The 144,179-nt window shown below is 37.5% G+C and overlaps 5 protein-coding genes across 7 annotated transcripts; 2 read left to right on the top strand and 3 right to left on the bottom strand.

Moving 5' to 3' along the window:
• Positions 1-9,464: 9,464 nt before the first annotated feature.
• On the bottom strand, positions 9,465-13,651 carry LOC129738815 (neutral alpha-glucosidase AB). Of its 2 annotated transcripts, XM_055730112.1 has the most exons (6): positions 13,357-13,651; positions 12,816-13,293; positions 11,509-12,634; positions 11,067-11,141; positions 10,075-10,930; positions 9,465-10,001 (listed from the first exon to the last, which is right to left on the bottom strand). In XM_055730112.1, the coding sequence occupies exons 1-6, from the start codon at positions 13,479-13,481 to the stop codon at positions 9,788-9,790; spliced, it is 2,874 nt and encodes a 957-aa protein (XP_055586087.1). In that variant the 5' UTR covers positions 13,482-13,651; the 3' UTR covers positions 9,465-9,787. The 2 variants fall into 2 exon arrangements, with proteins under 2 accessions (XP_055586087.1, XP_055586088.1); XM_055730113.1 differs by lacking the exon at positions 11,067-11,141 and having other exon boundaries at positions 13,357-13,650.
• A 13,840-nt stretch (positions 13,652-27,491) lies between these two features.
• On the top strand, positions 27,492-31,535 carry LOC129738814 (regulator of nonsense transcripts 2). The gene is made up of 5 exons (XM_055730111.1): positions 27,492-28,190; positions 28,309-29,492; positions 29,636-30,425; positions 30,488-31,009; positions 31,068-31,535. The coding sequence occupies exons 1-5, from the start codon at positions 27,591-27,593 to the stop codon at positions 31,392-31,394; spliced, it is 3,423 nt and encodes a 1,140-aa protein (XP_055586086.1). The 5' UTR covers positions 27,492-27,590; the 3' UTR covers positions 31,395-31,535.
• On the bottom strand, positions 31,513-93,135 carry LOC129738816 (tektin-3-like). 2 transcript variants are annotated; one of them, XM_055730114.1, is made up of 6 exons: positions 92,537-93,135; positions 60,851-61,678; positions 47,609-47,718; positions 36,690-36,861; positions 31,917-32,053; positions 31,513-31,842 (listed from the first exon to the last, which is right to left on the bottom strand). In XM_055730114.1, the coding sequence occupies exons 1-6, from the start codon at positions 92,639-92,641 to the stop codon at positions 31,614-31,616; spliced, it is 1,581 nt and encodes a 526-aa protein (XP_055586089.1). In that variant the 5' UTR covers positions 92,642-93,135; the 3' UTR covers positions 31,513-31,613. The 2 variants fall into 2 exon arrangements, with proteins under 2 accessions (XP_055586089.1, XP_055586090.1); XM_055730115.1 differs by lacking the exon at positions 92,537-93,135 and adding an exon at positions 82,969-83,259.
• Positions 65,620-66,356, bottom strand: LOC129738817 (uncharacterized). Its single transcript, XM_055730116.1, has 2 exons — positions 66,048-66,356; positions 65,620-65,949 (listed from the first exon to the last, which is right to left on the bottom strand). The coding sequence occupies exons 1-2, from the start codon at positions 66,188-66,190 to the stop codon at positions 65,727-65,729; spliced, it is 366 nt and encodes a 121-aa protein (XP_055586091.1). The 5' UTR covers positions 66,191-66,356; the 3' UTR covers positions 65,620-65,726.
• A 44,318-nt stretch (positions 93,136-137,453) lies between the features above and the next one.
• On the top strand, positions 137,454-141,407 carry LOC129737606 (uncharacterized protein K02A2.6-like). Its single transcript, XM_055728766.1, has one exon. It carries the CDS (start codon positions 137,454-137,456, stop codon positions 141,405-141,407), a length of 3,954 nt encoding a protein of 1,317 aa, XP_055584741.1.
• Positions 141,408-144,179: the final 2,772 nt, after the last annotated feature.

Below are 144,179 nucleotides of genomic sequence, written 5' to 3'. Positions count from 1 at the left end.
ATCACGCCAAGTTTCGAAAGTTGTAAGGATTCGAAGATGATGTTCAGCTGTTGTTGGACCTCGTCGATGTGGAATATGATGTTGTGTAAGTGCAGTATGTGTTTCCAGTCTACTGATCTATCTAAACCTAACATAGCCTGTTTCACAAAATCGTTAATTTCTTTTGATTGTAAATAAGCTTGTTTCGTTAAATTATTTATTCTATCTTCGAAAAGTTTGTTGATTTTAATTTGTTCGTTATTTTCGGTAATAAGTGCGTTGTTGGAGTTTTCTAAAGTTTCTGGTTGCAATTCTATCTTTAGTAGGTCTTCATTGTCTAGGTTCCCAGTAATAGTTTTTATTGCAGATCCTAAAAAGTTCAACGACCTTTTTGTTTTTCTAGGTTTCGATGTTAAGTTGTGGAGCAAAAGAAGTGCTTGGCTGTGTTTTTGTTTTAAAATATAAGTGATTTCTTTGATATTTGGATTCTCTCCTAGTTTTTGTATAATAGATTCATATTGTTTTAGTATAGCTATGAAAGGGTAGAGGTTAAATTTATGATAAAGCCTATGGGAACCTTCTCTTATTAGCACTGTATTTGTCTCAAACGCTATGATACCAGGGTTTCTATTCATGTCAAAGATTTCCATGCTGCAATGGATATTTTTGGCTAAGGATATTATGAAGACTATTATGCATATATGTTTTTGGAATGTCATTGTGAAAAAATTTTTTTTCTGAAATGAAAAAATGATAAAAGCAAAATTAATTAGTTTTAAAATTAGGATTTTCGTTTGCGTTTTAGTTTGGATTTGTGAATTTTCCTTCCGTTGTCCTCGATGATGTTAGTGCGGAGGTTTTCTTTAACTATGGTTTCTTTATACCTCTCTTGATGTTTTAAGTTATTTCGTTTCCTTTCAAAGACCGTGTCGTTTTGTGCGAATTCTTCAGGTTCTTCTCTGGACTTGTTTGTTTTTTCCAAATCTTTGCTTTTCTTTTCGAGATGTTTCTCAGAGAAGAGTCTGTAAAATTCTTCTTTTAATCTTATTCTTTCGTTTATATCGTCTGGGACATGGTCTTCGTTTCGGAATCCGAAGAATAATTCTTTTGGGGTTAATTTTGTTTGGGAATGGATGGAGTCGTTGTATATAGACACTGCAAGGTTTATTTTGGATTTTTCGGGGAGATTCTTGGTAGATTCTCTGTTCGAAAGAATGTTATGTAGCTCTCTCAGTGTTCTATGTACAACCTCGACTGTTCCATTGGAGGAGGACTGTCCTACACTTGTGAAATGGTATTCAATGTCCTGTTGCTCCAAAAAATCTTTGATTGTAGTTGATGTAAAGGATGCCTCCTGGTCCATGACGAGAAGGGAAGGTTTACCTACATTTGCTAGGTAACGAGTTATCGCTTTCAGAATGTGGATTGTATTGCGTGTTCTAATAGGGAAAGCCATTGTTAATCGCGAAAATTTGTCACAAAGCGTTAGGAAGTTAGTGTTACTTATGATAAAGATATCCATATGCACAATTTCTAAAGGTTTTGTTGGAGTTTTAGTGAACTCGAATTTTTGCTTATATGGACGTCTTTCATACTTAGCCTTTTGACAAAGTTTACATAGGTTGATGAATTTTGTGATCCTTGTCTTCATTCCTGGAAAGAAAAATTGTCTAGAAATATGGGATTTAGTTTCATTAATCCCACGATGATTAGTATTGTGTTGCCTTTGGATGATAAGGTCTTGTTCGATCTCATCTGCAACGTCTTCCAGAATTTTTTCAGTCCAGAAAATTTTAAAAGTTTTCGCTCTTGCGAAATAGTTTTTATAGATTGTTTGTAGATTTAATAAGGTACGTCGGTCACAGTAAAGGCCATTTAGACAATTAGGAGAGCCGTAATCTTTTAGAATGTTAATTAGAATAGCTGGACTAAATAATACTTTCTTAATGGTCACTCGATGATAGCCTCTGAAAATATTTGTAGTTTCAACGCTGTCCTGGTCAGATGTTTCTAGGATAATCTGATTTCGGAATTCATTCAGTGCTCGCTCCGTAGAAGGAATGAAGTCATTGTCGTCTGAATCGGCTGAGTGTTGTGTCATATCATCCGATTCAGAGGCAGAATTAGCGTTAATTTCTAGCTTTTCCGGGATCATTCTGGACAGGGCATCTGCATTGTTGTTCAATGTACCTTTTTTGTAACTAACGTCAAATTCGAATTCTTCGAGAGTTAATTTCCAATTTAGTAGTCTTCTGTTCAGGTCATTTTTCTGCCTTAACCATACTAAAGGTTTATGGTCAGTTCTGACATCAAATTTTACACCGTAAAGATAGGGCCTAAAGTGTTTAGTTGCCCACACTATTGCCAGTAGTTCTTTTTCCGTTGCTGAATAGTTGCATTCAGCATCGTTCAAAGTTCTAGATGCGTAGGCAATGGGGTGTTCTTTCCCATCGTCGAATTTTTGAGATAATACGGCTCCCAGTGCTAGGTCGCTCGCATCTGTTTCAAGAATGAATTTTCTTGTAAAGTCAGGATATTTCAAAATCGGGTCTGTGGTTAGAAGTTGTTTACACTCTTGGAAACACTCGATGAATTCTGCATTATGAACAATTTTATGATCTTTTTTCAAGCATTTCGTCAAAGGTTTGGTTAGCTTTGCGAAATCTCGAATGAATTTCCTATAATACCCTATAAGTCCTAAAAATCCTTTGATTTGGGTTGGGGTTTTGGGTAAAGGCCAAGTTAAGATTTTCTCAATCTTATCGGGATTTGGCTTAATACCTTCCTGGGTGACAATGTGACCTAAGAATTCACATTGTTTGCGCAGGAATTCGCATTTGTCGAATTGAATTTTTAGGTTCGCTTCGACAAGTTTGCGTAGGACTTTGTTTAAGTTGTCCAGGTGTTGCTGCAGCGAGTTCCCAAAAATTATTATGTCATCTAGGTACACAAGGCAACAGGTGCCAATTAAATTTCCTAGTATGTTGTTCATAACTCTTTGGAACGTCGCTGGGGCGTTCTTCAGGCCAAAGGGCATACGAGTAAATTCGAAATGACCTTTGTCTGTGCTGAAGGCTGTTTTAGGCCTGTCCTTAGGGTGTACCTCAATCTGGTGGAACCCAGATTTGAGATCCAAAGTAGTAAAGTAAGTGCTTCGTCCCAATCGATCCAAGATTTCTTCAATGAGGGGGATGGGGAATTTATCATCCACCGTTTTCTCATTAAGTTTTCGGTAATCAATGACTACTCGCCATTTCTTTTTACCGCTTGTATCGATCTTTTTTGGGACAATCCAAATGGGGGATGTCCAGGGCGATATTGAATGTTGAATGATACCGTCTGCTAGCATATCATTCACCTGTTTCTCCACTTCGGCTTTGTGGATGTGAGGATACCTATAGGTTTTCGTATGAATCGGTATGTCATCCACTGTTTTAATGCGATGCTGAATTGCGGTGGTGCAAGACAGTTTTTCGCAATTTTTTTGTATAATTTCTGAATTTTTTGATAAGATTTTGAATAATTCGGCTTTTTCTTCTAAGTTTAGATGATCATGCCGGATTAATCTTTCTAATTCAGTAGTTGGTATTAAAGATGGGGTTTTCTCCGGTTTTGCGTGTGTATGATGAATTTCAGTAATTTCTTGTATTGGCAAGGTTTTTGCAGGTTTAGTCCACTTGAATGAAATGGTTTCTCCAAAATTTGAGGCTAATGCGTTTATACATCCGTTGTTGGCTTGGTACAATCCAGCGGGGATTATTACGTCGCCAATTATGATGTTTTTTCGCAGAAAAACATTGCCATCTTGTTGAGCCACTGGGACTTTGATCATTGACGCTGAATGAGCGTTAATTGTTATTTCAGGTGGTCCCATTATCCGAATGTTGAATGGTATTGTTTTCTCCGGAAGAATTAATTTATTATTCGCGTAGTCCATAATCGCTTCCAAGTCGGAGAGTGATTCGTAACCTAAAATTCCGTCGAAGAATTTGTGGAATTTAAACAAGTAGAAATGGGTTCTCTTGCCTGTTTGAAAAAGTTCGGTTACAAATTTATGCGAGGCCTTATGTTTTCCAAAGTTGTTTGAAATCATTAAAGGTTTACAGGGAACTTTAAGGGATTTTGGAATAAGGTCGGGTGAAATAAAACTCTTATTCGACCCGCTATCGATTAGGAGTTTGGCTTCTTTCCCGATGGGAAGGTGGATTGTTATAAATGGTAGGCCATTAATTGCATTTATTTCTGAGGTTGTTTCGGTATACCGATCTGAAAATTTATTTCGGTTTCCGATTCAGAGTCGGATTGCTCAACTTGAAATTTTTCGGAATTTTCTTTAACCATTTTGGAATCGTGGTTAAACACTTTTCCTTGTCTAGATCTAATTGATGGGTCAACGTCCATCGGTGTGACCTTTGATCTGTCTGATCTAACCCGATCTGTTCGATCTGTCCGATCTTGTCCATAACTGAACGGTTTGTTTTGCTTGAAATTTTTAAAGTTTTGGTTTGGACCTTGAAACTGTCCTGAATTTTGAGGTTGTTTAGTTTGTGGGTGGTTCGCGTAATTTTGTTGATTGGTTTGTTTTTTTGTCATTTCGGCACACTGGAATCGACACAGGAAAGCGTATGCTGATTCTAAGTCGTCTGGTTGTGCCGTCTGGGCGTAACCAAAGTATGGCCGTTGGAGACCATTAATAAATGCAGCTAGGCATTCTTGCTCGATAAACACGTTTATTGCCTCCCAATTTGAGGCATAAATGGGGTTTTCTTTGGCTAGGGATTTTATATTTACCATAAGTTCCTTCGCCCTTCTATAGTAGCTGTGGAGAGAATTCTCCATTTTGGTGTTCCAGATCTGCGTCTGGTATGTAGCTATTGTGTTTTTGTCACCATAGCTATTTAGAAGAATTTTAGCAGTTTCTTCGAAAGTCTGTGGATTGCCATTAGAGCACAATGTGTCTCTGGCTTCCCCTACGACTTTATTAATGATACACTGCTCATAAATCTCCATCGATTCTTGCGAAACGCGAGATCTAAATCTGTTTAGTGTTGTGCGCACCGTTTGCACCCAAGCGGTGGCTTGTTTCTTTTTCCCATCAAAACTCGGCAGTGATTTAATCGGGTCTGGGATCCGAAAAATATCTTCTGCCATATCACGAGCAAATTGATGTTGCTGATTATTTTGCGCCGCTGCGCGTAAGTTTATGTTTTCGGATTGGATCTCCCGCAGCCTTTGCTCCATTTCCAACATGCTGTTGTACAATGTTTGCATGTTGATCATGGTTGGCTGCGAAGAATTTTCCTGTTCCATTTTCAAAAATGTTCGTGCCTTTACTTTTGGCAAAGGGTTGAATTTTTTCATAAAAAAAAATAAAAAAGTAAAGTAAAATTCACTTACCGATGTAGGTTATTTTCCCTGACGACAAAGGGTTGAAACCCACCGTTGCCTGCTGAAAGTTTCCTTGTACCTCCCGTCGCAAGTCTCCTACGTGTTGAGGGATGGGTTGGCCTTCACGTGTTGGTTGGCTGTCCCCGGGCGGGCGAAAATTGCAATTGATAATTCCGGATCTTCACTTCACTTCACTTTAATAGCACTTTGTGTCCATGAATGTCCAGAATTCAATTCACAATCACTGAGTTTCAGATTGCAATCGATAATTCCTGGTCTTCACTTCACTTTAATAGCACTTTGTGTCCATGAATGTCCAGAATTCAATTCACAATCACTGAGTTTGTGATCAGTGCAAGGATTCACTTTTAGCTTTTAACGTTCGTCAGGCCGTACGACTGCGCCAGATATGTTAATGTTCACATTAATCACTTTTTTAAAAAACACTTTATTCACTGATCTCTTAAATCGACTGATCTTAACTACGCGCGAAAACTAACTGACTGACTCTAACTAACTCGAGGACTTCTAGACCGGTCACACACCTGCTGCGTCGATTGTCGGCGTTGCTGGTTGGTGTCGGATGTCCGGCGGCTTCCGTTGGTTGTAGCCTGTCGCGACACGTTTGCTACCTGTGGGAATACGGGCGAACGGTCGCGCATGTTGCTGACGTTGCGTCTGGGTTCGCGCCACCTGATGACCGGGGGACGCGATATCACCTGATGACTGGGGAACGTGATATCACCTGATGACCTGCTGGTGCACAAGGATTGCTGATGGTGCAATATGAGTGCACCGGGTTTCTTCTGAAGAGTGTTGGGATCTATCCATAACTGTATATCGAAACTAACACTATATCAGTTTTTACAATTTTTCTAGCGACTGCTTGTATTTTTGGGAATGAAGGTACTTTAATTTCGCATGTTTTGAGTGTTTTGTTGATAATCAAACCTGTACCTCCGTATCCATCATCTCTAGAGTCCAAATATGTAAAAAACCCTGGCACCTTATATTTAGATTTTTCAAAATCTTTTTTTGTCCAGACCTCTGACAAAAATGCAACGTCATATTTATTTTTCATTAATGTTCTAGTCAATTCTTCTTTATTTTTTTCTAGGCTTTGTATGTTGAGTTGTATAAATTTTAAATTTTCATTCATTGGTACTTACTTCTTCGGCTCTCATACTTAATGTTCTCGTGTCCTCTGCTCCTTGCTGGCTTCTTCTCGTGCTCATTATGTGCTTTCTATGTTGTTGGCTGGTGCTGCTGGTTTCGCTTTCGGGTGATGCTGTGCCATTCCCGTTATTTATGTTGTAGTTCGTAATTTGTTGCTCGATGTTCTGTTTTCGTTGATTGTTTTTGTTGAGGTTTTTTTTTTTTTTTTTTTTTTTTTTTTTTTTTTTTTTTTTTTTTTTTTTTTTTTTTTTTTCTGGGAATTTAACATTTTCATGTCATTCTTCCCTAAGGGATAGTAGGGAATTCCTCAGCGTTTTCCAATAAGTCATATCGGTTCTGCGTGAGTGTTGGGTTCTGGCGAATTTGCTCAGGACAATTCAAATCTGACGTTTTGTGCTCATTATCGTTTCTGCAGTAGAGGCACTTTGTCTTGTTTGGACATACGGCATCATCTTTTACTTCATGCTGGAGGGAGCAGTTCTCGCATCTCTTCTTCGATCGGCAATTTTGTGCCCTATGATTATACCGCAAGCAGTTTAAACATAGAATGGGCTTGCTGATGAAAGGTCTAACCGAGTTTATGCAACAGAATAACCTTACAACCTTTGGTAATTTGTTTGCGCGAAAAACTACGCTAACCCGGTGCGTTGGGATTTTGTCTTTCCCTTCGTACCTGTGTAATCTATGAATAGCAAGAATTGGGTACTCACTGCTTATGTTTTCTGTGATCTCTTTCACGTCCATATACTCTGGAACCCCTGCCACTACACCAGAAACCGAAACAAAGCTTCTTGGTATGTAGCCCTTGTAGTTGTTTGATCGCAGCAACGGATCCGCCTGTAATCTGTTCGCCGTTTGATAGTCCTTTAGAAAGACTAGTATCTTGTTCCGTCCCAAGGCTCGCATATTGTCGACATTGTTCTTGTAATCTCTTTGTGTGCATAGCAATCTTCCTATCGATAGTTTATTTATCCTCAACTCTCCCTTTTTATCATCCTTCAGTTGTATGATGACTCGGTATGGGGCTATATCCTGTTGTGTGTACTCGTATACCGTGTATTCTTTCTCCGCTTTCTTCGCTTCTTCACTTTTATCAGGTGGCTCCGCCATTTTCTAGGTTAAGTATTCCACTATTTTTCTTTCTCACGTTTCAACTTTTGTTCACAGCGTTTTTTATATTTATTTACGTGCGTTCAAATAAAAAGATCCAATTTATATTGATACAATTCCTTATTTTGTCCGAAAAACCGAAAACAGATATCACGCACTTTTTCCGATTTCAAAGATGGCGTCCAATCTAGCCTCGAGATAAAAAAATACGTCCTACTCGATCGAGATCTATCTAGCCAATCGAGCAAACTGGATCAATTGCTGGAGGCTGGAAAGTCCAGCAATTTGAAAACCGATTGCTGATTTTTCAGCAAAAATGACAAGAACCCAACCGATTGCTGAAAAATCCAGCAATTCGAAAACCGATTGCTGGTTTCCAGCAAACATTTGGATTGCTGAACGTTTCCAGCAATTTTTTTTGCTGGAAACCGAGGCAAAAATTTACTGTGTAAATTTGATACCAAATACAGCCGAACACACAAAATTTCTGGGCCTGCACTTAGCAAAAATAGTCGGTTACTTTCGATTAGCAATCAGGCTCGCTTTACTAACACGATAGCAAAAAGCGTATTTTGCTTAATTTTAGTAAAAACGAAGTTTATTGGCCGCCTAATTGTTTTGGCGGCAGCCGAATTTGCCGCCGCAAACAAGAAAAACAGTGGTAATGAAATTTGATGTCGGCCGTGTCTTTGGTGACCAAGTGGACGACGAAATGTTGGTCGAATCGCAACTGGGAGCATACAGGTAAGAATAAATCTGGAAGCAGACACATTTTCTGATTTTGATGTGTTAAATTCTTCTTTTTATCAGGTTTCCGCTGCCAGTGGAGGAAAGGCATCAATGTCAGAATGGACGGGGAAGTTGCGAAGTCCAGGCAAAATAAAAACTTCGGTTTCTGTTGGCCGAAGATGGAAACATCCGCAAACCAGCAGTACAATTCCATTCACCGTCATCCGGAACATCCCAGTTCAGGCACCAGAAGAAAATTAATAAAGTAAGAATAAGTTTTGTGAAATTTTAAGTGCATTAAAATTATGAATGTGAAATAATTCGTGTATTTTATATCACCCTCTCATACCCTCCCTGCGTTTCCTGAGAAAAATAATAAATTTTTTAAGTATAAATTATTCCCAGTCTTTTTTTCCGGTGTTTGCTAAAATTTCAGTAAAACATGCCGGCGGCTAATCTTTCTCTTTTTTGCTAAAATTTGAGCAGAAAAAAATTGCTAAATTGATTGCTAAATTTCTAGCTGGTCAAATTTGAGCAAAATTTTGCTAAATTCCGGCCTCGAAAGTTTTGTGTGAATGCTTTGATTGGTATAGCTGGTTTCCAGCAATCTGGATTGCTGATTTCCAGCAATTTGAATTGCTGGAAACCAGCATTGATGTTTGCTGATTTTTCTAGCAATCGATATTGCTGGAAATTTTGCTGGAAAGTCAGCGGGACCAAAACCAGCAAAATTTTGCTGGTTTCCAGCAAAAAAAAATTTGCTGTGTATACCCTGCCATTGGATTTGGTCCTATGAGCTCCTTGAAAACGCCGAAATTCTCCTAGGACCACTTCGGCGGAGCGTAGCAGTTACACACGACGATTCCATTTACTTTGGCTAACACGAAGCCTTCTAAATTTTTTAAGTTCCATAATGTACCAGAGTGTTCAATAATGTCAAGGGAAATATCCCTGTTATCCATATTGCGGCCAGCCGACATTTTCTCCTATCCGCTAGCTTGAAAGGAAGATTATTTTGGTATAAACCTTAGCCAACAATGATGTAGTTGTATCGGAATAATTCTTTCATTAAAAAAATAAACTTAGTCAACACATTTTTATTTATTTAGAGATATAGTTCAAAATGTTGTTTTTCACTAAATCGATCTATTCGCTAATCCTGCTTTATTTTATTAGATTAACGCGAATCCTTTTTACTATTACGCTACTTCAGGAAAATATTTTTTGTATTGACAGAATAATGAATGATTTCTAAAACCAATATCACTTTATTTGATTTTGCATGAAATATTTCACGGACACACAGATTGTGCCAAAGAGAATGTTAAGTTGAATCATCAGTCGACACAGAAAAATTTATGTTGTGAATCTTTTAGAACTATGTGCAACTTACCTAATGAATATTTCAATAATTTAACTTGATCGACCAGCTATCGAGCATTGAAGCGCCTGGTTTACGTACGACGGAGGCGCCGTTTTCGGCATTGACTTCCAATTCGGTCGATGTGGCACCACCAGCCAAATGGATTGTAGCAGACTTCGGTGCCTTTGGCAGACCAACGAGAATTACACGTTCCAGCCAACTCTTCGTTGGATAGGTAGCAGTGGTGTCAATTTTCCTGTTAAAAGTAATTTAAAAAATTTAATGTTATGCACTGTTGAATATTATTATGATGAAAATGTGTAACTAACTTGCTGCTTAAAACGCCATCTTTAAATTCAAATTCTAGATAAAGATATTTTCCGGAGCGGTATTCGAAGCTAGCTTCATCATCGATGTACAGAGTGCCCTTAGCATAACCATTCTTATCGACTGCTACAACAAGTGTGTAGGGATCATCCTTCATCAGAGTAGATGCTCGACGAATTCTATCTTTGCGTGGAATAATAGTTCCTCCTCGTTGAAATACTGGAACTTTGTACGAGTCAACCGAAATCGATTCATGCCCTGCTGATGAATATTTCCGGTGATTGTCTACGTCATACCAGATATCGGATTCTCCATTTTCTCTGGATGGGAAATAGACTTCAACTTTTGATTGACCTGCTTTCAATACTGGAGCCACCATCAGTTTATCGACCAACAAGAATTGAGAATCGATTTCATAAGCATTGACATCTGATGGGTAATGAGCGAGCAGTGGTCTCATGATTGGCAATCCAGAACGCTCATGTTCGTAGAACATCGTGTACCAAAATGGCAACAAGCGGTAGCGTTTCCGAATAGCATCTCTAATAACCAATTTAACATCTTCTGGGAACAGCCACGGTTCACGGCGCTTGGTGTCAATGTGGGCATGCGAGCGGAAGAAAGGTTGAAACGCTCCGACCTGATACCAACGGTAGAACAGCTCACCTTCCGGATTGCCAAAGAATCCACCTACATCGGCACCGCAGAAGCTTATACCGGACACCGACAGCGAGAGACACATCTTGATAGAAGCCTGCAAATGGCCCCATTCAGCCATATTATCACCGGTCCAGACGGCGGCAAACCGCTGACTTCCGGAAAAGTGCGATCGAGTTAAGATGAAAGGGCGTAGTGCTCCTGAAAAAAAATGTAAGCATATGTTTGACAAAGTTAATGCAGAATAATTTTATAATAAATAAACACGTGAAATAGAAAAAAAAGAATTGCAAAGCACACATCAAATGTCGAACACACTCAAACGCTATATATGTACCATTTGACACTTTTCCTCGAGAATCAGTGGAGTAGCTTCGAAGCATTTCCAATGGATCGTCTTGGCGGTGTTCGTCTCATAAAAAAACAAGCAAATTCAACGTTATAAGTTATAAAAAAAGGCTTTTCTGATTATTTTTATTATCAGAATAAATTATGAAATTCTACATCTATCAGCACCATATAACGATTGGTTGCCTTTTTCTAAAATTTCAATAAACTAATTTTATTGTAAATAAAGCAAATGAAACTATTGTTTTATTTTATTCAAAGCTTTTTATAAAATGAAACAAATCTCTATCTTCCCAAAATTTTTGAATAAAGCTTAAAGGTTCAATTGATAAAAAAACAAGAGGAACGAAAAACTAGAAAAAGTTTTACTGCATTTCATGCGTTTGGCACTAACAAAACTTTTTTAAAGGATCAACATTAATCAAATTTACCTTCATTGCGTCGAAGTAATCCATCGTACGACGCCATAATGTGCATATGACCATACAGATTATGAACATCTCGGTGCTCCCAGCCACCGTGATGGACATTGTCCTTTAGCATAGTAACTTCAGGCCCATTGAAGACTGACGGTTCATTCATATCGTTCCAGATACCGACCTCCACAGTAGATTCCTTAAAGTTTTCCAGCAGATACTGATCGGCAAAATACTTCCGTACCACCGGATCGAAAAAGTCCGGATAGCTGGCGGCTCCCGGCCAACACCAACCTTCGTACACATTGCCATCCTTATTTTTGACATAATAACCACGTTCCGTACAATCGTTGTGGAAAAAGTATCCACCATCTCGCTTGATATGGGGATCGATGATGACGGTCAAATGACGACCCCGTTCCGTTAAATTGCGGATCATTTCCAGGGGATGTGGGAATTTGTGATGATCCCATGTGAAGTATTTTTTACCATCAGTGTACTCAATATCAAGCCACATAGTATCCATGGGAATGTCGTGTTCGTCGAATTTAGCAGAGACTGTCGTCACGTCCTGTTCGTCGTTATAATTCCAACGACACTGATGATAAGCAATGGCATAAAGCTGTGGTAGCGGTGCTGTTCCTGTCAAATCCGTGTACTGACGGAAAGTTTCCAGAGGAGATGGTCCTAATAGGATAAACACGTCCATTATTCCGCTTTCGGAAATAAAATTAGCAGCTGGCGGATCTTGTTGATTAGAGCTGGACACAAAGTTAATTATCGAGGACATCACATTCTTTTCCTGGTCGCTTGCGAAAATATCTACCCATGTTTCCGCTGCGTTCTGCCAGTAGACTCCAGCTGTCGCTCCTGGTCCTGTTCCGTAGATAACGGGCACTGCACCATACAGAGCCATTCCGTTGTCAAGTTCATATTCAAAAACGTCCAAATTATACAGCCGATAGGGATCGCTCTTGCCACCGGCTGTGTGTTTCAGTACAAACGAATCGGCGTGTTCCGGAATTCCAAACAGAACTTTGCTTTGAGGGAAGCTGAAGTCTATTGCCAGTGCTTCCGGGCCGTTTGGTTTCGAGTCATGGTGACTTTTGAAGTTTTCTTCCCACGCTCCTGGATCTTCTTTCTGTCAACAGATAAGATAATTATATTAAAAAAAATTGAGAAAACTACTGTTAGCTAATTAAATGATTGTTTTCATGTTCAAAGTTTTAAAATTTTACATCCAAAGGTTAAAACTAAGAATTTTCTCTTATGAATATAAATTCATTTGATTTTTAATGTTAATATCTAAACTCGTAAGTTACCACTTCCTGGACTTCATTCTCGTGGCCTTCGGCTCCTTCCTCCTCATCTCTGGCCGGTTGCGCTGATTCCTTCCGGCGCAAATGTTCCATTCTCATCAGTCCCTTGGAGTTGGCCGAAACCATCAATTTATCTCCATGGTAGAAATCCAGCTTCAGAGGTGCAATCTGGATTACAGCTTTATTAGTTCCCCCATCAGCAGATACGATAATAGCGGTGGCCGAGCTGCTTTCAACTTTGATTGGCAGATATTCTGGTTCTTTTACCAGAGCGTCCACAACTCGGTATCTTTCGCTCAGGGGACTTTTTTCATTGATTTCAAAATGGAACATACCACCTTTCACGGAAGCTAGCTTTAATACATACAAATGTTTCGACTCCGAATGTTGTAAATCAAGCTGGACATGATCTTTGTATGTTTGCAGCGTTTCCGGAAGTACCTCAAATTTGCTGACCTCCGGGTCGGAACGCCTCAAACGCCTATTAAAATATATATCAACACGCTAGGACTTTATTGTTATTTCTTAAAATCACACAACTTACCGACAAAAGCTGCTCTGCTCGCAGGTTTTAAAATTGTTCCGATCAACACTTATCGATTCCGGAACCAGGTAGCAGAAAATTAATACCACTGCCAGAATCGGCATGTTTGCCGTCAGAGCCACCATTTTTCGACTCACTCAGAGTCTGCTAATACTAGTCCGCGTCTCAATATAATAATTAAAATGGATTTTTACCGGATGCTCGAGATATTTCAGGTACAAAACTCCTCTGAAAATTTTAATCACACAATGGCCGGTTCTTTTGAGAAAAGTGCGACCATCACGCAGACACGTCAATCTTGAACACTTTTCAGCTTTTCATGGCCACTGTTAAGACATTCGACATAGAGATGGCGTTTATCTACACTGAGCCGAAAAGGACGGTAAATTTTACCATTCCGTACACGGAAAATAATAAAGAAGTAAAATTTACCGAGTAACTGGGGTAGTTTTTTTTTACAAATTTTACCTTTTTTCATTCACCTAGCCAAATAGTAAATACTATAGGTTTTCTTATTTCCACCTTAAAAAAAAGGTCAATAATCACGGAAAATAAAAAAAGGTAAAATTTACCTTTTTGCGAGGTGAACTTTTTCATTCACCTAGCAAAAAGGTAAATTTTACCTTTTTCGCATTCACTAGCAAAATAGTAAATAATACCGTTTTCCCATTTACTGATTTAAAGGTAAATGCTTGATTGTTTTCTTCAATAAGAATTAAAAAAATACAAAATTCTTTCAAAAATGATATTTATTGGAGACTAGCTGATCCCATACGAACTCCGTTTCGCTTTCAACTTGGAATATGTCATGAACAGTTTGTATGAAAGCCAATTGCCAAGCATTTTCCAGATGCACTTCTGAATTCATTGTTAAGTAATAATTGCAAAAATATCGGTCGATCACTTTGTCTGTCGTCTGCTACTAAATTTGAAATCAGAAATCCTTCGATCGTGCTAAAAAACCACGTGTAGAAATTTCGACTCGATCATTGCATAACAACGCAATTAATGCTAAAAAGCTAAACCCCTTTCGGGGGCTCTTATACAATCTTTGATGACTGAAATCGATTGCCCTTCCCTCAAAACTCCCGTGGGCAAATTTTCAAAGCAATCCATTGTATAATAACGTCAATATTGCTAAAAACAGTGAAAAATAAATTTAAATGGACGACCCCTTTCGTCGACCCTTGGCAAAGCATTTGACATCAGAAATTGGTTGCTCGTCCCTGAAAACTACCGTGTGCAAATTTTCATCCCAATCCGATGTAAAATAACGACGATATTGCAAAAATATTGAAAGGTTTATATGGACGACCCCCTTTGCCGGCCCCTTACACTAAATTTAATATTTGAAATCCATTGCTCATCTCTCAAAACTCTCGTGTACCAATTTTCGTCTGAATCAACAGTGAATAGTTAATATGGACGACCCCTTTGGCCGACCCCTGATTTTAGTTTGGATTAGTGAAATCAGCTGTTTGTCCCTAATAACTCCTATGTGCAAATTTTCACCTCAATCCGATGTATAAAAACGTCAATGTCATTAAGATACTGAAAATTTAATATGGACGACCCCTTTTGCCGGCCCCTTACACGGAATTTGATACCTCAAATCGATTACATGTCACTCAAAACTATCGTGTACCAATTTTCATCTGAATACGATGTATAATAACGTCAATATCGCAAAAACAATGAACAGCTAATATGGACGACCCCTTTGGTTGACCCCTTACACAAAATTTGACACCTGAAATCGATTGCACCTCTTTCAAAACACTCATGTGCAAATTTTCAACACGATCCGACGAAAAGTAACGTCAATATCGCGAAAACAATATTTGTCTTCTATGGACGACCCCCTTCAGAAGGGGTCATCCGAAAATCTAAAAACATTTTTCATCCTTCCTGGTCTTAATGAGCATCCATGCCAAATTTCAGCTCTCTAGCCCTTAAGACAGCTGAGTCTATAGAGGACAAACAAACAAACAAACAAACAAACAAACAAACAAACAAACAAACATACAGAAATTGCTTTTTATATATATAGATAAATAGGGACTGATAATTCGGCTTCGCGTTCTTCTGAGCCGCTATGGCCGCTGAATCCACCTGCGTTGCATACATTCATGGCCTCCTCCGTTCGACTTATCCGGTCAGGTTCGGCTTTTCCGGCTGGAAGATGACGTGGAATACACCTCAAAGCTCTATGGGCCGATCTGAAACAAAATCAATAGTATTATGACGAGAATCGGCACAACTAAATGATATTTAAGAACACTTACCATTCTATTTCGATTTTCACATATTAGGCACAAAGCAAAACTTGTTTCTAGAATGACAAAACAGCTTAACCTCAATGAACGGGTTCGGCGAATAGTTACTTTTTTTAGAAGAATTGTACCGTTTTGTTTAGCTCAATCCAGGTCAATTATGATAGATTCCGAGGTGGACAGGTTCGCAGCGGAATCGGCGATGGCCGTACGGAAAGTGACTTGATGGAAAAACTGGTTTTATCCCGGGGAAATAAAACGCACGCGACTGGTGTAAATACGTTTAATCGGGAGAAAAGCTAACTTAGAACTAACTGTCCGTTGGCGTACGACAGTGTAGCCAAACGAGACGAACACGCTAACATTATTTTAGCGACAAGGGGTACACAGTAGCACATATTCTAACACTCCTCCTCTACTTGTGCCCCTTGGCTACTCTCAAGACCGATCAGCTCCGTAACCTTCCTCGCACGTTCCTGCTACTGCCCCATACACTGCTTCTCTGGACGAGATGCTGACGATTTACGCCGATTCGCCCACCAGCAGCAGCTCCTCCGACAAAGCAAACCACAACTGCTGCGGTTATCCTGCGAGAACCTGGGTCACTGGCCCATTCAGCATCGACGAACTCCTCGATATTGCGGTCCTTGACACCATCGAGTTTCGGCCTCAAACCACCGGTCCTATGGCAAATCAGCGGAGCTACCACTCCGTCGGAATTCATCCCGCAACGCTGCTTATCGCCTCTAGCCAGGAGACGCGCCTTGTACCTTGCCGCCTCACCAAACTCGATCACCCGAGCGTTACGTTCCGGACAATTCTTTGCTTCGGCAAACGACACTGGTTCCACTACTATTTGAGCGACCAAACCAGAAACCTCCGAGCCGAACCCAACGGGCTCCTCCTTCATGCACAAAGGATTTCCTGCTGACATTCCAGGAGTAAACTGCTCCTCCTCACTTTGAGCTCCTCCCAAATTTTCTAGCTGATAGCTTTCCTTCGGAACACTCACTTTTCCCGCTCTGTAAGCAAACTCTAGCTTACGGCGTCCATTCTTCCGGTGCCACTGGTGTTGAGAGGATTTTATTTGCTGCTTGATCTCACACTTCCCAACAGTCTCCACCATCTTCAGGTGGTACAAATCACCTGACCGTATGCCCTTCACCACCACTTTCCCTGATTGGTCACGAATGTCACATTCGTCCTTTCTGAAAACCACTTCAAATTTCTTTGCTGTCAACTTTGGCACAGACAACAAACTGGTATTCAATGAAGGCACATATAAAACGTCCGTCAACGTAATTGTCACTGTTTCACCGCAGCCATCAACACCAGTCACCACAACCGTACCACATCCGGCCGACTTCACTACTGAGCCATCCGCGAGAACAACATCCCGAGCACACTTTTCCTTGAGCGACGTAAACGCTCCTTTCTCGTTCCACATATGGCTGCTGGCCCCACTGTCAATCACACAGCACTTTGGCGTTTTCCTCCCAGCCATAAATAAAACAGCATTTCGCTCTGTTGCTCGCTCGGCTCTTTGCGGTTCACTTTTTCTTTTGTTGCCCTCCAAATCTGGGCAATCGCGCTTGTAATGGCCCTTTTCCCGGCACTGGAAACATCGCACTTCCGATTTTCCCCCAAAAGCTCTTCGCGAACCCGCTTCGCTCTTCAGCACTCTCGCTTCCCTGGATGAATCGTCCGAACGTTCCTTTCGGCGCTCCCATTCATCCAAGAGTTTGGATTTCACCAACTGAATTGTCAAATCGTCGTCCGGTCGTCCCTCCAGCGCTGTCACTAAGCCACCATACGATTCGGGCAAACTTCGCAAAATCATCGCGATTTTCAGCGAATCTTCCATTTCCTGCCCCGCACTTTGCAACCGATCAAACAGCTCTTCGATTTCACAAAGGTGCGATTCCAAATCGCCACCTTCCTGCAGATTCAAGCTACACAACTTTTTCAGCACTGACACTCTGGAAGTCACGGTGCACTTCTCGTGATACCTCCGCAAACACTCCCAAAAATCACGAGCCGACTGGGATGCTTTCACCAAACCGTACTGGTTCTCTTCTATGCAGAGCCCCATTGTCGCTCGAGCCTTTTTGTCATCCGCTGACCACTTTGCCGTCACTAATTCCGGCTTCCGCTCCTCCACCACATAAAATAGTCCTTCCCTGGTCAGGAGCATTTCCATCCGGAACTTCCAGGATGACCAGTTCTGATTATCCAGCTTCACGAATTTGCAGATTGCTTCCATTTTTGCTGCCACGGAAAAATCCAACCGCACACCGCAAGCAAAAAACGCACTAGAGCAAATTTCTTCTCCCGCACCGAAATTTCAAATTTCGCAAAATGGCGGACCACCGCAACACACGCAATTCACTTTTCGCGACTGTTCCGATCAGCACAAATCACTTCCGGAAAACCTCCACTGGGCCCATAACCTGATAGATTCCGAGGTGGACAGGTTCGCAGCGGAATCGGCGATGGCCGTACGGAAAGTGACTTGATGGAAAAACTGGTTTTATCCCGGGGAAATAAAACGCACGCGACTGGTGTAAATACGTTTAATCGGGAGAAAAGCTAACTTAGAACTAACTGTCCGTTGGCGTACGACAGTGTAGCCAAACGAGACGAACACGCTAACATTATTTTAGCGACAAGGGGTACACAGTAGCACATATTCTAACAAATTACACCTCGCTACGAGGTAAGTTTTACCTTATTTGGATTTACCTTTTTTTCTAGGTGAATTATACTTTTTTATCGAGCTCAATTCAGGTGAACTTCACCTCGCTACGAGGTAAGATTTACCTTTTTTGGATTCACCTTTTTTCTCGGTGAATTGTACCTTTTTTCCAACCTCGATTCAGGTAAATTTTACCTCGAAGAGGTAGAAGTTACCTTTTTGGCTTTCACTAGCGTTCACCTTTGCTAACTCGGTAAATTTTACCTTTTTATTATTTTCCGTGATAACTTTTCGGGATTCAGTTAAAAAAGGTACATTCTACCCACGGAAAATAATAAAAAGGTAAAATTTACCGAGATAGCCAAGGTAAACGATCGTGAAAGCCAAAAAGGTAGCTTCTACCTCTTCGAGGTAAAACTCACCTCACAGCGAGGTAAAATTTACCTGAATCGAGGTTGGAAAAAAGGTACAATTCACCGAGGAAAAAGGTGAATCAAAAAAAGGTAAATCTTACCTCGTAGCGAGGTGAAGTGAACTGAATAAAAAAGTATAATTCACCTAGAAAAAAGGTAAAACCAAATAAGGTAAAACTTACCTCGTAGCGAGGTGAAGTTGACCTGGATTGAGCTAAACAAAACGGTACAATTCTTCTCGAAAAAAAAGTGACTATTCTCCGAACCCGTTTATTGAGGTTAAGCTGTTAAGCTTAATAGCTGAATAGAATGGTAAGTGTTTTCTTATATATCATTTTGTTGTGCTGGTTCTCGTCATAATACATTGCTTTTGTTTCAGATCGACCCATAGAGCTTATAGGTGTATTCCACGTCATCCTCCAGCCGGAAAAGCCGAACCTGACCGGATTAGCCGAACAGAGGAGGTCATGAATGTACGCAACGCAGGAGTATTCAGCGGCCATGGTGGCTCGGAAGAACGCGAAGCCGAATTACCAGTCCCTATTTATCTCCAATAAATATAATTTTTCATAGAATTTTGTATTTTTTTAATTCTTATTGAAGAAACCAATCAAACCAACCAGCATTTACCTTTTAAATCAGTAAATGGGAAAACGGTATTATTTACTATTTTGCTAGGTGAATGAAAAAAAGGTAAAATTTACCTCGAAAGAGGGGTGGAAAAAATTCACCTCGCAAAAAGGTAAATTTTACCTTTTTTTTATTTTCCGTGCCGGTTTCCCATTCACTGTATAAAATGTTTTTTTTCCACAGTTCTGGTTACCAAATAAATTCAAACAAAGACACAAATTCAATCATGACTTGCAAGTTTTCATTCATGGAAAATAAAAAAAAGGTAAATTTTATTGATTTTTTTCCAACCACACAGCAAAAATTATTTCCTGTAAAATTACGCAAATGTCCTGTAACAAATAGGAGCAGGACATTTATCATAATTTTACAGGTCGGAAACATGATTACGTGACATTTAATTTTTAGTGTACAACTTTTTTACAGGACATTTGCTGTAATGATAAATGAATCTTCGTTAACTTTCATGGAATAAAATTTAAAATTACAGGTTTTGTTTATTACAGGTGAATTATTTTAAAAGTTGCAGTTTTCAGTGACACGTAATATTCAATTTTTTTTTCTGTGCAGGGCCAATCTGAAACACACTGACAAATCATTTCACACTTTCACTCAGAAAAATACTATTATGTATTGTCAATTGCATGAATTTTTAGACTATTGAGAGAATCTGATTTGACAGGTAACAATTCCGCACTCACTAACACCATCACACTCTTTATATAAACTATCATGTGCTAAAAGTTGAAAAGGGACTATATGAAAAAAGGAGCAACATCAGAGTTCAGTGACTTCAAATTATTTCTACCAAAAAATCAACTTTCATACGCAATGTTGCCGTCTTCAACAAACTGCGCAGATTGCACCTATTTAGACCCCCGTGCAAATTGTTTGCGCGCAGTAAAATCTGCTCACAGACCTATACATAGACAATGACACATATCAATATTCTCTACATCTTAGGATAAAATTGAATTAAAAACAATTGCGACTGGTGTGTCAGTAAAAATTGTCAGTGAATCCATAATTTTTTGACTAATTTTTCAGTAATTCGAAAAACGCCCGAATAATGCATGATTTATTTGTTCCACTTACATTCTTGTACCCGAATGTACAGAATGCATTCTGTTTTCTGTTCGTTTCTTTTCATTTGTTGATCGGTCAATTTTCGTTATTAAACTCCTTGGTTTGCTTTCATAATAATTTTCGCCAAAACAATAACGATTATGCCGTTTGGAAATGTGATTCGAAAATCAGAAGCGAGCAACGGCTGATTTGAAAAACTGACACGGGTTGTCTATGTGTGCGTCAGTGCGAAAATATTTCTGCGTGGAAATTATTTGCACAGGAGTCTAAATAGGTGCAATTTCCGCAATATGCCATAAGATTCTCTTATGAAGTGGCGCCATAAGAAAAATTAATGAAATTCATAAGATTGTCTTATGACGCGAATGAATTCTGAAGATGAACGCCTACTTCAATGAAAGGTTGTTGCTTTTCATAAGAGATTCTTATGGAAATAGTAAATCACTTTCTAATAAGAAAAATTCTAGATATTTCATGCTAAAACAATCACTTTATTGTTTGCCAAATTTGTTTAAAATTAAATCCTTAATGGTCACCACCAGCAGCGCATCAAGAGACGGCTCCATCAAAGTTTTTTTTGCCGCATCTAAATCTTTGACCTTTCGTTTTTTGCCGATCAGCTTGCTGAAAAGTAAACAAATAATGTATTTTAGTTTACTAATATATTAGACGTTTACACAAAAAACATCAAATCGAACTTACCATTCCGGAGATAGCAATAACATTTAACATAGAAGGGAAATTATAATAACATGAACTGGCGATTGCTTCGTACAGTTAGATGATGAAAAAAACTGATGCAATGAATGAATGTGTTCATTATTTTTTCACAATGCCGTTTCTTCTATTTTTCATAAGAGCATCGTATGAAAATTGAAAGAATTTTATAAGACTCTTATGAAACATTATTTTACACTCTAAAAAGCGGTTCATAAGATGCATCTTATGAAAATTATAATAAGAATTTGCCTGAGTGTTAGTGTGTCAAATTTCACACATTTTGGAAATAAGTAGACCAACACATTAAATGTGTGAAGGTACCGCTGCACACTAATGGGAAATACCGCTTAAGGAAACGAAATGTGTGCGTTTCACACATTATGCAAAAAGCGTTTAAAACAGGAAAATGTGTGAATATCACAAAACAGTTCAATTTAGGTAAACGGGAGGTGATAGTTAAACTTATTTTCATTCATTTGGATATTGAAACATCATGTTTTGAAATCCAATTTTTTGTTTTATTAATTCTCGCACATTTTCAGTAATTATTTAATTTAAGTGCTGCGGGGGGAGCAATTCCATGAGCTTTTTCTACCAGCCAGAACAAGCCGGCGATACCAGGCCGGATCTGAAAGAGAAATTCATGCATTAGTCGATTTATTTTCAAAATTTCAGGTGCTGTGCGGGTTTACTTGCCATTGTTCTTTCATGACTTGAAGCGACTTTAGGGATGATTGCTGCTTCACGCAGAAAAAAGAAGGGGGGTCGATTCAACAAAACGTTTTGTCATTATATTTAGTTTTTTCAATGCATATTTTTTAATACTGTTCATGAAAAAAAAACGATTGAAAATAATTACAAAATTTTGTTATTTGTACACACTCATTTTTTATCACTGAAAATCCAAATTTGATTTGTTTTTAAACGAAAAACGAGCTAAATCTATTAATCGTGTATATTGTTGGGGCATGAAAAAAAGAAAAAAAAAGTCGATTCCCGAAAAAATGTTGACCCGCGAGCGCGAACATATTGCCGGATGGACGGAGCATTTTTCTTGCGATTGTATTTCGGCCAGCATGTCTTCATGGTAAGTTGCTCACCTTACTTTACCCAACTGTTCTCCCAGACATTATATTTTGGTTTTAACAGTTTCAATATCTTTTTTCTTCCCTCTTTTCGGTAATATTCCAGCTGCCGCATCCCTACAGATGGTTCCAGTCAAATTCTAGGTTTCTTGCCAATGCCAACGAAGCCCAATGCCCAATATCAGAACAGCGAAAGCAGAAATTCCAGCGCGATTGTGTCGGTGCATATGATGACGGGCAACACCGCAAGTAGCCAGGGATCACGAGGGACGGTATAGTCCTTTAAAGATAACAGCATCAAGCGGATGATATGCAGACCGATTGCTGCGTCCGGTCAGCTAGTCACCAGATGCACTGGTCTTCTGCCTAACTAAGAAGATTCCGGCAACAATTCGATCAGGCTTTCCTGCTCTAAGGAAAACAATGATCGTGTGTGAAAGCGATTCCGGCCCTTTTTGCTGCATTAAGGAAGCTAACGAAAGCCGTCCCCAAAGCCAGTTGGAATGGTAATTGATTGAATTTGCCTATTTAATGGTGTGAATAAAGAAAATAATTTATAAATCGTTTCTTGGTGTATAAATCCGAAAATTCTTCACATCAACATTTCATTTTTAATTTGAAATAAAAAAAAACCCTCAATGATTTATTTTTCCAATAATAATAATTTTGTAATTCTCTTCTTCTTCTTCTTCTTCGTTTTAGTTTTTTTGGCCAGAGAATGAAACTCTATAACACCACTTTTCACTTCATTCGATTTAGCGTACGCGGTTCATAGATATGTGTACAGTGTTGCCAATTTGAAATTTTAGATTTTGAATTTCGCTTTTTCTAGAAAGCTCAGAATTTCTTTCATTCGATTTTCGTCGAAATCTCGAATCAACTCGAGAAGGCTGCTGAATTTGTCCCAATCATAATAATTCCGTAGATGATTGTACTTTATGCAGTTTAGAATAGCATGTTCACTAGTGAAAGGTACTTCACAAAGATCACAGATTGATGTGTCTCGTACTCGCATTATTCCTAACCAATATGGTGAGAAATCGTGGCCACTTAAAAGACGATTCATTATTCGAACCTGAATATTATTCAGATTGGTATTCCAATACCAAGGCTTTTCATTATACGAAGATTGAAAACGATAGAACTTCGTTCCCTTATTTGTTATGGTTGCATATTCCTGGTACCATTCATTAATTGAATGAAACCATTCTTTTTTCGCTATGAGTGTCTTGTCACTCAGACGCAATTTGTTTATCATAACGCATGGACTCGATAATCCTTGCTTGGCTAATTGATCCGCTTTCTCGTTCCCGACTATTTGGATGTGTGCTGGTATCCATTGAATAGTCGTTCTTTTCAACTCAGCTAGCGTTAGTATCTGGTATGTCAACTCATCGAATTCATTTAATTCAAGGTGGCTTTTCAATATCATACATGATGCTTGTGAGTCTGTGAGAATCAGGTTTCTGGTTGTGGCTTCTAAATCTATATTTTCTAGTGCTGTTTTTATCGCAATCAGTTCAGCTGTAGTGATTGAGACTTCATTAGCCAATTGTATACTAATTTCTTTGTTGTTGTATAATTCAAAAACTCCTATTCCACACTTATCTTTGCTTTTTGAAGCATCCGTGAAAATTAAATTGTAGCAAGGGTATTGTGTGTTGAGCATGTTCGTAACTTCTTTTCTCATTACATCTGCTGACTGTTGCTTTTTTCTAATCTGTGTTTCTTTGATTTGTTCTTGGACTGTGACGGTGATTTGTTTATCATTAATTCTTCGCTGTATGTATATTTGTTGAAATTCATTTGCATTCTTAAGAAATACTTGTTCAAGGAAACTGTATTGTCTTTCCAAATTTCCTGTTCTACTTTCTAACGATTGTAGTTGTTGCGCTATTAAATCGTTTCGATAAATATGCTGTGTAATACGTTTTTTTGCAAGATAGATTCTCTTAAGGTGTAGTGGGCCTTCACCTGAGATGGCTGCCAAAGTATTTATAGGTGTCGACTTTGAACAACCAGTCGCGATTCTGAGGCATTGTCTGTTTGTCACTTCTAGTTTGTTGATGTAAGTCTTATTTATTCCTCCGTAAATTGTCGAGCCATAATTTAGAAAGTTTCCATATAGAGCTTTATGGTATAGCATCATTACTCGCGGAGTAGCTCCACTTTTGATGCTTCCTATGATTTTAAGCATTTTTTGCCTTTCGTGTACTTTTTCAATAATTGTTTTTACGTGTGTGCCATATTTTAGGTTTTGGTCTAATATTATTCCCAGGTACTTATAATTCCTGACTGTTTCCAGTAATTCACCATTTATCTCAAGGTTTAGTGCTTTATCACTGTTTTTAAAAATCATTGCTTTAGTTTTTGAGCAATTGATAATTAGTCCTAGATTTGATGCTTTACTGACAAAAACATTTATTAGTTGTTGCATTTTTTCAATTGCTCGATTCTCATTTTTAAGTCTCACCAACTTGAAGAAGTCATCGGCGAATTGAAGGGTTAGTTCATTGGGGTCTAAGTTTGTTTCATGGAGGCTTGAGGTGTATATATTGAAAAGAGTTGGAGAGAGAACATCTCCTTGCGGTAATCCACTAGAAACTACGTGTTCCACTCGTCCTTCTTCCGTGTTGATAATAGTTTTTCTATTTATAAGAAAATTGTATATCCACGTAACAGTGTCTGGACTGAAGTTATTTTCTTTCATTATATCTCGTAGTTTATAGACATTGATAGAATTGAAAGCATTTTTAAAATCGAAAAATACTCCAATTACTGTCATCCCTTTTCTTTTGCTTTCCATAATGAAGTTTGTGGCATATGTAACGCAGTGTTCTGTTGACATATTTTTACGAAAACCGAAGGATGTTTCTGGGAGAATTTTAGATGTTTGTAATTTTTTGTTGATATCTTCTAGTACTACTGTGTTCAGAGTTTTAGTAATGGTAGAAATCAGAGCGATAGGCCTATAAGATGCTACTTCTTCTGCTGGTTTTTCTGGTTTCACTATAGGAATAATTTTTATTTCTTTCAAGTGTTCTTGAAGACATCCCTTTCTCCACATTTCATTCATACAATCTACGATTTTTGCTGTAGTTTTCCAATCCAAATGTCTCAGCATATCATAGGTTAGGTAATCAGTTCCTGGAGACGATCTTGCTGGTTTTTTTCCTATTATAGATGTCCATTTAGTTGTGTTAATAATGGCGGATCTGGTTCCTTCAGCGGGAGGAATATTGTTTTCTGTTCTACTATCTCCAAAGTTTAAAACCAAGAAATTATTAGCTAGCTGTTTGTTTTGTAGGATACAGTTATTATTTGGGTTTTTAGTTGGTAAGGTTTTCAGATTTTTGACTAGTTTCCAATTGTGTCTCATGTTTTGAGGATCAATTGAAGCTGATAGTTCTTGGAGTTTTTCCCTGATGTGTGTTATTTTTGCCTTTTGAAATTTTGCTGAGGTTTTCTTCCACTCTATTAAGTTTGTATTGTTACAACATTCATGGTATCTTTTTAGTGCATTTTGTTTTTCTGAATAGAGTTTTGTTAGATCATCGCTCCAATAGTATTTGGCTGAATGATCGCTTGTTTTTTTATTATTTGTCAGTATCACTTTAGCTTTTCCTGCTAGTTCTTGAAGATCTTCAAACTCCCAGTGTTCTATTTTTGCAATTTCCTCTCCTATTGATTTTCTGTCATAATACGTTTTAAGTTTTTTTTTCCACTGAAGTTGGGCAGTTATTTTAACAAATAGATGACCACTTCCACCAAAGGATTTTTGTTGCGTTGACCATTTGATTGTGTTATATAAATTCGCAGAACAAAATGTTAGATCGATAGCACTAAAACGTTGATTATTAACACCAGGGATAAAAGTTTTTTCTCCATTATTAAGTAATAGTAGATTAGAATCAACTATAGCTTCATGTATAATTCTTCCTTTACCTTGAGTTGTTTCACAGCCCCATATTTCGTGGTGGCTGTTGAAATCCCCTCCTATAATCACTTTATTATAATTGTTTAATTCTTGTAATAAAGTTTCCATAGCGGTTTTCAATTCATCTATGTGAATACGAGGATTAACATACACAACAACTAGCACAATATCCAACTTGGTCATCTTAATACCTAATGTTTCAAATTTCTCAGTAGTCGTCAGATTTAGTTTAAAAAATGGGAATTGATCACAGATATAAATAGCCACTCCTCCATGAGAATCTTCTCGTGGAGAGAGTATGCTATGGTAGCCTCTTATGGTGTAACGATTTGAAGTGCTTTGATTCGGGTTCACCCAGATCTCCGATAATAAAGCTGCTTCATATTTGTTTGTGTTAAGCTCGTGTATTAATTCGTTCTTGTTTTTATAAAGACTTTGTATGTTTGTTTGAAGAATTTCAAATTTGGTCTCCATACTTGATTTTGTGTTATGGACCACCTTCTTGGTGGTCAGCAATGTTTTTCAGCTCCCCAACAATGCTGGCTGTGATCTCATCACCTGTTACTCCATGGTTTTTAAGAATTTCAGCTATTTTTTCAATTAAACAAGTGATCATAGCATCATACTCTTGTCTTTTGTAATTCTCAATCTAATTTGATTTTATTGTTTTGACAGAAATTTAGAATCATTTTTAAAAAAGGTGTATTTTAGTTTCAATCAAACGATAAGTTCAAATCGAATCGATGTTTTTTGTCAGTGTTATCAAAAATATATTTGTGCTTTTTCCCAACCAAAATTTTTATTATTTTTGGTCGAAATCTTATTATTTTTAAAATATATTTTTCTGCGTGTTGGCTCGCGCATGACTGTTTGTGATTTCACACACTTTTTCCTTAATCTGCGAATTCGTATAATGTGTAAATTTCAAACTTGCATGGTGTGTGAAAACCACACTCGAGTTTGACAGCTCCATATATTTGCAGATAATGTGTGAAACTATTTTGCAAAATGTGTGAAATGATTTATCAGTGCAGAGCAAATTAATTTGGTCTGTTTCAGATTGGCCCTGCACTGAAAAAAATATTGATAGTTATCTCGGTAAATTTTACCTTTTTATTATTTTCCGTGCAAACAAATCTTCACACTGCCCTCTACATGTGGTTTTTTAAAACCACATGGGTATAAACAAATTCTCACACTGCTCTCTACATGTGATTTTGAGTTAGTTTAGATTTAGTTGCGGTTGCGGTGTAATGATTGACGGTGTAATCGATTTCCCTTGAAGTTGAAAACATTGACAGCCTAAACAAAAAAAATTGAACAACATTTTAGAAATTTTCGACGTAAAATTTTTAATTTATCTTCGTATTAAAGTTCAGAAGTTCTAAATTGAATATGGAATCATCAACGCAAGGTGCCTCTTCTTCGGAAGCGACGAAAGATCCAGCAGAATCTTCTGGGAATATCGAGGAAATTGAGCAAAAGGATGTGCTTGAATATGTCGCAGAACTTTCCACCAAGTATGAACAGAAATCGACAATGCGTGCGGCTAATGTGTCCCCCGAAAGGCCTTCGGAATCCTTCTTTAGTCGGTGCGATTCGAGCCTCAAAAGAAACACGGCTTTCGTGAAAAAGTTGAAACAATTCACTGCGGCTCAGCTGGATGGTTTGTTGCGGGACATGTCTGATCTGAACCTGACCAAGTACATTTCCGAAGTTAGTGCAGCAATTGTCGAAGCTAAGCTCAAAATGAGTGATGTAGGACCAGCTCTGGTTCTGTGCAGCAAGTTGCATCAGCTATATGTAGATTTCAGTGGAAGTTTTTTCGAAAGTTGGCAGAAAATCCTGCACGTGAAAGCTGGAGAGAAAATTGCCAACCCTAGCAAGATGCGGGTGGATTTAAGATTTTATGGTGAACTTATCAGTGTGGGTATTTTCACCAATAAAACAGGACTGCCACTGTTAGGAGCATGCTTAACGGCACTGATTTCACAGGTAAATTTTCCGTATTCCTTGTAATAATGTTAATTTTGTACCTTTACAATTCAGCCTCACGTTTTGCTTTTGATTTTTGTTTATCATTTTCATTAATTTGAAATTTGGATTTTTTTAGGATAAAGAAGAGCATAGTAATTTGTCCATCATCTTGTCGTTCTGTCGACATTGTGGAGATGAATACGCCGGTCTGGTTCCTAAAAGGATCAAAGAACTGGCTAAAAAACACGCGATAGCTATTCCCAGCTCAAGTCTGCTAACGGCTGATAAGCAACAAAATGTGCGAAATTTACTAAAAGATTATTATCAAACGCTTTGCGAGCATCTGAAAAATGAACACAAACAGCTGCAATATGCGGAAAAATCTAAACGAAGATTGCTCGAATCCAAAGGAGAAATTCCGAACGATAAGAAAGAGCAAATCGAGATGCTTCAAAACAGCTACGATAAGCTGCTCTCGTCGACGCAATCGATGGCAGATCTGTTGAATGAGAACCTACCGGAGCTTACGATTGAAGTTGAATCCGGCCCATCAGAGGGTAACGTCATTGACAACATAGGTGATGAGCAATTTGCAAATTTGGATCCCTGGGGTGATGAAGATACCAAAAACTTTTACGTAAATCTTCCGGATCTTAGGCAGTTTCTGCCTAACTATTGCGGAAAAAAGGATGAAGTTGTGTCGGACGAACCGGCCATGACAGAGGAGGTGTTGGATATGGAAGTAGAGCCAGAAACAGATGCAGACGACACAGTGGAGCTTCCTCCTGAGTTGTCGGAATCTGCAGAAGTAGAAGAAGAATCCAATACTGCTCCCAGTACTCCCCATCATCATGCTAATCGCGAGTATTTTGAAAGTTTTATTGTAAATTTACAAAATTGTGTCAACACCGAGCTGATCGATTCGGCAGCCATTGATTTTTTATTAACTTTGAACACGAAAAATAACCGGAAACGGATTGTAAAAGTTTTGTTCAATGTCCAGCGAACGCGCCTTGATTTGCTTCCGATGTATGCTCGCTTTGCGGCCATCGTCAACCTGGTTTCGCCGGATGTAGCAGTTGATTTATGTCAGATGTTGAAGGTAGATTTCAAATATCAAATAAAGAAGAAGGATCAGATCAATATCGAAACCAAAATTAAGGTTGTGCGCTATATCGGGGAGCTGGTCAAATTTGGCATTTACAACAAAATAGAAGCTCTCTTCTGTTTGAAATGCTTGTTGCACAACTTTCAACATCATCACATCGAGATGACTTGTGCGTTTTTGGAAGTTTGTGGAATTTATCTGTATAACTCGAGGTAAGCATAATTTTTCCTATGGTTTGAGTTGTTGAGAAAACTATTTCCGACTTCTATTATCGAATCTTTTGTTTGCTTTGAGATAGTCATAGTTAACATGATATTTCCTCATGAAATCATAAATATTTATTTATGTTTTACAGAGAGAGTCGTCTGCGCACCAATGTTTATCTGGAGCAAATGATGCGTCTGAAAACAAACACCACAATGGACAGTCGTCACGCGCAACAGGTCGAGACGGCGTACTATCTGGTGAAGCAACCGGAAGGTATGCGCATTCAGCGAAAGGTTCGCCCTATACTCCACACCTATATTCGCCATTTGGTATTTGAAGAGCTCAACAAATCCAATGTGGACAAAATGATTAAACTGTTGCGCCGCCTGAATTGGGACGATCGAGAAACGCACGACTATGCTGTCAAGTGTCTGTCCAAAGCGTACAATATTCGGTATCATTTGATCCGTAGTTTGGCAGATTTAGTGTCCGGTTTGAGTTCATATCAGGAGAAAGCTGTCATTCGAGTTATTGACGCCGTGTTTGAAGACATTCGAGCAGGGTTAGAGATTCACGACACGAAATTAGCCCAACGAAGGATAGCTATTGCCAAATACTTGGGAGAGTTATACAACTATAGACTGGTAGAGTCGGGAAATGTGCTGAATACGCTCTACTCTATCATTTCGCTGGGAGTCAGCTTCAGCCATGAGGTTCCGTCTGATGTAGATCCGCCAGGAAGTTTGTTTAGATTAAAGCTAGTTTGCGTACTGCTAGACACTTGTGGACAGTATTTCACAAGCGCGTCCAGTCGGAAACGCTTGGACTATTTTCTGATATTTTTCCAACATTACTATTGGTTCAAAAAGTCAGACCCTATATTCACGAACGATGCTAATAAAGATTTGTTTCCTATTCTCGTTGACCACATGTATAAGGTATGAACAAAGATAGTGTTATACGTAAGTATAATCCAGTTTAATTAATTTGTTTTTTTAAGGAATGCTTTAAAAATTTGCGACCAAAACTCAAACTGTATGCCAGTTATGACGCCGCAAAGGATGCTGTTGAAGGATTGCGCAAGAAGCTGTACCCGGAACTTTTGGCTATGAAAGATGACGATGACAAGAGTTTGAAAACCATTCCGGAGAACGATACTGATGATAAGGATGACACGGTGACGGAAGACTGCACATCAGAGGCTTTTGGCGAGTCCGACGACGACGATGACAAGCCCAGAAATGCTAGGGACGAAGATGAAGATGTAATTGATGCAGACGATTTAGATAACGACTACGATGATGATGAAAACGGTTTTGATGCTGATTTGGATGGTATAGTTAAGGATTCACCTCCGGAGAAAACTGCAGAAGATCTGGAGTTTGAAAAAGAATTCGAACGAATGGCAACGGAGAGTTTCCTTGAGCGACTTAAAGAACCGTCTAAATTGAATAGTAAAGACATTCCAGTACCGATCACCATGCGGAGTAGCAATACTAAAAAGACCTATGAGCAGCTACAGGTTGATTGTAATGGTGTTATCGATTTTCCTTTAACTTATTATCTTTTTTTTCTTGCAGGATAATAATATAGAAAAGCCAGACACGGTTCCATTCGTATTAATGGTTCGAGGTAAGGGTAAACAGCAGCAGTACAAAACGTTTGAAGCTCCCTCAACCAGTCAGCTGGCAATCTATTTGAAAGATCAAGAACAAAAACAAAAGGAAGAAAATGACAGCGTTAAACGCTTAACACTCAACATTACCGAACGGCTCGAAGAGGAAGATTATCAGGAGTCGTTACTAGCGAGCCAACGCTCACCGGCTAGCAACAGGATACGGATACAGAAACCACCAAAATTCAAACACCCGAAAGGGGCCCCCGATGTTGATGCAATCTTTCACTAAAAGCGTAGCTTTATTCAAAAACATAGTTCTAAGCGTTTCGCTTTAATTAAATTATTTAACGTACTTAGTCTAGATTTCAAAAACGTTGGATTCGAAAACCTGGAAATAAAACATTACGTAACTTTTTCCAAAGCAAGCAAAATGTCTAACTTTATTTTACACTATTACAGTATCGGTAACAATAGAATTCGATTCATTTCTCTTCTACGAGGGGTCCAATTAATATTTTATCGTATTATTAACTGGAAACGAACGGCGCAATCCCATACACTTTTCGCGATCGATGAACAGTGCGTCGACCTTTTGCTTGAGATTGTGCTCTAGCTGGGATTTTGTCTTCAACAGCTGCTGATGCTGAGCTTCGGCTTCCTGCAGTTTTCGATGCAAGGTTGAGATCGAATCCTGGATGTGGCAGACCTCCTCCACCAAGCGTAGGTGAGCATTGTCACTGAAAATTGAAAAACGAGAATAGTTTTAATTAGTTGAACCTTTTTTTTTGTTGTGCTGCATATTAAATCTTACCGGCACATTTCGATTCCAGGCCGGTGAGCTCGGGCCTCCAGGCGTGTATGAGCCACTTTCATCGGATTGGATTTATCATTGATGGCCTTGCGCAACAACTCAATGTGCTTCTCGACGTCAAAGATTTCTTGTTGTGTCTGGGAACAAAAAGATTTGGAATAACAATAAAAAAAAATATTAAGAATTTAATTCGTTTCACGATTTTTAGAATACATTTATTTCAAAAAAATTGATTTCGTTAATTGATGCCTTTTATGGTCATTTTGGCGTTTTCTTTTGTCTTGCTTATTGCTTTATTTGAAGTTTTTTGTAAGTTTGATAATATTTATTATTTTATCACTTTTATTCTTTTCATTCTTGTGTTTTTTGTTAAGTACATATTTTTAAAGATTGTATACCGATCGGCATAAAGTTATTTGGCATAATGGCCGTTTGGCATAATGGACGTTTGGCATTATGGTCATTTGGCATAATGGCTGTTTGGCATAACATAATTCAGAATTCAGAAGAAACTCCTTTAAAATGAGAGCTGCAGCTTGAGTTTCGAATTGCAATACAAAGATGATTTCATCTTATTTACTGAGATTTGATTTCTTAATTCATTTTCAAGATCTGAAATTTTAACGCTTTTTTATAAGCTTAATGAGTTTGGTATTTATACCAAAATATATGTTTTACAGTTATGAATTCTTTACCCTCTTTCTTTTTCAAAGGATGGAATGGCTCGAGAACTACCATAAAAATATTGATAGTATCTTAATACCGTCACGTGCCACGAAACAGTAGTCTCGTCATTTTACCGCCGAAACAAACATCGCAAGTATGTTGATTGCCACAATCGTAAACCTCCATGCCAGAACTCTAATTAACAATTAGGAGGAATAATTAACAATAATAACCTAACTAACAATATTCCTCCAATTTGCTAAGTACATGGTAACCGCTCTCCAACTTCTCGGGCATCCCACATATGCCAGATCACGCTCCACTTGATCTAACCACTTCGCTTCATTCCTACCGGATCGTAGCGAACACCTGTTTTTCAGGACAGTCGTCCGGTATTCTAGCAACATGTCCTGCTCAGCGTATCCGTCCAGCCTTCGCCACCTCTGGATACTGGGTTCGCCGTAGAGTCACGCGAGCTCGTGGTTCATCCTTCGCCTCCACAGAGAAACGGAGGTTCTCATGCACGCCACCAAAGATGGTTTTTAACATGCGTCGCTCGAATACTCCGAGTGTACGCAGGTCCTCCTCGAGCAATATCCATGCCTCGTGCCCGTAGAGAACAACAGTTACTGGTCTGATGAACGTCATATATAGGTTACACTTCGTTCGAGGGTTAAGTCTTCTCGACCGCAGTAGTTTGTGGAGTCCATAGTAGGCACGACTTCCGCTGATATTTCACCGCCGGATCTCACGGCTGGTGTCATTGCTTACGGTCACCAGTGAGCCGAGATCGACAAAGTCTTCGACTATCTCCAGCTCGTCGCCGTCGATCGTGACCTTGTTATTACTGGACAAGCGGGTTCGATCGGTCTCGGATCCACAGGCCAGCATATACTTCTTCTTGGACGTATTAATCATTAACCTAATCCTTCCTGATTTGCGTTTCACTTTGCGATAGATCTCCTCCACCTCCGCAGATGATCTGCCGTCTATATCAATGTCTTTGGCAAATAAGTTGACTGGATCTGTTGAATATCGTGTCCCACATTTCGCCCACTGCTCGTCGAATAATACCTTCTAGCGCCCCGTTGAACATCAAGCAGAATAGACTGCGTGATTCGAATGAACTCGACAATTCACCCGAAATCCGCACACAGCACTGCGTTCCATACATCGTCGCCTTGATCAGTCTGGTCTGGTCAGTTTCCCGGAGGAGCCGTTTTAGTCCATGTTTTTTTCATACACGGAAAAAAATTGCGTTGCTATTCCAAAGACGTTGTCATGATAATTTTACCATTTCTGCGTTATAGTATTTTCAACCACGCAATTTTTAACATCAATTTTGTAAAAGTGCACATGAAACATTATTGAAATTACTATGTACCTGGTAATTCTCGATAACTGTCAATGTTTGTTGTCGAAAATACTATGGTCATGATGATTTCATCATAATTTCTATTACAACTAGCGTCCGCATAGTAATTTAGACATTGTGGCACCAATTCATATCAACAAAATACTACGCACATGGTACTTTTGAGAACAAAACATATTTGACTCAAAAACATCAGTGCGTATGATAATTTTACTATGGAAAACATTCTTGTTGTTTATACTTATTCAGGATCATTAATCATCAAACCCGCGAGTAAACTAACAAATTTTGAGCTGCTTTCAAGTTTCATAACCTAGAAAAAATCTTTCCAGAGCATCGGGAGAACACACTAACATTGACCGACGTGTGTCGGAAGTGTGAATTTCAATGTTTAACATGAAGTCATAATGCATGCATGCAAATAAACAAACAAACATGCATAGTAATTTTACTAATCAAATCAAGCTCCTTGTGCATACTAAGTTTTATCATGAAACATATCAATTTTACTAGGCACAAAGTTAAACCATGCATCATTTCATTGACAATTTTACTAAAACGCAGTCGAATTTACTATGCGCAGCCAAATTGAGCACATGGTAAAAATAGCTATGCTTAAGGTATTATAAACAACAAAACATATTTGACTCAAAAATATGGTTGCCTGTTGTTCATTTAAACCACGGATTTAGTAGTTTCACTATGCTTTTTTTTGTGTGTAGCTAGTCACGATCGATCGTGTCTTATGCGGCTTTAAAGTCGATGAATAGATGGTGCGTAGGGACTTGGTGTTCACGGCATTTTTGGAGGATTTGCCGTAACGTGAAGAATGAAGCCGGCCTGATGACTTCCCACGAATCAGTTTGCTTGTGGCGTTAGGCGGCGGAGTCGGATTCGGGACAGCACTTTGCAGGCGGTTTTTAGGACAGTGATCGCACGGTAGTTCTCACAGTCCAATTTGTCGCGCTTCTTGTAGATGGGGTATCTTACTCCCTCCTTCCACTCCTCCGGTAGCTGTTCTGTGTCCCAGATCCGGACCATCAACCGATGTTGGCAATGGGCTAACTTGTCCGGGCCCATTTTGATAAGTTCAGCTGCGATGCCGCCCTTTCCAGCCGATTTGTTGCTATTCAGCTGACGAATGGCTTCCATTACTTCACTCATCGTTGGGAGTGGCTGCTCTTCGTCGTTGGCTAGGCCGGCGATGTAGCTTTCCCCACCGTCTTGGTCTCCTGCATGTGCGCCGTTCAGGAGTTCAAAGAAGTGCTGCTTCCATCTTTTTAACACCTCACGAGTGTCTGTCAGGATGCCTTCGTCCTTATCCCGGCACACTTCGGTTTTCGGCACGAAGCCTTTGCGGGATGCGTTGAGTTTCTGATAGAACTTTCGTGTTCTTGGGAACGATGCAGCTGCTTCAGCTCCTCGAGCTCCTCCTCTTCCAGGTGGCGCTTTTTCTCCATCATCCTCCTCACTCCTCGTCGAAACAGTCCGTCGTGTTTGCTTCACATGCCCGATGACATTCTCCGCAGCACTGTTGATGGCTGTCTTGAAGGCACAACAGTCCTCAAGAGGGACTTCGTCCAGCTCGCCGGTTTCCGGCAGCGCTGCTTCGAGCGATTGCGCGTAGTCTGCTGCGACCTCAGGTCGTTTTATTTAGTATGTTGTTCACTACGGAGAGTTTTAGGCGCATCTTCACCATCACCAGATAGGGGTTTGACTCGATGTTGGCGCCTCGACAGGATCTGACGTCGATAATGTCCGATAAGTGCCAGACATGATAACAAGCAGCGAGAATAGAGCAAATGCTCTATTCTCGCTGCTTGTTATCATGTCCGGTATCTTCGAGCGGTCCTCCTCCTTCACGCGCCATAGCGCCTCCTCGAACATTTAAGTTGCTACGAAATTTAAAACTACGATTCTCACTTCACTAGCCGGTAAGTCAACGCACTGATTACACGTCTCCTCACATTTTGTCCTATATTTGGTGATTTTCTTTAATTTAGTTCTTAACTTGGTCACCCTATCAGTATGTTAAAAAAATATTTAGCAATTTCGATTAGAATTTGATTTAGGTATGTGATTGAAAGAAAAGCTTGTTGACTTTAGGTTCGGTTTCTGAAGACCACAAAAATCATAACCAAAAGTTTTAAGAAGAAACTAATAGCAGACGTTTAGGTGATTTCATAATGATAAATATCACTTATGAAAATCGGTTATGTAGTTTTGATTTTATATCCAAAACAGTAATCCGGGTCTATATGACCCCAACCGGCTAATTGTCCTTTTTTTTGCTGGCATTGAGTAAAGAAATGGATGGACTAGTTCAGAAAATGCAAGTCATTAAAATTAAAACGACTTGAAAAGTGCTAACGTGACATTTAAAGCTAGATACTGCACACATTTATCCGGGAAGAATAAGTTTTGAGGATCACGAGGTTTAAATTTCCATCATCCTTCGGAAAAGCTTTCAATGCGGTTCAACGTGCATGGATGTGAAACTGCGGGTTATTCCTAGAGTATCCTTCCCTCCCCAGATACCTGCCATTCGATGCTATAGTTAATGACTCATATTATGTGGCATTATCGATTTCATTTAAAACAATTGTTGCCCATTGGCCAGGGCAGTCTGATAATATGGCAAACAATGTAAAACATTTATGCCCGACCCGACCAGAGAGTGGGCGACGCGAGGCTGAAATATAAATTACGCATCGTGATGGCGCAGGACTCACCTTATGCAGGTGCAGCTGCATTTTGCTCTTGGCCTCGAGCATTTCCGAAGACCGGTTGTTGTACGCGTTATTGGTGTTGCTCCAGCAGTCCCAGACGGAAGTGGCCACGGCATTGATGAGGGACTCGGCATCGCTCCGCAACTGACAGGACTTGGATCGCTCCGAGTGCGAGCTTTGGGATACAACCGGCGCGATGATGTTGATGATAATGATGACAACAGTAGTTTGGTCCGATTTTGGTCAACCATCCAGGGGGAAAACCAGGGTGAAATTTTCCAGTGCAGCGTACAAATATTGCCAGACAGATAAATAGACAGACGAGCAAATTACCAATGATTAAAAATCTGTTTTATTGTTCGCTCATAAATCACCGCCAATTACCAACGAGATTATCCGGTGCTGAAATGTATCATTGGTCGTTGGGGCTTCATGTTGGGGTGAATGGATTGAATAAAGGTTTCGAATTTGGTTGTGCTGTGTGTAAAAGACCGAATTTATGTTGCTTGTTTCTATACAAACGTTAAATGTGTGCCCATTATTCGAATGACTGTGTTCAACAGTGGTTGTGCTTATTGGTATCAAGAAGGTTTGATTTATAGAATATTTTGATATTATTTAGCTTATAAAGAAGAGTTCAGAGTAAATAAAAACATAAATATGGTTGTTTGGTTCTATCCGGTGAATTTGATCCGATGCCACAAAAAAAAATATGTGTCTATTTCACTCATACCTCGAAATACGGCCTTTCGCTATAACGGCCATCATCAATGTTTCCGGCTTAGATGTTTCGTTGCAACGGCTAGAAAGTTCGCATTGACCCGACTTTTGGAAAAGTTATGCGCTTCAGGCTGAAATTGACCCAAAGCCTAGTATTTACAAAATAACAGATTAGTCCACGGGGAGGCGTCGCTCAACGAGCCTTAAGATTTGTATGGAATTTCGAGAGGTTTTATTCGGGAGAAACATGAAAACCCAGTTATTTATCAATAACTTTGGTCCTCTTCCTTCGGCCGACTTCGTTTGAATATAGGTTTTCTTAAAGCTTGAAATAAGACAAATATTTCATCCGAAGACCGCAGTTATTAAGCTTCATATATGGACAATTTTTTTAGGGTAACATTCATCACTGTTAATGCGGCGTAAAAATTTTTGACTGCCTCAACTGGAACACTTTTTAGAAATGCGTGCCATTTCGTCAATGGTTACCGATTTCAACAATTTTTAATTTGTAAAATTAGAACTACTAGAAAATCAAATATTGCACTAAAATCAGGTAAAAGTGAAGGTGAAGAAAAAAAATTGTTGAATAACCAGTTTTTTATGATTCTACAGTATACACAATGTCTCAGAATCTCTTTCCCACTTAATTCTTAATTCCACGCTGGGTACACATTTTGGTCAGTTAAACAAAAAAAAATTATGGATAGAGAATTTTTTTTTAAAGAAAATAACTTGCTGATATCAATTTTTGATACAAATTTTGTTCAATTTTTATTTTTCTCGTGTAGTCTTTATTCCAAACAATATTAAAAAATATAAATATAAATTTTGTGAAAATTTTAGGACATAGAATTTTTTTAATTAAACCTTTGAAAGTGGACTATTTTTCCAAGATCGCGAAATTAGAATTAAAAATAAGAATTTCATGATTGTATTGAAATCCGACCATATACATTTTGAGAATTGGTCCCAAAAAATTGATCTGCGCTAAATTTCATCTCAATCGAATTTGGTTTAGGGGTGCCTCAAAGCGCTTAAATTTTTTGGTTTTTCTGACCCTCAAAAATCATCAAAGGGGTATCAAAGGAAAGAACCCATTTTTTTCGCTGAGAAATTCACAAAAGCTGACTACAAACAACTTTTGTTCTACGATAAACTATAGATGAGAATATTTTTTCACAATTTTCCATAAATTGCATAACTATAGGGGCTAAGGAACTTGACTTTCAGTACATTTTCGATTATAGTTTTGACGAGATAAAACGTGTATTAAATATTACCGATTATTCATGCTCTACAACTAACATTGCCGGAATTCAGTTATTAGAAATGCTGCATAACATTGTAATAAGTTTGTATTCAACAATGCAAATTAACGTTGGACAAGAATTTTGTTTACCAAAATTTAAGATATGTGATTTTATATCAAAACAAAGTAGGGTAAGTGTGAAACGGGTACATGAAGCAATCTTAATTATTTATGTCTCTACCTTTATCAAACGATTCATTCATTTCTTCCATTGTTAATAATAAGCCTAATATAAATTCAATATTATTTTTGCCAACGGTTCGAACATGCCAATAGAAATTTTGCCCTTATTAAAACGACTCAAGACAAGAACGAAACAAACACCTAATATCATTTGAAGCACCACCCCAGTCATCAATCATTAAATAACACATCTGAGTGACCGACACAATTCTGGCGGCAAGCACGTGACTTTAGATGCTATCTTCTGTAGGCCACCGACCGCTTTCTTATTTTGGCGTCAGGTGAATGACCTCTTTCGGGGGCTTTTGTGCACCTATATTGGCAAGGCAAAAGTTGGGCCTCTAAATTCGGGTCCAGAAGGGGAAGACGAGGACTACTCGAAGAATTCGCGAATTGGGATGTAGTTGTTTGACTTCGCGATTAGACTTGTTCGTAACGGGTAGTTCCGGTTACGAAGTCAAGCTAGATCAGGTCGATCAGAGGACGTATGAGACTCCGGGCTCACTTACGTTCGGTGATCAGAAGGGTTAAGATCTAGTAGCTTAGTTTACTTCTTCTCGGATAGGTAATAGAAAGTGCAGTGTGTGATTCCGTGACCAGGTGTCCTGATCATTAATCAGCCCTCTTTTCCACTTTAGTTTGTGCTAGGTTAGAAGATAGGACGCGTAGAGTGGTGCAATGCAATAAAGTGGTGCATTTAATTGGTAGGTAGGTGGAGACCCAAGTGGGGCAAATTTGTAACATAACCGCCAAATATGTAACCCCGACATACGTGTTATCCGATCATCAGCCACAGGCACGAGGTACGTCGCATACTCGCCGCAGCATCCACCCTAGGGGACGGACACCGAACCCGTCACAAACCACAGCGGAGGTCAACATTAACTTCCACCAGTTTGGCCAACCTCCATCCGGCCACCTTGAAGCGCGGCGTAACAACCGCCTACACCGCGAGTTGCCGACCAGCCAAATCATCACCGGATTTTGCCTTCATTTCCAACCAGTCACGCCACATAGCTGCGCAATTGCTATGCGGTGACCGTTTGAACAAAAAAAGTTCCAACCGCCCCGTCTTAGCTACCTGCATAGGCCTCGACCAGCGAACATCAGCCGGGAGGACAATAGGTAGCCGCAAAGGAGCGATAGAACAGGACGAGACTCTTAACAAGTCCCGCCAACAGCTAGCAGCCTGAGTGAGTAGTCATAATCAGCCCACCCATATTCTCTAGCGATTGTTTACAACCTGCTATGTTTTCGCAGCTTTACCATCTATTTTGAGCCAGATAAGCGAAGTGTTTTTCGCAATTTCTGGCGGGAAAATCAAGATTTTCGGACTGGCGAGCCGACGAATGTAGCCTTTTCACCACCCACGAGGTGAAAAAACCGGAAAATTAAGCAAAAATCAAATCATTTTGCTTCGCAAATTTTCTAAGTAATTTTGCGAAAAGCCAAGCGTCTCCACCTAAATGCACTGCTAGTTAGAAGTTTTGAAAGAGGGAAAGTTTGTTAGGCCTAACAGTAGAATGTAAAACCAACACAACACACATGAATCGGCAATAAATCGAACAAATAATTGTAAGCAAAAACTTAACGATGATAGTCTGATTGGGGTAACTGGAAAGGGAGTCACACGTTGTTCGTTGTTTCGGGATTAATTTGCTTTGTCGCTTTACTGCGGAGATTGGCCGCGAATCCAATCGATCCTTCTTTTCTGGTCCAGGTAACGGGTTTGGTCTTGTCCGATGATTCGAACCCCTAGCTTGCTTTGTAACGAACGACTTACTCCCATTTCCACGGATTTCTCCCGGGTTTTGTCTCGACTTCGGGGCGGCCCTTAAGGGTCGAAGTACGGATCACTTTTTAGAGTCCCTTCCGCTTCTTTCCCAAAATCGGGAATCAAAAGGAACTCGCGACCGAGTCTCATCAGCTGGGCAAGATAAGAAAGGGTAGGTGGTCTTCCAAACGGAAGTGGCGCTTAAGCCACCTGCTTAAAACCGGAAGCGTGTCGGGTCTCTCGTTATAACTGAGCCTAATTTCGTTGTATTTTGTCAAAGGTTTTTAGATTTGATACACCCATAGAAGAGGTTGCAGAAATCCAATGCCTATTTAGCAAATCTCTGTGCCGATAATGCGCTGAAATGTGCACTGTGCCGAAGATGATATGTTTGAAAAACCGTAACTGGCATAAGGACTCGGCTTCCAACTAAAATGATGCATGACCACTACATTGAAGCGAAACAAGAAAAACATTTTATGGGATTTCTTTCCTATTGGATAATTCACCCCAGAAACAAGAAAAAAAAATACTGCGCCCGGAGGGAGAGTTGAACTCAAATCACCAATTATATCGTCTTGCCAGTCCGACATCTTAACAAATGTACTATTTGAGCTTCATGCAGGACAATGGATATTTGTCATAGGCTTTCTGACACCGAACAATCACAAAAAAATCGCACAACGGTGGCTTCCCGGCGTTTGGCCGCCTTTCAAGGTAGTCCTTTGTCTTGCGATGGAAACGGCAAAGGGAACGGGAGTGAAGGAACGGGAAACCCATTGAATGAGAACTGTGCTTTGCTTACTGCCTGCTATTACATACACACGCTACATATACACAGCTTCTAAAGCCGGGCAGCTTGGCCGTTGGTTGTTTGCCGGTGAGTTGAAGGAATGTTTTTGTTGTTGCTTTTGCTACATACACACGCACAGCTTAGCCGTGGTTGTTTGCCGGTAGATTGAATTGAAGCAATGTTTTTTTTGTTGCTTTTACTGCATACACACGCACAGCTTGGTCTTGGTAGTTTGCCGGTGGATTGAAGGGATTGAATTAGAAGGATGTTTTTGTTGTTGCTTTTGCTACATTCACACGCACAGTGCTCGGTTGGCTGGCTGCCTGGTGTTGGCCGGTATTTATTTCTATCCTTCTTCGTCTTGTGATGCGATAGGGAGGGACGTGAAAGCGTTTTTATTTTGTTTCTTTCAGACATACGCAATTCGGTTAACTTGTGAGATTAATGCCGGTGGGAGCAAATCGAATCAGCACCGGTCGCGTTATCTTCTTGTACCGATGATGCTATGTAATTGACTACACGCCATTGGCACAGAGGCTGAATTTTGGGTGTGGTTGTTGAGCTTATTAAAATTCAAACTCTACCTTTTCCTTAGGAAAATTCATTGTAATGGATACAAATAAGTACAATCAAACAGAGCATCATGCAACAGCATGGTTAGATGCAACATTTGTGTACCACAACACTTATTCAATTGTTATTTCAATGTAATGTAATAAAGTTATCATTTAATGATGATTGTATAGTTTCTCACATCGATAGTTTTCTGAAGTTTTTGATCCTCATAGTAAATAAAAACAAAACGAATTTTTTACATTTTTCGACTTTACACGAAAAACTTTACACAGTATGACGGATAATGATTAATGATATCCCTAACAAACTTTATATTGCTTATACTATCCTAACTCAATACTGTTGGTGCAAATATCTTACGGACAATCATTTAATTTTGATAAATGAATAATTTTTAGATTCTGTTATCAGACTGGGCTAAAATGCATCAACATGCAAATCAATTATTCATAGCTTAAATCTAGCTGGAATATGATTTTAAACTTTTTTGTAGTATTTTTACCCCTAGATGTATACAGCACCTTTATGCTTTCTCTCATTGACAGAAAAAATAAAAAAAATCAATTCGAACAAAATAAAAAATAACTGCAGATCATGCTTAAACCGTAACGAAATCACAAATATATCAAAAACTATAACCAGTGCTATAACTTTTCAAACTTTTTCATTTGATTTTTCATTAAAAACAAAGATTGTTGCAATTATCCCCATTTTCTTAGTAGGGTGAAAATCGCTTAGTTTTGTAAACCGATGTCCGTGAGTTAGAGCCCAAGAGTAAACATCGATAACAGTTGTACCGGATAAGTTTTTCAATGACTTGTCCGCCAACTTCATCGTTGATAAAGGTCGCGAGTGACATAAAGATGTTAAAACGACTATAATCGAAACAAAAAAAAAATAGTTTTGTAAATTTAAAAACAACTGGTAAAACCAATTATTTTTCTGATTACGTCAATTTGATTTTCCATTAACCTTAAAGCTTTTGATGTACAAGCGGTATGATTATCTGTGGACATTAGGATTTTAGAAGCCATACAAGTTGAAAAGTGTTGCATTTTGCCAAAGGTGACGGTATACAACGTATTTTATTCAGATTTTTTTTTTAATTTTTTTTCTTTCGATACTGTTCTTGTTGAGAAGCTCTCTGTAACCTGATAGCTTCCTTTTCTGTCGCATAGGACTCGTTCTTTACAACCTAGCAAAAATAAGTTTTCAACATTTTTAGCATTTTAAGCAATAAAAGAAAAAAAATATGTTTTAACTCAAAACAGTTTATTTTCACAGATTGTTGAAAGTCAAGTCGTGCACCAAAAAGTATTTTTTAAACAGTTTTCCCGCGATTAAAGTTCCCAGAGATCTTCGTGAAGCAGGATGCGGTTCTGGAAGCGGCTCCAAGTTATTCAACTTTGGATCCGGTCTTCGAGAAAAAATAAAAGTGTGAATGTGGCTCCTAATAAAAAGAAATTGTGAGAATAAAAAAATCATTGTCACCAAATGAAATAAATTAAATTAATTACAGAAAGGTTTTATTTTTATTATGACATGAGATTATTCCATTATTGAATCATAAATACCAATAAATAAAACAAAACAGATTCCAATTGGAAATTATTCTTCTAATTTTCAGTGGTTTTATAATTTACATCATTTTTATTTTACATGTTGCCAAATTTTACATCATTTTTTATTTTACACGTTGCAACATTTCACTGGCGTAATTTCCAACTAGCACTGAAAACTCCGTCATATCTATATGATGCTTCTTTTTATTTACATCACATGTGATGTGATTTTACAGATTTTTTTCGTAGTGTGTAACTCAAAACAGTTTATTTTCACAGATTGTTGAAAATTAAGTTAAAACACAATTTTTTTCAACAACTTTACAACAATCAAATTTATTTCAAAAACACTCTATGACTTTGATATAGTTTGAAAAACTTTGACTATGTCCATAATTAGGAACACATTGAAAAAAGTGTTCCTAATTGTAGCTATTTTAGTTTGTATACGAAAAAACATGGTTTTAACATACTTCTTACTTAAATCATAATAAAAAACAATCTGACAAAAAATTTCAAAAAAATCTGTTGGCGAGCGGAGCCGAATTTCTGACATGTGTGTCAACATCGATTTTTAAACACCATTTGGGATCAAGTGATTTCCCGGTTAATTCATTTCTTGTACTGAAAATTTCACTTGTAAAAAATCACCAGGGGGGGGGGGGGAGGAGGGGTGTTGTGGTTTAACCCCTAAAACCACCCCCTTTCGCATGGCCTTGTAGTAGTATATAAATAAAATTCTATTAATTTGAAAATCATAAAATATAGCTAATGGTTTTTAACGATCCAGATTATCATTTTTTTAAAGGATTTTCTAAAAATATGCTCAGGGGGGCGTTGAGCTTGAAAATTTTGCAAAAGAGTAGAACACTTGCTTTCAGATTAAATGATGGAAGCTTGTATGAATGCATTTTTGCATTTTTGTTGATTTGTGGTACTTAGACTTAAGAGATTCTCAATTCTTAAGCCACTGTCACTTTCCAATTGTTTTTAAAAAAAAACTTCCTCCTTTGTTTTTTTCCTTGATTCAGGATGGTTTAGATCTAAAAGACACTATCTTAAGTAAATTGGGAGATGAAAGTGATGCATTAAAAAAAATTACGAGAATAGTCCAAAAACTGTCCTGATTCACCCCATTTCACGGTACCGTAAACTGGGGGAACTTCGATCACCGGGGTAGCTTTGGTCAACATGAAATTTTTGCAGATAACCATGATTAACTAAATAAAAAGTTAAAATATATAAAAACTGTTTACTACGTTCGAAAGCCTATAAATTGGGTTACAAGTAAGCTAAATATGGTTTTTTCTAGAAGATTTTTGATATTACTTCAAATGGAATTTTAAAATCTGTTTTTTCGAAGGCTCACAAACAAACATTCCTCCTGATCAAACTTAAGCATTTAGGAGCAAATAGGTTGTTTTATGAGAAAGTTCAACTTTTTTCTTTGTTTAGGTTTAATTAAAGTGTTATTTTTATGGTCATTTGGTGATAATTTTGGGATACCGTCAACTGAGGCAACATGCAACATTTTTCAACTTCAATTCATTCATCAATGAACTTCATTCTAAAATCTTAATGCTTACAGATAATCATTCTTCTTGTACATAAAAAGTTTTAAGGTTGATGGGACACCAAATTGACGTAGTCAGAAAAATTATTGGTTTTAGCAGTTATTGTTAAATTTTCAAAAACATGCGATTTTCACCCTACTAAGAAAAAGGGGTAAATTGCAACAAACTCTGTTATTCATGAAAAATCGAATGAAAACGTTTGAAAATTTATAGTTTTTGATACATTTGTGATGACAAAACGCATGACGCACCAATTGCAGTAATTTTTTGTTTTGTTCGAATTAAATTTTACATTTTTCTATCAAAAATGTTTTTAAGAAAAAAGTTTAATTTTACTGCATACATTTAGGGGTAAAAAAATACTACAAATATTATATTAGCCTAAATCATGAAAATAAATCTTAGGATGGATGAAATTTGAATGTTAACAAACGCATAATGCAAAACAATCATATTCCGGTATATGGAAACGCGATTTATGAGGTTTTGTTCTGATTTTCATTTTGTTGCCTTTTTCCCCAGACTGGTAAGTGAATTATAAAAATATTTATTTAAAAAAAATGGTGATTGTCCGAAAAATATTTTTACACCAACAGTGTGGGTAAAGGATAATGAAAGCATTATAAAGTATGTAGGTGATATCAATAAGCCAATCCGTCATACTGGGTAAAGTTTTTTATGACATCGAAAAATGTAAAAAATTGTACATTTATTACTCGATTTTTTTAATTTTTTATGAGAATCAGAAACTTTTAAAATCTTTTTCAAGATGTTAAAAACTATGTCATCATCAATTTGTAATCATTCAATGATAACTTTATTTCAGTATATTGAAATTAAAATTGAATAAGTGTTGTGGTATACAAATGTTGCAACTAACCCTGCTTTTGCATGATGCCCCGTTTGACGGTATTGAGAAAAAACGACGATTTTCCATGAGAAAAAATTATCCATCTTTTGATTTTAAATGTTTTTAAAAAATGACGTTGAAAAAATCAGTTTAGTCCTAACCAAAATTACTGTTAATAATGCCTGTTTATGCCTTCTGTGCTAAGTTGCACTGTAACAATAATTTTGAAGATGTTGAGGTACGTAAAAACCATGGTGATCAAAGTAACCCCGAAACTCGAAATCTGGTTTTGTAACAAACATTTAACTATAACCACCAATGTCGTTTGATTTTACTGATTCAATGATCATGTTTTATACTGCTCACCTCAGTAAGTGTTTTAAAACTTTTATGTATTACAAAAAAACAACCCCTTCCAAAATATTCCAAAATGAATGAAAAAAGTGATCAAAGTTCCTCCAGTTTACGGTACATATAATTCTTATGATTACCTGTGAACATGTTACCCCAGAAACGAAACATACACAGAAAGAAAAATGTAATTTTACATTGCACTTTTTCGCAGCCTCGTCACAGAAAATATGAAAAAGAGTATAGCATCTTGACATTTGCGGTGAAATTAACGTGCAATTTCATGTAAATCTCAGTATCGCAACCTTCGTCCGTATTTTGTTTTACCTGTTCGTGTGCTGTTTGTTTTTGTTCGAGTTGGAGCCTCCTCCCGGAGGTAGTGGGCACAGAGTTATTCAGTATGGTAAGTCAAAATAAATTAAAATATCGTTTTAAGAAGAAGTTACAATGTTGATTAACTTGTACCTTTTGTTTTTTTGCAGACGTTCGATAGTTGCCTTCTATCTCCTCCGGCACCTGTCGTCGTTTCCGTCGTTGAGGGAACCGAACAACATCAACCGGCGTTTTGAGAAAGTGAATAGTGTGCAATGTGTAGTGATCAATTCGAGTTATATGTTTGTTCTATTAGATGTAGTTATTGTTTCGAAAAATAAAAGTATTATAAAAGAAAGCCCGATCATTTTCTTATTGGATAAATAGCCATATATACCTAAATATGAAACGGGAAACGTAAACCTACATTAAACAACGCAGTAGAATGCGATGAGAAGTTTACATGAAACAAGCAGTATTGATGCATGTAAATACCCGATTCCTTTCTACCCATGCTGTTGCATGTAATGTTACATGGATTTTTCTAAGTGTGTAGATTGTCTAATAAAATTCTAACATATCTACAGGAACTATGACTTTTCCTTAAATTTATTATCAGTGTCAAAATGGTGTTTGTACTTCCAATGGAGTCGATTTTAGTTTGTGTCCTGGCGTGGTGTTAGTACCTATCATTAGTTTACCTGCAACAATGACTTTATGGTGCAATAGTGAAGCAAAAAAAAAGCAACTACAAAACAATTATATTACTCAGTGGTGTTGTGGTTTTGCCTTCGAGTCGGATACTGAGAGTAATTAATCAGAATCACTACACTCCGGTGGGCTGTTGTTTTGTTGTTTGGTGCGCTGAGGAACGAAAAAAAAAAGTGTGGACAGGAAAGGTAGCAAATTAATTACTTGTTAATGCGCGTACTGCTGGACCCGGACCACGTGCCTGGTGTACTAACGGTTGGATCATATTTTTCAATACCACCGTAGTAATTAATCCCGCGGCTGTAGTTATTCAGCTGTGAACGAGACAGACGAGAGAGATAAATTACTTTGGATTCGGATGAAGCCGTTTAATCGACAGTAGTCCTTTGATTAGAAGTGATAACGTGAGTATCGAATTGTTACGTGCGAAGAACATCTATAACCGTTAACTAGCATGAGCGAATAAATTTCATTTCTACGAACATTCAATTACCCACCCACTTTGCATCCAAACTTCTAGTATAAATTTAGGCGTTTTCAGGAAGGTCTCGCAAAACTGAATTTCACTCAACAGTTTCGTCGCCAAACGTGAAGGTCAAAAGATTATCTCGAAGATATTGTTTTTATTAAAAATTAGCCCGCATTATTACGCAACCCTTGACTTTTGCCGGAATTTGAAGCCGACAGGACATCTCCAGTTAAAGTTTTGGTTTTTTTTTTCGATTGAAAGAATCTTACTTATTCTAACCAGAAATAATCTCAACAAAAAATGTTGATCTAGGTAAACAACTTTCAGACTTCTAAGATTGTAAGATAATCCAGGTTAAACACAGGTAACATATAATATTCCAGGTTAAACAAATAGATTCTATTCTAATAAATTAATTTTTTTTTTTTTTTTGTTTCGATTATAGTCGTTTTACCATCTTTATGGCATTCGCGACTTTATCAACGTTGCAGTTGGCGCATCGTTATTGAAAAACTATCCGGTACAACTGTGTTCGATGTTTACTCTTGGGCTCGAACTCGCGGACATCGGCTCAGGAGACAACAGACTTGCCAACTGAGCTATATCACAAGCCCCTAATAAATTAATTTTTTGAAAAATTTGATTGATTTATAGAGTGAAGACTACGGTCATAATATGATTATTTTGATTTTGAATCCGGTCACAAATATATTATGAAACGAACTGGAAAAAAATGGAAAAAAATTGTAAAATTGATTTTACATTCCACGTGCAGCATTGAACCTATTAGTGCTACGGACGTTCTTCTAGTCCCATCATTAATGCTCCGGAATTTGCGGTTGATCGTTGCGGTACCTATCTAATGATTCACATTCTCGTAGACTGATTTATTGAACTTTTCCTGCATATTTCAATAGCGATCAGGTTCGATGTGATACAGTTCTATTTGGCAATGGCACTTTTGCGAGGAGCAACCCCAACATTGCCATGGTTTTGCTTCTACAACCGCAACCACAAACGTGGATGGAATCGGTAAAGTGGGAATAATTCGGCTGCCAGTTCCGCTCCTCGAGAGCTCTTCGGTGGCCTCAATCCGATTAGAGCGGAAAACAACATAAATTGGTACGTTATACATGAAATCAATTCTAATTTATTGCGTAACGATTTATCAGCTCTACTTGAGCCTTAACCGATCAATGCAGTGCGTTAATCACGGCTTGTTGCCTGAGGTGACGTATCAATCGCTAGGCACTTTGGTGTGAATAACATTGATAAAAAATTTAAACACAGATTTTGACCCTCCTACTAGGATTGGGTAAAAGTTTTGTTGAAATTTTATTTATCTGAGAAATGTCATTCAAGAATCATGTTTTTTTCAAAACAGATAAATATGGGGGCCTGACCATACATGAATTACATGGAAAAGGCGTTCCAGATAAAAAATTTACTTTTGAACTTTTTTAAGATAAAAAAAAAACTAAAATTATTCTTTTCTATGATTTTCAATTAACAATAAGCCATTAGCGCTCTAAATTGAAGATCGTTAACTTCCATAGCGTCAAACGGGTCATCATGCAACAGCAGAGTAAGAGTTAACATTTGAATGCCACAACACTTTTTCAATTTTTATTTTAATAAAATGTTTTAAAGCTATCTTCCAATGATAACAAAATGAGATAGTTCCTCACATCGTGGTGAGCTGGTTTTTTAACGTTTTCGATACTGATAGAAAATTTAAAAAATCAAGCAATAGATGTAATTTTTTTTTTCATTTATTGATGCCGTAAAAAAATTATGCAGTATGACGGATTGGCTTTATGATATCACCTACAAACTTTCTATTGCTTTAATTATCGTATACCAACACTGTTGGTGTGAAAATATTTTTCGGTCAATCGCCAAATTTTCAGTTACCAGTCTGGGCCAAAATGCAAATCAAAGATTCACCTTTTAAATCTCGTTTCCTTAAGCTGAAATATGATTGTTTTGCAACACGCCTTTGTTAATTTCCAAATTAAATCCATCCAAATATTAATTTTTATGATTTCAGCTAGTAGATTTTTCTACATTCTGTTTTTACCCCTAAATGTATGCAGCACCCTTAGGATTTTGGCAGATAAAATGTAAAATTTCATTCGAATAAAACCAACAATTTTACTGCAATTGATGCCTCATGCTTCATGACATCACAAATATATCAGGAAAAAAGTTTGTCCACCAAACTCAAGCAGCTGTAACTTGCAATTTCCTGGACCGAATTAAACCAAATAACTTTTGTTGAGTTACTAAAAGACTTTAAATTTGCCGGCCATTTATCTACTTAACAAAAGAGCTAGGTAATGAAATATAGGGACAACTTTTTTTTTGGATTGTCACTAGTTTCTCTCATACGCCTAAAATTACATAAGCAAATGGTACCTAATAAAATTTGTATTTGCATCAAATTCTGAAGTCTTAATTTTCCATTTTGTTTTGAATTTGGTTGGAATGAAAAACTTGAAAAGTTAAGGGGGTGAACATGGTTATAAAACTAAAATACTTGCTATATTTTTTTTAGCTGGCGTCATACATTTATTTCCTTCTCCAAGCAGTTTTTTTATTAGCTCAGATAGAATATAACAAAAAAAAAAATACTAATACTGTATACCGTCAACTGGGGCAACATGCAACCATTTTCTACTGCAAAGGCTTCTTAAAAATTTATGTTCACAGTTAATTCTACCTCTTATGCATCAATAGTTTAAACATGATGGGACATCAAATTGGCGTAGTTAGAAAAAGTATTGGTTTTTTTTAGTTATTTTTAATTTTATAAAAACATGCGATTTTCACCCTCCTTAGAAAATGGGGTAACTTGCAAAAAACTTTGTTTTTATTAAAAAATCTTATGAACACGTATGAAAATTTATAGTTTTTAATATATTTGCGATGCCTTAAAGACCATTACGCATGAAATCACCAATTGCTAGAATTTTTTGTTCTGCAAAAACGAATTTTCACGTTTATTTTTTCTGAAAATAAGGATGCTGCATACATTTAGGGGTTAAATAATACTACGAAAAATTCTACAAGCTGAAATCATAAAAATAAATGTTTAAATGAATGAAATTTCAATGTTTACAAACGCGTGATGCAAATTATTCATATTCCTGCACATGGAAACGAGATTTACAAGGTGTTTCTTTGATTTGCATTTTGTTGCACCAAACTGAATTAGGTATAAAAATATTTATTTAAAAAAAATGAGTGAATGTTCGAGAAATATTTTTACACCAACAGTGTTGGTATAGTATGAGGAAACCAGTTTAAATTTTGTAGGTAATTTTGTCAAGCCAATCCGTCATGCTGGGTAAAGTTTTTTACGGAATCGAAAAATGTTGAAATTTGTATATTTTCTGCTTAATTTTCCAAATTTTATATAAAAATAATTTTTTTTAAAAAACTAGCTTAAGATGCGAGAAATTATGTCATCATCATTTTGTTATCATTAAAAGATAACTTTACTACAATACATGAGATTAAAAATTGATTCAGTGTGGTGTTACATAAATGTTGCATCTAACCACGCTGTTGCATGATGCTCCGTTTGACGGTACTTCCAAACAAAAATCGAATATAAAATATTCATAGTAAGAGCTTAAATTAAACAAACTACTTAAGATTTTTAAATTCAAGTTGTTGCGCTAAAACACGAGAGATTCCAGCAAAGATAATTGCTTTAGAAAAGAGATGATTCAAGAAAAGATTATGTGTTATAATTGCTTTCCCTATAAGATTTTAGAGGCGAAAGGAATAAAAAGTATTTATTAAAACTGTTTCAATATGAAGGAATTGGCGTTTTGCGATAGAGATTTAAATTCATCTCCAGAGCCTTAAAATCTACATTCACGATTATATGTGTTTTGCCTGTTAAAATATGCATGATTGAAAATCACCAAAGTTTTCTTCTACAATTTATTTTGAATTGTTTAATGGATAAATTAAGCATAAGTTTACTTTATTTGGACTTTGCAATTGGCGTTGAGGACCAAAAATATGAAAAAAAAAAGGGTGCGAAATAAGAATAGTACCACTTGTGTTTATCAACAAAAACAAGATAATTTCCAAAATTTACTGTGTATAAGTAAATAATAATGCTTCTACGAATTATTTGAATAGATAACTGCATTTTAAAGAGTTTTCTAGAATTCCAAAGGTTTTCAAAAGTTTTAAAAAGATGCTCTTCTAGAACTAAGGAATTTTATATTTGAGCTATAATTCTTTACCAAACTACTTACTTTCTTTATTAAAATGACGTGAAATAATTAAACAAACATTCTGGGTTTATTTTGAATAAGAAAAAAATAGGTTGGAATTTAACTCAGATTTTCTTCAGTAAACCAACCTTTTTCCAGTTTTAAGTCCGCCCGTGGCGTAGAGGATAGCCTTCAAGTCTTCTAAGCCAGGGGGTATGAGATCGAATCCCGGTCACGGCATACATAGTACACTTTCGGTGGGTTGGTGGTTTAAGCATTTGTAAGATGCTAGCCATCATATCCGTATTTTTGATATTAATTTTATAGCTATCCGTCGGTAGGCGTACGGTGGAATGCAGATTGCAACGATTCGCCTCTCACCAACAGCGGCCAACACGCTACTGACGGTAGGAAGTGTAAGAGTAGGGTGGTCAATAGGGCATTTTAGAACCGCACCCAGGATACCGAAGCAGATGCAACGCTGCTTCAACTGCTGGGATTTTGGTCATCTATCCCGAAGCTGCAACGGACCCGACCGGTCACGATGCTGTCGAAGATGCGGTGAAGAGGGACACTTCTCTCGAGAATGCAAAAAACAGCCGAAATGTATGCCACGCAAGCAGGAGGATGGTAATGTCCACGAAACTGGTGGCTTGGACTGTCCGGTATATATAAAGGCAAAGGCAAGCCAGTAAAACTGGAAATAATCCAGCTAAACCTCAACCATAGCGAGATTGCACAGCTTCTGCTGGAGCAAACGGTAGGCGAAAAGAAGTGTGATGTGGCGCTTTTATCAGAACCATACAGAATCCCGTCTGGAAACGGTAATTGGGCAGCGGACAGGTCTGGCTCAGCTGCTGTTTACGCCACGGGACGTTTTCCTATCCAGGAGATAGTGGTAGATTCTCGGGACGGATTCGTGATTGCCAAAATTAACGGCATCTTTTTCTGTAGCTGCTACGCTCCACCAAGATGGACGATCGTGGAGTTCAACACAATGTTGGACGAACTCACTCACGAACTGACAGGAAAGGTCCCTGTTGTAATAGGAGGAGACTTCAACGCCTGGGCGGTAAACTGGGGTAGTAGGCGCAACAACCCTAGGGGCCACAGTCTACTAGAGTCCTTCGCAAGACTGGAAGTTGAGCTGTGCAACACTGGATCCATCAGCACCTATCGCAAGCATGGATTACCAGACAGAACATCAGTGATCGATATCACCTTTGCGAGTCCATCATTAAAAACTGATATGAATTGGAGAGTGTGTGACGATTATACCCACAGTGATCACCAGGCGATACGCTATAGCGTAGGAAACCGAAATCCGGTGGCAATAAGGCAACAGCCAGTGCATGAGCGGAGATGGAAGACTAAAGTTTTCGACAAGGAAGTGTGCACCAAAGCTGTATACATGCAGGACTCATCCCAGGTCCATAATGCTGAGCAGCTGACGAAAATGATGGTAGCGGTGTGCGACATGACCATGCCCAGAAGAAATACACCGAAGTGGTGGCGACGACCGGCTTACTGGTGGACTTCAGAAATAGCTGAGCTTCGTACTAGCTGTCTAAAAGCGAGACGACGAGCTCAACGGGCGAGAAATGAAGCCGACAGAGAAACGAGAGGTGCCGTTTACCGAGCAGCCAGGGTGGCACTTAAGCGAGCTATTAAAACAAGCAAAGAAAACTGCTACAGAGCGTTATGCCAGAGCGTAGATGATAACCCATGGGGGCAAGCCTATAGAGTTGCACTGGCGAGATTCGGTGGCCCAAGGTCGCCGACCGAAAAGTGTCCGGAAAAACTGAGAGAGATCGTTGCACATCTTTTCCCGCAGCATGGCCCGACGCAGTGGCCACTTACCCCGTACGACGCGGGTGCCCACGACATCGAGCCAGTAACGAACGAAGAACTCGTGGCTATCGCTAAGAAACTTGCGGTGAATAAGGCCCCTGGTCCGGACGGAATCCCAAATGCAGTGCTGAAGGTGGCGGTACAGACCATTCCGGATACCTTCAGAGTGGTGCTACAAAAGTGTCTCGACGAGGGATCTTTTCCCAATTCGTGGAAAACGGCGAAGTTGGTGCTACTACCGAAACCCGGGAAACCCCCAGGGCATCCATCATCATATAGACCCATTTGTCTGCTTGACACCCTTGGTAAGCTACTGGAGAGGATAATATTAAACAGACTTATTATCTACACAGAAGGCCGAAGTGGACTGTCGGACAGACAGTTCGGTTTTCGGAAAGGGAGATCTACGGTGGACGCCATCCGTATGGTGACAGAGTACGCGAAGCGCGCATATAAAAAGAAGCGAACAGGTGTTCGTCACTGCGCCATTGTGACGATCGACGTTAAGAATGCCTTCAACAATGCCAGCTGGGAAGCGATTGCCAAAGCGCTTCACAGGATGCTTGTTCCCAATACTCTCTGCAGGATAATAGGAAGCTTCTTCGAAAATCGAATCCTGACGTACGAAACCGAAACTGGGATACGATCTACTGCCCTAACAGCGGGTGTTCCACAGGGTTCCATACTCGGACCTGTGCTTTGGAATGCCATGTATAATGAGGTGTTAACGCTGAAACTACCAGCAGGCGTGCAGATAGTCGGATTTGCTGACGATATCGTGTTCATGATTACCGGCGAAACAATCGAGGAGGTAGAAGACCTTGCAACGGTGTCCGTAGAAAGGGTTGGCATCTGGATGGAGGGAGTTAAGCTTCAGATAGCTCACCATAAAACCGAAGTTCTGCTCGTGACCAATAAAAGAGTTGTGCCGCACATGGAGATTACTGTTGGAGGGCACACAACATCTTCGAAACAGCAGCTGAAATACCTTGGAGTAATGGTCGACCATCGCTTAAGTTTTGGTGCGCATGTCAAATACTGTTGCGAAAGTGCATCGAAAGTCATAGATTCATTGGCCTGGATTATGCCGAACTGCCATGGTCCAAAGAGTAGCAAGAGACGTCTCCTTGCGAGCGTAGCACTGTCGAAACTACGATACGGAGGAGCGGCCTGGAGCTCCGCGATAGAGGTAGAGCGCAACAGATCCAAATTACGGAGCCCACATCGGTTGATAGCCATGCGAGTTTCCTGTGCGTACAGGACCATATCAGCAGATGCAGCTTTTGTCATCGCGGGCATGGTTCCCATCGACATAACTCTGGCGGAGGATATGGAATGTTACAAAGCAAGAGCTGTTAGAGGAGTGCGTAATATTCAACGAGCAGCGTCAATGCTCAAGTGGCAGGAGCAATGGGACGCATCGAACAACGCAAGATGGACGCATAGGCTAATCCCGAGACTTTCAGACTGGGTAAATCGGAAGTATGGAGAGGTCAATTTCTACCTGACGCAGTTCCTTTCGGGTCATGGGTGCTTTAAGCAATACCTTCATCGGTTTAAGCTTATCAGCTCGCCTTATTGCCCGGAATGCGTAGAGACGGAGGAATCGGCAGAACATGCTATCTTTGTCTGCCCCAGGTTCAATTCAAGGCGTCAACAACTTCAAAATTTGAACGCTGAAAACATAGTGAGTGAAATGTGTCGCGACGAACAGTCATGGCGTGCTATAGTCGACGAAATCTCGCAAATCATGCGCGATCTGATAAGGATCAGGAAAGATGATGAACGGAGAGAGCGAGATAGTCAACCAAATTTGACAAGCTAATGAAAGGTCTTGGGCCTCGTATGACACTTCAATTCAAAAGCAACGCGATCTTAGGGCGCGGTATAACCCTAATCTGGACTCATACGTGTGGTGGGACTTAAAAGGTCTCACGTACTCAGCTACGATCTTTCCTGCAGCAAAAGGAAGCGGAGATACCATTCGGGGTGGTCGTGTCGGGATTCTAGCTTGGTAGTTTCTCAATCGGCCATGCCTTGGTGGTTAGAAATCCTGCGGAAGTGGTTGCTGTGACGGGCGCGAGTTACTTTGAAAGCGTTACCTAACCGGCACACGTTTCGAGGTCCCCGGGATAGTGGATGCTGTGACGGGCGTGAGTTATTATGAAAGCGTTACCTAACCGGCACACGTTTCGGGGTCTTCCGTACCAGTCTGAAGTTGACGATAGAGGAAAAGGAGAAGGAAGAAGAAGGATAAAGCAGAACGATGATCAAGGAGAAATTGATGAAAAATTGAGAAAGAGGAAAAGGGTGAGATGTATAAGTGCATGAGCACAGCTGTAGTATCATAGGGTGAAACCAAGGGGCACATCTGGCACACGAAGCCCAAGGTGGTTTTAGTGGGACGAACCCACACACGGCAGCAAACACCCGGCTGTTATGGTTTGAAGTCAAATTTCCATCTTGTAAAAAAAAAAAAATAAATAAAAAAAAAATAAAAAAAATAAAATAAAAAAAAATAAATAAAAAAAAGCCATCATATCCTCGAAAGATGTACGCTTAGAGTTAAGGAAAAGGGAATCTCTTCGAGGAAACATCATGTTTCATTGAGATCCTGTATGTGTTTGTGTTCGTTTAAAAAGTCGTAGATGGCAGCACTATCTTGCAGTTAAAACCAAATTAAGTTTCAATATTGATTTTCCAGGTTTATTTAGGCCGATATTCATCATTTCGAGATAGTTTTCCAACACAGTTTTATTGGAGTTCTCGCTGCAGAAAGCTTTTCCGGATTTGCAAAAAATCACCAGCACAAGAATATCCTACCACCACCAAGATCCCTGTTCATCATAACATCCGATTCAATTTCAAATCATACCAATAATACTGCTAGTCGTCTGGTCCATCCAGATATTCGCAAATGGGCATCAATTTGGTTTAATTGCAAGATAATGCTGCCATCTCTGACTTGAAACTAGAGAAATAGTGTTTAACTGTTTAAAAACATTAGTATTTTTTTTTAATTTGAAGCCTGTTTTTTTCATTCAAATTCAGCCTCAAATCTAGGTTTTGTCATTTTGCATCATACTAATAAATATTAATGAAGAAATCAAGCAGTTTGATAAAGCATTATTGCTCAAATATCAAATTCCTCAACGCTAGAGGAGCATATCTTAAAACCCTTTTTTAAAACCTTTGATAAATTTTGGAATTCTAGAAAATTCCTTAAATTGCAGTTATTTAATCAAATAATTCGTAGAAGCATTATTATTCCCTTTTACACAGTAAATTTCTAGAAATAATCTTGTTTTTGTTGAAAAACACAAGTAGTATTGTTCTTATTTCGCACCCTTTTTTCACAACTTATGCTTGATTTATCCGTTAAGCAATTCAGAACAAACTGTGGAAGAAATTTTTTGTAATTTTTAATCATTCATATTTTAATAAGCAAAACACATAGTGGTACTGTTCTTATTTCGCTTACTGTAGATAGAAAGTTCGTATGTTCTATAATTTCTAAAATTTCCAGCTTTTTAGTTTACTGGAACCATATTTATGAATGTAAAGAGTAAAAGTATGTCTATTTTTCATACACTTTGCCGAAAGTTTACATACAAATTTTAAGTCCTTCTGAAATCTTCAGAAAGTTTTTTTTCCGGTACCAATCTGGGGGTGCCGCATTGAATCATCCCATAGGGCTTTTGCACAGTGCATTAGTATAAATAAGCCGTTGGGCAAACAAATGTGACAGCTCCGTGTGAAATAAATACAAATCGACGAAAGAAATATATTTTTTAATTTATGAAAATTATTGAAAGGTTTCTTGTGTTTGGAATATTTTTTGAAACCTAGAACATTTTTTTGACTTGTGTGTGATTTTTTTCTAATTTCGGGTGAGGTTTTTTGAAAAAAAATGTATATTTTGTACAGGATACGAGCGTTTCCAGTGAAAGTAGGACAAATATTGCCGAAGTTTCTTAATCAAATTCGTGACGAAAGCTCTTAACTTCATCTACCTTTACAATAATTGTTGGCTTATTTTCCATTTTGTTTTGCTTGTTTCCACACTGATATCCAATAAAATGTTCACAAAATCGTTTCCACTTGTTAACAAATGATAAAATAATATACCTTTTTTTTAGATAAATTGAGCATTCATTTAAGGAAAAATTAACATTTTAGTTGAATTTTGCTTTTATAGCAGATAAAAACCTCTGATTAGTGCCCAACAGACCTCTTGTATGTCTGTGTAACAAAAGCCCTATACAGATTTTGATCGTCTAAGTCTCACGGGAGTGAGACTTGTAGAATTTGCCGACGACGTGGTTCTCCTGGCATCGGGCCCATCAACCGAAGAGGTCCAGCTACTCGCCACAGTAGCTATTGAGAGGGTGGAAAGTTGGTTGCGCTCCAAGAGCTTGCGTCTGGCTCACCACAAGACCGAAATGGTGCTGTGCTGATCACCAACCTGATCTCAGCACAATCAGGGACGATTGCAGCTGGACCGTGCGCAATCGAATTAAAGCGTGCGATCAGGTGGGAGTGATGATCGATGACCGGCTGTAAAAGAGCGGCAATGGCGACAGCAGCCCTCTCACGGGCCATTTCGAATAACTCAGCGATCCGCTGCAGCAGAAGGAGGGTCCTGGCGAGTGTGACCTCGCCCATTTTGCGGTACGGAGCGGCAGCCTTGAGTAGGCAGTGCAACCTGCAAAAGCTCTGCAGAGTGCAGCGGCTGATTAACCTGCGCGTAGTCAGCGCATACCGAACTGTGTCCTCGGTAGCTGCTGATGTTGTGGCGGGGGTCATGCCCATCTCGGTCTTGCTAGAGGAAGATATCTTCTGCTACGAGCACAGGCACATGCCCGATGTGCGGAAACATGCCAGAGAGGCCTCGATGTCCAACTGGCAGCACCATTGGGACAGCTCGGAACGTGGCCGGTGGACCCATTGCTTGATCCCTAATATCGGATCCTGGATGGATCGGAGACATGGAGAGGTGGACTTTTGCATGACACAGTTCCTGACTGGTCACGGATGTTTCATGCAATACCACCATCGGTTTGGACACGTGGCTTCGCCATCCTGTCTAACCTACGGGAGACATTTAAGAGACACCAGAGCACGTAATGTTCAACTGTCCAAGGCTCGAAGAGGTACGTGCTAACATGCTTGCCGTCTGCGGACCAGACACGAAAGCGGACAACATCGTGCGGAGGATGTGCGAGGACGCCAATACTTGGCGCGTGGTCAGCGATGGGTTCACCCGGATCATCACTGCCCTGCAGAGGAGTTGGAACCAGCACCAGTCCGCGATCGGTGTAGGGTGACTCCTTCGTCGGGGAGCATCTGAGTAGTGTGCGTCCGACCCTGGCAGTAAAGCATACAAAGATAAGACTTTACCTTCTGCGTATGCCGAGCTGCTAGGTACGTCGCGCGTCTGTGTGTAGGATCACCTCCAACGTTACCGTCGCGGAGTATCCGAGTCGAACGCGCCCTCTGCGATGGAGGCTGTGGGGATAAGACTTGACCTTCTCCGCAGTCGAACTCGCAAGGGGAAGAGTATTCACGTCGCGGAATACTCTCGGGTAGAGTGGTCTCACGTCGCCGTCGGATGAGCCACTCGAGTCGGGTAGGATGACATCACCGTCGGGATTCATCTGAGCCGCAAGCGTCTAAGACCCGTACGTGTGCTGTGACAGGCGCGAGTCTAGGATAAGCTGCTCTCGATTCGGCACACGGCGGGCAAAAAGCCTAGGGTTTCCAGCCAAAAAGGGAGGAGGAAAACCGGACCACGGTCGGAGTAGAATGCCCTTTCGGCGGGGGGCATTCGAGTTGTGTGCGTCCGATCCTAGCAGTAAAGCATACAAAGATAAGACACTACCTTCTGCGTATGCCGAGGTGTTAGGTAAGTCGCGAACGTTGTGTAGGAAACCTCCACCGCCGCGGAGTATCTGAGTAAAACGCGCTCCCTACGAGGGAAGCTGCGGGAATAAGACTAGACCTTCTTCGTAGTCGAACTCGTAGGGGGAAGAGTATTTACGCCGCGAAATACTCACGGGTAGGATGACTTCACGTCGTCGGCGGGTGAGTCACCCGAGTCGGTGTAGGATGAATTCTTCGCCGGGAATCATCCGAGTAGTTTTTCGTAAAGCCCCGAGGGTGTGCTGTGACAGGCGCGTGTCCAGGATAAGCTGCTCTCGATTCGGCACACGGACGGGCAAAGAGGAGAGGGCCTCAAGCCAAGCCAGGCGGAGCCAAGATCTCGAGTCGTTAGAGGAGAGGTCATTGGTCTCTTGCAGTGGTCTCGAACAGAGGCGGAGCGCACAATTTTCGTGGAAACCAAGCTAGTCTCGAGTTGCGAGTAAAGGCCGGATCTCAAGTCGTTAGAGGAGAGGTCCTTAGTCTTGAATCGTAACAAGAGGCAGGGTATATATGCTGGAGTTTGACTCGAACTAGAGTTGCCGATGAGCGCTTAAGCGCGGACACCAAGTCCCATCTCGGGTATAGCCTTCGTTGCAGGTCCGGGTGGGAATTATGGCCAGAGGCCCCAGGTGGACTTTATGGCGTAGGAGTACTTAGTATCATGATTCGTCCAATTGCACCCATGGACCCAGAGTAGCATACTGGGGGGACTTGGTCGCTCGCCGTGCCTTGGAATGCAATCCGTAAAAAGGATTTACCACTTGGGTGATCAACTAGTAAAAAAAAATGGTCATTAGAAGGTTAATTAGGATTTATAGATTAAAATTTTAAAAACATTCTGCGCAAAAGTAAAAACATTTTTTTTGTTCCGCTTAATTCCTAAAGACATATTTTGTGCTTTACTACAGTTTGGTATATGTATATGGTACTAAAACTAGGATAAGAAGCTGAGAAATTTGTTTTACTAACCTGATGACACAGCGAATCGATCCCGAGTGCGGACTCCTTGTGGCTAATGTCATCTTCCAAAGAATGTTGCGCAGCCCGGCAATCGGCCAGTTGTTTAATAATGCGAGCCAACAATTGCGACAGTTTTTCCTGACAAGATCTTAGGTTATCGACTTCGACCAACAGGCTCTTCTCGACGTGATCGTGCACCAGTTCGATGCCTTTGCGCGATTCCCGGTGATAGAGACATTCCTGGGCTATGTGCAGTGGTGGCTCCAGATCTTGCAGTGCCTTCTGTACGTTGCGCTTGGTGTCCGTCAGCTGGGCGGATTCAGCGATGAGTTTCTCCAACTCCGTGGTCAACTCATTGCGCCAGAAGGTTATGTCGGTGATGCGTTCTCCCAAACGCCTTGCAGCATCTCGTTGACCTTGCGAAGTTTTTTCATCGGTTTCACGCATCAAACGAACTGCTTCGGATCGAACTTTTTCGGCGTAGTTCCTATTTTTATCCGCATCGGAGTACGTTTGCACGTTTGAAGTGGTCCACTCATTGGGTGTGTAGCGAGTATAGAGGGCGGCCCGGGCGGCATGCTGCGGATTGCGTTCGAATCCCGTCACCAGGTTAGGAAACGTCACCTGATCCGATCCGATGGCATTCGGAGTGTAGGACGATGCGACCAGAGCATTGGTTATTGGCTGCTCATGGAGGGGCGTAACTTGAACCGCTTCGTATCCCATAGTTGGGCGCCAAGGATGTGACCGAGGCGTTTGATAAGAGGTGCCCGTACGAGCCGGAGGACCCGAAATTTGTTCCATGTTGTGAGTGGCGTGGGTTGTGGAACTCCATGGCTGTGGAAGTAGAAAGGGAACGAGTAAGTTAACTGCAAAAAAATATCGAAATACCGTCAACTGGGACATTATGTAACACTTTTCAACTTCAATGGCTTCTTAAAACCTTGTGTCCACAGATAATCATACCACTTGTACATAAAAAGTTTTAAGGTTGATAGGACATCAAATTGACGTAGTCAGAAAAAATATTGGTTTCACCAGTTATTTCTAAATTTACAAAAGCATGCAATCATTGCAAACATTGCAACAAACTTTGTTTATAATGGAAAATCAAATGAAAACGTTTGAAATTATACAGTTGCGTTCAAAAAAGAATGAAATCGCGTGAAGCTGCGCACCCACTTCCAACTTTGACAAGCTGCCATTTCTCTCTCGGTTGATATTTTTCCATGAAAATTTCACACAATCTAGTCCAACTAGCCAAGTTTCGTCGAAATCGATGAACGTGATCAAAAATGGTGCAGGATTGAAAATGAGGTTCATTATCGCCCAGCAGACGATTTCATTCTTTTTTGGACGGATGTTTATATGGAAAACATCGTAATCCATGTATTCTTGGTTTTTTTTTCACAAAATCATAATTTATCACAAAGAATGTTGTAAATTGCTAAAAACTTCATTCGTACTTTGTTTCGAAAGAGAAAATGTTTCATAATTAAAATGACAGAGTTTCAGAAATGACCTGTTAACTATACCGATAAACAAATTTGATCCACAATTAAAGCGAATACTCTATTCGCTCTTGTGTTTCACTACCAGTTCTGTTGGAACAATTTCTGTTTCTTAACAAAGCAAGAATAAAGTTTCTATCAATTTACAACATTTTTTGTGATAAATTATGGTTTTGTGAAAGAAAATACCAAGATTACATGGATAACGTTGTGTTCCATATAAACATCCGTCCAAAAAAGAATGAAATCGTCTGCTGAGCGATAATGAACCTCATTTTCAACTCGGCACCATTTTTGATCACGTTCATCGATTTTGACGAAACTTGGCTTGGTATTAGATCAAACATTTTTACATCTTTGGACCAAATTTCAAGATTTTTCAATGAAAATTGTCAAAAATAAAGCAAATTTAGTGAAGCAACTCCAAATTTCCCTTTTTTACGGGAATAGCTGTATCTTTGTTTTCCGTCATTGTAAAGACTTCAAATTTTGTGAAGTGTTAGTTGGATAATTGAACTAGATTGTGTGAAATTTTCATGAAAAAATATCAACCGAGAGAGAAATGGCAGCTTGTCAAAGTTGGAAGTGGGTGCGCAGCTTCACGCCATTTCATTCTTTTTTGAACGCAACTGTATATATGTATATCTATATATATAAAAATGAATGTTTGTCTGTCTGTCTGTTTCCTATAGACTCGAAAACTACTGAACCGATCATCGTCAAAATTGGCATCTGGGGGTTTTTGAGGCCGAGGATGGTTTCTGTTATAGTCAAAACTCCATCCGACTTAGGGAGGGGGGGCTTCCATACAAAATTTGTAGTTTTTCGAAACAAACTAAAGTCATGACATCCATTTTCTCGAGATTTTTTCTTCCTTTGGGCGGTTTGTTTTTCGTCTCCATGGTCGAGGCATCCGCGTCGCGAGCCAACGTCGCAAAAATATAGTAACCATGGCATAGCATACTGATCAGTAGGAATATTTTGGCGCGTATTTCTCAACCAAGAATATTTTCAATGCAAGGGGTGGCGCTGTGAAGCCTTTATGTGATTTTTTTTTCTATTTGATTCCTAGCTCATTTGTACAGCACATGGTTATGAATGACACCTAGATGAGACCCAGATTGACATTTTGCCGATCGAATAAAACATATATGTACATTTTTTTTGCCAAAATCTGAAATTGAAATGTCATGGCATCGATTTTTAGATATATTTTTTTCTTTGAGGGGTTTGTTTTTCGTCTCTATGGTCAAGCAAACGTCGTCGCAAGTGGATAGTAACTAAAGCATAGTGTTCATTGATCGCTGGAAAAATTTAACAATCGGGCGCCTGTTTCTCAACCAAGTACCTATGTTTCTTATGCACGTGGGGGCGATATGCAATCTAGATGTGTTTTTTTCTTACTTAATTGCACGTGGTAATAAAAATGACGCCTAGATGTGACTCGGATTGGTATTTATTTATCCATCGAATCAAAACCAATTGAAAGATTTGCAAAAAATACTTCCATATTTAGTTTGTGTTAATGTAGGCAGCATTCGACTTCTCATTCAAGGAACGTTAGAACATGTTCAAACGTTCAACTTTTTCTGTTAAAAAAAAAGAAGAGACCATATTTAAAAAGGTTTTTTTGGGTACAGAGAACAAATTTCAGATCTTGAAAAACGTTTCAAGTTTCAGTAAATAATATATACCATCTTTGAATTGCAATTCAGAACTACAGCCGCAGCTCTCATTTCAAAGTTGTTGGTTCTGAAATATGATGAGGTTTGATTTTTACAAATTACATTTATTTTCGGAAGGTGTAGCAAAGCACAACGGGTCAGCTAGTAATGCATAAAGCACCAATTGCAGTAAGTTTTGGTTTTGTTCGAATTAAATTTTACATTTTTGTTATCAAAAGTGTTTTTAAACAAAAAGCATAAAACACATTCCACCGTGACGTGAAATCCCTTTTTCGGAATTTTTTGAACAGTTATCATTTATGACCAAAGGGTGAGTTAGCCTGCCCGGCACCTATGAGAACCCCCCTCATTATGCCTCCGGGTCGGCTATCCGCAATCTAGCTAGCACAAGAAAACACTGAGCTTTGTGAAAACGAACTTAACCCGTTTGTTGTTTATTGGGTTGATGGGTCGACAAGATGGTTTCTACACCCATAGAAGAGGTTGCAAAAATCCAATGCCTATTTAGCAAATCTCTGTGCCGATAATGCCCTGAAATGTGCACTGTGCCGAAGACGGTATGTTTGAAAAACCGTAACTGGTATAAGGATTCGGCTCCCAACTAAAATGATGCATGACCACTACATTCAAGCGAAACAAGAAAACATTTTATGGGATTTCGTTCCTATTGGATAATTCATCCCAGAAACAAGAAAATAAAAATATAAACCACAGCGCCCGTAGGGAGAATCGAACTCAAATCACCAACCATATAGTCTTGCCAGACCGACATCTTAACCAGTATACTGTTTGAGCTTCATGCAGGAAGAGGGATATTTGTCATAGGCATTCTGCCACCGATCAATCACAAAAGAAACGCACGACAGCGGCTTCCCGGCGTTTGGCCGCCTTTCAAGGTAGTCCTTTGTCTTGCGATGGTAACGGAAAAGGGAACGGGAGTGAAGGAACGGGAAACCCATTGAATGAGAACTGTGCTTTGTTTACTGCCTGCTATTACAAACACACGCTACATATACACAGCTGCCAAAGCCGGGCAGCTTGGCCGGTAGTTGTTTGCCGGTAAATTGAAGCAATGTTTTTGTTGTTGCTTTTACTACATACACACGCACAGCTTAGCCGTGGTTGTTTGCCCATGGATTGAATTGAAGCAATGTTTTTTTTTTGTTGCTTTTACTGCATACACACGCACAGCTTGGCCGTGGATGTTTGCCGGTGAGTTGAAGGGATTGAATTAGAAGGATGTTTTTGTTGTTGCTTTTGCTACATTCACACGCACAGTGCTCGGTTCGCCGGCTGCCTGGTGTTGGCCGGTATTTATTTCCATCCTTCTTCGTCTTGTGATGCGATAGGGAGGGACGTGAAAGCGTTTTTATTTTGTTTCTTTCAGACATACGCAATTCGGTTAACTTGGGAGATTAATGCCGGTGGGAGCAAATCGAATCAGCACCGGTCGCGTTATCTTCTTGTACCAATGATGCTATGTAATTGACTACACGCCATTGGCACAGAGGCTGAATTTTGGGTGTACCACTAAGATTCCACTATAACATAGGCTCTTCCTACCTTGACGATGACTGCCAATGATGAACTCCGGGGCTGCCCCAGCACCTCACTCCCTTCCGCCTACTTCCGTTGAACTACGCTGCGGCGCAAGGTGAGTAACCCGGTCGACTTTTGGCGAGATTCTTCTTAGGCTGACCCTTCCGATTTCCGGACCACCAGGTGTTGACGGTTACCTGGATGTGGTGTACTGTCGGACCACCCGGCGTTGACGGCTGCCTGGGTGTGGTGGGAACTGCTACGCTGTCGTGACGGGGCCTCTTGGGATTTGCCTAGCTTAACTGTTGGCTTTCTCCAGACTAGCTGCAGTCCTCCAGTGGAAGGGTTTAAATCCAACAAACATAAAGGGGTCCTGTTGGCGCAATGGGACAAAACGAAAGTGGATTAGGAACCATTCCAGTGGGCCAGTTCATCATTCCTTAGGATTCCGGGGCGGTAATCACGTCTCACCTGGTTGTAGTGTGATTATTTTTCACTGTACGCACTATCGGTTGAACCGTATGATATGGACGTTGTTTGTGGAGTGATTGTCGTAGCTGTAGGTCATCGCCCCGGATCTGAACTTTCGGCTCCGTCCTGGGATTCCGCCCCATTGCGCGGCTTTCGAAGCCCGCCTATGGCTGCCCACTGCCCATCTGTGCGTTTCAATCAGCGCCCTCTGTTGGTCAGCATCTTACTCGACCATTACCTAGCCATTATTTGCGTATGGCGTCGGTGGTGTAAGGTACGGTCCGCCTCCACTCCCCACAGCGCTTCCTGTGCACATTTACATTTATGTCGACGATTTTCACTGACCTTGGGCTTCTCACCCACGGGTTACACATTCTAGAAGTCAACTTATTTATTTGAAAATAAGAAAAAATGTAGTGAACGGTCGCTAATTGAATTTTCTTAAAAATGAATACAATTTGGCCATTACAAAATTTAGTTGTTTTGTTGTGATCGATTACTTTTGTGACGTGAATTCACGCTAGAATTGACCATTTTTGACTTCAGTACATACAACTTTGATTTCCTGTTCTCTCTGTGGAAATAGAATATCGGTATCAACTTCAGATGAGTTGTAGAAAAACAATTACCCACAATTTGATGTGCCTATCTTCTCGATTGAACAACAACGAACGAAGTTATGCTTATTTGAAGTTGTGACGTGAATTCACTCAGTTTAAACAGAACAGGGTAGTTGACTGAATTCACGTCACGAAATATCAAGTTTTTTTGAACCATTCTTTAATGCCTTCAAATTTTATGTACACATTTAAAAACGATATTTGGTTTTTCCCACTTTTACAATCATAAATTTTCAGTATCTACACTTGACTTTTTTCCTCATTTTGATGGGCACTTACTTGTATAGCCACATATTGAGGGATTATACGTTAAAATTCCTACTGTTTCTTAAAGTCTTCATTTAAAAATTTACTAGTTTTTCTTTATTTGAAAATAACAAACTTTAAAAAAATCAACTAAATTATGTTCGATTTGTAAAATTCCGACCATATGGAGGGTCAAAACAGCTTTCAGAGCATATTTCCCTAATGAAATTTTAAAAAAAATCAAATTTTGTGACGTGAATTCACCCATTTGCGCTGTTGTTACTCAGCTAGATTCCAATCGATTTCTATAAAATGTTTTAGAATCGTCTTATCAATTTTAAAGAGTATCTCATTTTTTATGTCAGAAAATGTCAAAAATTTCTCGTAAAATAAACAGTTACCTTTTTTGTGAGGTGAATTCACTCGAAACAATCACATTGGATAAAAACAAATTCTTTTCTCAACAAAATAAAGCAGTGTTCAAAAAAATTTCTCTTTTTTTCGTTGGTTTTGTATGATTTAAATTATCAAAATTATAGACAAATTTTAGATTTTTTGATACGCGAACGAATGAAAATCACTTTCAAGCGGTACAAGCGCGTGGAATGAGTCATAAGGGTGTTGCATACATTTAGGGGCAAAAAGTATTACACAAATTCTACTACACTAGCTGAAAACATAAAAATTAATGTTTTTAATGAAATTTTAAATTAACAAACGCGTTATGCAAAAAAAAATCTTATTCCGATATATGGAAACGAGATTTAAAAGGTGAATGTTTGTTAATGCACATATTTTTGGTATAAGATAATAAAGCCAACATATAGTTTGTAGATCCATCCGTCTACTGGTTAATGTTTTTGACGGCATCGAAAAATGTATAAATTTGAACATCCATTGCTCGATTATTAGAGTTTTCACCCCCGCCCCCGTTCACACGGCCTTGAATATAATGTAATATATTAAAATAAAAATTTAATAAGAGTTGGGACCACAACTTGTGGTATACAAATGTTGCATCTACCTCTGCTGTTGGATGACACCCCGTTTCCATTTGCAGGAATATGTTTGTTTTGCATCACGCGTTTTTGAAAACAATTATTTTTTATGATTTCAGCTAGAAGATTTTTTTGAAGTATTTTTTATCCCTGAATGTATACAGCACTATTATGCTTTTCCTTTATAAACAAACATTTTTGACAAAAAAAAATATAAAATTTAGTTCGAACAAAACCAAAAATTACTGCGATTGGTGAGATATGCGATATGACATCACAAATATTGCAAAAAGTAAAAATCCATTAAAGTTTTCATTTGATTTATCATTAAAAACAAAATTTGTTGCAACTTACTAATTTTTCTTATTAGGATGAAAATCGCCTGTTTTTTTTAATTTAAAAAAAAAACTGGTGAAACCAATACTACGTCAATTTGATGTCCGATCAACCTATAAACTTTTGATGTACAAGCGGTGTGATCATCTGTGGACACAGGGGCGGTCCTAGAGTTGGCTCTTGGGGGGGGTGATTTTCCAAATTTTCAAAAATCAGTCAATAAGAAGGGTCGTAAATATCTGGCGGAAAAAACGTTTATTTTGAGAAACAGAGTGGTGGATGGAGGAGAGAGGGGGCGGGCGGTGTTTGCAGTTACAAATGAGACTTGTATTTAGTAGGTTTGTATACTTGTAGGTTTGTAATTTGAAAAATTTGAAATTAAAGAAAAATACAACTTTTAACAAATTCCCTCATTATACTTATTTCGATATCTTTAAAAAAACAATCTGCGAATCTTAGATGTTCACTGCAAAAAAGTGTTGATAAAAAGATTATTTTCGTAATTTTACATTTTGCAGTTTAAAAATTATAACTTTAAGATTTCTTTAAGAATTTTCTGGTATAAATGTTATTTCTCAAATTAAAATTAAACACATATTGTTTAAGCAAAAAATGTAAAAAAAATCTTCAAGTTATCCACAATATTTTTACTGGGAATCTTCACGATTTCAAAATAATTATTTGAGAAAAGTGTTTGTTAATAATTGCTTTGAATTAAAAACTAAATATTTTATAATTTTTCTGAAGTATTTGGCTGAATCGTTGTTCGAAAGTATCGAATTATTATTAATTCTTGTTTAAATTCTTCATTTTTTTAATTTAAAATTAATTCTAAAATAAGATCATCAAAATCATATTCCTTGCTTTTGGAATTCATTTTCATTTGTTTTTTCTTGAGTCTCAAGCTCTCATACTAGATTCTGCATTTTGTTGGAACTGAATCCAAATAAAAAGTAACTTAATTGCAACGAATATTAATGAAAAAAGGGAAAAGTTGAATTTTTTCTTCATGCTCTCAATACTTTCAAACTTTTTTTATAATGTTTGAGTTAAAAAAACATATTTAACAAAGAGTCTATTTCTGAAAGTTAAAACTATTTCAAAATATCAGTGAAAATTCATAATCGATTGCAATTGAAATAACCAAACTTTCAGATTCAGAGTAGATTTTTAAAACCTAAATATTTATGCTGGATTTCTACTCAAAATTTTAATATTATTGTGTAGATGAGCTAAAAACAGTATCGGCTATATAGTTGGTGTGAATCTTGAAATCCAGCCTTGTTGGTCAAAAATTAAAAAAATATCTTTCGAATGTTCAACTTGATTGAGTGTTTCTCTTGTTTCCTAGAAAATAGTCAGTGATTACGGAATAGTTTTATCACACCTGGTAAAAATTGAAAAATAGGCAAGTTTTTGGAGCCTATGTTTTAAAAATTGAAAATTTCTAAACTCGATTTCAGATTTTATCCATCACCTCTAGTTTCAGAAGTAGTATTTTCAGTATTTTTCGAAAATTGAATAGATATCATTAGAGATGTACCGAATAGTGCGAAGGACGAATACCAACTATTGGCCCTTTTCAAATATTCGGTAAAACGAATATTTTGAACATGAAAAATCGTCAATAAGCTTAAAATGGGTTCATAAGTACCGTCTGCATCACCGGATATTCTCAGTTTGAGATGCATTCTGTAAATCGGAGATTGCAATGAAAATTAAACCAAGAAACGGAAATGTAGTAGTATATGTAGGCAACAAAATCGAATCTGTCCACGTGGTATCTGGACGGCCCCAAAGGTAATTTAAAACTTAAAGGCTCAAGTCTTTTTCACTTCTAAAAAGGCTCGAGATATGTTGATCTATCAAACATGGAGCCAAACCGATCTGTAATAACTCGTAAGATAATTAAGTTATGGTCGAAACAAGTTTGCAGGCATTTATTGTATATCCCGGCTATTTGGTGAACATTATCAAAAAATGATCAAATTATGGCTTAAATTTTAACGAAGTAAGTCTGAAAAAACATTTTCATTAAATATCCAAAAAGCGAAAACAATTCAGGAGCATTTAATATAACTTATCAGATTAGCGATACGTTGTTTGAGACAGAGATACGCACGAAATTAAATTACATGTTTCGCATGATCCCAAACTTTTTGCCGATACACCATACTGAAGAGTGAGCTCTAACTTTTGATCGACAAGTTAAGTAGCTGTTTTATCTGTTTAAAGCACTATGAAAATTTTTGGACCAAATTTAAAAAAAAATGTATTTTGACATTTATGAAAAAGATTCAAACGCAACTCGAATTTTTAAATTCGGTCCACCGGTCGGGTCGATATACAAAGTGCGATTTATTGGAAATTTTCCAACTTTCAGCCAAGTTTAAGTCATATTAAGTTACATTTGCCGAAACATACGAAAAAGGTTTTGATCATCGACATTAGAATAGCAATATGTCATAAGACCAAACAAATTTTCTTGTTTTTGAGGGGGTGATGTCAAACTTATGGCCGGTAGCGTATATGGTCATCAAATTCTAATTCAACACGGTATAAGTACCTCAACAAAAGTTATTTGATGAAATTCGTTCCAGGGAATTGCAAGTTACAGCTGTTTTAGTTTGGCGGACCGACTTTTTTTCAATTTTAAGTTATTAAGGGATTAATAAATTCTTTTATTAAACAAACACCCCCACGGAGTGGAAAAATTTGAGAATTCGAAAGTACACCTACTATGAAAAGTTCTTTGTTTTTATATAAAATCCTGCGTTTTCGAGTATTTCGTAACGGTTTTTTGGCGCTTGGGGGGGGTGATCACCCCGATCACCCCCCCCATAGGACCGCGCCTGTGTGGACATTATGTTTTTAGAAGATCGCCTAAACTGATGCCGAGATGTTTTGAAGCGCAACAAGTTGAAATTCTTTTTTTTTCAACCTGCATATGTCGTGTTGTTGGACTATTGACTGAATTTGTAGTGGTCACATTAATTTTAAATCGAGGTGTCAATGGCGCTTATGACATACACCTATCTAAGGTTTTATTTATATATTTTATATTATTTATGTAGTAAGGTCTGAAGTAAGGTTGCCAGATTGCCCAGTTTTATCTGGGTTTGCCCGGATATTTAAAACAAAATTTGACAAAAGCCGGCCGGCCATGTTGCCCGGACTTCATTGAAAAAGCCCGGTTTTTGCCAAGATTTATTTACTTAATTTGCCAAAATAAACAAAAAAAATTGAGTTGTAAAATATTTCACTTATGCGTAAAAAACGAATTTTTTTGAGCAAGTTTCATAAAAATAATCATAAAAAACTTTTTGAAAGCCTAAAATACGATTTTGAAAATGTTGGTAGAAAAAAAATGAATTCAAGTATTTTTTTTGTGATTTGTGTTGAGTAATTCCTTTATTCTGACCAAATTTTCCTGGATATTGCCCGGATTTTTAGTCGAAATTTTGGAATCAAATGCCCGGAATTTGCCAAGTTTTTAGATAAAATAGCCTGGATTTGTCCCGCCCGGCTGCGTTCAGCTTAAATTCTGAGAACCTTAGTTTTAAGGAGTAAAATTGTAGGATAAATTTCAATCCTGAATAAAAACAATTCTTTTGTATATTTTTTTTTAAGTGGATTTCGTTTTCAGGAGAGCCTTGGAGGGAGATTTAATTTTAAACGGTTTTTTTTAACAAATAAGGGAACAATTATTTCGATACTTAACATATACATACTTTCAATTGTTCATTCTATTTCAACTGCAACTGCAACGCAGTTTTATTTGGAGCAACCAATAAATCTAAGCTCTAAACCTAAACCGTTCGCTGATTGATTTGATGAATAATCGATAGCCGAACATCGCAAACACTGCACACCGTCAGGCGCTTTGCTCGTTTCGAAAAACATCAACAGTGCCAGAAATATTGGGTCAACATTTTCGTTTGTTTGGTACCTTTATGTATCTATGCCGTTTTGCAATGCCGGATCCAATCCGAATCGGAAATGGCGAAAGTCTTGCTGGAAGTTTTTGTTTTTCAATTTAGGTTCAAGTTTACCGGGTATTTGTTTTAGTTTTTAACTAGACTGTTTGAAACCATATCGTCAGCCTATGATAATCAAAAGGATGTGACCAAAAACGACCTGTACGTACAAAAAAACTATGGCAAAATAATTGACAAACAAAAACGACGAAGTGGCTAAATTCATAAATAAAGTAGGTATGTGTGCAATCGAACTTTTGCCATTCAATATAATCGAACAGGAGTTTGCGGGTGCCTCTTTTTTTGGGGATTCAAAACTTTTTTAATATCGTAGATTTTTATCAGGTGTCATTGGGAACAGGAAAGTTCTTTCCTTTTTTTGCTTATTTTTACCAGCACCTGAAAAAGGATGCAAAAAAAATCCTATACTCTAAAGCTGCGAATGATTTCGAAACGTGGAGACCTTCCAAAAGGAGTTGGCCCTGTTTCGTAAGCAGCGAAAGCAGCAAAGGTATATGGCCACCCTTTTCTTGAGCAGCTTTCGTTGAACTTGCGAAACAAAATGATAGTATTTTATTTTACTTTGTTCATCCCTGTCCCGTGGAAGTGAAATTTGAATATATATGTGCACTCAATTGTTATTTCGGGACGAATTCTGGAATGTGTTCAGTGACGAAGATGTATGCACTGATCTAGCTGAGAAAGCAAGGAGAAGAAAGTTGTCTGCTGGATGAAAAGTTTTTGTATTTTAAACTTTAGGGTATAGAACTAACCCCGCTTTTCCGAGTTAGTCGGGGCAACGGCCACCTCGGAAGAGTTGAACCTCGGATTACACGAAAAAAAATTGAAAACCCTATTTTTTTCTCTGGTTACATATCATCCAGGCGCAAAATACATGGATTTTGTACGCTGATTAATCTAATCTGAAAGGGCATCATTAACAGAAGGGTTAGATGAAACATTTGTACAGCGCAACACTTATTTAATTTTTATTTTAACATAATGTAGTAAAGTTATCATTTGATGATAACTAAATGGTGACAGAGTTTCTCACATCGTGGGATAGTTTTTTATCACTTTTGATTCTCAAAGAATATTTAACCAAAAACGAGCAATAGATGTACAATTTTTTACATTTTTAATGACGTAAAATACTTCACCCAGTATGACGGTTTGGCACCTATCAACTGTATATTGCTTTTATCATCCTATACCAAAACTGTTGGTGTAAAATTATTTTTCGGACAATCACCAATTTTTTAAAATAAATATTTTTATGATTTAGTTACCGTTATCAGGGGGAAGATCGATCACTTTTTTGATATATTTCGATTATTTACTGTTAAGGCAATGGTATGTGGCATGTTGCATATTTTTAAAACCAGTACTGAACTCCTATGAACGTAAAATATGGTTGCGGAAATTTATTACACTACTTTGAATTTGACTTAAAAATCAATTTCGTCTCTGTTCAGAATTTGATGCTTTGGGGTAACATTGATCAGTCTCTATTTGGACGGTTTTAACGAGTTTTCTTGATCATGAAGGATACAAAAAATCTTCATAATATTCAAAAATGCTAGTTTATCAATTTTTCCTTGCTTTTTAACGTTTTCTTTTAAAGCATTTCTAATCGAAAAAAGAACAATGATACTGCATACATTTAGGGGCAGAAATTACAACAAATGTTTAATAGTTTTAGCTTTAAAATACAAATGAAATTTTACCTTCAAACATTCCTCTAGGCTCTCCCATTATTTCCATTTTCATTTTTCTTCAAAGTTAACCATTTGATAGGGTTTCTATCCATTTGTCCAATACGGACTTACTCTTGGGAAATGTCCTTATTTTTTAAATATCAAAAATTTATCATTAAATGACTACAAAAATAGCACTCTAACTATACATTTACAACGAAAAAAAAGTTGTTCTTTCATATTCAACAACCCGTTTGCTTCTAAATTTTTTTTGGTATCATCAGGAGAGCTGTTTGTTTGCGAACCTTGGAAAAAATAGATACCTATTATAAGATTTTGATATTTGACTAACAGAAACAAATTTCAAATGCAAACCAAATTTTTCCTATTTAATACTCAATAAGTAGGTTTTCAAACGTTGAAAACAATTTTCAGAAATTCAATTTATAGATTTAGTTTTTGATGATAATGTGGAAAAATGTGGTCAAAGTTGTGAATGTGATCAATGTTACCCTGTTTTGCGGTACCAGTCTGGACTAAAATGCAACGAAATGCAAATCAAAGATTCTCCTTTCAAATCGCTCTTCAATCTTTCAATATGCTGGGATATGATTATATGCATCACGCGTTTGTTAATTTCAAAATTTTATACATCCAAACATTATTTTTTATGATTTCATCAGGGATCAAGTATCCTCACTCTCCCCTATTATTTCAGGTCCTTAAACCTGGGGCTTAGATTTTTTTTGGGATTTTGGGATCAAATTATAGTCCTTTTTGATTGATAAGTGCTCGATTTATGCCAAAAAAACTGTACAGGAGACCCCCTCCTCCCTTTTCTGTTCTAAAATACCCTTCCATGTCAAATTTTGTTCCTTTTGCTGAAATTGCACAGTGGTCCAGAACAAACATTTATCGTGACAAAATTAATTACGCAAAATATATACGTTTTAGACAAATTATGTCTTCTGCAAAGTTGTTTACAATCATAAGGGCCGTATTTTGAAAGAATAATTTTTAAGGGCGTGTCATCCTCCTGGGAATTCATAATGCTTATTTCTTTCAGGAGCTAGATAGAGCAAAAATATGTTCTACAATGTTGTAGATTTTAACTTTTTAACAATCTTTGCTGAACACATAAAAGTCGTACGATGAAACGTTTTCATTTTATAATTTTTTAAAGATTTACATATAAGAACGTGTCGAAAAAAACAGTTTTTGATCAACTTTTTCTAGTGAAGTTGTACAGTATTAATGTATTCTAAACAACTGATCAGCATAACAATGCGCACGTTTTTCTCTAATACCGTATTTTTTTTCACCTGGAGGCAAACTAGAGGCAACCTAGGTTCGCTCTAACTGCTGTCATCGTGCTCATTTATTGCTCGAGAGGCAACCTAGGTTCGCTCGAAAAAGGGACGGAGTCGCCCTGAGAAAAAAGTCAGTTTTGCGAGAAGTTCACCAATACTCTCAACGTTGTTGTCAAAACATTAAACAGCTGTTTTTGGCTGAAAACAAAACAGTTGAAATAATGAACGGGCAAATGATTATTGCCGCGATTTTGAACCTCTCAGCCAAGCAAAATCGTACTATCTGCAGTCCAGTGCAATCCGGACACGAAAAACGGCAATCCGGATGTGAAGAACCGAATGAAGAAATCCAGAAGGGAGAACAAAATGACAGCTGCATGTAAACATTGCGCTCGTTCTCACGCACACCTACGTATGGAATAACTCGAAACCCGAAACTTGCTTTTTTATTCTGACGATTCCAGAGCCAAATCCGGAATAAAAAAAAATACGCCATAAGATTATTGGGAGCTATTGTTTCATTTGCAAAAGTTAGAAGCACAAATGTATTCAAATTTGACCATTTTTGAGCTGCAATATCTCTGATTTGTGCAAACCTAAAAATCTTAAATCTATTGCAAAATGAGGCATGAGATATGAATATTCTGTGCTGAAAAAATTGGTGAAAGGTTTTTCTTTAAATTTGAGATTTTTAATTGAGAAAATCGTAATTTTTCATGATTTTACAAAGAAATTTTATTCGATTTTAATACTTTTTTTTTATCAGAAACACAACCAGTACCAATACACAAGCCAACCATTACTCGTGATATTGTTTTGAATTGTTCAGCTTCTTATTTTACAATGATCCTTAACATTTTATTATTTCTATAAATACTTGGAACAAAATTAACGAAATTCAATTGCTCTTAGAAAATTCAATTTTCTTAGAGTGAATGAAATAAGTGGTTCAGAAGTAATCAGCAACCTTTTGAAGACATCTTCGATGTTTGCATGCAACCCTACTGAATTTACGTGCATGATGTTCTCTGAAACGTCTTATCGATTTGTTCCTTGTTTCCTTGTTAAAATACTTGATAACCCCTGACTTTTCCCAACAGGCATTGAAATAAACCCATCATCAGTCTCGATTCCTTTGCAGTCGATATAAAGAGACTCTTGATCTTTTTAGGAAGGTCATCGGATTTAGACAACTTATCCGAATCAACGGTCATCTTTAAGTGGGGTTGCGATGGAAGCTCAAACCACTCGAGGTACGAGCAAGTAACTTTGGATAGCAACGCGGATGGAGACGTTGTAACGTATAATAATGATTCCCATGTATTTTCTTGTTCTTTGGTGCCACAACGTGTTAGGAACGAAATTTGTACATATTATACATGACGAATAATGAATTATTCTTTCAAAATACGGCCCTTATGATTGTGAACAACTTTGCAGAAGACATCATTTGTCTAAAACGTATATATTTTGCGTAATTAATTTTGTCACGATAAATGTTTGTTCTGGAGCACTGTGAATTGTTCTCGAGATATGCAATAAAAACTATTTGGGAGCCTTAGAACTCCCTTCCTATCTTCCAATGGAAGAAGGAAGGGTTTTCAAATAACCAAAGAAATATTTTTCACTTTTTTTTAAAATATTTTTTAATTTTCAAATTATGTAAAAAAATTGAACAGGAGCCCCCTCTTCTTCCATATCTCCACACTGGAATAGGGATACCAAAGATTCAGGGAAACATTAATCGTAACCTAACACCATCCCATGCCAAATTTCGTTTCATTTGTTTCATTTTCTTGATCATGAAGGACACAAAACACTTTCATAATATTTACAAATGCTAGCTTATCAATTTAACCTTGATTTATAACGTTTTATTTTAAAAATATTTACAATCGAAAAAAGAACTATGATGCTGCCTACATTTAGGGGCAAAAATAATTCTAATTGCTAAATAGATTGAGCTTCAAAATACAAATGAAATTTTACCATCACACATTCCCCTAGGCCCTCCCACTATTTCCATTTTAATTTTTTCTTCAAAGTAAACCATCTGATAGGGTTCCTATCCATTTGTTCAATACGGGCTTACTCTTGGAAAATGACCTTATTTTTTTAAATATCAAAAATTTATCATTAAATGACTATCAAAATAGCACTATAACTGTTCATAAACAAAGAAAAAAAGTTGTTTTTTCACATTAAACGACCCGTTTGCTTCTATACGCTTTATGGTACCATCAGAAGAGCTGTTTGTTTGCAAGCTTTGGAAAAAAAAAGATATTTTATGATTTTGAAATTAGATTTTTTACTGACAGAAAAAAAAATTTATTTACAAATCAAATTTTACCTAATTGATACTCAATTAATAGGCTTTCAAATGTTGAAAACAGTTTTCAAAAATTCAAACTATAGACTGAGTTATTGATGATAATGTGGAAAAGTTTATTGTTGATCAAATTTACCCCGGTGATCAAAGTTACCCCGTTTTACGGTACTTCGTTTTATGCTTTACTTCCTGTTTTACTACCTTCTTCGTAGAATTCCTCACTCTTCAATTACTAATTCGAGTCGTTTCCTGCCATTTTGCAACGAAAATTTTAAATTTTCATTGTTTTGTCAGAAAATTCATGTTGAAACTCAAAAGTCTGGAAATGTCTGGAAGAAATGACAAAAGTCTGGTAGTCTAGAATCCCAAAAAAATGTCCGGCAAAAGACCAAAAAGTCTGGAAGATCCAGAAAAAATCTAGTAGATTGACTTCACTACACTGATTGGAGGGAGGGTTCTCAAATACTCATAAAAACATTGTTCATACCCAAATACCCTCCCATGCGAAATTTGTTACATTAGTTTGATTAGTTTTCCAGCTATTTAAAAAATTGTATGGCAGCCACCCTCTCCTCTTCATATCTTGCCCCTGGGCGGAAGGACTGGGGCCAAATATTCATTGCAACATTTCTCGTACCCTAATACACCGCCCTGCTAAATTTGGTGCTATAAATTTTTAAGATAGGTAAACATTTTTAAAAAAGGTCCCCTCCCCCTTGCCCATCTCCCTACTGGAAGGAAGGAGGGGTCTCAAAAAATCATTTACTCCATTTGCATGATCGCGTCAACAGTTATGCAAACATTTGTCTTTTATTTGGGAAACGGGCCTCTCCCCTTCCTGTAAAAGGGAGGGGTCTCAAATCATAATAGAAACCTTCTCCGGCCCCGAATACCCCCACCTGCCAAGTTTCACGCAAATCGGTTCAGTAATTTCCGAGTCTATAGGGAACAGACAAACAGACCGAAATCCATTTTTATATAGAGGGGAGAATGGGGATACTTGTTTCCATTTTCTGGTTATCATCATAATATGATATTATTTTTTTTTTGGGAAAAAATAGCATCACGTCGTCTTTTGCATTTTATGATAGCGTGTAAATTCAAGAGTATTTGCTCAATAAATTAGAATGATACTTGATTCCGTTGATGAATTAGAAGCAGTCTAGTATGACATAAAAAATAGGTCCATTTTTTAAAGTTATTGGAGACTTGATTCTTTATTAAATGAGATTCAGAGGGCCCGTAAATCATGAACGAAATCAACAAAATCGAAAGGTGAAGGCTCCATTGACTGTTTTTGGTAATATAACTTCTCATCTCACAATTTACAAGTATTAGAAAATGAGAGTTCTAAAATTTTAAACCCTAAAGTAATTGCATACTCAAAGGCGCTGTTTTCTAATTTTTAGACAAAATTCAATTTTGCAGTCTTTTTTACGATGTTATAATCGGAAAAGTATTAGTTTTCGGTTAAAAATTAGTTATTCAGTACTAAGCAATTATCACGATGTATTTAGAAGAAAAACAAACCGTTTTGAACTCTAGGGATCAATTGAACCCATAAACATTTTAGAAAATATTTATGGAATTATGGAAAATAAAATATGGAATTATAAAGTTCATATTATATTTTATGACTTTAAATATATTTAAATGAACATTTTTGTTATAATTTGTGCGATTAGCCAAACATTTAAAATATATGAAAAAAGGTCTTCATGTCACATTTTATGACATTTTCGGGATATAGCTAAGGAATCAAGTATCCTCAGGGATCAAATATCCTAATTCTCCCCAATAGTTACCCTTTTAGCTCCAAGGGCTCATGTATTTTTCCGAAGAAAGAGCTAGGTATTAAAACGTTATTGCTTCAAACGTCTTCTGTGAAAGACTATGAAAGACGTTAAAATTAATTTTAAAATACCATCGTTTCGTATTCCATTGAGGGTAAAAAATTTTCTTTTCCTTTCTACCCGGAATCCCAGGAATTCCCGGTAAAAAGATTATCAGATTTCTCGAATCCCGGGAACGTTGAAGTGGCCTTCGAAATGGATACTTTGTTTATTTAACTAGAACTCGTTATTGGAAAAGAGCGGCCTAAATATTTCGTGCAAAAAGCAGGACGGCTGAAAAAGTTTGTAAAGCGCCAGACATGTCCAGCTTTTGTTGGATAGTAACCCTATGTTGTGTTAGTTCGAAAAGTGTATTCCATGGATAGGGCGATTCGTGAGTGTTTTCTGATTATTTTGGTATTACTTTTGTCATTCTCAGCACCAGCTCAATCAGCCGACAATTTGATTTAGATGTTGTGTTTACAAAATTGGTGTGGAACAGGACAATACCAATGTAGAGGGGAGAGTGGGGATACTTGATCCCCTTTTCTTATTTTCACCATATCTTTTTGGAAAAATTTAGCAACTCGCACTCTTTTACATTTTCTGACAGCGTGTAACTTCAAGTTTCTATGCTCCTAAATTTAGAACGATACTTGAACCCGTAGATGAACTAGAAGCATTTTCGTGAGAGTAAAAAAATTGCAATATTTTTGAACTTAAGGGAGACTTGATCCTTTATTCAGGAAGCCCTAATCCATAAAAAAATAAAAAAAAACCCCAAGATAGAATGTTAATTGATTATTTTGATCATGTTTGTTCTCATTACATAATCTATAATTGCCAGAAAAAAATTCTATAGCTTATTCTCAACCCTTATGACATTGCATACTTACGGGCGCAATTTTTCATAAACAAGAGAAAATCAATTATTTTAGCCCTTTTCTTCAGATAATTGATGGATGAATATTAGCTATTGGATAAATATTAGTAGTCTCGTAATTAGCAATGACCACGATCCATTGAGAAGAATAATATACCGAGATCATTTGTACCCATATATTAGGAATCAATTGTACCCAAAATCAACATTTTAGAAAACTTTTTCTAAAAAAAAGTTGGGAGTTTTCCATCGCTTTGAAACTATTGTATTTTGAAGTTCATTTTACACTCGAAAGATTGATGTATTGGAATTAATATTTTTGTTATAATATTTCCATGTTAAGAACATTTTCAAATGATGAAAGAAGATCTTCAAGTCACATTTTGTGAATTTTTTCAAAAAAAGTTCAATAACCTAGAAACTCCTTTTGTTAAAAATTTTTAAGCTTCAACCATTGCTGTTTTGTTCCATTTGGCACATTTTTCTAGGACATTTGATCTTTGTACGACATTCCAGTTTGAAGATATAGCTAAGGAATCAAGTATCCCCAGGGATCAAGTATCCTCATTCTCCCCTACCTATCGGCTATCATAATGGAACTTAGAAAATTTATTGTCATTTAACTTTTAATAGTTAATCAATGCATTGATTATCGCTTAGCAGATAACGTTATTCACACTTTATCGTAAACAGGTTGGTTTGACTTTTTAACCGACAGCCACACGTATTTTACTGTAACAGCATAAATTCAGGGGTATAAACAATTCCAAATCATTTTTCAAAAGCGATTGCAGCGAAATCTACTGGAATCAACTTCAAGGTTAATTTCCCCCGTCCAAAATTAATATTTACAATTTAATAAAGTTGTATAAAATTAAAAAAAAAGAACCGGATACAGTCTATTTTAAGAATACTCATGCATGTTTTGTTAAAATGTGACTTAATTTGAAGCAGTATTATTAAATCGTTGGGTTTTTGCCCTAATGGTGTCAGTAGTAAGTATTGCATGGCCCTTCAGTGTTTTCAAACGATAGTGATATAAAACTTGCTGATTTGTATGCCACAAATTACAATATTTTTTTTCAATAACGTAATGTAAATTTAAATTGTATTATCTTTTACGCAAATATTTGACAAACATATTGGCAGTGTCCGGCACAAAAACGCTAATCCGCCTATCGCTAACTTTCGGTTAGCGAATTAATTTTCTCGCTATATTTTTCTTCAGCTAGCGGATAAGAAAGTTCCGCTAATTTTTAGTTCCGCTAACTGAAGAACGCTAACTCTTTGAAGTTAATTTAGAAATAGACCTAAAGATCATAAATTCAGCATCATTCAGATTTAAAATTTTGAATCCGACCGATCAGGTATTTAAATTTTCGTTAAAGATTTATTTCAGAAGCTATTCGATCTCGATTTTGACTGGAATCATAGAAATGAGCATCTTTTCGAATTGTCTTCACTTGAATTTATGTCTTAGCATAGCATAGCCTTCTTTGAATATAAAAAAATGAAAAAGTTGTGAAAAATTGAAATTTTCAGAACAAAATAAGTGTATTAATGTCAAAAAAGATGAAAAATTTTTTCGGACAAAATAAAACATCTACCTAAAGAGAATCTTTGCATTAACTGATGGTAAAAAAATAAAATAAACGGGTGAATATTAAAAAAAAATTGATTCCAATTTTTTTCCTTTTACTTTCCACGCTACGCTAACTAAAACTAAAAGTGGACCCACGCAACTGATTGTACAGAAATATTACAAAGTAAGTTTGAAAACTGCCCTTATTGATATCATCAATCAACTTTCCTAGTCAATAATTAAAGATGGCTGCAAAATTAGTGTTTTGCTTATCTTTTTCAAAACTTTCTACTATCGATTAGCGATTAGCGCTTTATTATAGATCGATAACTTTTACGCAACATTTAGCGGCTTCAATTAGCGATCGCTAACTTTGACCGAGATAGCGATCTAATTAGCGCCGCTAACTTTTCAGTTAGCGATGCCGAACACTGCATATTGGCACCATAGCAAGAAAGAAGTTCTCTGTGACTGGCTTGTAATTAAAATCATAACAATTCTCCGCTTTCTTTCCCGATTCAAACCATTCGTAAAATAGTTTTAATCGAGAAAGAAAATCGTAAACTTGTGTTTCCATATAAAAACGGAAAAATCTCTCTATTAAAACAGCTCGATGAACAGAATGTTTCACCGAAAATCACAATAGAAAGTGCAAATACTTGCCAACAGCTTTACCCTCACAGTTTGACATTACTTTGAATTTTGTTCTTTAAACATATACAGGCAAGCAATCGAAAGTTTAGTCACTTTTGGAACACTGACCCTATTACTGCTACAATAACATAACTATACAGGAACTTCAAAACAGGTAGAAGCGCGCAAACGCCTCGAACAAGTAACGGAATGCTAGAGAACCGAAAATAATTGATAAAACAATCGTGTAGATGCAGCAGTAGTCAGCCAATTTATAACCAGTAGCTTTGAAAGTACCTTTGTGTGTCATAGCTGGGTTTTAGATACGAAAATGCCACCCCAAATGACATCTCAAGGTGCAGAATTTGATGTTGATTGAGACGACCGATTGGAACGTCAACGTTGGCTTTAATGTTATTGAATGGAAAGTGGAAGAGGATGCAGCACAAACAATAAATTATAATTGCAAACTAATTACTTGAACTTCGTATGCCATCAGACGGAACACCACGTGTCGAAGAGCGCGGAAGTAACAATTCCAGATTGTGCCACAGGCAGCTCCCGTGATGGACGTTATCCGATTACACTAATTAGCGATGCTTTTTTTGATACTCCAACAGCCAGACACTTTCACATTAATAATCACATTTTCAACTGATAAATTGAACAACCCAAATCGTGATGCAACCGATCCCAAAAACCCCTTTACAGAGAACAGTCGGAATCTTCGGCTTGATCCGACCGTGCGCTGAACTCGAATGGAGCATAACCAGGGGCTCTTAGCATAGTAGGAAGCCTTCCGAGAATACTTAAATCTTCTTTCGATGTATTGAGCATAAAATTGCCCGTGTTTATGTAAGAAATTTTACGATTCCATGTTTATGCTAGCAACCACCCAAACCTATCACAGCAGCAAAAAAGTAAATGTTCGATTAGACAACAACCGGAACTTGGAAGGGGGTGGCCTTCTATCGATATTTTTCCCAACTGGCGATGGAATGTTTGGTGGAATTTGCCTATGTTTGCTCGATATCGAGTTGTTTGATGGCTGCATTTTTGCCTAGTTTCGATAGTATTAAGGTCAGTTATGCGGGTGTAAATGTTAAGGCGCTGTTGGTGCTGTATGCGAAGTAGGATAGGTTTTGTATCCTTTCTCTGATCCTTTTTTCCCGTTGTGATAGTTGATAATAATCACGGAATTTATTTGCCATTTGAGCCTAAATTGTTGTGATTCTGTTTGATGCTGTTTTCTCTTGATGTTTAATTCAACCTAAGGAATTTCGTGCATGAAACTTCTCGTTCGCAAGCTATCAATCTGTTACAATTTGAAACTCTGTAAAAAAAAAGTTTACATTCCGGAAACCTATTGCGAATTCTTACCAATAACCCGTAACACATTTGGAAAGTTGATAGAACAAAGATAAGCCCTGATCGAGCAGAGTTTTTTTGATATAAGCTTCGCTTCCGAATCTTTCCGTGTAAATAAGTCAAATTAGAATGCTTACAATAGCTACGGAAATTCATACATGCTAAAAACATTGTCGTGCTGCAACGATCCAAACGATTTGAATCTTGAATAAGACCGTCTATCATCAAATAGCTTAAATCTATCGATTTCGAAGTGTCGATGACGTAGTTTTCCACATTTTAGATTAGCGCTTTAAAGATATTGAAAAATTAACAATCGAACCAAAATGTCCATGCTTTTCAATATTTTTGTACTGTCAAAAACATTGACAGATTGGCTTAAAGGTATCACCCACTAAATTGATTTTGGTTTTAAAACTGTATACCTACCGCTCTTTTGAAAGAAAAAAAAAACAAAAATCTCTGCATTCAGAAATTTTTTTTATAGTCAGGTTACTACATATATGTTGGTGAAAGGCAACAAAATGTGAAACTTTGTAAATTTCCCATTTTTTTCCACACTATGCTTTTACAATATACGTTTGTCAACAGCAAAATTTTATCCGGCAAATATTTGCTTTTTAATTTCAAGTACATAAGTATGAAATTTGTTTTGTAATCATTTTAACCCTCAAATGTATGCAGCGTGTTAATGCATGTTTCTTATATGACCCATTCCAGCATGTGCGTCACATAAGACGACTTTTCAGCGCTTTTCAAAATTCTTATGTATACCTAGGTATAGATTTAGCATTATTGTTATGGTAATTTTGCGATAATTCATAACAGGAGCATTTTACATTAGAATGCCTTTACAGTTTGCTTAAACCCTAAAAAATGGTGATGAAAATGTGAACAGTGTGAGGATCTAGGGAATTGCATAAAGGTTAAATTTTTATTTCTGGTTTCAAATGTATGCAGTCAAGGCCGTGCGAACGGGACGGATATTTGGAGATTTTTTCAAAGTAAAATTTCCAACGTAGTAAAAGGAAATAACTTAACCATTTTAACATCAAAATTGATTTACCGAATACTAATTTTATGCATTGTATAAGGACTCTGATGGTCATCAGAATAAGCCAAATAAAATCTAAAACCTAGTATCTTCTATTTCTTCAAGAAACCAATTACTTACAGTCTCAATTTTATTTTGTGTTTCTTGTTCTTCTAAATGCTCAACTGCTTTGCTGCAAATGCTTTAGATATTTTAAAAGCAAAAAAACTTGTTTTGCAGGTGTGAACAAATTTGATTAAATGAATTCATTTTTTTTCTAAACTTTATTTAGTAATGTCAGAAATACTTGTAATGATATCATTCCAAATTTTTCAAAACTGGAGAATTCAACTTTTTTGGATTATGCATTATCATCTTTAAAATATTATTCCTTTATTGAATTAAATAAACAATAAACCAAATCAGAATAGGGGTTTTCTTTAACGTTGATTTGTTATATCATCAATTATCAATGTTTGATTTGACCTAAAACTGATACATTTTAAAGTTATAATTATAATTATAATTTTGAATTTATTTTTAGAAAGTTCGAAAAATTTTTGAAGTAGCAACTTAAAAGTTAAATTTTAATGTCCAATGTTAACTAAATTTTTATAAACTCTGTACTTTCATTATTAACAAAAAAAACTTGGAATTCATCATTTTTATTTTTATTTTATCAATTTCTAATTGATCATTTCCCAATTGAAATTTGTCAGTTTAATTGAACATGTTTTATTATAGATATGTACCGTCAACTGGGGCAACATGCAACAATTTTCGATTTCAACGGCCTCTAAAAAACTTATGTTCACAGTTAATTCTACCCCTTATGCATCAAAAGTTTAAAGGATGATGGGACATCAAATTGGCGTAGTTAGAAAAATTATTGGTAAGTAATTGTTATTTTTCTAAAAACATGCGATTTCCACCCTCCTTAGAAAATGGGGCAACTTGCAACAAACTTTGTTTTTAATGAAAAATCTTATGAACACGTTATAAAATTTATTGTTTTTAAGATATTTGCGATGCCTCAAAGACCATTACGCATGAAAACACCAATTGCAGTAATTTTTTGGTCTGTAAAAACAAATTTTCAAATTTTTTCTGAGGATAAGGATGCTGCATCCATTTAGGGGTTAAATAATACTACGAAAAATTCTACAAGCTGAAACGCGTGATGCAAAACATTCATATTCTAACACATGGAAACGAGATTTACAAGGTGTTTCTTTGATTTGCATTTGGTTGCATTTTACTCAAGCCACCTAACTGAATTATAAAAATATTTATTTTTAAAAATTGGGTGATTGTTCGAAAAATATTTTTACACCAACAGTGTTGGTATAGTATGAGGAAACCAGTAAAAAGTTTGTAGGTAATATTATCAAGCCAATCCGTCAAACTGGGTAAAGTTTTTTACGGCAACGAAAAATGTTATAAGGGGGCATCCATTAATTACGTAACGCTCCTAGGGGGGGGGGGGGGGGTTGAGGGAGTAAGCTCGAGCATTACGAATTGTGACATAGGGGAGGGGGGAAGTTATGCGCATCGTTACGTAACGATTTTTTCCTTAAAAATTTTAGTTCAATCGCAGCTATTTTGATGTCATGCAATTTTTGCAGAATGATTAGCAAACCAAAATCATCTTAAAACTTGAAAGCTTCAATATCACTGAACTGGTTTGTAACCTTTCCTCTTTAAAGATTCTGAGATAGACTCCTTTAAATGCGTATTGGATATCCGTGAAATAACCGTTGGAAAACCGAATATTATGTACATTTACCCCCAAGAACTCAATTCAACCTTAAGACGGAAATTTTTCTATTTTTTTCTCAATTGATTGAAAAAATGCAATTTTAGTTATTCCGATGAATTACTAAGTGGAGTATATTTTGTCTTACAAGTTATGCTCCTTTCACAAATAAAATTAAACAAGGTAGATCATCAGTTAAAAAGCACAGAGCAACTAGTAATAAGACAATCATTTTATTTTATTAGAGGGTTATCATCAAAAAGTACTAAGAAGCGATCTGGATAGGTACTAATTCCGTTTTAAATAACGGAAATTTTATGTTAAAATCATTTCTTACCTTCGACAATCAGTAGTAAAAAAATATGAGAAGATGGGTGGGGGGAGGGGGGGTTATTATCAGCGTTACGAAATTTTCATAGGGGGGTACGTCGAAGCGTTACGATTTGTGACATACGGTGGGAGGGGGTCAAAAAACAGTGCAATTTTGCGTAACGTAATTAATGGATGTAGCCTAATTTGTACATTTATTGTTAGATTTTTCAAATTTTATATTAAAAATAAAAAAAAAAACTTTAAAAAACTAGCTTAAGACGCGAGAAATTATGTTATCATTATTTTGTTATCATTAAATGATAACTTTATTACCTACCTACCTACCTAAGGGTCCAGCGCCGATTGACCGGCGCATAGGGCTGAGATAAAAGATCTCCACTGCTGGCGATCCGGAGCCAGCGTCTTCACTTGCTGCCAGCCGAGGTTCTCGTCAACTGTGCGGATTTCAGCGGCTAGACTTCGCCGCCACGAGCTTTTGGGCCTGCCTCTTCTTCGATGCCCATCTGGATTCCAGTCAAGCGCCTCTCTGCAAATCTCGTTTTCATCTCTTCGCAGCGTGTGCCCAATCCATCTCCACTTACGTTCCCGAATCTCGATTTCTAGCGCCTTTTGATGACACCGGCGATGAAGTTCAACGTTTGAGATCCAGTTGCCAGGCCACCAAGCGCGGATGATGTTCCGCAGGCAGCGATTCACAAAAACTTGCAGTTTTCGCGTCGTCACCGCATATGTGCACCAAGTTTCACACCCGTACAGCAATACGGATTTGACGTTTGAGTTGAAGATTCGGATCTTAGTTCGTAGAGAGATCTGGCGTGACCGCCAGATGTTTCGGAGACTCGCAAACGCAAATCGGGCTTTTCTGATCCGGGTTTCGATGTCCTTCTTGGTCCCACCATCAGGCGTAATCTGGCTACCAAGATACTGGAAGCACTCCACTGTCTCAACCTGTTGTCCAGCTACCACGAAATTGGAACGATTTTCTGTATTGATTTCCATCGACTTGGTCTTTCCGACATTGATTTTGAGACCTGCTGCCTTGGAGCTTTCGGTGAGGTCGTCGAGTTTGCTCTGCATGTCTTGTTGTGTTTGGGCGAGCAAAACAATATCGTCTGCCAGGTCAAGGTCGTTTAGTTGCTCCATGGTTGAAGGATTCCACGGCAATCCTCGGTTTGGTCTACAGTCAATCGATCCAGTCAAGATCTCATCCATTACGATGAGAAAAAGCAGCGGTGACAAAATACATCCTTGTCTCACTCCAGCAGTTACCGGGATTGGTTCGGACAAGACACCGTCGTGCAAGACCTTGCACGAAAATGCCTCGTACTGTGCTTCGATGAGATGGACTAGTTTCTCTGGGACCCCTCGTCGTCTAAGAGCAGCCCAGATGTTTTCGTGGTTCAGTCGGTCAAATGCTTTTTCGAAATCAACGAACACCAGCAGAAGAGAGTCCTGGAATTCGTTGATTTGTTCCAGTATTATTCGTAGCGTTGTGATGTGGTCCACACATGATCGTCCGGATCGGAATCCAGCTTGTTGCCGTCGGAGTGTAGCGTCGATTTTCTCCTGGATCCTGTTCAGGATCACTTTGCAGAGTACTTTGAGGGTTGTACAGATCAAAGTTATGCCACGCCAGTTACCGCACTCTGTTAGGTCTCCTTTCTTTGGGACCTTTACGAGGATACCCTGCATCCAGTCGGCCGGGAATGTTGCAGTATCCCAAATGTCAGCGAATAGACGGTGCAACATTTGTGCTGACAAGGCAGGGTCGGCTTTGAGCATTTCAGCAGGAATGCAATCGATTCCAGGCGCTTTGTTGGATATCATGTTCATGTGATAACTTTATTAATTACATTAAATTTAAAATTGATTCAATGTGGTGTTATATAAATGTTGCATGGAACCCCGCTGTTGCATGATGCCCCGTTTGACGGTATATAAAGTTATTAGAAATTTTTTTTAACCTTTTTATCTTCATAACAGGAAGAATTTTTATAAAGAAAAGGGTTTTATGTTTGACTTGGTCACTGACAGTCTTGATATAAAATTAAATATTTTCCTCTTTTTTTTCAAATAAAATTCAATTATCAACTATTGAATAAATTCTCCTAAGTTCAAAATTATTTTTTTTTTCATAATCGAGAATCCACATTTCAAATCGTGATTATATTTTTTTAATTCAAGAAAGTACAGCGGAATTTTTTAATCAATCCTTCCACTGAAAATGAAGAAAAGAAATGTAACATAAAATCATTAGTAAATAACAATCATTAGAGTATGGTGGGGCAAAAATACGAGTCGGGCAAAAGTACGTTTTGAGATTATCACAAACCGGAACAGTAAAATTCAATACCCTGGCGTGGATTGGTAGTGATTGGCAATGCCTTCATCCAGACATAATTTGTATTTGGCAAAATTAAAAATACTCCGAAAAATGAGGTAAAGCAGCTCTTTTGTCCAAATGATGTAATATTTAAAATAACGGCAAACATGTTTAAGCAATCAAAATTTTGGCTTTCAATAAAAGTCTCAATGGGTCTGTTTAGCGGTTTTCGACCACTAACAAATTTAATTAATATATCTCTGATTTGCACAATAAACTGTGAATCACAAGAAACCTTGAAGGGGCAAAAGTACGATCTGAAAATGGGGCAAAAGTACGAATGATACACAGGGTCTTCTGAAGTAAATCTGAACAGAAAGTTTTAACTTCTTCCTAAAATTCACTGGGAACATCAACGCTTATTTTTGTTTCTACAAAGACTTGTTGGCGCGAAAAATTGTTCAAATACGACGAAAACTGGATTTCGTAAATTTGATGAATATGGACAATTAGTGGAGAGCTCCAAATTAGCGCAGGTTGTTCGCCCATGTATAGGATTTGTACCTGAAGCGAACACAGAAGTTACTGCTGTAAGCAAAGATTTATATGAAACTAGCTGATCCCATACGAACTCCGTTTCGCTTCCAACTTGGAATATGCCATGAACAGTTTTCATGAAAGTCAATGGCCAAGCATTTTCCAGATGCACTTTTGAATTCATTGTTAAGTAATAATTGCAAAAATATTGGACAATCAATTTGTCTGTCGTCTGCTACTAAATTTGAAATCAGGAATCAATTGACCGTGCCAAAAAAAACCCGTGTATAAATTTTGACTCAATCGTTGCATAACAACGCAATTTTTGCCAAAAAGTTAAACCCCTTTCCGAGGCTTCTTATACCATATTTGATATCTGAAATCGATTGCCCTTCCCTCAAAACTCCCGTGTACCAATTTTCAAAGCAATCCGTTGCATAATAACGTCAATATTGCAAAAAACAGTGAACAATTAATCTAAATGGACGACCCCTTTCGTCGACCCCTGGCAAAATATTTGACATCTGAAATCGATTGCCTGTCCCTGAAAACTACCGTGGGCAAATTTTCATCCCAATCCGATGTATAATTATGACGATATTGCTAAAATATTGAAAGTTTAACATGGACGGCCCCTTTTGCCGGACCCTTACACTGAATTTAGTACCTGAAATCGGTTGCTCGTCCCTCAAAACTCGCGTGTACCAATTTTCATCTGAATCCGATGTATATTAACGACAATATCGCATCAACAGTGAATAGTTCATATGGACGACCCCTTTGGCCGACCCCTGATTTTAGTTTGGATAAGTGAAAACAGTTGTTCGTCCCTACGTGGAAATTTTCATCCCAATCCGATGTATAAAAACGTCAATATTACAAAGATACTGAAAATTCAATATGGACGACCCCTTTCGCCGGCCCCTTACACTGAATTCGATACCTTAAATCGATTGCACGTCACTCAAAACTATCGTGTACCAATTTTCATCTGAATACGATGTATAATAACGTCAATATCGCAAAAACAGTGAACAGTTAATATGGACGACCCCTTTGGACGATCCCTTACACATAATTTGACATCTGAAATCGATTTCTCGTCTTTCAAAACACTCATGTGCAAATTTTCAACACGATCCGACAAAAAATAACGTCAATATCGCTAAAACAATATTTGTCTTCTATGGACGACCCCCTTCAGAAGGGGTCATCCGAAAATCTAAAAACATTTTTCATCCTTCCTGGTCCTAATGAGCATCCATGCCAAATTTCAGCTCTCTAGCTCTAAGACGGCTGAGTCTATAGAGGACAAACAAACAAACAAACAAACAAACAAACAAACAAACAAACAAACAAACATACAGAAATTGCTTTTTATATATATAGATAATTTTCCTCTTGACTTCATGCAGAATTGTGGAATTCTGAATGGTCGTACTTTTACCCCACATCATTTGAACTTTTGCCCCAAAGGTGGGGTAAGGTAAGAATACGTTTCAATAGCAGTTAATCATTTTCACTACTGCGTCGATCCATTATCTTCGTAATTTTTTCAAAGAGAGATAAAAGTCGAGGAATCCAATGCTGTTCTTGGGTTTTTGGAGAAATAACTGCAAAATTTTCTAAAAATAGGATAGCACTAAGGTCGTACTTTTACCCCACCATACTCTATCATTTTTCTAACAATTTTTAATCGTAGTAGATTTTTAAGCTAATCTGATTTGAGAATTCATATTTTCTTTTTAAATCTGGTGTTATATTTTATGTATTCAATTTCTGTGCATTAATTCTTGTGCCTGAAGCTTCAGTCGAAATTTTGATTTTCATTCTTTTTCTGTTGTTTCGGAAATATTGATTTCAAATTTGAAAACTTGACTGCTTGGAATTCATTTTCAAGATAATTTCTTGTTCCGAATATGGAACATCATTTTGATAAATGAAGGAAATTACTGGAATTACTGGAAATAGCATTGACTTGAAACATTCATTCAGATTTGTTTTGAAAATTTCGATTTATTTCAACAGTAAAATTTATTATTTTTTAAGTTTGTGTCTTAATCATAAGTAAGAAAATGTTTAGAAATAAATACCTTATTTATGGTATATTTTTGGTATTGTTATTATTTTTGGCTAAATTTTGAATTTTGAAATCCCTCCTTCGCTCGGGCCTATATGCAGCATAATAATCCATATTATAATTATAAACTTTTTGAAAGAAAATTATGAAAAATTCCGCTTTGGTGAAAAAACACTGTAATATGTCTTCTGTGCTAAGATTGCAGAAACTAACAAATGTAACATAGGATCTCAATAAAAAAAATTAGAAATAAATGAAATACCTAGACTGAACAGTAATGATGTTACTGATGAGTGCAACATTTACCACATTGCTCTTTTTGACTGACGCCAGTTTACGATAAATTTCCGGGGATTATTATAAGATGCTAAGCAGAATTTACGTTTATCCTTCCGATGTCTTCCGATAACCCTAACTAAGGAAACCCTCGACAGTTTCGAACAGTCAAATGGGCAGCAAGTTGCTCAAACAATGATTAGATTTTCTCAACAATTCTCATCAGGTGAGCTAAGTGTACCAGGAGCAGGAGCACAACATTTCCCATTAGCACTTTCACTTTATTTCGAGTGTGCTCGATTGATAAATGTAGACAACGTACATATCTCGGGAAGCTTACCAGTGGCACACTCGACTTTCGACTCGAGTGCATAAAGGTGTTGGCATGGAGCGCCTGGGAGGATGGGGACGTGTCATAATCACTGGCCCCTTCCCAGCAGAGCATCTTCGGTGGACCTTGTAGCAGCAGCAGCAGCAGCACACAACAGCAGCAGAAGTTATCTTAGTTGCTGTAGCTCGCCAAACTCCTTCAGCAGTCGGTGCTCATGTTTACACACGTACATGCACATCCACACATAAGTACAAACACACTCAGCTTCTTCTTAGTTGCAGGATCTGGAGATGGTGATGGTTATCTACGATCGAACGAACGGTGTGAACACCCAAAAGGATTCCTCCCAAAGCCCGCTGCTGCCCGGTTTTGGCTCACTGGCACTACTGGTGGCGAAGATTGTTTTCACACATCGTTCTCTGCATCGAACAGCATCCGAAGAATACCTACTAGCTGTACTGAAGGTAGCCAAGTAGCGGTCACCAAGCAAAGAACAAGCGACAACACACCGTGCACAATTCAACCGGAATTGGAAATCGAAATCGAAATCGCAAACTCTCTTATCCTCCGGGGGCGCTCCTCGGCCAAACCGTCCGGGGCCAACTGAATGGAAAAGAGAGCTTATCAAGTTCGATGAGGCGATATTACAGTGGATAGGAAATTCCGACCAAACTATATGCACGTATATTTGCACTATATTGCACGAATTGAGGTGAGATTATCGCGGTGCTTGCTTCTGGTTGGCTGGCTGGTCGATTCGTTAAAGGTAGATACCTAGGCAGAGGTTGTGTAAGGAGAATGTTTGGCTGAAGGACGCATTCGGAACAGCTTAAGTATAGCGATGGTGAGCTTTTGTGTGCGGTGTCCTAGAATTATGAGCTTTGTTTGGTAGTTGAGCTCCCACCCACGCAAAGTCGAAACGTACCGAACGAGCAGATACCCACAACCCAGCCAGGCCAGAATGAATCGACGTGCTAGTTGCGAGTGTAGTTGTAATGCTTGAACAAAATATTGAAAGTGCTCCACCGATAAGTCGTGAACTTAGCGAGCTTTGGAATAATAAATTTTGCTTTATTTTGAATTTCACAGGTTGAAAGTTTTTGGAGAAATTTTTTTTGTTGCATCCGAGAAATCAACATTTTCCTCAAAATACAGTTGACCCATTCCAAGCATCCCTCAATTGGAGAACCGATTTTTATTTTTCACTAGCTAACCCGGTGTGCTTTGCTACACCTTTCAAAAACAAATGGTATTTTCAGAAACTTTTTAAATTTTTATTGTTTTGTTGGCATTATTTTAAATCAAATAACAACATAATTCATAAGCAACCGCTTTAAAATGAGAACTACAGCTGGAGTTTTGAATTGCAATACAAAGATGACTTAAACTAATTTTTTGAATCTTGATCTGTGAATTTGTGTTAAAAATATGATAATTTTAATCTGTTTCTTTAAGCTTCGCCCTGAAAAAGGAGGGTCTCAAATTAATCTTACGCAAACAATCTAACTTATGAAATCTGGTTGTTTTTGCTTGATATATTCTAAAAACTGATAAGAGAGCCCCCCTGTCCTCCCTTTCACCCCCTGCTGAATGGAGGACGGGAATCCTCTTATATCATTTATAGTTCCATTGGTTGATAAGTTTTTGAGCTTTACAACAAAATTTATATGGAGCCTCCTCCTTTCTTCCCCTCTCAACTCTCAACACTGTGAAGCGTAAGAATCTATAACAATCGTAGAAACATATCTCGTAACCAAGTACCTTTCCATGCCATATTTGTTCCCATTGGTTGGCTTCGTTAGCATAAATTGAGAACTTATGCTAACAAAATTGTATTGGGCTCACCTCCCTCCTCCTATGTACCTACTCACTGAAAGGAGGATGGTGTGTCAGATAATCATAGAATCATACCAAAATAAATTTTAATGTTAAGTTTTGTCCATTTATCGGATTCTGTAAAAAAAGATAAATGCATTCCTCTTTCCTTCCTATATTCCCAATTCTATCCTCCTACTGCAAGAAAGGAATCGTTTCACATAGGAAAATTTCTAGTATTAAAATACCATCCCATGCCAAATTTGGTTTTATTTGCGTTGTAATTTATTGGGTTATGCATACACTTGAAAGGAAGTACCATCCCTCCTTCCGTTCTCCCCATTGAATGGAAGGGTGAAAACTTAACCCTTCATTTCATGATTTTTTTTTTCTTGAAAAAATTCTCAATAGTGCGCAATGATGAGTACATTAAGGGAAAAATAATGAAAAAATATTATTTTCACATGTTTCGAGTATTTGGCCAAAATATTAATTGTTGCAAATATGCAACAACATGAAATGGTTATACCTTTTCGTTCCTCACACAAGACAGTTAGAGATAAATGTTTGCTCTTAATTTATCTTGCACTTATCATAGTTTTAGTTCCAAAACTTCGTAAACCTAGTGTCTGGACACTATTGGAGCTGAAAATTCAGCTAGGGGTAGGAGCTATGTATGTTGGTAATCCACCATGGGTGCACGGATTCACCGCAGTTTCTGCCTGTTTGGTGAATAGATTCATGAGAAAAAAACATTTTTTTTATTTTATAACATTTATTTATCAAAAAAATTAACGGCATTTCCATTCAATTCATTCGTGAAACTTTTGAAAACAATTTTTTTCTTTAGTCACACACAAGTGAACATCACATTTAGAGCATTTAAAATATGTCGTTCCATGGCACCCTGGGCACTTGCATCGTTTACGACGTTGATCGTGTTCCAGCCAGTGGGCAACTTGGTCTGTTCGTATATTTGTGGGTGGTAAATGGACAGCTGGACCGCGCCGCTTCTTGATTTGATGTTCATCACTAGGTCGTCCTCTCATTCTTTTTGAAGGAGAACCCATCACGCATAGACATTTTGCAACTTCCGCTCGGAATTCCCATAAACGCATGTTGGAATGCACTCCTTTTTGATCCAATGCTCTGCAGTACAGCAACCATGCATTAATGCTCGCCAAATCGATCAAATGGCAGAATATTCTGAAATACCATTTCTTCGATTTGAGGTGAATCGAACTTCTACCAATGTGGCTATCAAGGAGGTCGACACCCCCCATATGTTGATTATAGATTTTGATAAGGTTTGGACCGTCAATTTCGATTGTTTTTTTTTGTTTGCGGTCGAATCTTTTAATTTTGGTTTTTGGAAGCTCTCCTGCACATGTTGAGAGTAGCATTACAGGCTTGTTATCAAGCCATGAAACGTTGCTGACCTCTACTCCATCAACTAATGCTGTGTATTCCACTGACGTTCCTCTTGGATAATTTTTGAAATCTTTATCGTCCAAAGCCTTACAATTGGGAATCCTATTTCTACGCACTGTTCCTAGCATTCCAATTCCTTGTTTTGCCATGAAAACAACAAGTGGAAGAGATGTATAATAGTTATCACAATAAAGGGTATAATTTTGTTGTTTTGGTATAACCCTTGCTAGACGGACAACGATGTTGCCACTGGCTCCAAGATCTGGTTCGCCATCAATTCTTGCTGTTAGGAAATTTTCTTGGCCCACGTATATCTCAAAATTATATGCAAAACCTGTCACTCCGCACAAAACAAAAAGTTTAAATCCCCACTTGTTCGGTTTCATAGGAAGGTATTGTTTCAAGTGGTGTCGGGTCTTTGTGGCGCAAATTTGCTCATCTATAGACATCTTGGGCTCTTTTGGAATTGATGAAAATTTTTTGGTTAGTATCTGGATTATGGGTCTTATCTTATATAGTTTGTCAAACTCTGGGTGATTTTTATCTAACATTTTAGAATTGTCGTTGAAATGCAAGTTTGATTTAAGGTCTTCAAATTTGTTAATAGACATTGCCTTTATGATATCAGGAACACCAATATCCTCTCTCCAATAGCATCTTGTTCTAGGCAAGGACACTGTAGACATATATTGACATATACCTATGAATTTCTTCACATCTGTAGTATCGTAACAGTTTCCTCTGTTTGGATTTTTGCGAATAGCATACAAATTTGTTTGTTCACAAATCAAGGTTATCAATTCATCGTCAAAAAAGTATTTGAAGAAATCATACGGTGAGGTCATTTCCGTTAAAAAAAAGTTAGGAAGCGCTGTAGAATCCTTGAACGCCGACTCTTTTTCATCGATTCTCAAATTTTTCTTTTTCCATAGAATACTCTTATAGACAACCTTACCAGAAACTGCATAAGTGGACTCACCCAGAGTCAAATCTTGAGGTTCCGCCTGCATATTTTCAGGTTCCATGCCTTCAAGGACTTTTTTCTGGGGAATGCATTCGTCATCAGAATAATCAAAATCGTCCTCACTCTCGTCCCATCCTTCCACAATTTCCATCAATTCTTTTTCGGAAAGCGGTTTATTGATCGGGAGCATTCTGAAAATAAGTCCATTTAATGAAACTATGAGGAATTATATCGATTTAAAATATAACGTACCTTGAAAAATAATATTTCAAACCACTAAAATGGCTTTTATCACGTGAGCAAAAGGAAGTCAAAAGTCACAAGAATACCTCACTTTCATCAGCTGATTAATGACGGATACTGGCTGAGCTAAACTAACACCGCCATCATCATTTTTTTGAACTAAGCATAATTTAAAAGTTTATAGCATCTTTGCCATAATGACGAGCAATTGATATGACAGTTAAAAAAAAAAGGATTGGAAACTGATAGTAAAATTTTTGGCAAATAATGAGAACAAAACATGGAAACGAAAAAAACATAGGGTGATTTGCCAATCGTTGTCCCCTAACCCATTGTTGCACAGCATGACTTAAATTGTCAATATTTTAGCTGTTTTTCAACTTTCCCTCAAAAATAATACTGAATCATGTAATTCGGAATGTTTTCTGATGAAATGAGGCTTTTGTGATAATTTCTGCTGGTAAGTGTGCATCTTACGACAGTTTGAATTTTTCTTGTTTTTTTCGCGCGATTTTTGTGCTAATTGTTAACAAAAACCTTAACATTCCTTCTACGGCAAATAAGGTTTTACGTCAGAACAATACATTTTTCGTATCAGTTTTCTATACGAAACGTTTGTTGAACAATTTTAGCACCATGATTTTGAAAAAAAATTATGAATCATACTTAACCAGAAAATATGTTGGATCGTGCAACAATTGGTCCGCTCAATCTCCTCCTGCCCCATTGTTGTACATAATTCCGCTGCAAAATTTGTTTGGAAATTTCAAATTTATAAATTCGTATACCTCCAATAACTTTGTTTGGTTGTTTTTACAACAAAAAATAGCAATACAAGTTTTGAAAGCGATTGATCAAGTCCTGAATTATAACGTGTTTTGAATTAGTATGGAGGCTTGTACGGAAAAATCCAAATTTTCATTCAAAAACCATCAGAGATGTACTGAAAGTTCAAGAACATAATTTTGAATTTTTAAAATATTTCTTGGTTCTTGCAATACATTGCATGTGAACAAAAACTAAACCTAACTTGTACTTCAGAAATGATAGTCGTTGTCATACAAAAAAATCAAAAAAGGTAAATAATTTTTAATTTTAGTGTATTGACAGCTGATTTGAAAGCTGGTTAACCAGATGAAAATAAGAATCGCATTATACTGCTTTGCATAGCCAATAAGTGTGATGATTCAAAACTTTCGCAAAAACATGTCATGAAATTATTGAAAGCTTCAGAAAGCAAAACCTGCAATTTTACTATACCTTTCAATGGATTACGATTTTTTATTTCGAAATTGTTATAACTTTTTTCATGAAATACTTTGCTTCTTCTCATGCTGGCAAACAATTATTCTTAGGAATGGGCAAAATCAATAATTTAAAACAAAATTCATTTCTAACTTATTTGAATTTCTTGTATATGCGAAATGTTCTTCTTGCATACAAATTGTCATAAAACATTGAACACGTTCATTGACTACATGCAACTAAAACAACTCGAATTGTCTATTGATATGACATGTTTTTTTTCTGAATAAGTGGATATTTACGTTTAACTAGTAATTTTAGTAAATTCTGTGGTTTAATTAATTATTTTACACTCAGAACTTTCACATTTTTTGCACTCAATGTTGATTTTAATAATTAATTCTATATTTCAAAGACACTTTATATTTCCATAAGTTTATTTTTTCTACCGTCAAATCTTTAAAATGAAGTTTTGAAATTATTAAACTCGTTGAAAAACTTATGTTTTCAAAATTTAATTTTTTATTTACTTTTATTTTTATAATTTATATTAGTTCTTTATATGAAAGTCGGGCAATTTGCATTGTCTGAAAAATGTCAAAGTCAACTCAACTGCATTGGCTTTGAGAGACTACTTTTTTCTCAGATTTATTTTGAAATCCTTTATCCCGACCATTTAATCAACATTTTATGCAAAGAATCAAAAAGCTGTTCTGAAAAAATCTGTTTCACTAATATCGTGACGACAAATCTAAAAGAATTTTATTCCATGTCAACAGTGATCCCTTTGATATTGTTATTAATATTGTCCGAATATTGTACAGAAGGAAAACTACGACCCCTAATCTCAGAAACTACAAGTCGAAGGTTGGAAGACCCGAAATATTACTTATCTAACGTGCAATTTTCTCAGGAATTCGAATCTGCCGTCGAGTTGCCGTCACTGGAGACATCTAAGTGAAGCTTTATTTGGCCCTTATCATCCAGAAAAATAAACAGTCATAGCTTTGTGAAACTCAAATTGATCCAAAACAGTTTTTCAGCCGGAAAACTTTCGGGAAGCATTTCTATGTGATGTGATTGTTTCCTGAAGATTGATGAAATGCTACAGAGGCTACATTAATTACAAATAAACCCACTTATATGAAAAAGATATTTAAATCAATTAACTATTCGAAAAAAAAATTCTTTTACAAAATTGTATAGCATGAGCATAAATCAGTCAAACGATCTGAAACTTTGGGCGTGGTTGTGTCCATTTTCAAGTTTTAAATTGAGATTCATTATTTTAAAAATCGATCGACTTCCAAGTGAGTCCTAAAACATTTGTTTTGTAAAATCGGATCTTCTTCATAGGGGTAAAAGGGGGGCAAAACAGATCACGTTCTCTGATTTTTTCACCTGTAATAGCCACTTAAAAATCAAGCATTAAATACCTTTCAGTTTATTCTATGGGATTTTGAAGACATATAGATTTATGTTGGTAGGACATATAAAGAAAAAGGCTCAACACTGGGAAAATCAGGTTAAATAACACTCCACTCAAATGGCTTCGGGTAAATTAAGAGGTGAATTTGAGTTTCTGAGAAAACTTCACGTGTGATAAATGCTATTCCAGACACTCAAACCAGCGGCTTTTTTATTTGAGGATTTGGAATTGGAAAGTACATTGGACGGATTATATGGAAGACCACCCCCCCCCCCCCCCCCCTCATAAGGGGCCGTCTAAAAATTAGATTGCATTTCAACTAGAAGATCTCATAATAGGCTTCCGTAACAAATATCAGCCTATTCGACCTCATGGTGACTGATTTTTAAAATGTGCAACCATTGGAAAAAATCGGACAACATTATGCCCGACACTAAATTTGCCTGTGCAACTATTGGGCACAGACAAGCTGTTTTAAACGATTTTTTAAATTTTTATGTCACTTTTTTCAAACACTTGAACTTTTGGGTCTTGTTGACCAATCCTGTATGAGTGCATCGACAAAAAAAATCGAGTGAATTTGGTTAAAATTACTAAAATACAGCATAAACATCAAAATCAAGTGCTTAGCTGTGCAACGATTGGCAAATCACCCTATTACCTTTTAACTTATATAACACTAGCTGACCCGGTGTGCTTTGCTACACCTTTCAGAGTCAAATGATATTTTCAGAAATCATTCAAATTTTTATTGTTTTTGGTATTATTTTAAATCAAATTATGACGAAATTAATAAGCAACCACTTTAAAATGAGAGCTTCAGCTGGAGTTTCAAATTGCAACACAAACCATAACTTATAATCTGAATCTTGATTTATAAATTTGTTTTAAAGATCTGATAATTTTCATCTGTTTCCTTAAGTTTCGCCCTAAAAAAAAGGTCCCAAATTAATCGTTCGCAAATAATCTAACTTATAAAGTATGGTTGTTTTTGCTTGATATGTTCTGGATTTATGGTAAAAAACTGATAAGAGAGCCCCCCCCCCCCTGTCCTTCCCTTCACCCCCTGCTGAATGGAGATTGTAATCTTTAATAAAATTTTTTTTCGTTCCCAAAAATCCTCTTATATCAAATATAGTTCCATTGGTTGATAAGTATTTAAGCTTTACAACAGAAATTGTATGGAGCCCCTTTCTTTCTTTCCCTCTCTACACTGTAAAGTATAAGAGTATATAACAATCGTAGAAACATATCTCGTAACCAAGTACCTTTCCATGCCATAATTGTTTCCATTTGTTGGCTTCGTAAGCATAAATTGAGAACATATGCTAACAAAATTGTATTGGGCTCACCTCCCTCCTCCCATGTACCTTCTCACGGAAAGGAGGATGATGTGTCAAATAATCATAGAGCCATACCAACATGATTTTCCATGTTAAGTATTGTCCATTTCTCGGATTTTGTAAAATAAAAGTTAAATGTAAGCTTCCCTCCTCCCTTCCTATATTCCATTTCATGCCAAATTTGGTTTTATTTAAGTAGTAAATTTTTGAGTTATGTATAAACTTAAAAGAGAGTACCATCTCCCTTTCCGTTTTCCCCTTTCAATAGAGGGGTGATAACTTAATATTCATAAAAGTATTTTTCGTACTCAAATACTTTTTTGATTATTATGATGAAATTTGGTTTCATTTGCTGGATTAATTCTCGAGTTATGCAAAAAAAAAATGGAAACCCTCCCTTCTTCCTTTATATCTTACCGCTTAAAAGGTACGGCTTCAATTTATAATAGAAACATTTCTCGTATCCAAATACACTCACATGTCAAATATGGTTCAATTTGCTTGATCAGCTCTCCAGTTATACTGAAAATTGTAAGGGAGACCTCGCCTCCTCCTTTTCATCCACCTCTTCGAAAGAGTGAGGGATACCAAATATTCATAGAAGCATTTCTCGTACCCAAATATCGTTCCATGCCAAATTTGGTTCCATTTGCTGTTGTAGTTCTTGAGTTATGCAGTAAAAATTGTATGAAACTCCCCTCCCTCTATCCTTCCTCCCCGCTGTAAGAAGGAAGGGGTCTCAAACATTAGAACATGTCACGTTCCCAAATCTCGCCCATGCCAAGGTTGGTTCCATTTGCTTAATTACTTTCTTAGTTATGTTGAAAACTATAAAAGAGGCCCCTCCTCCTTTATATCTCCCTACTGGAAAGATGGAGGGGTCTCAAATAATCATAGAAATATTTTTCGTATCCAAATACCCTCCCATGCCAAATTTGGTTCCATTTGCTTTATTAGTTTTTGAACTACATAAAAAATATGAAAGAGGCCCCTCCCCCTTTCAACTGGTAAGAGGGAGGGGTCTCAAATAATCATAGAAATATTTTTCGTATCCCAATACCTTCCCATGCCAAATTTGGATCCAATATCTTGATTAGTTCTCGAGTTATATGAAAAATTGTAAGGTAGCCCCCTCCCCCCTTCCTATCACGCCACTTAAAGGAGGGAGGGGTACCAAATATTCATAGAAATATTCCTCGTTCCCAAATACCACCCCATGCCAAATATGATACCATTTGCTTGATGGGTTCTCGAGTTATGCAAAACATTGTCTTTTGTTTGGGAGGCCCCTCCCCCCCTTCATGAGAGAGGGAGGGGTCTCAAACCACAATAGGAACCTTCCTCTGCCTCCAATACCCCCACCTGCCAAGTTTCATGCAAATCGGTTCAGTAGTTTCCGAGTCTATAGGGAACAGACAGACAGACAGACAGACAGAAATTCATTTTTATATATATAGATTAAAAAAGGAATTTCTGATAAAAAATATTTTTTTAAATACCTATTTTAGCATAAAAAGTGCTATAACAGCCAGTCCAATGCTCTCGGGGCTTTGTATCTGTAGGTCATGCTCTTTATGTGATTATATGATCCAATCAATAAAATTTGTACTTGATTTTTCCCATATTTCTGTAATTTTCATAATTTTTTTTTCAGTGTGGAGCATATTCTTCAGAAACATTATCAACAAGTCAAGATAACAAGATTCTAAATCATTTAAAACGATAAAATTTCCACTGGAAAACATATACCCTATTTAGAATGATGAACGTTTCAAAAACACACAATGGGACCCATAAACCTTACTAGGGTGCTACCGTTGCATGGTGTTGCATATTTGCAACAATTAATAAAACGCCATTAGGGGAGATGGGGGCATAATGGCCACCTTAAGGAAAACGGTTATTTAACCATAGAAAATAGCTATAATATGGAGGTTACATTATTGTTTCGTGTTCAGACACTTGAAAAGCCTATTCCCTAACGGGCTGAAACGTGAAAAACTAGATGAAAACGTTAAAAAATGCATTTTAAAAAATTTTGCCGAAAACTGAAAACCAGCCACTGTGGAGGCATAATGAGAACCCCCCCTGAGGCAGTATGAGCACCATTAATCAGAGCAAGATGTGCGTTTTTGCCGGGGAATCTAGCAGCGAATTCATTTCGATGAAGTCAGGTGAGTCGTAGATCAATCAAACAAAGCAATAACAAAATAATCTAGGTCTGTTTGTAGAATACAAACAATTCACGCACGCTCATACATTAAGTGCTTTGTTCGGAGGATGATGCTGCTAGCCGTATAATGTAACAATAAAAAAATCGATCATGAATTGTGAATGGAAAAAAATCACCTCGAACAGAAATCCAACTCTAGTCTTTTGATTACCTCTCCGATACCTTACCAATAGGCTGAATTGTCGGATGAAAACTAGTCAAAGTGTGGCGCTATAAATCAATTTTAATTCGCTGCTAGATTCTACGGCAGAAAATGCTCATTATGCCTCGATAATATGGTGCTCTATATGCCCCTAGTCAACAAATTTAAGTAAAAACGTGTTTTAAAATTGATAAAAGTGAAAAATCAAAAATTTGTTGATGGTAAAAATTGAGAAACAATGTGTACATCATGTTGCAGTGCGTACATTATAGATCAAGGTTATTTTAAGATCATAAGAGCTTATTTCGTGGTGCTCAAAAATTATAATATTTTCGTAACTTGAGAACCAAGTTAGTTTTTTTAAATATCTCTGTAAAAATGATAAGGAGATTCCTTTTTTTGTGAAAAATTAATACTATAGGAAGTACGAAACAAATCCTCATGAAAATTTATTTAAGAAAATACGCACTTTCGTAGAAAAGCGTAGTTCTCATTATGCCTCGGGTGCTCGTTATGCCCTCATCTCCCCTATATCAGAGAAAAACCAAAAAAAAATTTTAAATTTGTATCCATTGAATAAATTACGTTACTGAGAATACGCAAATATTTTTTTAATGTCAAATAAAAAATCTGAATGTGAATTAGACTAGGCCAAAAATCGGAAAAATTAGGCATTTTCAATATTTCATATTTTTCATATTCAAGGTAATTTTTTTTGTACTTTTAAACACTAAAAAAAATTTTTTTTTTATTGAATGCAAACTTGAAGTTAGAAATAATATTGCCATCGAAAAAACAGTTGATTATTAAGCTTTATGCGAAATTTAGAACAGATTTAATTAATTGTTGCATATTTGTTACTTTATGACACGAAGAGTTAATATTCCTATACATATTTTTCGTATTCAAATACTTTATGATACCAAATTTGGTATCATTTGCACGATTTATTCTCAAGTTATGCAAAAAATTTGTATGGAAGCCCCATTTTCCCCCTTTATATCTTTCCGCTGAGAAAAGGTGGAGCTTCAATTTATTATAAAAACATTTCTCGTCCAAATACCCTCACATGCCAAATATGGTTAAATTTTCTCGAACAGCTCTCCAATTATACTGAAAATTGAAAGGAAGACCTCTCCCCTCCTTTCCATCCACTTCTTTGAAGGAGTGAGGGATACCAAATATTCATAGAAGCATTTTTCGTACCCAAATATCGTTCCACGCCAAATTTGGTTCCATTTACGGTTGTAGTTCTCGAGTTATGCAGTAAAAATTGTATGAAACTCCCCTTCCTCTTTCCTTACTCCCCGCTGGAAGAAGGAAGGGGTCTCAAACAATCATTAGAACATGTCACGTTCCCAAATACCCGACCATGCCAAATTTGGTTCCATTAGCTTAATTAGTTTTTGAGTTATGTCAAAAATTATAAAAGAGGCTCCTCCCCCTTAATATCTCCCTAATGGAAAGAGGGAGGGGTCTCAAATAATCATAGAAATATTTTTCGTATCCAAATACCCTTCCATGCTAAATTTGGTTCCATTTGCTTTATTAGTTTTTGAGTTATGTAAAAAATTATGAAAGAGCCCCCCCCCTTTCTACTGGAAAGAGAGAGGTCTTGAATAACCATTGAATTATTTTTCGTATCCAAATACCTTCCCATGCCAAATTTGGTTCCAATATCTTGATTAGTTTTCGAGTTGTATGATAAATTGTAAGGTAGCCCCTCCCCCCTTCCTATCACCCCATTGAGAGGAGGGAGGGGTACCTAATATTCATAGAAATATTCCTTGTTCCCAAATACCACCCCATGGCAAATTTGAAGGCATTTACTTGATGCGTTCTCGATTTATGCGAAAAATTGACTTTTGCTTGGGAGGCCTCTCCTACCCTCTCAAATCATAATAGGAACCTTCCCCTGCCTCCAATTCCCCCACCTGCCAAGTTTCACGCAAATCGGTTCAGTAGTTTCCGAGTCTATAGGGAACAGACAGACAGACAGACAGACAGACAGACAGAAATTCATATTATATATATATAGATTTATTCATTTTTTTTTGTTTCATTTGGTTTATAATATCATATATGTTCCGAACTGGCTTAGCAATTGATTAACTAGCATTTGTGAATATTATGCCGGTGGTTTGTTTCCTTTAGGATTAAGAAAACTCGTTAAAACCGTTAAAATAGAGACTGATCAATGTTACCCCAAAGCATCAAATTCAAAACAGAGACGAAATCGATTTTGAAATCAAATTTAGAGTAGTGTAATAAATATCTGCAACCATGTCATACGTGAAAAACATGCCACATTCCCCTTAATAGAAAAAATAATCGAAAAATATTGGAAAAAAAAGGATCAATCTTACCCCGGATTACGGTACCTAACTACAATTCTATCTGTATCTATCACTGCAAACTATCAGAGTAACGAACTTGGACCACCTTGCAACTATTTTCCAAAATTTCACTCTTAAATTAAGTTAAGCATGAAATTTTTTAACAAATATAGTTGAAGCTTCTTCCAATCGTTTTAATCATATCTAACATTTCATTTAAGTAAGCTGATGAGGAATAGAAAATTGAAAATAAATTTTTCACTGTTGAGCCGAATAAAGCCTATTGCAGGAGGACGTGCCAAACTTGTTTTAATAGTAGTATGACCCATGTCGAAAATAGGGCCTTCTTATTTCCTTAGGGGCTTATTTTGACCACTCACCAAAACTAGGGTATTTAACTTACTGTTAAAAGGTCATGAACATTATACGAACTGGTACGACGATATGGATAGAATTTGGCAGACTATTTCATTCGCTTATAAAAAATAAAATATGAAATTATGGTATTTTTGTATTTCATTGGCCCTCTTAAACAACACCCCACCTTAATTGGTTTAATATTAATCCCAAAGCCAATCATTATTTCAACTTATTTTTTGCACAGAATGTGACAAGCAGTCCACAAAAGCTTAGAGAATTAAAAAAAAACATGAGAAATCCGGAAATTGACCTATATTAAGAAAATTATTGTTTTGGAAGCTTCATAAAAAACTATTTACATAAAGGGTAGATGTACAAACCACTTGTATGTATGTATGTATGTATGTATGGTTCCCCCATCGGTAGCAAGGTCCTGCCTATGTCTGTGTGGCTTGGCCTTCGAATTACTTCTAGGGCTTCCACGGTCCGATGGTTCGTCGAGGGAAGGCATCCAACCCTCCGAAACCTACAATGGCCGGCTACCCGTGCCGCTTGTAACAGTTTCTTTGAGCTCTCCCCAGATGCATTCCTTCTAAAAATATATAATAATTGGATCTGCTGAATAAGGAATAATATAATATGGAAATATATGAAAAAATATACAAAATGAGAATAAAATGCAATAATACAGATAAAAATAACAAATATAATAATTAGACAACCAATAATCATAAACATTTTTATAATTTATTTTAAAAGGATACAGAATGCATTTGCAGCCATGTTGTAGAAGTAATCACTATTTTCACAAAGTTATTTGATGCATCAACTCTATTTCTATATACTCAGAAAAAATCTTGAATAATTAAAATCCATGATGCCTCCGTTTATATTAAAACGTTATTAAGCTACGTTTAAGGCGTATAATAATAAAGCGCCTTACAGCACAGTTTTAACTTAACACACTTGATTGGCCCAATGCCAGTCTCAATTTTTAGAAACGAAATAATGTCTTCACTTTTACATTTTATTCCGTTACACGATTTCAGACCACAATATTAAGATCCACTTCCCTCACCCGCCACACAATAAACAGATCGATAATATTTGCTTTCTCTATGTTGGAAGAACACTCTTCTCACTCTTCGCCTCACCGGGGCGACGCCCGGGCCCCAAATTTGTCTTCCCTAGTCACGATTGCCAAAATCTATCGCCATTTTTCGCGCATTCTTTCTAGATCACTCATGTTTATTTCATTTGTTAAGATATATATCTTAGATACATATTCACTGTAATAAGCATCTTCTTCCTTCAATCACAACAACATATGATTCTAATTTTTCGGACCAACATTACTATCATTCATTCTTTACACGAAGCAGATAAACCGCACTTGACGACAACACGCACGCAACTGGTAGATGTACAAACCACTTAGCCTTTTATTTAATTATTTTAGGAGACTTTCAGCCTTTTGCTGGTCTGTCTCTGAATACACAGGCTTGATTTTGGAGTAAAATATGATCCTAAGATAGGTTGAACTGATGAAATATTAACCCCGTCTAAAAACGACAACAAATCGACAAAAAACAACAAGTCGACAAAGATGTATCGAATTTAATTTTTGTACAGGTTGTAATATCTCAGTTATTTGTGGAACAATTTTAACAAAAATTATTTAAATTTACAGCTTTCAGACAATCCTTAGAGTAGGGTGGAGTAAAAGTACGACCTTAATGCTATGCTATTTGATAGTAAAAGTGAAAATGCTTAACTGCTACCGAAACGTACTTTTACCACTAAAAATTCCAAATTTCTGTGTGAAGGCAAATGAAAAATTATTTTATATCAATCTTTGCTTTCAGAAACAGCTTTTATGTTCGCTTCTGACACAAATCCTGTACATGGGCGAACAATCTGTGCGAATTCGGAGTTCTCCTCTAATAGTCCATATCCAACAGGTTTACGAAATCTAGTTCTCATCGTGATAGAGAAATTTTTCGCGCAAGCAGGTGTTGGTAGGAACATATTTTGCGCGGATGTTTCCAATGCACTTTTGGAAAAAGTAAAAATTTTCCGTTCAGATTTATTTTGGTAGACCCTGTATATCATTCGTTCTTTTGTTCCGTTTGCGGTTCATACTTTTGCCACTTCAAGATTTCTTGGGATTAAACTGTGAATTGTGCACTTTGTTTATTGTGCATAGCAGAGATAAATTATCGAAATTCTTTCTTAGGCTTTTGAGGCCGTTATTTTAAATATAAGGTACACTTTTCAATTTATACAAAAAAAAACTTTGTCTGGATGTAGGCAATCTTAGTCATAATCAATCCACGCCAGAGTTTTTTAATTTCACTGCTCTCAGTTTTTGATCATCTCAAACGTACCTTTAACCCACCTTACTCTACACCCGAGCAGACTTTTATGGCAAAATTATAGCAAATTTTGCTATCACGCCCTGAGAGCCTGATTTGCTCTCATTTTGCTTGACATAAGGTGGTACACAGCAAAAATGAGAGCACAAATTTTCATACTTGGTTAGCAAGGTGATGCCTTATTTTGCTAAAACTGAGACCATAACTACAGCTCATTTTTTGAGAGCTTGAAGAGCACAATGATGTCAATTTAAGGCATCGCAGAATTATCTGTGATGGCAAAATTTGACATTATAATGCTTTCAAAAATTTTGGATAATGATAGCAAAACGAGGTATAATTATGTTCTCAATTACTGGTAAATTTGGCCGTACTTTGTTCTCTGAGTTTGATTTTTTTTCTTTATATTTTTGCTGTTAACTGCCTTAGGTCAACCAAAGTAAAAGCAAAATTGGTTATCATGGCGTGATAGCATTTGGTCTACTTTTGCCAAAAAAAGTTTGCTCGAGAAACCAGAATCGCCTTGAGTTATGCAACGTGTTAGCAGTATATTATGGAAATATAACATATGTGATTCCAAATTCATCGGTGTCTGCATAGCAAAAAAGTATAGTATACCTGAATTATTTTTAATTCACAATGAAGATGAGTGTGCCACTCGCTCTATGTACTGACAGAGGGACCGCTTCTTGATACGAGGCCCGTTCCGTTGACGCAACGATCCAGGATCTTTACTGAGTGTATTGTCCCGCTCCAATCCAAGCCAACTCTTCTAGCTTTGTCCATCCGTGGCTGCACCAGTGCTTCTGTACTCGGTTGTTCCACGGGTCTGTTTCATCTTACTCCTCAGAGTCGGAGTGCTGTTACTTTTCCTCTCTCAACCCCTATTCACACGTTAGATTTATCAACTCCAGCACTTCACTCAGACAACCGCTTCAACCAATCCGCTTGTCCCTCCAATTAAAAAATTCCATGATCGCACCGAACGTGTTGTACAAAAACATTCCCGTATGACTGGGGCCAGCTCCTGTAAGTTAAGAGTTAGGTTTAGAAAAGGAATGTTTTTTAACAACTCATATTATTTTGCAATACATACATAGATACCAATCATTATTGACATGCAGCTCAGCGACGTGTTGAACTCCGAAATGTGACAAAGCACGAACGATAAAGTAGAAATTCCGAACCATTTTACGGATCCATCAAATTCGTTCACTCGAGTATAAGTTTTGACTTGTGACGTTGAGCTTGCTTGAGTAGTGGATCTGGATCTGGCAGGCTCCCACTTCTCTGCAGACCGTTATGATCCACTTTATAAGAAGCCTTTGTCGCTACCAGACATCGTAACCACATAAACGTTCTGGTCACTAGAGTGATTTTTTCCTTCTGTTGATCATTTTTCTGTATCGTTTTAGTCAGCATAATCCTGTTATTTCTTTTAAATATCAATTCCTCAATAGTGCACATAATTTCATTCCCCATTCTGTCAACAAAAAGCACCAACATCAAAGGTAACTGGCTTCGTAGGATTTTGCGGCATTGGCAGCAAGAGGCACCAAAATTAAGAGAAATCGCGGTTATTTTTTGTTCTCTTTCATTTTCCTTCACGTTCCAAATATGTTTCGTAATTATCGGCCCCTGAACAGCACTTGCTAATGGTACTTGAAATTTCCCGGATGCTGAACGAAACATTGTTCACGAATTAAAATCCGGGAGCTTCTGCATTTTTCGATGCTTACTAGTCGGAACCGCCGTTAGACACCTTGGAGAATTTGAACAGGCTATGACTCTTCGAGAAAACTTCTCCGACGTTTACTACAAAAAGGATAATAGTTGGTAAAAACAAAAACAAAACTTACATCGCTCTATCTGTTCTTTATGAATACTTGGACATGTTTGCAGGACCAATCGACCGGAGAAACCTTTCATCGTAGTCCAGGTAATATTCCGTTTCATCGGCTGTACGGTCGTTAAATTGTAGATAATGCTCCACCAATTTAGACAGTCACTGCTGCGGGTGCTTGCGATTTTTTGCGGGCACGAAGGATCACTACATTTACCCGAGGGTGCTATATAATCCACCATCGCTGCGCTCGCTTTTGTTGATAGGGCGGTGGGCCCGAACGCCGACAGCGTTCACCGAATTTTTGTCAACGGACAATTCACAAAGAACCCATAATACGACAAAACAAAAACCGATTCACTAAAGAAACTATAGTAAACAAAGAAGCGCAATCTGATCCCTTTTGAAATAATGAGCTTGCAACCCTGCTGTTGGGCTACCTTTAAGACTGCTTGGTTTTGCTCGATTGGAATGAAACTGACAGAAAATCAAAAATTCCAATCGTGACATTTCGTCTCTTTGTTTACTATAGGCTCGTTACGATTCACGATGACGCAGCTCCCTTTTGTGGGGACAATTCGCGCGATCTGTTTACAAAACTTTACGAACGAGAAATGGGGTGCGGCAAAATTTTTCGTGTAGCTGCACGGTCAAGAAATTTAACACAAAACTCAGTTTAAGAATAACAAAAAACCAAGTTCCATTTTGTAAATTTAATTTAGCACTTTTTTTTTGTTTCTCACGTTTATCTCTCCGGAAATGAACAGGAAGTTGAAAATTCGTTAAAATTTCGAAAAGGAGGTTTGTTTATTAAAATGTTTTAACATGTTTTTGAAACTTTTTCAACACATTTCTTCTGGACCAACTCACTTTGCAATGAATATTCTGGGGCAGCGCTTCTACTTGAGATAAAAAATCCCATCCAATAACAAAATTTGGAAGCTTCTAATGAATTGGAATGTTTCGAACAAATACACATACTTGTACGATAACACTGCTCCGGGAAAGAAGAATTCAATATTGGAAAATTCTCCGGTAAACATATTGTGAAAAGGGCAGAACTGTTCTAAATTTTTACGATATGATATTTTCAAGGCAAAAAAACGTCGGATAAAACATTTATTCCTATATTTCTGTTTTCAGCTGGATTAACAAACAAATTGATTGATTACTCATTATTTGATATGTTAAAAACATTTAATTTCTTAACAACTAACTTCCTTTTAAAATTTATTTTTATTAAAATTGAACTGAGGACTTTTGCTAAAAATGTGTAATTGAGAATTTAATCAAGACCCAAATATTTGCTTTATTTCCTTAGCGTGTAGAATTGGAAAATGAGGAACGAAAACCAGGAATCGCGAAGTGTCAAAAACAGTGAGGCCAGGCAGTGCGTGAATCGACCTTTTCGGCGCAGGGGTGCCAGGTGGTTTTGAAAAAAATCCGGACTCGTGATGAAAAAAATCAAGATTTTTCAAGACATCAATGAACTGATGGAAAAACATGCAGCCCAGCTTAGATTGCACCAATAAAGATTGGCCCACAAATTATATCGAATAACACGAATTGAATATTATCTGAACCAAACCAAATATTATTATCGGTTAAACTATTTTATTACAGATTTGTTTGATGTTCACATCATTTAACTGTAAATTCAGAAATAATTTGAATACTTTTTACAAAATCAGGACATTTTACGGACCATTTTCAAAAAATCAGGACAATTTTAGCGTTTTTGAAAAACCAGGAAGGTCTCTCGAAAATCAGGACAAATCTTGAAAAATCGGGACACCTGACAACTCTGATTTGCGTTTCTCTTTTAAATGCCTACTGGGATGCCAGTCATGCTCGAACTTCCTGATGCTTAACCTTTGAATAGTACGACCTAATCAAAATTTACTCTAGATTTTGACTTTGTGCATAGATTGTTTTTGTTTAATTTGCCCAAATGTTTACAAAAGATAGTGAAAAATGAAATTGGTGTCGTTTTGGTTTTGGATATTTTTTTTTACCAAGTGATTTTTTGGCTCAAGTTGGAATTTCTTTAAAATTTAGGATATTATAACCATACCTGCTTCTGCTTCAGACTCTATTTTACGTTAACCAGAAAAAAAACTTTGAACATGCCAGCTTGTTCGAACCTCGTTTTGGTCTTGGTATGCTTTCGTTGGAAAATCATTGAAACCTTAATGATACCGAACTTTGTTTTCGTAGAAGAAAAACAACACCAACTAGAGCTATCATCTTGCTGTTGACACCTTATGTACGTTTCACTTTACTATTCAAAAAACAATTCTCGAAACCATAATGATGCCTTATTTTGTTATCGCCTGAAAATGCATACCTAAGACTGCTATCATCGATGCCTCAATTTGGTATTACATATCATGTATTAAAGTCTGCTCGGGTATAACCATTTCGCTATTTACTTTGAAAAACACTGATATCTTAATGATGTCTAGTTTTGCTATCAGTTGATTTGTACACCAAATTAGGCAAACCGTTTGCTGTCGAAACCTAATTTAGGTCTCACCTTGCTATCAAATAGAAATATTTGACACCTCAGTTATGCCTAGTTTTGCTATCATAAAAGTGTCTATAACAAAATATGCTATCAGTTTGCTGTTGACAGCTTATTTTGGTATTAATTTGCTGTCGATTTAGGCATCAAAGTCTGCTCGGGCATGTTTCAAAATTAAGGATAAAATGTATGAAATGTAAAAAACTACAACAGGGAAAGTAATGAAAATGTAGTTCTCCACCTCCTGTAGTTATGCAATTTTTGAAAAAAAAGATTTTCGAATTTTTCTTAACGTTAAGAATTTTTGTCAAACGAAAGTAGTTTCACGGTGTGCCAAAATACGTTATTAAAAAGAAAAAATGACCACCAAAACGGCACTCGGCATTCGAAAGATATAGTATTCAGGCATCCATCCTGAAAATTTGGAAATGTTTCATCGGGCTTTTTTGAAATTAGAGCGATTTCAAAATTTTAAGTCGATTTGCATTAGATTTCCAATGGGGGTTTTCGACCTTATGTTCTATGACCATGGATTTTTCTGACTACATATTTTATGACAATCACCCAGTTCAATGGCTTTATAGAAAATTTCATGCCCGACAACTTTGTCGAAGAATGGAAAAAGATTTGAGTTGATCCTGAAAAGCTATTGGCAATTTTCTAAAATTTTATTAGACTGATTGAAATTTTTCCATGTTTCTTAAGTTTTTTTTTTCAATTCAGCTTCACTAAAAAGCGAATATCTTTTCAGGCGTAGTTTCAATCGTTTTTGGGTCTTCCACCATTTTTTCGTGCTTAAAATGTGCTTAAATTAAAAATCAACACAGATGACCACTGTTATAGTCCACTACAGCATTTAAGAGATGATCATAGTACAACTTCGATGTATCGGGGGTTTGATATCGTTTCTACGTTTCTGAAAAATCACTCTCCGAGGCTTGCTCTCAGAATACACCCAGCGATTTTCCGGTGTATTCGCAAAAATCCTTTACATGGAATCGTAGAATGTGGAATTTGGAAGAGTTTGTCAGTTTAAGGTTCTACCACACTATAGAAAACTCATCAAAGAGTGGTGTGTACTCGGAAAAAAAATCTATGTTTTTCTTAAAGCATACCTTGTAAATCTCCTGGAACAGCTTCAGTGCCTACGATATCGGTATTTTTACAGTTGTAAGAGTTTTTTTATTTATCTATTTTACTTATCTTTAAATGCTCTTGCACATCAAAATGACCTTCAAGCACATCTGAGGAATCCATTGGATTATGGCAAGCTTTCCATGTGAAACCAAACGTTTGTTGTAGATGCCTCACTCCTGCCTTTGCAGTCCACAATTCTGCTAGCTCTGGATTCGTTACTGCAACTGCCTTAAACAAGGCATTCACGATTCTGAGAGTTAAGTGCAAAGGCAGTGGGGGAGTGGCAGTTAATATTAGCTGATCGTCAGATCCTTTGAAGAGTGGTTTCCGTTACGTGTCATCAAATATTGCTTACTGACATCGCAATATGAGCACGGATGTGCTGACGAATGAGCCTTTTGCCCGTTATAATATTCATGACTTTTGAATCTCCTGCAACTGTAGCGCGTTCCAAAATGGAGCAATATTCTCATATACTTCTTCCAGTTTGGGGTAAGAGCAAGAATCAAAAGCCTAATAGTTGATTAAATAAATTGACGTTATTATACTATAAGCCTAATGTTCATAGCTATTTCTAAAATACCTTCGAACACCGCCATTCTTGAAACGTTCAGCTTTGGACTGCTGTCCCAGTGAAATCACCGACAAAGTAATTTTAAAAAAACCACCTCCACCGTCCATTCCAAATTTAAAAATTAGTTCTTCATCAGTCATATTTCGTGAGTCTCGAATCTTTTGAATAATTTCATTTACATCGACGCAGTATACTACAGGTACTTCTTTGACGCTTTCGTTTCTTCCCATATCACCCAACTTCTTCATTTCGAAGAAATCCTTTAATTGCCGGTTATATGAGCCTAACTTTTCTTTAAGATTAGGCTCAAAATTTATACCGTATTGATCGCAGACAACTCGACAAGTATTGCAAAGAACGTCAGGGTAATATGCTTCACGACTTTTAAAACGACTTATTAAGTTAGCAGTGATGACCCTCTTTTGACTTTCTGTTATCTTTCGCATACAACTTTGTTTCGAAAAGCATAATGCACATACGACGTGGCGATTAGCGTTATGTGATCTATATACAGTTTGTGAACACATTTTCACCTCACCCAGATGCGTCTGCCGATGAGATAAAAAAAATGCACTTTCAATAATGTCAGGCACCAGTTTTAAGTTCCTAGCTGTCAAAAACTGTCCTCTTTTTGTTAAACTCACGAAGGTATCTGTGACAGTAGAAGCTTGCTCGTATGATGACTATTACCCATACAATTACTATAACAAACACATTTGTGCTGAAAATTATATCCCAAACAACTTTATTGAAGACCCAAAAACGATTGAAACTACGCCTGGAAAGATATTCGCTTTTAAGTGAAGCTGAATTGAAAAAAAACTTAAGAAACATGAAAAAATTTCAATCAGTCTAATAAAGTTTTAGAAAAATGCCAATAGCTTTTCAGGATCAACTCAAATCTTTTTCCATTCTTCGACAAAGTTGTCGGGCATGAAATTTTCGATAAAGTCATTGAACTGGGTGATTGTCATAAAATATGTAGTCAGAAAAATCCATGGTCATAGAACATAAGGTCGAAAACCCCCATTGGAAATCTAATGCAAATCGACTTAAAATTTTAAAATCGCTCTAATTTCAAAAAAGCCCGATGAAACATTTCCAAATTTTCAGGATGGATGCCTGAATACTATATCTTTCGAATGCCGAGTGCCGTTTTGGTGGTCATTTTTTCTTTTTAATAATGTATTTTGGCACACCGTGAGTTTGTAATCATAGAAGAAAACTTCTGTGAATATTTCTGGGAAAAAAATCTGGATTTTACATGGCTAAATGGATTTAATCTTCTTGAATCTATGCTACGCTACACCACTAAAGCCAAATCAAACCCACTTAGGTTTTGGAAGTCAAGATAAATCAAATAGTGTCGCGGAGCTGATGACGAAGGAATTTCTTAACTTATTATTGAGTCGCCTGAAAGTGAGTTTAAGTTCTCCAATTTTTATTTTATCCAGAAATTAAGCCCTCTGGCTAAAGAAAACTGATCAATGAGCAACAAGTTTTCGGAATTTCCAAAACATTTGTAACGATTTACATGAAAGGAGGAGTTTCCAATTAGTAGGTATATCGTCTTATCGCCCATTTTTGTTTTACAGCGTTATTTTACAAACAAATAACAGATGGTTGTTTTTAGCACTAAATATCCAACAAACAAATGTAGAAAGAGGCTGAGGAAAAGTTGAAGAAATATGGTTACGAAAAAATTTACGTGAAAAAAACTTGACTTCGAGAGTAAAAATAAAAGATTTACTAAATTATACGCACGAACCAATTGCGAAACAGTAGCAAAAAGATCTTATTTAGTTTAAGGGTGGTCCAAAATAGGCCCCGAGGGTGGTCCAAAATAGAAACATTGTGATTCAAATTACCGCTCAATATTTCATCAATGGACCTCGTGCTTAAACCCCGTGCTACGAAAAAAAAACCACAAAAATACTAAATTTTTTATGATTTAATGATTGGGAAAACTGTGGCAGATCTCTTGCCGGAATTTTAAAATTGCAGCAATCTTGCTGCTCTGCAATCTGTGCACGAGATGAAAAGAGTGCGTCAGATGCTAATCAAACCATTATTTAAAAAAAACCATAAACCTTAAGCTTACCTTGATGTTTCTTGTGATATGTTCACACTCGGAACATCACGCTCCTCCGCTCGGCACTTCCGGCGCCCAAAATCTCTTCTTCCTGTTCGTGGCCGGAACACGAACCTGCAGCAACCAATTCGGCGTAAAAATCCCTTCAGCGCTCGGGGCTGGAACACTAGCTTGACACGCCTTGTTGGGCGGCAATTCCCGGCATCAAACACTGACCTTTGCTCGGGGCCGGATCACGAGCAAGGTCCTTTTGATGCTGGTGGCCGAATGAGCCGATGGCCAATCAGTCAGCACTCAGAAACCCGACATCCACTTATGGACATTGCTCGGGGTCGGAACACGAGCAACGTCCCTCTTGGCACTGATGGCCCAAATAAAAAAACAGCACCTTAATCGGCACTTAAACAACCGATATCAAATTCCCTTCGGCGCTCGTGGCCGGAACACAATCAACCGCTGACCCGGTTTTGTTCTCCGGGGTAACTTCCCCTACGGCGCTAGTGGCCGGGGAATAAAATACACTAGGCAATAGTGCCTGAAATAATGTGCAACCCGCTGCGGCGGTGTTGGTCGCAGCGCACTGAGGGTCACCACAGTTCACTTCGAGGTTTTCTTCGGCAGTGAGCACCCTTGAAACGATCCAACACCGGTGATGTCCTGCAAGCGATGATCCAACGCGGCGACGATTCCACGTGTGTGTGGAAAATACCACACCACAAAAAAGCCCTGCAAAAAGACCACCATAAGTTTTTTATTCCTAATCACAAATGAAATTTGCCTACCTCTTTTCAGAAGGCCTCTTTTTGCTGGATTTTGCCGGATCTTCGCTGGGTCGATTCGGAATCAAAGGGGTTCCTTTCCCTTAGCACTATCCGGAATTCCTGTGTGGAAACGGGAGATGATTGCGGTTAGCATTCTGTTAACGAAAGTTTGCTAGCCGTTATCCGTCTTCGGATTCTGAATGACGAAATTTTTATTTTCGTTAAAAATGTCATCGGACATTCACTTATCCGAAGATTCTTATTAATTCGGTTTGATTACCGGGAACCGGAATTCTGCCTCGAATTTTTCGGCTTTCGGAATGACGCGGCGTGTTTTTTCGACGGCAACCACTTTACTTTTTCCCGCTTGGTTCTATCTTATGATGTGTGATAGACCGGTCGGCGCTTACGCCTAGATTGTATGTGATTTTAGACTTTGGGTTTTTTGTGACCCAGTTCATAATTGTACTAAAACAACCCCGCCGAAGGGAAAAAACTTATGATTGAAAAATAGCTGCCATGACTTTTGATTCGTGGAAATAAAAACGAAGGTTGTATGAGAGGGTTCTTTTTCTCAGGTATGAAGGGCCCAAAACTATTACTACAACCTTTCTCAGGTCCAATTACATCAGGCCGATTGTTTAAGCTGTATTGATTTTTAAATATAAGGTTCATATACAGATACAAATGTGTCTAAAAATTGAACGGTTTTTTCCGAACTATTTCTGCACTTATTAAAGCTTAGTTCTTTTAGAAATGGGACAGTTACGAATGCGTGTATCTCAAAAACCATTCGTTTGATCTAAATACTTTATATGAAGAAAATGAAGGTAATTTAATGATAATTCATGAAAAAAATTGATAAAAAATATTTATCGTTTTTTGTAAAAAAAAATTCTGCTTTATTCTTGGTACCTAATATCGCCCAGCGCACACTTTTTCCAGTCATGATATTGATCAGTTTTTCAAAGTTACACTTCGTCAAATCTGTATTTTGGGTAGCTACATCCTCTATCTTCAATTTCTGATACTTTTGGGTCTAATAATTCTATTTTAAAAGAAATTGAGGGCTATATAGTGGATACAGCTGTTTCAAAATTAACAAAACTTGATTATTTTTGAGCCACTTTCAAGAGTTTTGAATGGAATTTCTGCTGGCAAAATCTGACAATAACGAAGTAAAACCATCCCGAGATTAAACTTAAAGTATTATCGGTTGGTATAGATCGTAGGTTGCGAAAGGTACATACAAGATTACTCTTTTTAGGCTTTAAAAAACAACGAAAACCAAAGTTTTCGTTTTTAAAATTGTTGTTTTTTTCCACAGGACCAGAATTTTGGCAAATCATTATTTTATACAAAACAACCAGAAGATTCATACTTTAATATGCTCTGGACCTTGCCACGAGCAGATATGGTATGGGATTCAAACGCTGGAATTGGTTTGAAATGGGGTATTTCATAAGTTTTGTCTTTCATCAGAAATCATCTGGCCTAGGTACCGGCTAAACAGCTTACAAGCTCTGGAACTAGCAAAAAATTGTTGTTTGAGGTTTGGTATGAATGACACATTACTAGGCAACACTTTTAGCTTACCGGAGAAAAAAATTTCGGACATTCCAGCGATCTACCCTTAGTTTATCACTTATTAAAAATTAAAAATGCTGGTATGGGACTTGACCTCCCTGATGACCCTTAAACGTAGTTGCCGATCATGTGCTTCACTCCAGTGCTTGTTATGAACTTTGTAGACACTTTTGACAGTATTTGCATACTTTTCCACCTCTCACACACATTAATTCTTTGAATAATCGACGGTTTTGTCTGCTATCATTTTGATAATGATGGATTTAAAAGGAAACTGTGCAAAATTATTTTTTTCTTTTTCTATTGCATGGTAAATATCTCAAAAACGTGTAAATTTTAAATTTTGAAAAAAATAGGGCGGGTAGTGCTTTTCATAGGTAGCAAAATGCAGTCAAAATTTTGAATGTCCGATTACTAGTAAACGAGCTATTAGCAAATGAAAGTGTCCCATTTCTAAAAGAACTAAGCTTTACTTAAAAAAATAAAATTATTATTATCATAAACGTTATTTTTGTCAACTTTTACCCATTTTTAGTGATTTTTTTTTTATCATGTATAGATGTATTCAGCACTTTTTATGTTTTGTTTATAATGTATTTATTTTTTTTTATCATACCCCATTATTTTCTAGTTATTTACTGTCATTTTTAGTCTTTTATTTGAATTTGTTTTATAATTACATGAAATTTTTAATTTTTTTTTCATTTTTGAGCACTTTAAATTTTTTTAAATTTTTGTATTGGGTTTGGTATTTTATCATCATAAAGAGCGTAAAAAACATACGTAAGGGAGTTTGGGGATACTTGATCTCTTTTTCTTATTTTTATTTTATCTTTTTGGAAAAAAAATGCAGTTTATTAAGTCAAGTCAAACTATGTAGACTACAATACTTAAAACTACTTAAAACTAATGTAAGCTATTTTGTTGTTCTATGAAGTTGTTTTTGAATGCCTTTTTTAATTGTGTTTTGTTCATCGCAACGTCTATAATTTCACTTTGTAAATTGTATTTGTACATCATTTGATTAATAGGTTGATGTTTTGCATAATCTTTGTCGTAAAGTTTAATGTAGAACAAATGTTTATTTCTTATTGGCGGGAAGGTGCGTAAAAATTTAGCTTTGAAAGTAATTCAGGACTGTCTATTCTTTGTGTAACAACATCATTTACAAATGCAATTTGGGGAAATTCTCTGCGTTTACTGAGAGGTTCTATATCAATAAGCTTACAACGAGATTCATACGATGGCAGAGGAAAAGTGGTCCAATTTATTTTACGTAGCGCATATAACAAAAATTGTTTTTGAACTGATTCGAGACGTTGCTCGTGAATATTTGAATAAGGATTCCATATGATGCTACAATACTCCAATATCGAACGAACATAGGACATATATAGTGATTTTATGGTGTATGGGTCTTGAAAGTGTTTGCTGAAACGTTTTACAAATCCTAGCATGCAATTTGCTTTATTGATGATATTGTTCTGATGTTCTACAAACGTGAGTTTTGAATCCAGTATGACGCCGAGATCCCTTACAATTTTGCATTTTTGTACTGGATGATTGCCTAATTTTGTTTCAATGATGGGGTAACTTTGCTTTCTGCTAAATGATATAGAGTTGCATTTTTTAACATTCAATTGAAGTAAACTTTTGTTGCACCATTCAAAGAAAACATTGATTTCGTTTTGAAATGTTTCAACATCTTCGGTTGTTTTTATTTTCAGAAATAGTTTAATATCGTCGGCGTATATTAGGTATTCAATCCGTTTTAGAATAAAGGAAATGTCGTTAACGAACAGTATGAAAAGGAGAGGTCCTAAATGAGACTCCTGAGGCACACCAGAGGTCACAGCTACAGATTTGGATAATTCGTTTTGGAAACGAACGATTTGCGTTCGATCAGTTAAATATGATTGTAACCAGGAGAGAAGATTTGGATGAAAGCCAATTTTTTTTAATTTGAAGATTAAAAGGGGTATGTCAATACGATCAAAGGCTTTGCTAAAGTCGGTATAAATAGCCTCAACATGAAAGCCTTTGCTCATAGAATCGATAACGTATGTAACGAATTCGAGAAGATTTGATGCTGTAGAGCGTCCTTTGAAAAAACCATGTTGTTTACTCGTTATAATATTTTTTACTTGTTGATAAATTTTTTCATTTATTATTGATTCAAAGAGTTTTGGGATGCAAGACAAAATAGCTATTCCTCTATAATTTCGTACATCTGATTTTTTTTTCCGGATTTGAAAATCGAGATTAAAAAAGATTTTTTCCAACATTTGGGTACTTTTCTATAATTTAATGACATATTAAAAAGAATCAGAAGAGGCTCTGTCAATTCGGCCGCCAAGTTTTTAAGGAAACATGGGGGAAGTCCATCAGGCCCTGCTTCTTTGGAAGCATCAAGTTTTCTAAGTCCTTCGTAAACATTATTGTAATCAATTTCATTGACCTGAATGTCACACGCTAAATCTGGAATGACTGAAAAGTCCCTATCTCGGTCAGCCTCAGTGAAAGAAGTGTACACTTCTTGAAAAAATGTTGCAAATAAGTTAGAAATTTCCAGTGGATTATTTCCAATGCTTCCGTCAAGTGTCAATTGAGTAGGAAAGTTTGAATTTTTTAACTGCTTTTTAGTATAGCCAAAGAACGCTTTTGGGTTTTGTTTAATTTCTTTTTCAATTTTCTGATTGTATTTTTCAAAAGAACTTTTTATACATGAATTAAGCTGGTTGCATAAATTTTTATAATTTTGATGATTTGTAACACTTCTATCACTTTTGTAGACTTTATGAGCTTTTTGCTTCCTATTTTGTAAGTTTTTTAAATCTTTGTTATACCAGACAGGGTGTTTAGAGCTGTAGGACCGTCTTTTAAATTTTGAAGGAACATAACTGTTTATTAGATTAATCATTATGTTATAAAAGGTTTCTACTGTTGTATCAACATTTCCTTCATTCTTCAATACACTTGACCACTCTGTATTAATTAGTTCTAGTTTCAATAGTTCAAAGTTTGAATTCTGATAGTCTGGCATTTCCTCGTATTCCCAGTCGCGAGGTTTGGCACAGTTATGGATAAAGAGCGAGTATTCTATCGCTTTATGAAATGCTTCGTTTTTCCATAGTGGATCAGCCGATTCGTTTACGCAAAAGTCTTCTGTACAGTTAGTAAAAAGTAGATCAAGATAAATATTGTTACTATTTTTAACATGATTTACTTGGTTTAAGCCTAAAATAGAAGCTTTGCCGAAGATTAATTGTAACGTTTCGTTCTCGCCTACGACTGGAAGTAGAATTGCTTCATTATCATCATCCAAAATAAAGTCAGCGTTGCGTTGATTGAAATCGCCATAAATATGTAATTTTGCTTCCGGTTGTTCAGCTAATGAATTTTCAAGAATTTGGAAGAATAATTCAAAATAATGTGAAGTAGCATATTCAGGTGGAAAGTACACGGAAGCAAAAATGTGCATTTCCTTTGCCAATAATGTTTTTACAAAGATAGAATCAAATTCAGCATATGTTTGCGTTGTAATTTCTTCCGAGGGAAAAATGGCGTCTTTTTTGGCGTTTGGCGTCTTTGTCATTTTCCAACAGCGTGTTATTTGAAATTTATATGCCGCAAAATTGAGATCGATACATGAACCCATTAATGAACTATAAGCGTTTCCGTGGTACTAAAAAAATGTTGATATTTCGAAAGGATATATTAATTCTTTAATCAGTTTGCCCTAGGCTTTGGCAAAAATCATGCAAAATCTAAAGATAAAAGTTCCTTTGTCTTTTTGGCCATAGTTCTTATTTAACAGTTTATAAGAGTCAAACAGAAAGAATTCTAACAGTTTGTGCACTACCTTTATTTATTTTCAAATTTTTAGTTAAAAGCACTTTTTTTGCGTCCTTTTTATAAGGAAATTTTTGGAAACTTTTTATAAATTGTATAAATATTGATAATTTCGTGCTTAGCAAGGATCCAGATCCATTCAGAAGTAAAACATATCTTTATGTTTTCGAGGGATCAAGTGGTTTCAAAATAACATTTGTATTTTTTTGATAATTTCTAAATGAGAGTTTAATATTGCTTTGAAAATATGGTATTAAGAAGTTCATGTTATCTATACTCTAACGATTGACATATTGGAATAAATATTTATACTATAATGATACTAAATGACAAATGATATAAAAGGATCTTCAAGTCACATTTTGTTAGATTTTCCAAATGAAGCGTTATAACATAACTCAAAAAATAAAATTTTAATAAGATTCTTTTTGAGAAATCAGGTTTGTTGTTCGTTTCTATTTGGCATATTTTCTAGAACATTTGATCTATGTAAGACATTCCAGTTTCAAGATATAACTGAGGAATCAAGTATCCCTCGGGATCAAGTATCCTCACTCTCCCTCCCCTATAGGGTTTGTTTAAATTTAGTCCAACTCATCTTTATATGTTAGATGGTGAAAAGTCAAGAAAGGGGCTGCCTTAGGGTATGCCTGACCAGGGGTATGACCCCTTTTCATTCAATTAATGGAGGAAGTTGCAAAACCCAGTCGATAGTATTTAAGAATTTATTGAACACCGGCTGTTGAATGTAATTAAGTTAAGATTGGAAGAAATTAAGCGTCGCGGAAAGAAACAATACTGATCACATGACAAGAAAACTATTTTGGCAGATTTGCATGATTAAGTGTTCCAAAGCTACTCAGAACACACTGTCTGAACGTGAGCAGGTGATTCGAGGAAATCAGACCTGGTAACCATCGACAAAACAACTGGCGGTATTTTTTTCACCAAAGCAGAAGAACCGAGAGATTGATTCGTAACGCAACAGTAAAAAAGTTTGCACCGTGTTGAGCTTTTGCGCTTTGCGTTCCCGTGGGGTAACCTAGGGCAATTCGTATTCTACTGCAACTGCAAAAATGATTCGTTTTGGATTCATTGAGTCACTTCTAGATATCACATTTTTTTCTGAAATCTTAGCTTTTGAATGTGAAAGGTTATCTTAAATTCTTACACCAAAATGTTATTTTCATTAGTGAAAATTACTCAGTTCAGTGGATCAAGAACAAAACGTATGAAAACCTCATATCAATAAAGTTTGCTCACAGCTAGCTAGCCCCCGCGATGGAAAATAATCATCGACAAGGTTGGGTGGAAATTGGTCTAGGGATTGTTACTGCATGAAATCAACTAAGGATGCAGTTCCATTCCATTGGAAAGTTAGTGATTCAATTAGCCTTTCCAAAGTACCTGTTCCGGAACCATTCCGACCGGGACAAAATTTCATCGGTGCTTATACATTTTTTTTTCTCGCCCTCCACCCAACAACTCAACAACCAACCGCATGTGGAGTGCTGTTGTCCATTGGCATTGTATTCGTCGCGTGGTGGAAAAGCCTCATCAGTTAGTCCGATTGCGGGACCACCATTATAATGGAAAAACTTCCTGACCCGCTTACATAGAATTATCATTTTAATTAGCTCATTGGAACAATTTATACTTAGAATGGCTTCCATCAGCTCATTTGAATGTGCTTTTGCCTAGTGTATTTTAGACAGGATGTGTATATAAAATAAGAATTTATTTAAATAAGTTGCCCGCAGCAAAAAGTCATGGGACTGGAAAAATAATGCCGGTTTCAGTCGGTGTGTGCCGATTCATTTAATGGGTCTACTTACCTACGTTGGATATGTTTATCAATGATTTTTCTACTTAGGTTCCCTGATTTTTACTGATTGGTTGATAAAATGTTTTCGGGGAAGAAAAGCTTTCAACTAACATCAACAATTTTCCCATTAAATCATACTAATATTTTGAAGCGCGTACGTCTCAGTGGTCGAGAGGTTAGCGTGGTAAGACGGTAATCGCTGGTCCTCTGATGGCATGGGTTCGATTCCCATCTCGGTACTGGGTGTTAAATGTTAATCTTAAGTTGTCCACGTCATTTATTCAGTCTGTAAAGCCTAAATCGGCTAAGACGGTGTATGTCTTTTTTTTAAATTGTCATAGTATATTCCAAAAAGAATCAGGGTAGTCGTAAATGATGCGCATGACAAGTCGTGCAAATCGTAATTTAATACAATCCAAATCAAGAATATGTTTGCTAATGTACCTATATGGCCTCCAAAATGATACGTAAATACTGGTTTTGCTACATTTTATACGATATGTTTACAGGTATATTTGCATGTATATTTGCGTTGCAAATTCGAAATACCCACCAAATGGTTGTCTGGGCCGCCATCTTGGCAGCGTCAAAGCATGGAAAAATGGTACATCATCAGCATTACCGTAGCATCCGGGCAGTATTGCATCTTCATAGGCATTTCGTACACTGTCTGGGTATTCAAACGTCCGCAATCTTCGGCTCCAGTACTGTCCGCCTTCCTACTTACTAACTTACTTACTTAATGTTCCCGCGCCGATCCTCTGGTGCATAGGGCCGTGGTAAAAAACCTCCACTGTTGACGATCCGGAGCCAGCGTCTTCACTTGGTCCCAGTCAAGATTCTCTTCGACAGTTCGGATTTCAGCGGCTAAGCTTCGCCGCCACGAGTGAGGAAGGCAGCATGAAAGTGCACTTAGGAAAACCTACCTACAGTTTGGATGGATAAATGCTCGTAGGATTCGAGGAAGATGGTAAAAAGAAATGTCAAGAACGCACCGTGACTGGAACTGTGCGGGGCGCGGGGATTTCGCTAGCCTTGGAATAACGTATAGAAATGGAAACGAAGCTAAGTATTATAGTGCTCTTTCTTTTTTAATATCAACTTTTTGGTAGATGATTTAGGCAGCTGACCAGACGAACAGATGGCTTTTGAGCGGCGTGCGCTTTGCAGTAGTGTGTCCTTCCCGACCCGACTGCTCCCGTTCACGTTAAAAGGATGGGAAGGGTATCGGTTTGACGAATGTGATGTGAGAACACTTGCGTCTCAAAGGACGCGGCATCGTGGACGATGGAACACAAGCGTTTTGCGTTGCGTGGCATACGTTACGTGTATCTGCGTGGGGTAACAAATGATTTAACTTTTTCAATGGTGTTTCAATCACTTCCATTCTTATCGTTTATTCCTTAACAACAGCGGCAGCGACGGTATTTTGAGCTCAGATAAAAAAAATGAAATTTAATATAAATCTTCAATTTTAGCTCCCATTATGGTTCTGCAATTCTGCAATTTGTACATTTGACTTTTGAATTTATGTAGGTTTTCCGTTTTGGCTGGTGATAAGTGGAAAAAATCTGTGGAAATGCTTGATAAACCTATCGTCATAGAGATCATGCCTTATTGTAAATGTCATTGAATAATTTTTAAACAAATCACAGTATTTATTATAAGAGTCACCTAATTATTTTACAGCTAGCAGATTCTCAAGCTTACATCCGTTCAATCAAATAAAAAAAAAACAGAAATAAACATGTTATTTCAGAAATTATCACCAAATTTATCAACAATTAACCTTATTATTTCAGTTGTGCGCCATCAGTCATTCTTTAAAAATTTTATATTGAAATTTTAAACTAATTTTAACACAGTTTCAGATTATTTGGTCACGAAATGCAATTATCGATCAGTAGCATGAAACGGGTCATGTGTAAGTGTATATTTGTAACATATATTGGATTGAAAATTTTCATTAGTTTCAGATCATCAAGGTTGGAAAAACTCCACCAATCACGAGCATTTCAAAATAATCATACCAAACTAATCATTCATTTCAGGACAACTAATTTAAGATAATCTTGGGAAATATCTTGAATCAGCTAAATTTTTGGCAGATTGTAGTAGTAAATTTTATTTTATTTATACTTTTTTTTCTCAGGATATTTAAAGAACTTTTTTCAACGCTTCAGTGGTTTGTCGTTTTATAATTATTGGGGTAATATCATATTAATTTAAACTTGACGGATTTCAATAGGGAATGTCTGTTTATTAGAATAGTTGCTGCCTCCTATACTATTTTACATCATTTATTTCCATATCATGTTCTATTATATCTAAATAATGAATTATAAAATACAAAAGATTGATTATCCGTTAACACAATTGCCCGTTTAAAAATACTTTTTATAATACCGTGTATACGTCGACGCATAGATAAATAAAATTTGATGATTTTATCAAAAATGTAAAAATATTTTTTCTCAAAGGATTTCCTTGTAATTTTTGTTTTAGTTAAAAAAAAAAGATTGACGGATAATCAAGTCTGATTCGTTCATCCACGCTGAAATAACATTTTAAAAGCAAGGATAATCGAATATGCCCTATATTATATTTCTATAATTGATATTTTTTTCTATAATGATATTATATTTTATTAAATTGTTATGTTTTAAATCATTTAATATTGAATAACATTATTTTATATTACATTTGTCACTACCTGACAAGGTGTAAAAAATTTGTGCAGATTCTCTTTCTTCGAATCTCACGAATCTCTCAATTAACGTCTGAATTCCATGTAATTCAATTGTTTATTACCTACAGCATGTACATCGCCAACATAATGTAAACATTTATTGTAAATTTTTTTTATTCATTTATTTTAATAATACACTTTCCTTGAATTATTATTAGTAGGACGTGGTCATGTTTACTGTTCTAAGTGTTTTGTACTTAAAATGAATCTATAATTTTCGATATTTTTTTAAAAATATTTTGCACCTCAACTGTTTAATACTTAATACTTATTACTATAATTGTTTATTTTAGATCAGATGGAAATAAATAGGGTTATCATACTGATTAAGGTCGGTTACAACTAATGGTAAGCTTAGAGTGTCTTGAGGTAAGTTGGGTATAAAGGTGAGGTTATTCTGTTGTACAACTATTTCATTTATTGATTATATTATATAAGAACGTTCAATCAGTTGCCAGCTGGGCAGGTATCTACAAGCATGCGGAATACCTGTCGAAGATTCATAACACTGAGAATGTTATGAATTTTATACGGTTGCGAAACTGTTTGCTCGTTCTACAAATAAGACATACACATACACGAAATTCATTCATTACATGACAGTTCACACGAAGCCATGGTGTCGGGTATGTGTTAATTTGCATTGAAGATTCGTCAAACTTATAATCTAAAGAATGCAATTTAGCGCATACGTTGGCGAAACTGCGGTGAATCCGTGCACCCATGGTGGATTATCTACATACATACTACATACATACTAAGCTTCGCCGCCACGAGTTTCTGGGTCTGCCTCTTCTTTCTTCTGGATTCCATTCAAGCGCCTCTCTGCAAATCTCATTTTCATTTTTTCGCAACGTGTGCCCAATCCATCTCCACTCACTTTCCCGAATCTCGATTTCTAGCGCCCTTTGATGACACCGACGATGTAGTTCCTCCAACGAGATCCAGTTGCCAGGCCACCAAGCGCGGATGATATTTAGCAATCAGCGGTTTACAAATACTTGCAGTTTCCGCGTCGCGTCATATGTACACCAAGGTTCGCACCCGTACAGCAATACAGATGTGACGTTTGAGTTAAAGATTCCAATTTTCGTTCGCAGAGATATCTGACGTGAGCGCCAGATGTTCCGGTGACTCGCAAATGCAAAACGGGCCTTTCTGATCCGGGTTTCGATGTCTTTCCTGGTACTACCATTAGGCGTTATCTGGCTACCAAGATACTGGAAGCACTTCACTTTCTCAACTTTTTGCCCAGCTACCATGAAACTGGAGAGATTTCCTGTGTTGATCTCCATCGACTTGGTTCCGACATTGACTTTGAGACCTGCTGCCTTCGAGCTTTCGTTGAGGTCGTCGAGTTTGCTCTGCATATCCGGTTGTGTTTGGGCGAGTGAAACAATATCGTCTGCCAGGTCACGGTCGTTCAGTTGCTCCATTGCTGAAGGATTCCACGGCAATCAGAAAGTGGTATAACAACGGCATAAATTTATTTTAACTAGGACTCCACCTAAAGCTACGGATTATTTACTAGGTTTAATTTATTTTAATATTTTCTAATTAAAATGTTTAGATTCTTTCTAAGAGCAGGATTTTTTTTAATAGGCAGTGAGAAGTTCGATTTACAACTTTTCTCCCAAATTTTGTCCTGATTCACGCCTTAAGCATTTGCTACAAAAAGTGATTCACGCATTTTCGTTTAACTATTTAACAACTCTAAAAATGGTTGGTGTAGCCTACCTGTACGCTGCCTGGTCGCTTAAATGACATAACATTAGTTGGTTATTGTTACGTATTTTGCACCGGATTCTAGATGTCATATTCCGACTAACCGGTACAAAGGCAACTTCTTCCGCTCATTTTCCCCATATTCAATTATAGCATATCCGAGTGCATAAATTACCTGTGGGATTTTTTTCGGCATCGAATTTACCCTCGGCTGGCTTCTCGCTTCGCTCGGAACGCTCTGGTTGGGAAATTTAGTGAACCGAACACAGGTGGCATTGTGAGCCTCGGAAAGCATCCCCCGTTTCCTACTGCTGGTGCTGGTGGAGGTCATGCTACACCGCAGGATATTGTGAACCCAAAAAAAAAAGATAAAAAAATCGCATTAAATGTTAAGGCAAAAGCTGGTTGTTGTACCTCTATTGTAGCGGAACTGACAATGGCAGCGACAGTAAAATAAAGAAATTTATCGGCCAAAGACGGAACTCAATTTCCCACGATGAGGCAACACGCCAACATTTTGTCCGGGCCGATGCTAGGGTTGCCTCGAGAAAGAATACATTTTTTTTAGATTTTGAAAAATGCTTCTCCAACTTGTTGATTAGTTTCATAACATCACGATGTATTGGTATTGGGTTGATTTTAAAATTTGTGGATGCAGTAGCATATCTCCAATAGCAAACAACGGCCTGCATTTTGCCTTTGATTGATTAATTTTCCTTGTGATTTTCGAATTCCATTTTTTTGGCCGACACTTAGCGCTTTCCTCCATGCATCTAAACTGCTTCCATTTAGGTACTTTCAATTTTAGAACAGTCGACCTGAGATGGCTCAGACCTCAGATTAGTGTTCAGTCAAAAATGAGAGGAGGGTTTTGTAAAATGTTAATAACTTTTGAATTGGCACTTTTAGCAGCCGCTATTTTAGCGAACGCTATTAGGAAGGAACAAATACGGTCGATAGTATTGATGGCTGGTTGGCCTCAGCTATAATCTCGAAACTTGATCTGGAGTTGGCCTCATCAGAGTTGCCAGGTTGTTTTGGCAAAAATGTATATCTGCTTTTTTTTCGAAATATTTTAACTCAACTTTCAACTATCAACATTTTCTACACATTTGATTGTAACTTTGCAAATTTGTAAGAATCATGTACGCGCCTTGCGTCTTTTAGTTGGTAACCACAGGTGGTAAATCCCGGTTTACGGATTGTATTCCAAGGCACGGCGAGCCACCGCGTCCCCCCAGTTTGCTACTCTGGGTCCATGGGTACAATGGGAAGACTCATGATATACTCCGTGTATACCCCTTACTCCCTAAACTCCACCTGGGGCCGCAGACCTGGTTCCCACCTCGAACTGTTTAGTACACTATACTTCAATAGTGGAAGGTCTATTCACGCTAATGCGCTCCAAGGCAATACTCATTAACAAGACCACTTTCAGCAAAACCTCTCATCCTTACGACTCGACGCCTGAACTCTCCTCTAACGACTTGAGAACTGACATCTCCTCGCAATGACTCGAGATTCCCACACAAACCTCTCCTCTTCGCGACTTGAGGCCTGATCTCTCCTCTAACGACTCGAGATCCGATCCCTCCTCGCATCGACTCGATGGTAAAGTCTTATCCCCGCAGTTTCCCCCTTAGGAAGCGGCACTACTCGGATACTGCCCGACATTGGGGTATCCTACACACGTTCGCGGCGCACTCCTGACCTCCGCTACGCAGAAGGTGATGCCTTATCTTTGTAGCTTCGATCATCTGCCTTATCTTAGATGATGCCTTATCTTTGCCTTGCGTTTGCAAAACTTCATTTGCATTTATGTATGTATGTATGTATGGTATCTCCATCGGTAGCAATGTCCTGCCTATGTCTATGTGGCTTGACCTTCGAATTACTTCTCCAGCTTCCACGGCCGATGGTTCGTCTAAGGAAGACATCCAGCCCTCAGAAACCTACAATGGTTGGCAACCCACTCCGCTTGCAAAAGTTTCTTCAGGTTATTCCCAGATGCATTCCTTCTAAAAATATATGATACATTATATATGGATCTGCTGGATAAGGAATAATATAATAAAGGATTATATAATATATAAAAAAATATTATAAAATTTGGCTTGTGTTCCTTACTATGCCATACACTAGCTCATACACTCCTTGCCCCCATCACGATAAATCAAAACAGATTGTTTTTAACGTAGTGCACTCCGCTTAGGAGGGACATTTCTACACTCGATCACACAACAAAATCAAGCAACGAGTCGCAAGCCGCCGGCGGCTGAATGTACATCACTCTTCCGTCAATTCACTAACAGACATTCGTATGCTTAACCAATTAAAATCTAACACCAATATTGATACAAGGGCACCGAAACAAACTCTCCACGTTTGCCGACGCGACGCCATATTTTAAGATTTGATTTTACTTCGACCTCTCAAATCTTTCAAACAAAGCACCAGTAATCAACAGAAAAAAAACTCTTTCACTTTAGGCCTCTCAGATTTTCGTTTTCGGACATATTCAACATTGTTGAATTTTCTTTAACTTTTGATTTTCAGTTGAGTTTTCAAAAAATCAGTGCGAATGTTGAAAATTTGTTTGACCTGGCTTGGCTCCACTGGGCAGCTTTCAAAATCAAAACATTGAAAACTCAACCGGTTTCTCGAAGGGGCGAAAATGGCAATTTTATCTTACGAAAGTCAAGTTTTGGGTATGTCCTTTTGTTAAATCTAATCGTTTCATTCTTGTTTAGAGGTAATTTGTTGTATTGCGATTTTAAACCGGCTGGTTTAATCCAAGGTGGGTATATATTCAGGAGGTGTTCCCGAATAACGAATTCCCGATTCAGCCATTTTGGCTATGTAGGCTATGCCACTATGCGGAACTCATGAAGTTTGTTTACCAACAAACCACAGAAAAGCTGAGCAAAAAATAAACAAACTCATTGAGAGCCCCGCTCACTCCTCGCCTACTTACTGTGAAAGTCGGAGAACATAGTGTATCTAAGAACCTTGGTTTAATCGTCCCCACTGTTTGAAGGTTTATGGTTGAGGCCATTCGGTAGCGGAGTGTTCGTAATGAACTGTCAATGGGTGGTATGAAAAAAACTTAGTAATTGCTTTTGCTAAACTGAATCGAGCAGTCGAGCAGTCGCTTAAAGCAATTGCTTCGGTTGTTATGAATAAAGTTTTTTTGACAGCTGTTTTCTCAGTCAGGAGCTTTTACTTTTAGAACAAGCTAGTTTGGTATGAATAAAGCTCAAATCTGAAGCAATTGCTCGACAAATCTCATAGCGATTGCTTTATTTTCTAAGCATGCTTGGTAGTAGACTTTTCCAATAAAAAATTCTTTAATAACGCCATGAACTTATCAAATTAGCAAATATTTCACTTCAAATAATTCAAAAAGGTATTTTCAACATGGATAAAGAAAAGTCGAAGTGATAACCCAACTTTTTTCATATTCCTGTCGTTGTATAAAATCATTCGTCTTAGATGACTATAAACAAATCAATTAGTAAATATTTCAAATTAAAAAAAAATCCGGCTATAGTGGAAGAAGTCCCAATTGGCTCAAAGTAAGAAATAAATTGTAATAATTTAAAAGATTATACAGATCTCTCATTTTTATATAATTTTTTATAATCCTAAGATTAAAAAAAAATAAATTAAAATGCGCGCCTATTGCCTATTTTTTTTTATACATCGGATTATCCCGATCCGAATTAATACATGTGGGAGAGCTTATGATAAATATTAAAGTTAGGCCATTTTTTGTTTGACAATATTCGAATATGTATTAATTTTTCTTTAAACATCAACAAACGAGCACGCATTAACAAAAAATTCCGGTCGTTCTTACACCCACCACCCGCTTCGTCGACTTCAAGGCTACTTTAGCCGTACTTTTCAATTTTCTGATCGTTTTCTTTCATTTTACTTTAGAAAACTTCAGATTCTGCTGGTTGGATAGCTCTATTTTTCGAAGCAAAAGCTATGTTCTAAGACTTTAGTACACATCCGCTAAGCAAATGTTTATTCATACCAAACTAAGCAAATGCTTTGGACTTATGCTTTGATTGATTTCGAGCTAAGTAAAAGCTACCGAAGCAATTGCTAAACCTTATTCATACCACTTAATATATCCTAATATGCAATTGTAATAGTGACAGTCACTTTCTTGGTGCCAATATTAAGTTTCGTGGTGTGCGTGAAATTATACTGAGCTTGGTTACTACTGGTTGACTTTGTCTGACAAGAGCGCTGTGAACTAAAATAACCTTGATATTTGAGTGAGTCGTGACAGACTTTTCATTTGATGTTTGTTTTTGGATCATTTGTCAGAAAAGTGTTACAAAAATGTGTTTAAATAAGAAGGTGTTTGTGAGGGGTTTGCCGTGAGTTTTGTAAATCCATGTAAGTAGAACTTTATGTTCAATAAATGAATGCATATTATTTAAATTATATATAATTACTTTACATAAAATGATGATCCAGCGTAAGTATGTCCGATTCCAACTTAATCAGAACAAGTCTTAAGGTCAAAAATGTTGACAAAAATCGTAGGAGATTTAAGAAACTTCATATCGTCAGAACCACCAACATTGAGAGACGTTTTGCGATATGGGTTACTCGCACAAGATCGAATTACGTTACTTTTCTAAAAAAATATTAAAAAACAAAATTAATATCTGAAGTTTATCGAGCCTTAATGCAAGAATGGAAGAATAAGAACCCTTTTTATGTTCCACCTGTTCTACATAATCTCAGAGCAACAAGTTAGACAAAGAACAGCGTAATGTTTAACCTTGCCAGTGAAATTGCTCACGGAAGGTGCAGAGAAGTTAGGAAAAATATTTGTTTTCCAAAGCTGGACAAATAGTTTAAAACAAGGATGGTCTAAATCCACTCGTTCACTCAATCGCGATGCACTCTTCAACGATTCACTCAAGCGCTCTTTCGGATCTCGCGAATCTTCGTCTGAACCGAACGCTGGGGGAAAAAGAATAACCCCAGTATTACCCAGTAAGCGCGTCCTCTCAGAAATCGACAGAGCATGCAAAAAATTGAGAGTTGAGTCACCGAACTTAGAATAAAACGGTTAACTTCGGCGACACTCCAAGAACGCAAATATTTTCATTCGGTTTGTCCTGCCGAGATACCTATAGAGGCAACAAATACGAATGCGTACATGCGAAATCAGTTTGAATCGTACACTCGTACGGTGTGGTCGCATTTGGTTCCCGTGCCCCGTGTGTGCTTTCAATCGTAGCTGTCGACTTCTCAGGCAGGCGAACACGCGTCTCGGAGGGAAACATACAAACACGATTCGGATTGTGTTCGTGTGTTTCTCTGGAGGGCGTGTCTTAGCTTAATTCATGGCACTCACCCAAGGCACGCGTATGGTGTGTTCCTCTCTAACGATGTGATGATGCAAAACCGCCAGAGAGATCGTTACGATCCCTCTGGCGATTTGAGTTACCTCTCTGCCGATTCAAATTTACCGGGTAAGCGCGTCCTCTCAGAAATCGACAGAGCATGCAAAAAATTGAGAGTTGAGTCACCGAACTTAGAATAAAACGGTCTTCGGCGACATTCCAAGAACGCAAATATTTTCATTCGGTTTGTCCTGCCGAGATACCTAGAGGCAACAAATACGAATGCGTACATGCGAAATCAGTTTGAATCGTACACTCGTACGGTGTGGTCGCATTTTGTCCCCGTGTCCCGTGTGTGCTTTCAATCGTAGCTGTCAACTTCTCAGGCAGGCGAACACGCGTCTCGAAGGGAAACATACAAACACGATTCGGATTGTGTTCGTGTGTTTCTCTGGAGGGCGTGTCTTAGCTTAATTCGTGGCACTCACCCAAGGCACGCGTTTGGTGTGTTCCTCTCTAACGATGTGATGATGCAAAACCGCCAGAGAGATCGTTACGATCCCTCTGGCGATTTGAGTTACCTCTCTGCCGATTCAAATTTACCGGGTAAGCGCGTCCTCTCAGAAATCGACAGAGCATGCAAAAAATTGAGAGTTGAGTCACCGAACTTAGAATAAAACGGTCTTCGGCGACATTCCAAGAACGCAAATATTTTCATTCGGTTTGTCCTGCCGAGATACCTAGAGGCAACAAATACGAATGCGTACATGCGAAATCAGTTTGAATCGTACACTCGTACGGTGTGGTCGCATTTTGTCCCCGTGTCCCGTGTGTGCTTTCAATCGTAGCTGTCAACTTCTCAGGCAGGCGAACACGCGTCTCGAAGGGAAACATACAAACACGATTCGGATTGTGTTCGTGTGTTTCTCTGGAGGGCGTGTCTTAGCTTAATTCGTGGCACTCACCCAAGGCACGCGTTTGGTGTGTTCCTCTCTAACGATGTGATGATGCAAAATCTCCAGAGAGATCGTTACGATCCCTCTGGCGATTTGAGTTACCTCTCTGCCGATTCATGTTTACTGGGACGTTGATCGAATTTGATTGTGAGTGCTGCTGGTTTTGAACGTTGGGCGCTTGCATACGGGCAGGTTTGAATCATGCAATGATGCAATCATCGACTTTCCTTGCTCCAGATATTCGTTCGCTGATCCGATTCAACTGGTTCAACTGAAAGAAGGAATCGAATCGGCAAATGATTGGCCCGCCGTTCGTTCAGATATCTTTCAATCGCCGCACACAGTATTTAACAAAAAAAATCATTGCGGCCAAACGGTACACGGTAGACATTTGAATTCTTCGCAACATGTTCATATTTTTTTATGATCTTTCTTATTTTCAAAGAAAAAAACTGATTTTATTGTCAAGGGATATGAAAAATAAGTCAAAACTTTGATATACCGTAAACTGAGGGAGCTTTGATCAGCGGGGTAACTTTGATTAACATGAAATTTTTGCAGATAATCATCATTAACTTAGTAAAAAGATAAAATATCTGCAAACTGTTTACTACGTTTGAAAGCCTATGAATTGAGCTACAAATAAGCTAAATTTGGTTTTTATTAGAAGATTTTTTATATTACTTAAACTATAATTTCAAAATCTCAAAATATCTCGTTTTTTGAAGGCTCACAAACAATCATCTCTTCTGATCAAATTTTAGCATTTAGGAGCAGATGGGTTGGTTAATGCAAAAGTTCAACTTTTTTCTTGTTGTAAGTTTAGTATAAGTGTTATTTTTATGGTCATTTGATGATAGTTTTTGAATATTAAAAAAAACGGTCATTTTCCATGAAAAAGCCCGAGAAGAAAAAATGGCTAAAATCCTATCAAATGTTTAAGTTTGAAGAAAAAAATGAACATGGGAACAGAGCGAGGATTTAGGGAATTGCATGAAGATAAAATTTCGTTTGTTTTTAAGGTAAAAAAAATATTGAGAATTTTTATATTTTTGCCCCTAAATGTATGCAGCAACATTGTCCATCCTTGAGTATATTTTTTTCGAGATAAAATTTGAAAGCATGTTAAAATACATAAATCAAATTTGGGAACTTTTTTGGCAGTAATAGAGAACACTATCAAATTTTTTTTTTGAAAATTAAGGTTTCAAGTCAATAATCAACTTTCCCAAAGACCACTAGAAATTTTGACTTTTGAGAGAAAAGTTATTGAAGTTTTCTTTTTGAAAATTTTGTCCAAATTTGCAAAAACGGGTATTGAAAGTTGTTGAATGAGCTCAAATATTCATTGTTAAATATTTAATGACTTCTTTGAGTGATGTGAGGAATAGTTGTAATCAAATCTTTTGGGTCTTTTGCATAATTCAATTTTTATTTTTATTGTTGTATCTCTGAAACAAGAACATTCAATGAGATATAATTAATTGATTCAAAAAAATCTTTCCATGTGCTTCCATGTACGCTTGTTTGTTTATCAGTTATCAAAAATCAATTTTACCCTAAACTGACCAATTTTAAAATTTACACACGCCATTTCACCAAAACTAGAGGTGAGAGACTAAATTTGACAAATGTTTTGTTATATTCCCTGAAAGCACCTAGCAACACTGTATTAGATAGAACAGAATATAATAAATAGCTAAACTGAGTAACCACGTGTTGTTTTCGTACCAGTTATTGGAGAGTTAAATCCGGGTTAAATCCGTATGTCCACTCCCAAAGTAGGACATAACATTTGGCGACGAGTCGGAGCTACAAAATAAAGTGAAATATCATTATATTGGACTGAAAACGTTAAGAAAATAGTGAACTGATAAAACTGAAAAAAAATTGATAAGAACAAAATTTGTTATGAAGCGTTGAACGAGAAGTGAAAAACAAAACAAAACAAAAAAAATTGGCAAAACAGTGCGCGAAACGGACTGAAAAAATCAGATTCGTCGGAAGAGAATGGAACCGGCAGGAGTACCAAGATTTGACCCAACTGATACGTCTACAGTGTCCAGTCGGTGGAAGAAATGGAAACGTAGCTTCGAAATTTTTCTCGAAGTGAATAATGTAACGCAACCCGCTCGCAAACGGTCGTACCTGCTACATTACGCGGGTCCCGATGTCCAAGATATCTTCTTCAACTTACGTGGAGAGAACGAGTTGGAAGTGCCACCCGATTCCGACTTGTACCAGGAATCAGTACAGTTGTTGGACGGTTATTTCTTGCCTTTGAAGTGCTTGCCACGAGAAAGACACATCTTCCGAAACCTCGAACAGAGCCCCGACGAGTCAATTGAGAAATTTGTATTGCGACTCCGTGAACAAGGTGAGCTGTGTGAATATGGAAACTGGCTGGAGGAGAACATAAAGGAGCAGATTTTCGAAAAGGGTATTTCCGATGAGTTGCGAGCGAAAATATTAGCAAAAGGAAACATGACGCTGGCACAGACTCTCGATGAAGGCCGCTCCCTCGAAACTATAGCTAAACACCGTAAAACCCTGCAGCGTGTTGAGGAAATTAATCGCATATCCGGTCAAAAAGGCGAGTGCTTTCGTTGTGGGGAATCAGGTCATTATGCCAACGACCAAGAATGCCCGGCCCGATACGAAAAGTGCAAGCGATGTGATCTGATGGGTCACTATAAAAAGTGTTGCAAGACAAAAGACCTCCGCGGTAAGAAACACGAGAAGCAGAGACACCGTAAGAGCCGTGTACGCCAGGTAGTCACGGAAGAATCCAGCAGTGACGAAAGCGACGACCAAGAAAGCGATAGCGGTGCAGCAAGCAATGTCAATTATGTGTTTGCCATGAATCCCGATCCTGCCAATATGGTGAAGTGCAAAATCGGTGGAGTTCCGTTACGTTGGCTGATCGACTCCGGGGCCGGAGCAAACGTTATAAGCTCCGAAGTTTGGAAGTTCTTGAAAAGCCAGAATGTACAACTGCAGTACCAAACGGATCAAGTAACGAAGAAGCTATACACCTATGGGGGGCACAAGCTTTCGGTCAAAGGAATGTTCATAGCCGATATTGCCACGAAAAAGTCAGCTGTAAGTGACACGGTGTTCGTAGTTGAAGAAATTGGTGTGAATCTTCTCGGCAAGAACGCTGCAATCAAGCTGGGGATTCTTAAAATCGATACCACGATTTGCACCATTGGAACAAACATGGAAAAGATCGGAAAGGTCAAACGAGTAGTTGTCGCAGTTCAAATCGACCCGAAAATAAAGGCTGTCCAACACACACAAAGCCGAATTCCGATACCGCTGCAGCCCAAAGTCGAAAGAGAGCTGCAAAAGTTGCTTGAACAAGACATAATAGAGCCCGCTCCCTCTGATTCTCCTTGGATATCACGCCTAGTGGTTCGACCAAAACCTGGGAACAACGACGAAATCCGCATATGCGTCGATATGCGCGATGACAATAAAGCCATAGTTCCCCAGCATCATCCTCTTCCGATCTTCGATGAAATTATTCCTCATTTGAATGACTGCAAATACTTTTCGAAAATCGACCTCAACAAGGCATTTCATCAGGTCGAGTTAGGCGAAGAGTCCAGACCGATTACAACGTTTGCTTCGCACAACGGATATTTTCGATATAAACGCCTCACATTCGGAATGAACTGTGCAGCTGAGGTGTTCCAGAACATCATCGAACGAGTATTGGCAGGAATCCCTGTTGTAAAGGTGTTCATAGACGACATATTAGTGTTTGGGCGCAGCCGATCCGAACATGATTCAACGTTAAAAATTGTCTTCGACCGTCTGAGAGAACATGGATTCACGATCAATGAAAGGAAATGTGAAATAAGAAAGAAAGGCGTTATGTTTATGGGTCACAAGCTAAGCGGGGACGGAATCAGTCCATCTGAAGAGAAAGTGGACGCTATTCGCCGATGTCGAAACCCACAATCAGCAGAAGAACTACGGAGCTTTCTAGGCCTAATCAACTACCTAGGTAAGTTCATACCAAATCTTTCCACTCTTACTGCGCCATTGCGAGAACTTTTGCATAAAGATACACGATTCAAGTGGGAGTCCAAACATACAGACGCTTTCGAGGCTATCAAGAATCAAATAGCTGATCCCAAAAATCTTGGATACTATTCCCCATATGATGAAACAATTCTCATTGCCGATGCCAGCCCAGTTGGGCTTGGAGCGGTTTTGCTCCAGCAACGGGAAGGGAAAGCTAGGGTGATATGCTATATAAGCAAGGGCCTATCAACCACCGAGAAGTCTTATGCGCAGAATGAAAAAGAGGCTTTAGCCTTAGTTTGGGCTACCGAGAGATTAGAATCCTACCTTAGAGGCCTAGAATTTAAATTGCTTACTGACCACGAACCGCTTAAAGTAATGTTTGGCTCTAATCGTAAACAATGTACAAGAATCGAACGCTGGGCTATTAGATTGCAATCCTTCCGTTTTCAAATTGTCCATATTTCCGGGAAAGCTAATATAGCCGACCCACTGTCAAGACTCCCTAATTTCGAGAAATGCAAAACGTATGACCAACATGGGGAGACAACGTTACTGGCGATTCTTGAATCTGCTACGCCAAACGCTATCACTTTAAACGAAATAATTGATGGGACATTGAAAGATGATGAGCTTGCTGTGGTGAAAGAGTCTTTAAATACTGGTCGATGGAATGAACGCATAAAGAATTACTTTCCATTCCGTGCAGAACTATGTATTATAAGCGACATAGTTATGCGAAACGATAGAATTATTATCCCCGCAGCCCTTCGTAAACGCGTTCTAAAACTGGCGTACATTGGCCACCCTGGGATCGAGAAGACCAAACAACGACTCCGGTGCAAGGTTTGGTGGCCCAATGTTGACAAAGATGCTGAAAAAGTAGTGAAATCTTGCTTGGAGTGTCAAATTGTCAGCAATTCCGTGACCCCTGAAAATATGGCGATAAGAGAACTCCCACAAAGACCATGGCAAGTGATAGCAATGGATATGCTTGGTCCACTACCATCAGCTGAATCCATTTTGGTATTAATCGATATGTATAGTCGATATCGTTGGACGGAAGTACTACGAACAACAACTTCCGAAGACATTATCGAAAGGCTAGACAGGACGTTCATGAAAATAGGACTTCCTTCCGTCTTACTCTCAGACAACGCGTCGAATTTCTCAAGTCATCGAATGGAACAGTTCTGCAAACGATACGGTATCCAACTGAAGCACACGACACCCTATTGGCCTCAAAGTAACGGCGAGGTCGAAAGGCAGAACCGGTCAATACTAAAAGTTCTGAAGATAGCCGAACTAAACAAGACGGACTGGAAGAAGGATTTAGAAGAGGCAAACTACGTGTATTCTCTTGTACGACACCCTGCTACTGGCCTTTCATCAGCAGAGTTGGCATTCGGCAGGAAGTTCCGCGATTGGATACCTGAATTGAATACAGTCCCGAATGAAGATGGAAGCATCAGAGATCACGACATGACTTACAAACAAAATGCAAAGCTGAGATACGATTCGAAACATCGAGCTAAGTCATCCGATCTTGAACCAAATGACCGTGTCTTGATGCGTAATTTGATCCCGAAGAACAAGTTGTCCCCGATGTATCTCAAGGAACCAGTTACAGTCGTCTCCAGGAAAGGAAATAGCGTGGTGGTTGAAACTGACAACGGAAACAAATACCGCCGGAACTCAGCTCATCTTAAAAAGCTGATTGAGGAAGACGTGGACGGAAATGAATCCCAGGACCTCTCAAGCGAATGGATGACACCGAACGTGAAGAGCGCAACGACAATAAGTTCCAGCACACCGATCAAACAAAGTGGGTCCAGAAATGCAGCCGATGGAGATGTTGGTCGTCCAAAGCGAGAAACAAAGAGACCTCTACGTTTTGAAGACTACGATTTGAACTTATCAGATATACAGTGAACAATTAACTCAGGAAAAGGGGAAATTGTAATATTCCCTGAAAGCACCTAGCAACACTGTATTAGATAGAACAGAATATAATAAATAGCTAAACTGAGTAACCACGTGTTGTTTTCGTACCAGTTATTGGAGAGTTAAATCCGGGTTAAATCCGTATGTCCACTCCCAAAGTAGGACATAACATGTTTTGAATTTTAAGACGCAAATATTTTTCCAAAATCCGTTTTTGAAACAAAGCTACCAAAAATGCTGTTTCCCTGTGTTATTTATTAATATAAAAATGAAGATTAGTTTGGATTAAAATTTGTTCAAATTTGAAACTAATCATGAGTTGTTTTTTTTCATCACAAAAGGCTAAATTTTGATAAAAAAAATAACAAAAATTGGCAAATGTGGTAAATATATGAATAATAAATGTATGATGAAAACATTATAAACTTATGATTAAACCATCGCAAAGTTTAGACAAAAATTTTACAAAAAAAAAAAACAAAAATATTGAAAATTCTATTAAAACTGCGCCACAGAAAACCATCACAGAAGTTTTGGTTCAAATCACAGGATTCGAGATTTTTTTTTATCAAACACATAGTTATTTTTTTGGAAACCTTGGTCTTGAATAATCAATAGTTTCTTGTCTTAAATCATTCTAGATGGAGCTTTGAACTTGCTTAAAGAATTGAAACATTTTTTTTTATAATTTTTCATGGATTTTTCAATACATGTTAACAAAAACAGTCGAAAAACGGAAGAATACACAAAAAAAGTTATGAAGTATTTAAAGTTAATAATTGGAGATATTATTTTAATAATAAGATGAACAAGTTTTATAATCTCTTTTCGCCGATAATGAAAATGGATACATTTCTTTTTTTTCATTACATTTATACCCATCATCTCTTAAGCAGATGTTTACACATTTCTTAAAATCGAAAATGGGTAATATTTAGCTTTAAAAACGGTTTTTGATAAAAGTAGTTACTGAATTATCAATTTCATAATTCAAACAACAAATCAAATGTATTAATGATACTACTCATCATAAAAAAGGATCCACCTAATGCTGACGCTCGAGCTACTTTCAGAAGCGCCCGAACGCAGGCAACCAAACTGTAGCAAACCCAAATTTGCGAGCAGAACGAATGATCGGATGCGGTCCAAAGAATTGCAATCATCAATCGCTCGCTGATGATATTCGTCTGCGATTCTTCTGTGCAGAATCATCTTCCAAAGCAATCGCTTGATGATTGGATCATAGCACCGCAGACAGGCAACCCAATCGCCTCTTGAATGAACTAAAGAGGTTGGCCGGAAAGTCCGATTGGTTCGCTCACTGAGTGCCATCGTGTGTAATTTTTTCAAATGCGTTCGGGGAATGGGTTACCTCAAAGAGTGAGAGAATCATTTTATGTTCGTCGATTTATTCGCCAGTCACCATCAGCGATGGAAATGAAATGAATATGATGCGATAAAGGTTTTATCCTGAACTGTACACTTCGCGATCTGTACAAGTAGCGAACAAACTTGGTTCCTCTCAATCCATAACAAAATGTTGGTACGGTTGTCACTCGGAGATAACGAATACATTGTTAGACAACATATAGCTCTGACAAGTGAGTAACTTTCTTTGCTCGATGTGTACTCAAATCGCAAGCAGAAATGTTGCAGGGAGAATGAGTGTCGATAACATTTTTGACTTGAGACAGTCGAAGATTCTGTTGGTCCTCTGACTGTCGGAATGACATTCTTGAATTTTTGATTCCGTGACTGTCATGGAAAAATTTAAAAAATGTCCTGATGCGACACATGAAGAGAAAGCTCTTGACCTGTACATGATGGGAATTGATAGGAAAAGTGGTTCGGGGCCATCTGGTCCTGGCCACGGCCAATCTGGCCGGTTCCGGAATCCGAAAAATCAAAATTATCAGATTTTAACTTGCGATACATCAATTGAAAGCTCTTGATCTGTACATGATGGCAATTGATAGGAAAAGTGGTTCGGGGCCATCTGGTCCTGGCCACGGCCAATCTGGCCGGTTCCGGAATCCGAAAAATCAAAATGATCAGATTTTAACTTGCGATACATCAATTGAAAGCTCTTGATCTGTACATGATGGGAATTGATAGGAAAAGTGGTTCGGGGCCATCTGGTCCTGGCCACGGCCAATCTGGCCGGTTCCGTAATACAAAAATAAAAATAATCAAATTTTAACTTGCGACACATCAATTGAAAGCTCTTGACCTGTACATGATTAGAATTGATAGCGAAAGTGGTTCGGGGCCATCTGGTCCTGGCCACGGCCAATCTGGCCGGTTCCGGAATCCGAAAAATCAAAATGATCAAATTTTAACTTGCGACACATCAATAGAAAGCTCTTGATCTGTACATGATGGGAATTGATAGGAAAAGAGGTTCGGGCCCATCTGGTCCTGGCCACGGCCAATCTGGCCGGTTCCGGAATCCGAAAAATCAAAATTATCAGATTTTAATTTGCGACACATGAATAGAAAGCTCTTGATCTGTACATGATGGGAATTGATAGGAAAAGTGGTTCGGGGCCATCTGATCCTGGCCACGGCCAATCTGGCCGGTTCCGGAATCCGAAAAATCAAAATTATCAGATTTTAACTTGCGACACATCAATTGAAAGCTTGACCCATGATCGGAATTGATGGAAACAGTGGTTCAGGGCCATCTGGTCCTGGCCACGGCCAATCTGGCCGGTTCCGGAATCCGAAAAATCAAAATGATTAGATTTTAACTTGCGACAC

Source organism: Uranotaenia lowii, chromosome 1, assembly GCF_029784155.1.
Source record: "Uranotaenia lowii strain MFRU-FL chromosome 1, ASM2978415v1, whole genome shotgun sequence".
NCBI classification, from domain to species: Eukaryota; Metazoa; Arthropoda; class Insecta; order Diptera; family Culicidae; genus Uranotaenia; species Uranotaenia lowii.
Note: the sequence above shows the minus strand (reverse complement) of the source record. Positions and strands in the feature narration are given on the sequence as shown.

Coding starts and splice junctions, on each gene's coding strand:
- LOC129738815 (XM_055730112.1), bottom strand. CDS start 13,481: ATGGTGGCTCTGACGGCAAACATGCCGATTCTGGCAGTGGTATTAATT. Junction 13,294..13,356: donor GAGCAGAGCAGCTTTTGTCG/GTAAGTTGTGTG, acceptor ATATTTTAATAG/GCGTTTGAGGCGTTCCGACC. Junction 12,635..12,815: donor AGAATGAAGTCCAGGAAGTG/GTAACTTACGAG, acceptor ATCTGTTGACAG/AAAGAAGATCCAGGAGCGTG.
- LOC129738817 (XM_055730116.1), bottom strand. CDS start 66,190: ATGGGGCGGAATCCCAGGACGGAGCCGAAAGTTCAGATCCGGGGCGAT. Junction 65,950..66,047: donor AATAATCACACTACAACCAG/GTGAGACGTGAT, acceptor TTGCGCCAACAG/GACCCCTTTATGTTTGTTGG.
- LOC129738814 (XM_055730111.1), top strand. CDS start 27,591: ATGGAATCATCAACGCAAGGTGCCTCTTCTTCGGAAGCGACGAAAGAT. Junction 28,191..28,308: donor TAACGGCACTGATTTCACAG/GTAAATTTTCCG, acceptor GGATTTTTTTAG/GATAAAGAAGAGCATAGTAA. Junction 30,426..30,487: donor TCGTTGACCACATGTATAAG/GTATGAACAAAG, acceptor TGTTTTTTTAAG/GAATGCTTTAAAAATTTGCG.
- LOC129738816 (XM_055730114.1), bottom strand. CDS start 92,641: ATGCTCTGCTGGGAAGGGGCCAGTGATTATGACACGTCCCCATCCTCC. Junction 61,679..92,536: donor GAAAGTCGAGTGTGCCACTG/GTAAGCTTCCCG, acceptor CTACTTCCACAG/CCATGGAGTTCCACAACCCA. Junction 31,843..31,916: donor CCTGGAATCGAAATGTGCCG/GTAAGATTTAAT, acceptor TTCAATTTTCAG/TGACAATGCTCACCTACGCT.
- LOC129737606 (XM_055728766.1), top strand. CDS start 137,454: ATGGAACCGGCAGGAGTACCAAGATTTGACCCAACTGATACGTCTACA.